The sequence below is a fragment of the Myotis daubentonii genome, chromosome 1, assembly GCF_963259705.1.
Source record: "Myotis daubentonii chromosome 1, mMyoDau2.1, whole genome shotgun sequence".
Lineage (NCBI taxonomy): Eukaryota > Metazoa > Chordata > Mammalia > Chiroptera > Vespertilionidae > Myotis > Myotis daubentonii.
Genome location: NC_081840.1, coordinates 66,744,705 through 66,848,480, shown reverse-complemented (window position 1 = coordinate 66,848,480; position 103,776 = coordinate 66,744,705). Strand labels below are relative to the sequence as shown.

General features: G+C 50.1%; 6 protein-coding genes and 4 pseudogenes across 11 annotated transcripts; 8 read left to right on the top strand and 2 right to left on the bottom strand.

Annotated features, from left to right (window-relative positions):
* The first annotated feature begins 2,349 nt into the window (after positions 1-2,349).
* GCHFR (GTP cyclohydrolase I feedback regulator) lies at positions 2,350-6,379 on the top strand. Its single transcript, XM_059660384.1, has 3 exons — positions 2,350-2,678; positions 4,651-4,745; positions 5,972-6,379. Exons 1-3 carry the CDS (start codon positions 2,643-2,645, stop codon positions 6,093-6,095), a joined length of 255 nt encoding a protein of 84 aa, XP_059516367.1. The 5' UTR covers positions 2,350-2,642; the 3' UTR covers positions 6,096-6,379.
* Positions 6,380-6,537: 158 nt separating this feature from the next.
* Positions 6,538-48,738, bottom strand: DNAJC17 (DnaJ heat shock protein family (Hsp40) member C17). 4 transcript variants are annotated; one of them, XM_059658154.1, is made up of 12 exons: positions 48,566-48,738; positions 26,141-26,245; positions 16,634-16,703; positions 16,290-16,348; positions 15,985-16,072; positions 14,532-14,620; positions 14,198-14,294; positions 13,603-13,703; positions 13,153-13,227; positions 12,605-12,685; positions 12,002-12,112; positions 6,538-6,716 (listed from the first exon to the last, which is right to left on the bottom strand). In XM_059658154.1, exons 1-12 carry the CDS (start codon positions 48,641-48,643, stop codon positions 6,594-6,596), a joined length of 1,077 nt encoding a protein of 358 aa, XP_059514137.1. In that variant the 5' UTR covers positions 48,644-48,738; the 3' UTR covers positions 6,538-6,593. The 4 variants fall into 4 exon arrangements, with proteins under 4 accessions (XP_059514137.1, XP_059514230.1, XP_059514318.1 ...); XM_059658247.1 differs by having other exon boundaries at positions 13,660-13,703; positions 48,566-48,737; XM_059658335.1 differs by lacking the exon at positions 26,141-26,245 and having other exon boundaries at positions 48,566-48,737.
* Positions 7,442-11,007, top strand: C1H15orf62 (chromosome 1 C15orf62 homolog). The gene has a single exon (XM_059659724.1). It carries the CDS (start codon positions 9,098-9,100, stop codon positions 9,623-9,625), a length of 528 nt encoding a protein of 175 aa, XP_059515707.1. The 5' UTR covers positions 7,442-9,097; the 3' UTR covers positions 9,626-11,007.
* LOC132227885 (TATA-binding protein-associated factor 2N-like) lies at positions 37,159-39,054 on the top strand (annotated as a pseudogene).
* On the top strand, positions 45,186-46,305 carry LOC132238852 (non-histone chromosomal protein HMG-17-like; annotated as a pseudogene).
* On the top strand, positions 48,721-55,174 carry ZFYVE19 (zinc finger FYVE-type containing 19). The gene is made up of 11 exons (XM_059658019.1): positions 48,721-49,075; positions 50,313-50,434; positions 50,599-50,652; positions 51,038-51,156; positions 51,332-51,477; positions 51,804-51,912; positions 53,354-53,563; positions 53,953-54,032; positions 54,335-54,433; positions 54,564-54,691; positions 54,772-55,174. Exons 1-11 carry the CDS (start codon positions 49,022-49,024, stop codon positions 54,848-54,850), a joined length of 1,200 nt encoding a protein of 399 aa, XP_059514002.1. The 5' UTR covers positions 48,721-49,021; the 3' UTR covers positions 54,851-55,174.
* Positions 55,175-56,032: 858 nt separating this feature from the next.
* On the bottom strand, positions 56,033-65,825 carry PPP1R14D (protein phosphatase 1 regulatory inhibitor subunit 14D). Its single transcript, XM_059660253.1, has 4 exons — positions 65,425-65,825; positions 57,091-57,174; positions 56,860-56,892; positions 56,033-56,354 (listed from the first exon to the last, which is right to left on the bottom strand). Exons 1-4 carry the CDS (start codon positions 65,677-65,679, stop codon positions 56,289-56,291), a joined length of 438 nt encoding a protein of 145 aa, XP_059516236.1. The 5' UTR covers positions 65,680-65,825; the 3' UTR covers positions 56,033-56,288.
* A 4,444-nt stretch (positions 65,826-70,269) lies between these two features.
* LOC132224673 (guanine nucleotide-binding protein G(I)/G(S)/G(O) subunit gamma-10-like) lies at positions 70,270-70,600 on the top strand (annotated as a pseudogene).
* Positions 70,601-71,152: 552 nt separating this feature from the next.
* LOC132223857 (small ribosomal subunit protein eS6-like) lies at positions 71,153-79,684 on the top strand (annotated as a pseudogene).
* SPINT1 (serine peptidase inhibitor, Kunitz type 1) lies at positions 79,195-92,271 on the top strand. Of its 3 annotated transcripts, none has more exons than XM_059657210.1 (11): positions 79,195-79,400; positions 79,646-80,185; positions 87,727-87,854; positions 88,060-88,198; positions 88,286-88,504; positions 88,632-88,658; positions 88,992-89,117; positions 89,234-89,284; positions 90,473-90,643; positions 90,853-90,900; positions 91,336-92,271. In XM_059657210.1, exons 2-11 carry the CDS (start codon positions 79,729-79,731, stop codon positions 91,551-91,553), a joined length of 1,584 nt encoding a protein of 527 aa, XP_059513193.1. In that variant the 5' UTR covers positions 79,195-79,400; positions 79,646-79,728; the 3' UTR covers positions 91,554-92,271. The 3 variants fall into 3 exon arrangements, with proteins under 3 accessions (XP_059513193.1, XP_059513100.1, XP_059513286.1); XM_059657117.1 differs by having other exon boundaries at positions 79,195-79,474; XM_059657303.1 differs by having other exon boundaries at positions 79,196-79,474; positions 88,286-88,456.
* The last annotated feature ends 11,505 nt before the right edge of the window (positions 92,272-103,776 follow it).

Here is a 103,776-nt window from a genome sequence, read left to right as displayed (position 1 = left end):
CCTACGGTCTGCAGGGAGCACTTGCTCAGGGCTCTTCACTTTTGCCATTTAAAGTGCCTGCATCGTCCCCCATCCCATTCCTTTCCCTGCTCTCCAAGATAACCCCTACCCCGAATTAACCATTATCATTCTCTTACTTTTCTTTATAATTTGACCATCTCTGTTTTTATCTCCAAACAGTATATTGCCGAGTTTTGCAAGTTCATGAACTTCATGTAAATAGAATTGTTCTGTATTTTCCCAAGGTTTGCTTTCTATATTTTTTTCAAGGTTTGCTTTTTCACTGAGCATTTTCATTGCTATAGTTTCCATCTTATGGATTGAGGGCTTATATCATAACTGGTGGCCCAACATTTGGAGTTTTGCAGTTTGAAGTCTGAGGCCGCTTCTAGAGCATGGCTCTCGTCCTTGGATTTGAAAACTGCCTGCAGAACGAAGTCTTTCCGTGCTGTTTGATTTCTGTTGATAAGTAACCCAAAAGCTTTTGTTCTACAAGTAGAACACTGACAAATGCCTAAACTTCGGTTACCCATTGTTCTTGTATCACAGCCCCACTTGCTGAGCCCTGAATCGGCCACTGTTGAAAGTCCAGTTGCCTCCACCAATTGAGAAATGATTTAAGTTTATGGTCTTGTTTCTCCTAAAACCCATCTCTTTGATGACCAGCTGCTAGCAGCTTATATCTTTTAAAAACTCTGTTCTCCTCCTCCCACCTCAGAGCGTGTCTTTGGTTTATACCTAGAGCTATGTTGTCTGATTTGCAAGTCACATAGGAATAAAACTCTCTTAATTTCTTCTGGAACTTTTGTTAACGGAATCAACCAAAAACATATTCCACTTTTGATGGACATAGAGCTGTTCCCAGTGTTTTGCTAGTTGCAGGCAGTGTTGCTATGAACATTCTGTGCATGGATTCCCATGGTGGTGTCAGTGAGCTCTCCTGAGGTTTTGTGAGAGGCCAGGCTGGTCACAGGGAATGCGTATCTTCAGTTTCACCAGATGGTGCCCAGTTCTTTTCCAACGTGCAAGTAATTGCAGTTTGCAGTCCCAACAGGCAGGAGTGTTCCCGTTTGTTAGATACCTTCACCAATACTTGATGTTCACTTATTTTTTTTGCAAATCATTAAAATAGTATGTCATTGTGGTTTAAAGTGTAGCTTAATTTGCATTCCTTGGGTTTCTAATGATATTGAACATCATGCTATATGTTTATTGGCCATTCCCATTCCCTCTTGAAAAGTGCCTAGTCATTTGCCCAATGTTTCTTCTATTGATTTATCTTATTCTCATTGATTTGTAGTTCTTTATATGTCCCGGGCAGTCATCCTTTGACAATTTAACAAACCCTTTGTTAAGCATGAATATGTCTGTCTTATCTCTCTAGCTAGATTATTAATCCTGGGGGATAGTGGAGAGTACAGAAAATAAATTAGACCAATGAGAATCCTGGAGAATTATAACTCCCCATTTCCCGTACAGCTCTTCTCACATTTACGAGCCCTTCAGTAAAGTCAGGGGTTTTCAATCGCTGGCCTGGAAGGTTACAGGCTGTTCTGTTTGCTTTTTGTTGTTAATCCTCACGGTAGGATATCTTTTCCATTAAGGGAGTGAGGGAGGGGGAGAGACATCCACGTGAGAGACACAGGGACAGCCTGTCCCCCAATCGAACCGGCAACCCAGGTACCTGCCCTTGACGAGGAATCGAACCCACAACCCTTTGGTCAGCGGGGCCGACGCTCTAACCACTGAACCGCACCAGCCAGGTACGTTTTGCTTTATTTATTTTCAAAGAACCAATCACAAGAAGACAAAGAATGCTGAGTTGTCAGATTTTGCTACACCCAGATGAGGGCGTGCACGCACGGAGTGAACTCGCGGCCCTCTCCTTGGTGACTGGTGCGGGGAAGTGGTTTCCTTTGTCCCAGGTGTTGCCTTGTGATCTCTGCTTGCGCCAGTCTCTCTGGCTTCGCAGAAATCTCTCCGAACTGAAGGCCAAATTCTGTTGGTTCAAGTCCCTCCAGGCCTGGCACGTAGCCAAGCGCTCAGTTCCTTTACAGATTACCTACAGCGCCCAGAAATGCAAGGTCCAGCCACAGTGCTAGGAATTAGGGCGGCGGAAACGCGCGCACCCCAGGTGGTGCTTCACTGTAGCCACAAGCCTCCTCCCCCTGAATTTCCTCCGCTGAAGACTCCGGGGGACGTGTCCTGCGGATGGGAAGTGAGAGGCGCCCCTGGGTGCAGCGGCCGGGGCTTGGGAGGCCTCAGCGGGTGGCCGTGTGCTCCCTGCTTGGCTTCGCGGGACGGAGAGGAGGCCAGCAGGACTTTGGAACCTTCCTGGCGGTGTTGCAGTCAGAGGGCGCAAGGTCAACGCTTGGCGCCTCCAGGCAGCGGGTGCCCGAGCGGCCCCCACAGCCCCGGGGTAGGGGTGGGCCCTGAATCGCCGGGTGCCGGGGCCGTCACGGGCGCCCGCTCCTGATTGGCCGCCGCCACGGTCACGGGCCGGGCGCTCCGAGATTGGCAGAGCCAGAGGCCGGAGCCGGAGTCCGGACCCGGGGCGACCGATCGCAGTCCCGGAGCCGAGGGGCTGGCGTGGACACCAAATCCCAAGCCCACGCTGGGAGTCTGGCCGGGAAGCGCGCACCATGCCCTACGTGCTCATCAGCACCCAGATCCGCATGGTGAGTACCCGCCTGGCCAGTGGCGTGGCGGCCGCCGGGCCTCGGGGACTGCGGCCGCACTTGGGCGCCTCCCTCTTGGGCAGCGCCTGCGGTGCAGGGCCGGAAAGTGTCCGGACACACCCCCTCGGGCCTCGGGGAGGGAGGGGTGCAGGGCCGGAAAGTGTCCGGACACACCCCCTCGGGCCTCGGGGAGGGAGGGGTGCAGGGCCGGAAAGTGTCCGGACACACCCCCTCGGGCCTCGGGGAGGGAGGCTGGGGATCCGACTCTGCCCAGATCGCGGAACTCGTAGCTCTGGCCGTCCTGGCGTCCCCGGGGTGCGAAGGAGGCCAGGTGCGTGCGTCCCCGCGACCCAGCGAGCATGGGCTTTGCGGCTGCTCCCACCTGTCCACGGGAAACCCTGGCCTCACACGTGCAACACCCACTGCCCTACACGGAGCCGCTCCGCAGGTTGTTGGGGTGCGGGAGGTAGTAACCTGAGGAAGAGCGGTTTGGAAAAGGACGTGCTAAGATGCTGAAACACCTATGCCCAGTGCCTGACCCACCCACGGCCGCTAGCTGCACCCTTAAGCACTTCCAGAAAGAGTTGTCCCTAAGGCCTTAGGGAAGGAAAAGAAAAAAACAAAACTCTTCCTGCTCAAGAAGGAAGAGGCGCCCTAGCCAGTGGGCCTGTGGACTGAAGGGTCCTGGGTTCATTCGGGTCAAGGGCACATACCTCTTTGCAGGCTCCTCCCCAGCCCCAGCCCTGGCCTGGGCGTGTGCAGGAGGCAACCAATCCATGTGTTTCTCTCATATCGGTATTTCTGTCTTTCCCTCTCTCTTCCACTCTCTCTAAAAATCAATGGAGAAATATCCTCCGGTGAGGATAAGAAAACAAACAAAAAAACAAAAAGAAGAAAGGGGAGAACACCATTCAGGAGTCAAAAGTCACCCTCCTCCAGGCGCAGTTTCCTGCCTAAGAAGGTGCTGGCTGCCGGGGGAGGGGGGGGGCCCTTTGTAGCTTCGGAATATGACTGGGTCCTGGGCTGGGCAGGATGCCCCCAGGGAGGTGCCCGTCGGGTAAGCAGCTCCCTGGTGTGAGGGAAACTGGCGGCCACCACAGGACGAGGACGGGTCCTGGCCGTGCCCTGGGCAGTGGTCCGAGAACCAGTCACTGGCGCAGTTGTTAAATGTGGGCTCTGGGCCCCTTCCCAGACCTCTCAGCACACTCATGGGGATTCAGTGCTCTTCAGGTGACTTTTAAAAATAGGTCAGCTTTATTGCTATATAATACACAAGCCACAGAATTCACCAATTTAATGTGTACAATTCAACACTGGGTTTTTTTAGCATATTCAAAACCATCATCCTAATCAATTTTAGAACATTCCCATCACCTTAGCAGTCACTTCTCATCACCGCCCGCCCCCAGGCCCCCAGCCCCAGGTAACCACTAATCCACTCTCTGTCCTAATATGTGGTCACGTATCTGGCGTCTTTCACTTACGTAAGGTTTTCCAGGTTCACCTACATTGCAGTATGCATGTGCTCATTCCTTTTTATTGCAAATAAGATCCCATCATATGGATATGCCACATTTCATCTACCCATCAGCAGGCGAAAAACATTTAGGCTGTTTCCACTTCTGACAATTATGAATAATACTGCTACCGACATTGCCGTTCAAGATTTTATGTGGACAGGCTTTCATTTCTCTGCTCTCCAGCTGACTGTGACACACACCAAACACGGTGGTGGGTGGTGCCAGGCACGTAGGTGCCAGCTCAGACACTGCCCAGCTCCTCTTGGAGGTGAGAGAAGCCTCACACTGTCTGGCTTCACCTTTTCCAGAGTGTTCTCAGCCCTCAGGGCGCTCACCAACCCTCCAACCTTTATCTAAGCTGGCTCAGGACCAGCAGGCAGGGAGGAAGGAGCGGCAAGACCGGCTACCTCCACCTGGCAGCCAGCCAAGCATCACTGTGGCTTACCTTGCAGGAGGTGGGTCCCACCATGGTGGGCGACGAGTACTCCGATCCAGAGCTGATGGAGCATTTGGGGGCCTCAAAAAGAGGCGTCCTGGGGAACAACTTGTAAGTAGCTGCATTCGTATCTTTTCCCCTGGACCCGTCCGTCCCCGTCACACACCACTAAGACGAGGGACAATGCCACTGCCCAACCTCAGACCTCCTGCCTGCCTCCTGGGCGCTGTCCTCTTACAGGGCCAGTCCGCCTGCAGCCTCACAGCCCCCCAGGCTTGCTCTGAGGCTCTCCCACTGCCCTCCCTTCATAAGGGAGCTCACAAAGTCAAGTCCCGGGACAAAGTCCCAGGACGGAGTCCAGTCCTAGAGATAGGACTATGGACGTAAACTATTCCTTGCTCTGCCCCTATCTCCAAGCTGGACCTTACGTGGCAAAGACAGGCGCAGAGAAAAGGTTTCTGTCTTGAAGAGCTGGCTGGTTAACAAAGCTAAGCCCTAAAGCAGGGAGTGGGCAGCCTGGGCCCTACTTGCAGCTCTGCCAGCAGCCTGCGTACTCGGCCACCTCTTTTCTTCACACTAGTTCTGAGCTTGAACACTGAGTGCTGCTTCCTTTTCTGCCCCTCCCCATTCATGCCCCACAGGCAGGGAGAACCTGCGTCACAGGCGGGACTCCGTAGAAGGGTCCCCAGAATGAGCCCCATTCAAAGGGGGCCGCAAAGAGGAGGCGAGCTGGTGTCAGCCCCTTGGGTCAGGGTGGGAGGGTGGAAGCCAACGCCATCCATTTGCCTTTGGTATGGAGATGGCCAGCTTGGCGCTCATGCCCTTTACCTATGTGATGGCCTTTTAGAATCAATTCACCCTGAAAGAAGGAAAAGCGCATTCTCTGTGCTAGGAAGAGGCGCCCAGAGTCAGGAACTATTGGGGGTCAAGCCATGGCCCCAGGACTGTAGGACAGGCTAGGCAGGAGGAGGGGCAGAGGCTAGGTGAGGACCCTGGGGAGCAGCCATTCTTCCTGAACAGTGCAGCAGCCTAGGGCACATGGGGCTGTCGGCCCCATCTTATGACATTGGGAAAGCCACTTAAGCCCTCTGTTTTCTCATTTACAAAATGGAAACAATAATGGTGCCTTCCTCAGGTTGTTGGGAGGAATAAAGGAGCTAATGGTCGCAGGGGAGGGTCAGGGAACGTGCACCTAGCCGGGCACCTGGAAGACACCAGCCAGTGTCAGTCACTGTCACGAGCATTCCCGACCAGGTGTGGCCTTCAGCAGGTACTAGCTTTGTAGGGGACGCCGGCACGGTGGCCCCCTCACGCGGCCCCTCTCCATCTGTTTGCAGCTACGAGTACTACGTCAGTGACCCTCCTCGAATAGTCCTGGACAAGCTGGAACGCAGGGGCTTCCGTGTGCTGAGCATGACAGGGGTGGGCCAGACGCTGGTGTGGTGCCTGCACAAGGAGTGACCCTCACTGTGAGGCGTGGACAGGGCACCCCTTCTCTGAGTGGTTGCCTATGGGTCCCGATCCCAAGCCCCGCCTCACTCACTGCCCTGCCCCTCTTCCCAAACTGTCATTTCCCTTGGACCAGCACCTCTGGGCAGTGAATGGCCTCTGAAACCTGCTCCCAGCTGCCCCTCCACCTTCCAGCTGGTGAGGGTTCTGGAGGAGTCCATGCTCATGGGCAGGCTGAGGGGCTGGCAAGAGCCAGGCTAAGCCAATAAAGGGCCGTGATGATTGGTTGATTCTAAGCTCCGTGCGTGCAGGGACTCTCAGCAAGTGGAGCACCTCCCTGGGGTCTGTCCACTGCCGGGGGGAGAGCCAGCCTGGGCGGAGCCTCTGAGGCAGAGCCCAGGACCCAGGCCACACTGGACAGGCCAGCTTCCTACGCCTATATATGCAACAGAGGTAGACTTAAAAAAAAAAGTTTATTAGTGCAAGGGGCCGGGGGTGGTGGGCTGGATGCTACGTCAGCTGCCCCACCTTGTCCTCCTGCTGCATCTGGGCGATCAGCTGCTGCCGCTCAGCTGCTTGGCGCAGGCGCATCATGACGAGGCTTTCGTAGTCCCTCTCCGACACCACTGAGCCCTGGGGACAGAGGAGGGAGAAGGAGGGCAGGGCCTGGGCAGAGCTAGTCAAGAGTCGAGAAGAACGGTGCCCAGAAGGACCGGGGAGGACCTGCAAGCCCAGTTCATCAAGTTCCTTCGGAGCAAGCAGACCATGGGCTCCAGACCAGCTTCTCAACCATCCCAGCCAGTGCCTCCCCTCCCTCTCCAGTCAGCGCCGGACCAGCTTCTCAACCATCCCAGCCAGTGCCTCCCCTCCCTCTCCAGTCAGCGCCGGTTCAGCTTCTCAACCATCCCAGCCAGTGCCTCCCCTCCCTCTCCAGTCAGCGCCGGTTCAGCTCTCCCTTCGTGTCCTCAGCCTCTGCCCCAGCTTCTGCTCCTCACAGGTTTCCAGGGAAGGGGAGTTGTCAGAGGTTTAGAAACCCGCTCTGCTCTGCCAGGTGGAGGCGGGAGCACTGCGCCCTCCCAGCTGTCCATCTGCCTGTGGACCGGCTCCTGCTGAGGTCACAGGAGAAGGAAGCCCTGCCCCAGACACAGCCTCAGCCAACCTCAGCCTGAGAGAGAAACAAGCACGAAGCTGGCCTGCCTCCTAAAATCGCACACCAGGGCTGCCGCAGGGTCGGGCCTGCAGCTCTTTCCTGTGTGATCTTGCCAGCGGAGCGCGGGGGGGGGGGGGGGGGGGGGGTGGTGAAAGACTGCTATATTTTAACAATCAAAGGATAATAAACAACCAGCTCAATGGGCCAGGCTGTGGGTGGAGAGGCGGCTCCAGTGCCATGAGCAGAGCTGCCAGCCCCAGCCCTGACAAGGTCTGCAGCGGGAATCAGATCACTTCCTCCTTCGGGGCAGCTGAACTGCATGAAGTGTGAGGCCCACCTGAGTTGGCACAGAAGCAAGGCCAGGGGGCTACGCAGCAGGCAACGGCGCCCTGTTCTGTGGTATGCCAACCTGCTGCACATGGAGTAAGTCAGGAGGCGAGTTTGGTGGTCAGTGACCAGGGAATAAGAAGGAAGTGGCTGGGGTTAAGATGCCAGACCCTGGCCAACGGGTTCGTAGTGGGTGTGGGGGGAGGGGGGTACGGAACAAGGAAGTGTTATTCAGCCCAGATCCCCCTGCTCCTCCCCAGCCCCACGCCTCTCTGCCCCTCCCCTGGGCTGCAGAAGCTCTGAGCAGAGTTGCCCTCCCAGCCAGGCCCACTTATCTCGGCTTGGCCAGAGCTCTGCTGACAATCCAGGGCAGTCTCATGTGACCCAGCCCCGCCACAGAGGAGGGGCCTCAGGTGAGGCCCAGGCAGCCCAGGAAGGTGGAAGGCAGAGGACCTGCCCCTCAGCTGCTCTCTCCTGCCCTGAGGCCGTTTGGTAAACCGAGGAAGGATGAGGAAATAGAGCAGCTAGACTGGGTGTCAGGCCAAAGGGAGGGCAATTCTCCCCTCCCTAAGGAAGTACTGTTCTGCTGAGAAAACTCGTCACCCTGGCATGCCCCGAGCCCAGCCCTGGAAGCAGCCAGCCCTTTATTGGCATGGGGCTGCTCCCTGCTAACACACCCTCTGCCGCCTTCCCCCATACCTGTGGGCTCTAATGAGGGCCTGTCGGCAGGCTCTGGGCTGAGTCACCCACACTAGCAACAGGTCTCTTCTTCCTCCACAATCGCTCCCCACGCCTGCATTCAGTTAACCAGCACCTCCCTGGGCGCCTCTCCCCCAGACACACTGGGGGCCGGGGAGCTACGCCTGCTGCGAGGCCCAGGGTGGTGGGGAAAGGAGACGGTGTGCTGACACACAAGGCAGGGCTGCCCGCAGACAAGTCCCCAGAGGAATCTTTGGCTCCCCAGTGGCCCTGGGGTGTTGGCCACGGCTGCCTCAGCTCCTGCATGCGGATGCTGCAATTACCTGAGCATGAAACCCAGCTTCCCACCTGCCTGAGTCAGCTGAGAACAACACACCTCCACGCCACCCCGCCACCCCAGCGCAGCCAGCAGGGCACGCATCCGAGTCGGGGAGCCACGGGGGACAGAGGCAGGGCCACGGCCAGAGGGGGAGCTGGGGCCGAGGCCGCTCCTGCCACCTGAGAAGATTGATCCCTCACCCCCCGGTGCTCCTCTCACTCCGCTCCAGTAAGTGCTGCTTCTTCCTCTTGGGGTTTTTCCACTGCCCTATCAAGTAGCCGGCCACTCCCGTGCCTCTGGGAAACTCCGTGCCAGCAGCGCTCGGCCTCTGCTGGCCTCTTCCCGGGCCGTCGTCTCACCCGCAGGTGCTGGCCTGAGGTCCGTGCTGAGCAGAAAGCTGGAGGCCTCTGCGAGGAGCCCACGTGGGCTGTCTCCCGTTTCTTGTTCGCTGCTCCGGCAGACCAAGCGGCCCCTCGCCGCTGCGGAACTGGACTTGTAGGTGCGCTGGCTCCCTGTCCCATGGAGACCTGGCGGAAAGGCTCCTTCCGCAACGTCTCCTTCCTCAAGCGGCTGAGCCTGAGGCGGCCTCGAGGACTCCGGAGACAGGGCAGTGTGCTGAGCCAGGCCAGCACGGCTGGCGGGGACCATGAGGAGTACAGCAACAGAGAGGTCGTCCGGGAGCTTCGAGGGAGGCCGGATGGCCGGCGCCTGCCACTGTGGGGGGACGAGCAGCCCCGGACCACCCTTCTGGCCCCACCCAAGCCCCCTCGCCTCTACCGAGAGAGCTCCAGCTGCCCCAACATCCTGGAGCCGTCACCTGCCTACACTGCTGCCTACTCGGCTACCCTGCCCTCGGCGCTCTCCCTGGCGGACGCCCTCCACGAGTACTCCGAGGAGGACCTCGTGGACACGCCCCCCTTCCCGCAGACACCTGCTCCGGACCTTAATGACCCCTTCTTCTCCTTCAAAGTGGACCTGGGGATTTCACTTCTTGAGGAAGTTCTACAGATGCTGAGGGAGCAATTTCCCAGTGAGCCCGGCTTCTGAATGGGGTGAGGGCGGGCAGAGCTGTGGTAACTGGAAGAGACGAAAGCCTGGGGACCCAGGACAGGAAGGTAGAGTTGTGGATTAAGAAAAAGGTGCGGGTGGGAATCCAGGGCCCTGCCTGCCCTCTGGGTCCTTAACAGTCCTCCAGGTCCCCCGAGGGGAGGGACAGAGGTGTGGAGACAAGCCGGAAATGTGAGGGGCACTCGCTGTCAAGAGCTCTGAAGGCAGCAGCGAGGCTGGGAAAGGGGCCACACGGGCAACTCCAGGGACCAGGCAGAGGCCAGCAGAGGGGGTGGGTGGCACAAGGGGCAAGTCAGGGAGTGGAGGACACACAGACTGGACCCCGCTGAAGCTACTCTCCACAGCGAGAGGTTACAGGACAGGTCTAGGCAAAAGTGGTCCAAATCAGACCTAAGGGGAGAGTGGGAAGACTGAGGGAGGAGGGATGGGACAGGCTTGACTCTGTCCAGTGTAGCAGCCACTAGCTGCACGTGGCTGTTTACATTTAAGTAATTGAAACGAAGTAAAATTAAAAATTTAGTTCCTCAGCTGCACTAGCTGCATTTCAAATGCTCAATCGCCACACATGACCAACGGCTGCCACACTGGACAGTGGAGGGTGAACTTTATTAACATCACTGGGGAAAGGCCGACTGGGCAGTTAATAGGACCACAGTGCCCCTAGACCGAGGCCTTGAGCAGCAGTGGCATGGGGGAGGGGAGCACAGGGGCCTGCACGGGAAGGGAGGGGCTGGCAGAGGAGAAGGGGGAGGCTCGGAGACACACACATCGTTAGGAGAGGGGGCATGAGAGGCTCCAGCTGCCAACACAGCTGCCTGGAGCAGCCCCTGGGGCCTGAGGAAGGTGGGTCCAGGGACTGCCAGCTGAAGGCACAGACACAGCTTGAGGGCGATGTGGGTAGCTCCCCGAACTATTGCTGATGGGAGCCCTTGGGAAATGCAGCAACAACAGTGGCAGATTTCCCTTCATCCTTCCCCCAACAGGAGGACCAAACCAGGGGACGGACAGGGAACCCATGGCTGTCGCCATGAAGAGGCACAGCTAGTCTCCAGAATCCTCCACCAGGACCGGAGCTCTGCCTAAGCCCTCACCCATGGGGCCTGCCACCCGGGCCAAGCCCCTGCTTACGGCCACATGCTGTGCTATTGCTCCACACTGTGGCTTGGCCAGAAGACTTGAAACTGGAGCTCAGGTTGGCTGGGCCATGTGGTTCTGAGATTCCAGGCGTGAAGAGAGAGGGAAGCTCGACACACACTGCTTCCACCACCCAAACTGTGGCCTCCATCTCCCTTCCTCCTGTGGACGTGGCCAGAGGAGGCTCCTCCCCGGATGCAGGAGACAGTAAATAAAGTTCTATATCACAGCCTGTGCAATGTCATCTGGGGCTGTGGAATGCTGGGACTTCACGGTGAGGGAACGCGCTCTCTAAAGGAGGGTCTTACGTTGGACAGTTCCTTTTTCTCCTCAGTCCATGGTCTGGGACACCTCCCAGAGCTCCGGTTCTCACGGCCAGGTGGGGGGCAAGCAGGAAAGCAGGGGTGGAGTGACAGCCCAGAGGCCTTGCTGACCCACCGAGGGGCATGCTCCCCTCACAGGGACTATGACATCAGTCTGAGGCTCCCACACAGACCACAGGCCATTCCAGAGAAGGGAGAGCTCTTGGCCTAAAAGCTCTCTGTCCCCACAAAGCGAGGGCGCACGCGCGCGTGTGTGTGTGTGCGTGTGTGTGTGTGTGTGTGTGCGTGCGTGTTATGCGTGAGTGTGCGTGTGCTCCTAAACAGAGGCCTTCATGGAGCAGTGAGGACCAGCAGCTAGTGTGGAGAACACACCAGCTGAAGCCTGCTTCCTCATGAGCCGACCAGGCAGCGGGCGCCCAGTGTCAGCGGGGCCGCTAGTGCTATTTCTGAGGAGGAGATAGCACCCCTTAACAGCAGGTCCTGCCTGGGGCAGCTGCAGACACACCTGGAGAAGGAGGTGGGGACGGAAGTGGAAGCAGCTGCCCTCGTCCTCTACCCCTTCCTCGCAGCACCGGGTTGTCCAAGAGCCAAACGCTTCACATCAAACCAGGCAGCCTGCGGGCCCGGGAAACCCTCTGGGTGACGATGGTCTGTCTCCAGGAGGAGCCCGGGGTGTGGCGGGAAAACAAGGTCTAAGAATCTTTGTAGGGTGGCCGCTGGCACCCAGAGAGGAAAAGGGGTCAGCACGAAATCAGTCCCCCTGCTCTGGTTGGCGGACCTGCCCATCTCACTCCATCAGGATGAGCTGCATTTGCGAGCAAAGAGCCCTGAGAAGAGCCCAAACAGGAAAGATTCTCCAAACCCTGGGCAGGCCCCTGTGTGAGGCCTGGCTCCTTACCTGTGACAGTCCTGGGTGGCTGGGGCCGTCCTTGCCCTGGGGCCGTCCCTCCAACCAGGAAATCTTCAGAGGATTATCAACCAGGCCCACTTCATTCTGGACAGCCAGCTCCTGCAAAACACAGCCTCCAGTTAGTCCTATCACTCCGAAAATCAGCTATGCTGTGGCTCTCTCTATCCCCACAGAAAGTACCAGAACCAGCAAACTCACCCTCCAAGCAAGACTGAGCAATCTTCCCATGATGGTGTACCAAGTGGGGTAGCTGGAGAACGGGGGAAAGGCAGGGTGTGGCCCCAAAATGGAGACGCGCCAGTTCCCGTGGCAGAGTGGAGGGGTGGAGCCAGCAGCAGGAAATGCCGCTGGTCCACGCTGTCCCTTACCCCAGAGCATTCTCCCGCCCATCCCTTCCTTCACTGTGCCTGTCCTGCTCCCGGATTCCAGAGTCAGGAGTCAAGCACCTGGGGGTTGGGGGGAGGGGGGCGGGGGGAAGGGCCTTGGCTGTGAGCTGACCCAGAGATTTCCTGGGAGTGTGGATACCTAACCACAGGGTTCCCCCAGGATTGAGTCCCTCCCTGGAATGGCAGGGCCTCACGCAGCACTCACCGCAGCCTTGATGGTCGCAAACTCCACCACGGCGGTGCCTGCCTTCTTGCTGGACAGTACCAGGTTGAGCACCTCTCCGTACTGTGGGGACAGGAAGGCCCAGCTCAGGCAGAGGCAAGCCTGGCTGCCTGGGGGCCCCGGGCGTGTTCTGCTGGAGACAGCGTCTTGTTCCCAGGTTCCCAGAGGGGAGAGCAGAGACAGAAGGAAAGGATTTTCCCAGGAATACAGGAGAGAAAGGACAGTTGGACAAAGGCTGGGACGTGGACTGGCGGAGTGGCAAAGCTGCCTCGATGACTGAAGATGAAGGGGGCAAGGCTTTTGTGCCAGATGCCCACCTCCTCTCTCCCCACACACTCAGCCAAGCCCTCTGCTTCCAGGATGACGGGCAGGGAAGTGAGACAGGCTGGAGGGGAGAGGGGGGCTGTGGCCTGGAAGAAGCTAAGCTGCCCTACGGTCCATGACAGAGAAAGAGCAGGGAGGGCGGGTTAGGCATGGAGAGCCTGGCGTTTGGACGGATGATGGGAAAGAGGGAAGTCAGCAGGGCAGACCTTTTGAAGAAGCTGCAGGAGGACATCTCTGGAGTAGCCGCCTTTTGACCCGTCCTCTCTGCACTTCCATTTTAGCTGGAAAGACAGCAGCGGGCATCACCAGTGAATACCAGCCTTCGCCTGAACAACCCCAGACCCCACACCTGAGCTTTACAGTCTGAACAGACGCCCTCCACTAGCAATCTAGGGAGAACCCTCCCAAGTGTGTCCCCCTTGAGAACGGACAAGCAGGGCGGCCTGCTCCCTGCAGCCATGTCCCCAGCCTGTGGGAGGCTCTCCTCGAGGGCCTCTGGGGAGTGCTGCCTGCCACGGCCAGGGTGAAGAGCAGCCTCCATGCGAGCTCTACGGGCTGTCCTCCCCGGGCAGTGGGAGGGTGGAAGGCTGTGCAGAGTGGTGCTGGCTCCCCGAGATCCAGTGTCCCCACCAGAACCCTTGAGCCACAGAAAGTACCTGTTCTTGCTGAGAGGAGGCAGCGTGAGGTGACCCATGGATCCCCTCAGGGCTCACCTTTAGCTTGGGAGTTCCTTTGCCTTCAGGATTTTCTGCCTTTCCTAGGAAATTTGGGGAAAGTAGAAAGTAGAGTCTGAGGGAGAGAGTTCTCCCAAAGGAGATGCAGCCCAGGCCCAGAAGGACCTAGAAAAGGTCACTCTGACCAAGGGCAACAGCTGCCCCTGCTCGGGAGCCCCTGAAGCTACTACCCCAGGGGGGTCTCCCGCTGCCCGCTGAAGGGCACGGTGAGCACTCTGCCAGTGCAGGGCTGTGAACACCTGGGCGCAGGACGCAGGGGTACAGACCACACAGTTCTACTAAAACTAGAGCTTCTCTCCCGGTTACCTGCCCCAAAACAGAGCCAGCCCTACTGGGACTAAGGTATATCAGGCCAGGAGACCTAGGGCAGAGTGAAAAGCAAACAGGCCAGAGAACGGGTAGGAAGAAGGGACGGGGGCATGTGTCCATGTGGGGTGCCCCTGGGATGGCAGCAGGTGAAAGTCTCCACAGAGAGCTGCCTCAGAGCGGGAGGCGGGTGAGGACGATGGACTCTCACCTCTCAACCGCTGCTCCCGTTCCTGGCGTATCTGCTCCTGCATCAGCCTCTGCTGTTTTTCCAGCTGGCGGGAACCTTCTTCTCGCAGGCGTTCGATCTGCAGAGCAGGGGTTTGGGAGGTGACAATGCTGTGCAGATCCCATTCCAGGGTGGCTCCCTCTGTAAAGGCCCCTGGGAGTCCCACCTGTAAGCTGGGGCTCCGCAACCTGCAGGGGGGACAGGCTGCCCAGATCCCACAGAAGGGGGGAAGGGCATGACCTCCAGCCACCACACCCAGCTAGGTCGGCCTCCCCAACTCCTGCAGACGGCCTCAGGCCCTCAGGCCCAGTCTCACCTCCTGCTCTAGTGTCCTGGTGCTGCGGCTCTCCTCCTCCTCCTCGGCCTGGGCCTGGGCCTGAGCCTGCTGCTCCCGGGCCTCCAGGTCTAGACACAGGGTTGAATGACCCAATGGCTGGTCTAAGCAGTTTTTTCACGGCCTCAGCTCCCCCAGCCTCACACACTGTACGGAGGAAACCGTACAGTGACTGCCCCCACCCTCCATGCCCACGTGCTCCCAAGTTTATTTCCATTGAGAAAAAGTCACAGCCCAGAAGCACAGGCTCCAGATGAGTGGCCAGGGTCTGGAAGAGTGAAACCAGCTCATACTGACCGAGCTGGCCGTCTGACCAGTGACCAGGGCGTGGGCAGGTGCTCATGTTGGCCACCCAGGCCGTGTGCAGGGACGCCAGTGGGAGGAGCCGTTGGCCCTGTCCCTGTGGTTGGCACCACAGCCCGACTGTGCTCTTGCCTTGGCTTTGATGCATTTCCCGCCGAGGAGCTCAGGCTGTCACTGTCTCCTTCACCTCCCCCTCGACTCACATTTACCAAGCCTCACGCGACCGGCCACCGCAGCTCCCACAGGGGTGGCAGGTTCTGTGAGGACAACACCGGGCCACAGAGCCCTTCCCGCCTTCCGAGGGAAAACTGCCTGTGGCCCGTTCCAGGCGGACGGCTGTGACAGACTCTTCTCTCAGGCTCGGGACTCAGTGCTTTCTTTCCCGTGCACTTTACTTACCTTCCGTCTCCAGAATTTTTGTTTTTGATAGAGAGATGGATGTACTGGGATGGCATATGGACATATTACATATATGGGTATCAAATAGGCAAGAAGATGGAGGGAAAATCGAGTGAAGAATGTGTGGACCAATCTAATTGGGGTGATGAAATTGATTTACAGTCATAATCACACCATTTGGTAAATTTACTAAAAATCATTGAATTGTACACTGGAAATGGGTGGATATTATAGTATGAAAAATATACCTCAATAAAGCCGTTTAAAAAAAAATGCCTGGACCTCTTTGGATCCCTCTGAGGGGACTTCGCAGAGTGAAAGCTCTGTGCAGAAATGAGGCTGGGACGAGTAAAAACCCCCGATGGCAAGGTGAACAAGAACGGATCTACGCGGACTGCGGGTTTAAAGCAGAGCAACGGCCAGTTCTCATCTTTGTGGTGCCTTAGCTTCTTTGTCTACAAAAAATGGGTTCGGTAATACCCACCTCCTTTGAGCACTGTGACAGTTAAAAGAGACAAGAAGACGTCTGCCACGGTGCCTGGCTAAAGTGAATCTAGTCATTGCTGTTATTCTGAGTGTCCCTTAGATCCACCCGAGGACAGGGTCCTTCCCAGAGCTGGGCCAGGGGCTCAGAGTTGCCGGAACTGAATGAGCTCCAGGAAGAAAGGTGAGGTTGCTGCATGAACACGGCCCAGGGAAACTGCAGGCCACCCCGCACCGCCATCTCACCTACCAAGCTTCACTTTCTTCCTTCTCTCATCTAGTTTCTGGGTCCTCTCTGCTGCCTGCTTCTTGGCTTTCCTGATCTTGTCATACGCGGCCTGGCAGGAGAAAGGAACGCCGAGGAGCAGTCAGTCGGGGAACAAGCAGAGGGCCCAGCCACCTTCCCGGCCCCGCCGCCTCACCCCAGAGCCCTGGGGAGGGTCGCTAGGCTGGGGCAGCTGGGACTGTGCTCATGGCAGAGTACAGGGGACCGAGGCTGAAGTGCCACGGTGGCCTCTAACCAGGAAGACAATTCAGACAGAGGAGATGTCTTACCCTGGCTGCAGCGTCAGTCAGTACCTCCAAGGCCTGAGAAAGCTGGTGGAAGAGTTCAGCTAAACACAAAGATCAAACAACAGAGAGGAGAAAAATTAAATTAGACTTGGCGATGTTGTGCTCCCTCAGAAAAGCACCTTAAAGAAACCACAGGCTGGCAGGAAAGCTGACAGCAGATGACAGACCAGCAAGGAAGGGTGCGTACATCAGCAATGGACCTGACACCCCTAACACGGGAAGCCGGCTGTGTGCACCTGCATTCCACCGCACTCCCCAGAGCACAGGTGGGAGACACCCCATGCCCAGGGGGCCTTGCCTTCTTCCCACACCCAGGAGAGTCTCACCTGCTCTGGGATTATCCGGGTTTTTGTCTGGATGGCAGGAGAGGGCCTTCTGCCTATATGCCTTCTTCACCTGGAAGAGTCAGAAACATGACCATTCACTCTTTCTCACCCACGGCACAGGAAAACCTTGCTAAAGCGATAAGGGAAAGCCCTGTGAGAGAGGCTGCTGGCTCCCACACGGAGACAGTAACTCACAGCCACCGAGGAGATCTGCAGTGGAGGAGGCCAAGGCCGTGAGGGAGCCCAGGCCCCCCTGAAGCAGAGGGGCGGGGCTTCCTTCCCACCCAGCCCCCAATCCCATCCCTCCGGATGCCAAGGGCTCTGGCCAGGGCAGGTTCTCTGCAGCCCCCTGGAAACAGGCACTCTCCCACACCCGATGGGCATGAGAACTGGAACCTTTCTGGAGGGAGATTTTGCCATCAAAATTTAAAATATACTTTCCCTTTGACCCACTCCTAGGAATTTGGACTTGTAGAAGTATGCTAACATAAACATACAAGGATGCCCACTGCACCACTATTTATATTAGCCCCCAACTGGAACCAACCAAAACCTCCATCAACAAAGAGAGCCATTTAAAAAACTATGATAGGCCCTAACCGGTTTGGCTCAGTGGACAGAGCGTTGGCCTGTGGGCTGAAGGGTCCCGGGTTCGATTCTGGTCAAGGGCATGTACCTGGGTTGCGGGCACATCCCCAGTAGAGGGTGTGCAGGAGGCAGCTGATCGATGTTTCTCTCTCATCGATGTTTCTAACTCTCTATCCCTCTCCCTTCCTCTCTGTAAAAAAATCAATAAAATATATTAAATAAATAAATAAATAAAAAACTATGATAGATGGGAGCCTCTATGTGCTGACTAGAAAGATCTTCAAGCCCTTATCTCAAGGGGCGGGGGGGGGGGGGGTGGGGGTGGGGGGAGGGCAGAAGCCCTGGCCAGGTAGCTCTGTCAGTTGGAGCGTCATCCTGTACACCAGAAGGTTGTGGGTTTGATTCCAGTCAGGGCACATACCTGGGTTGTGAGTCTGATCCCTAGAGCAGGTGCACATGGGAGACAACCGATTGATGCTTCTCCCTCATATCAATGTTTCTCCCTCTCTCTCTCCCTTCCTCTCTTTCTGAAAATCAATGAGAATATGTCCTGCGATAAGGATTAACAAGAAAAAAAAAGATTCTGTAACTATATGTGGTAACAAATGTTAACTAGACTTACTGTGGTGACCATTTCATGATACTATATACAAATATCGAATCATTGTGCTGTATACCTGAAATACAATGTTATATGTCAATTATACTTCAATTTAAAAAAAGAAAGATCTTCAAGATAAGGTGTGTGAAAAAAAGGCTTAGAACAGTTATACAATATGATCACTTTGGGGTTTAAAATAAGCAATCAAAAAAATGAAATAAAAATAGTTCCAGATACTCTGGCATGTGCATAGCTTTTGTTTTCTTTTTTCCACAAAGCAATCATAAGAACCATAAGAGTTGTTTCCTTTGGAGAGAAGCTAAAGATGGAGAGGAAGGAAACATTTACACCTCATTTTATGCCATTCTGTAGTTCAAATTTTCAAACCTTAAACAAGTCTTATTTTACTATCATTTTTCATTGTCAACAGAGGTTATCTTGGTGGGGCGGTTAAGGCCCATTTTTAGTTTTTATCTCCGCATATCTCTGATTTGAAAAGAAGAAAAGTAGTATTTTTTCAACTTTTAGTAAAAGTAAACAGCTGACAAGGTTCTCTTTCATCTATTACTCACTCGGTTGTCTTAAGGGAAGGCAGAGCACGAAGTCCCAGATTCTGCCCTCTGCTTCCTGAGGGCTTGCCCACTTCTGCCTACATACCTTACCTGCTGCTAAACCTCCTGGAGGAGGAGCCTCTGGACCTAGAACTTCCACATCTCAGAGGGAACCAATAAATACTTCTACCCTAAGTGTGCTAAATGAGGACCTCCAGGCAAGTTGCCAGAGGCCCTAGGGGAGGGCCTGTAGACAGGTGCCTCATTCCACTCCCACACCTACTGCTAAGAAAGGCCTGCAGCTGCCTAGACCTCTGGGCTGTGCTGCCCCCTGGTGGGCCATTGCCAGCACCACACCTTCACCTGCCAGGGTAACCTGCCCATCTGATCTGGCTCTCCTGGCTGAGCAGGAGGCAGGAGGAACCACTCAGGACAGGTTGTGAGCAGCAAAGGTACAGACAAGCCTCCCTGCCCTCCCACCTTCCCAATTGCATTCTATGCTCACCTGGCCCACCTGTTCACCTCCCCACCCCAACAGAGGGCTTCACCATTAACCCCTAGAGTGCCGGGGAGCACGATCGCACTCCTGTCTTTCGCCAAAAGTGCTGGGAGCACCGAAACCGGTTTGGCTCAGTGGATAAAGCGTCGGCTTGCGGACTGAAAGGTCCCAGGTTCGATTCCGGTTAAGGGCATGTAACTGGGTTGCGGGCACATCCCCAGTAGGAGATTTGCAGGAGGCAGCTGATTGATGTTTCTCTCTCATCGATGTTTCTAGCTCTCTATCTCTCTCCCTTCCTCTCTGTAAAAAATCAATAAAATATATTTTTTAAAAAAAAACAAAACAAAAAAAATAAAGTGTCATTCCTATATGCAAAGATTTTGGGTTCAACCCCCAGTTAGGGCACATACAAGAATCAAGCAATGAATGCATAAGTGGAACAAACAATATTTCTCTTTCTCTCTCTCCCTTCCTGCCCGCCCACCCCCACCATCAACTAAAAAAAAGACTGAGCATTGTCCCATGCGTGCGCGCGTGCACACACACGTGTGCACACACACACAGAAATATAAGGGAATGGGAGGTGCTAGTTTTATATATAGTCTTACATTTGAAATGTCATCTTTATTCTTTAGCCCCTTATCTACCCCCCACCTTTAAAGATTTTTTAAAGTGATTCTGAGAGAGAGAGAGAGAGAGGAGAGAGAGAGAGAGAAACATCAATGAGAGAGTGAAACATCGATCGGGCTGCCTCCTGCACACCCCTACTAGGTACTGAGCCCACAACCCGAGCATGTGCCCTGACCAGGAATCAAACCAGCAACCTTTCGGTGCCTGGTATGACACCCAACTCATCCCACCCTCTGAGATAGGTGAGAGGAAGAGGCAGGGAGAAGGCGGTGTCTATCACCTTACACTGCCCTCAGAATGAACTCCCTTAGAACCAGGATTAGCAGGCGTGCCCTACTGATGTTGGGGATTTTTGTGGAAGATGGTTTATTTTGTGTCATGGGGCTCTTTTAAAGTGTTTTATGTTCTTTTATTTTGTAAATCTGAGAGAAACAGTAGAAAGGAGAGGGACAATAAGACCCAGTAAGAAAGCAAGATAAAAGAGCCATGAAGTGGGCTGGGTGGCAATACACTCTTTTTTTTTTTTTTAAAGAGAGCATTATTATTATTTTTTAAAATATATTTTATTGATTTCAGAGAGGAAGGGAGAGGGAGGGAGAGAGAGAAACATCAGTGATGAGAGAGAGTCATTGATCAGCTGCCTCCTCCATGCCCTCCACAGGGGATGGAGCCTGCAACCCGAGCATGTGCCCTGACGGGAAATCGAACCATGACCTCCTGGTTCACAGGTCAACACTCAACCACAGAGCCACACCCGCTGGGCTACTAAGAACTCTTTTTGAGAGCTTGTTTGGAGGTTCTAGCAGGGGAGCGCAGCTACTCATATACCCTTGACCGAAGACCGGTCCTCTCCTGGGGGGGGGGGGGGGGGGGGAGGAGAAGGGCGTCCTCTTCGACGGAGCGCGCAGCTTCGGGAGGGACGCACATGGATCGGTGAGGGAGGAGGGGGACACCCGCCTGGCCAGCCAGATCAGCCGAATCAACTCTGGCGATCAATGGGGTGACAGATGTCGCAGCCAGATCGCCCTCACATCCAAGAACTCTTTTTAAGTGTGCTTTGTTTACCCTCGTCAGTTTGGCGTAGTAGAGGGTCGGCTCTTGGACCAAAGGGCTGAGAGTTTGATTCCCGGTCAAGGGCACGTACCTTGGTTGCAGGTTCCCCAACAGGAGGCAATCAATGTATCTGTGCCTCTTGAGTCAATGTTTCTCTCTCTCTCTCTCCCCATCCTCCCTCCCTTCCACCTCTCTCTTCTTCCTCCCTTTCACTCTCTAGAAATCAATGGAAAAAATATCCTCAGTAACAGAGCACCCAAACCTTCGCCAGGGTGGAGCCAGAGAAAGGTGGAGCTCATCCTCAACAGACGAAAATATAAAAATATCCCTGAAACAGAGGGTTACAGTTGATGTTTACTTTCTACAATGAGCTCGTATTATATTTCACATCAAGAAAAATTATTTAAAAGAGCAAACAGAATTAAATTCTTCAATCAAAAGACAGAATGGCTGGCTGGATTTAAAAGAATAAGACCCATCTATATGTTGTCTACAAGAGACTCACTTCAGGTGTAATGACATGCAGACTGAAAGTGAAGGATGGAAAAAGATATTCCATGCAAATGGAAACCGAAAGAAAGCTGGGGTAGCTATACTAATATCAGACAAAACAGACTTTAAGACGAAGACTATAATAACAGACAAAAAAATATAAAAATAAAAAAAGATACAATAAAAGAGTTCAATCCATCAAGAGGATATAACATTTATAAATATTTATGCACCCAACATAGCAGCACCTAAATATATAAAGCCACTATTACAGACCTAAAGGAAGAAATAGACAGCAATGGATTAACAGTAGGAGAGGTCAATACCCCACTTTCATCAAATGGTTAGATCATCCATCCAGACAGAAAAATCAGCAAGGAAACATTGGCCTTAAACAACACATTAGATAAGATGGACTTAATGGACATATATGGAACATTTTACCCAAAGCAACAGAGTACATGTTTTTCTCAAGCACAGGACAGATCATATGTTAGGCCACAAAAGAATCCTTAATAAATTTAAGAAAACTGAAATCCTATCAACCATCTTTTCCAACCACAATGGTATGAAACTAGGTATCAATTACAATAAGAAAACGAAAATTCACAAATATGTGAAGATTAAACAAAATGATACTGAACATGGGTCAAAGCAGAAATCGAGAGAGAAGAAAAAAAATACCTTGAGAAAAATGAAAATAGACACACAACATACCAAAACTTATGGGATGCAGCAAAAGCAGTTATAAGAGGGAAGTTCAGAGCAATAAATTCCTACATTAAGAAACAAGAAAGCTCTCAAACAAACAACTTAACTTTAATCTCACGAAACTAGAAATAGAAAAATAAATGAAGGCCAAAGTTAGTAAAAGTAAGAAAATAATACAGATTAGAGTGGAAATAAATGATGGAAAGACTAAAGGACAATAGAAAAGATCACTGAAACTAAAAGCTGGTTTTCTGAAAAGATAAACAAAATAGACAAATCTTTAGTTAGGTTCACCAAGGGAAAAAAGAGAGAGGAGTCAAATAAATAAAATCAGAAATAAAAGAAGAGATGCTACAACAATGTATTGACTTCAACAATACATTAAAAAGATGAAACACCATGATCAAATGGGATTTATTGCAGGGATGAAAGGGCGGTTCAATATTTGCAAATCAATTAATGTGACACATCACATTAAGAAAATAAAGGATAAAAATCATATGATCATCTCAACAGATGCAGAAAAGCATTTGACAAAATTCAATATCCATTTATGATTTTTTTAAAAAACTTTCAACAGACTGGGTATAAACAGAATGTACCTCAACATAATAAAGGCCATATATGACAAGTCCACAGTTACCATACGTTATGGTGAAAACTGAAAGATTTTCTTCGAAGATCATGAACAAGAAAAGGATGCTCACTCTTACCATTTTTTTAGGCTGTTATTTTTTGTATTGAATTTATGGGGGTTACATTGGTTAATAAAATTATATAAGTTTAAGGTGTAAAATTCTATAATACATCATCTATATATTGTATTGTGTTCATCACCTCGTTATGTCTCTTTTCATCACCATTTATCCCGTTTATCTTCTCCTGACTCCCTTATTCTCACCACTTTTATTCAATACTAGTGTCCCAGTGCACAGATTTGTGCACATTGAAAGGAAATTAGAAGAAATATTTTAATATTGCTATTCACCCTTTCTCTATAATAGAAGTGTCAACCAAATTCATGATCGACAATGACAGATGGAAACACATGTGTGGGACTGGCGCCAGCAAGAGCTTTATATGTATTGCACATTGTGCAAGTCAACTTAGCCTTTTATATCTGTAACTAGAGGCCCGGTGCACAAAAATTTGTGCACTCGGGGGGGATGGGGGGTCCCTCAGCCCGGCCTGTGCCCTCTCGCAGTCTGGGACCCCTCGGGAGATAACGACCTGCTGGCTTAGGCCTGCTCCCGGGTGGCAGAGGGCAGGCCCAATCCCTAGGTGCAGCCTCTGGTTGGGCTCAGAGCAGGGCTGATTGGGGAGTTGGGGCACTGCCCCCGGTCACACTCAAGGCAGGGTCGATGAGCAGGTTGTGGCGCCACGCCCTGTCACGCACAGAGCAGGGCCAATCGGGGTTGGGGCGCTGCCCCCTGTCACTCACAGAGCAGGGCCCATCAGGGGGGTTGGGGCTCCGTACCCTGTCACACACAGAGCAGGGCCGATCAGGGGGTTGGGGAGCTCCCCGCTGTCACTCACAGAGTAGGGCCAATAGGGGAGTTGGGGCACTGCCCCCTGTCATACACAGAGCAGGGCAGATCAGGTGGTTGGGGCGCCGCACCCTGTCACACTCAGGGCAGGGCCAAAGGGGAGGTTATGGCTCTACCCCGTCACACACAGAGCAGGGCCCGTGGGGGGTGGGGGTGGGTTGGGGCGCCGCACCCTGTCACACACAGAGCAGGGCCGATCAGGGGGTTGGGACACCGCAGCCTGTCACACACAGAGCCGCAGGGCAATCAGGGGTTTGGGCGCTGCCCCCTGTCACACTGATCCCGGTTCTGGGAGGCATATTACCCTTTTACTATATAGGATAGAGGCCTGGTGCACGGGGGGGTGGGGGGGGGCGGCTGGTTTGCCCTGAAGGGTGTCCTGGATCAGGGTGGGGGTCCCCACTGGGGTGCCTGGCCAGCCTGGGTGAGGGGCTGAGGGCTGTTTTCAGGCTGGCGGGTGACTGAAGCTCCCAACCGCTCCTTTTTTTTTTTCTTTTTTTTAATTCTGGGTCAGCTTTAGCTCTGAGGCTCCAGCTCTTAGGCCTCCGCTGCTGAAAGCAGGTTTTTGCCTTTGTTTACCTTCTGTATTTGAAACAATGTTCGATCCTGCTGGCTGAAGCCCGGCGGATTAAAGCAGGTTTCTGGGGTTTTGTTTAGCTTCTATATTTGTAACATAGTTGCTTAGAGTTGCAGCTCAGAGGCCGGCAGCGGCAGGCGGGGAACGTTGGAGTCCTTCATCACTGAAGCAAGAAAGCCTCATGTTTGCTTTAAGCTGCCTGACTGCCGGCTGCCATCTTGGCTGGCAGTTAATTTGCATATCGCCCTGATTAGCCAATGGGAAGGGTAGCGGTCGTACACTAATTACCACGTTTCTCTTTTATTAGATAGGATAATAAAAGGGTAATATGCTAATTAGACCAGACAGCTGAATGACCTTCCGGACATCATTCTGGACGTCCTTCCAGACGAAGCCACCATGGCGGGGGCTGAGGCAGAGGCAGTTAGGGGTGATCAGGCAGGCAGGTGAGTGGTTAGGGGTGATCAGGCAGGCAGGCGAGTGGTTAGGGGTGATCAGGCAGGCAGGCGAGTGGTTAGGGGTGATCAGGCAGGCAGGCGAGCAGTTAGGGGTGATCAGGCAGGCAGGCGAGTGGTTAGGGGTGATCAGGCAGGCAGGGAGTAGTTAGGGGCAATGAGGCAGGCAGGCAGAGTGGTTAGGGGCACTCAGGCAGGCCGGCAGAGGTGGTTAGGGGCAATGAGGCAGGCAGGCAGGCAGAGGTGGTTAGGGGCAATGAGGCAGGCAGGCAAGTGAGTGGTTAGGGGCAATCAGGCAGGCAGGCGAGCAGTTAGGGGCGATCAGGCAGGCAGGCGAGCGGTTACGGGTGATCATGCAGGCAGGGAGTGGTCAGGGGCAATGAGGCAGGCAGGCAGAGTGGTTAGGGGCACTCAGGCAGGCAGGCAGAGGTGGTTAGGGGCAATGAGGCAGGCAGGCAAGTGAGTGGTTAGGGGTGATCAGGCAGGCAGGCGAGCAGTTAGGTGCAATCAGCACACAGGTGAGCAGGATCGGGCCTAAACTGGCAGCTGGACATCCCCCGAGGGGTCCTGGATTGCAAGAGGGTGCAGGCTGGGCTGTGGGACCCCGCCCCCCCATACACGAATTTCATTCACCAGCCCTCTGGTATATAAATAAACTTGCTAAATCAGACCTGCTTCTGACTTAAACTTTTTCCAGCCCAGTGAAGCATCCCAACTTCTCTTTCAGGTAATTGTCAGCAACACAGCAGTAAATATCAACACGAAGCAGATTATTATTGTAGATCATGCAGGGAGAACAAAGGGTAAAATATTTAACTGTAGCAGTGTTTAACTATATTCTGTGCAGTGAGAAAACCTGAAGTAATTTTCAAGTTCCACCATTTCTTATTTCTTTTCAGTGGGGTCAAGTTTCTAAACTTTCTAAATCTCTGTTGTCTTGTTAATGAAAAGAAAATAGGATTCTACCAAGTCTCCTATGTACCTACTCCAGGACTTCTGTGAGGATCAAATGAGATGAGGCACGGGAAAACGCTTCACAAACATTTGGTTGAACTGTAAAATGTTTGCACCTGGCTATAAAGCAAGTCATGTCCTGGGCTGCAGAAACTCCAAGGAGGCTAGTCGCTAGGGAGAGGAAGCCGGGCATTGCTGTGTGATGTCATTACCCAGTGCCCACAGTGACCATTTCCAGGTGGGGCTGGGCTGTGGACCACATTTTGCGCTATGAGGTCTTGGCAATTTTGGCTGCGATTTGGTCGAGTGTCACTCTGGGGTGGTGGCTGGGCCTGTGTCCCACTTGGGGGAAGCTGAGTGTTGGTTTGTCAGTGCCAGGTCCGTGTTGCCGTTTCTTTTTAAACGGCCAGTGTCCGTCATGGCAGATCCTGCGTTGAGCATCTGCCCCTTGGTGGTCAGTGCACGTCATAGCTACCAGCCAGAGGAAAGAACGGACACTTAGCCTTTTATTTATATAGATAATATTGGAAGTTCTAGCCAGAGCAATTAGGCAACAACAACAACAAAAAAACAAAAAAAAGAAAGAAAGACATCCAAATCAGCAAGAAAGAAGTAAATTTGTCACTATTTGCAGATGACATATACAGTAGGTCACTTCGGAGATCCATTCCCACGGCGCAACGTAACGTGTAAGTCGGAACCCACTGCATGAGCACCTACATCACTCACATGGAGCACATACACAGCAGTAATGAAGTGAAACAGTAAAAAAAAATTTAAAAGAAAGATAACAATTTCTGACCTTGTGGTAAATAAATAATAAAAAACATAAAGCACATATGTACATACGTCGAAATGACGGAACTTTTTTAAATAAATAAATGGGAGATGGTGACGTAACCACGAAACGACGTACATCGAGTCCAATGTAACTCGAGGACTGTCTGTATATATCTGAAAAAAAAAAGTTGAAAACACTAACTCAAAAAGATATATACACCCCTATGTTCACTGCAGCATCCTATCTAATAAAAGAGAAACATGGTAATTGGCGTACGATGATACCCTTTTCATTGGCTAATCAGCGAGATATGCAAATTAACTGTCAGCCAAGATGGCGGCCGGCAGCCAGGCAGCTTGAAACTAACATGAGGCTTGCTTGCCTCAGTGACGGAGGAAACCAACGATCCCGCCTGCAGCTGCCTCTGAGCTGGCAGTTTAAGAAACTCTGTAACAAATACGCCCAACTTCAGCCAGCAGATTCGCAACATTGTAAGCAAAGGCCAGAAACCTACTTTCAGCCGGAGGCCTAAGAGCTGGAGCCAAGCCTCAAGCTAAAGCTGGCCCAGAATTTAAAAAAAAAAAAAGGAAAAAAGGAGCGTTTGGGAGTTCAGTCACCCCCAGCCTGAAAACAGCCCTCAGCCCCTCACCCAGACTGGCCAGGCACCCCAGTGGGGACCCCCACCCTGATCCAGGACACCCTTCAGGGCAAACCAGCCAGCACCCACCCATGCACCAGGCCTCTACCCTATATAGTAAAAGGGTAATATGCCTCCCGGCACCGGGATCAGCGGAGCCGCGAGGCCTCCCGGCACTGGAATCAGCATGACAGGGGGCAGCACCCAAACCCCCTGATCGCCCTGCGGCTCTGTGTGTGACAGGGGGCGGGGCCCCAACCCCCTGAGCAGCCCTGCTCTGTGCCTGATAGGGGGGAGCTCCCCCCCCCCCCCACAGGCCCTGCTCTGTGTGTGACGGGGTAGAGCCATAACCTCCCCCTCGGCCCTGCCCTGAGTGTGAGAGTGGCGGCGCCCCAACCCCCTGATCCGCCCTCCTCTGTGGGTGATAGAGGGCAGCACCCCAACCCCCTGATGGGCCCTGCTCTGTGCGTGACAGGGTACAGAGCCCCAACCCCCCTGATGGGCCCTGCTCTGTGTGTGACAGGGGGTTGCTCCACAACCTCCCCATCGACCCTGCCTTGAGTGTGACAGGGGGCGGCGCCCCAACTCCCCAATCAGCCCTGCTCTGAGCCCGACCAGGGGCTGCACCTAGGGATTGGGCCTGCCCTCTGCCACCCGGGAGCAGGCCTAAGCCAGCAGGTCGTTATCTCCCGAGGGGTCCCAGACTGCTAGAGGGCACAGGCCAGGCTGAGGGACCCCCCCCCCCGAGTGCACAAATTTTTGTGCACCGGGCCTCTAGTTATTTATAATAGCCAAGACACAGAAGTAACCTAAGTGTCCATTGATGGGTGAACGAATAAAGAAAATGTGGTATATACATACAATGGAATATTATTCAGCCACAAAAAAGATTAAAATCTTGCCGTATGTGATAACATAGACGGAGCTTGAGGGCATTATGCTAAGTGAAATAAGTCAGACAGAAAAGGACAAATACATATGATTTCACATATATGTGAAATTAAAAAACAAAACAAAAAACAACCGAAACTCATAGGTACACAGAACAGACTGGTGGTCACCAGGGGTGGTGGGTCAGGGGTGGGCAAAATAGGTGAAGGGGATCAAAAGGTAGAAAACTTCAGTTATAAAATAAATAAGTCCTAGGGATGTAATGTATAGCACAGTGACTAGAGTTAAAAATACTATACTGCAGCCCTATCCGTTTGGCTCAGTGGCTAGAGCATTGACCGGTGGGCTGAAGGGTCCTGGGTTCAATTCTGGTCAAGGGCACGCACGTATTTCAGTTGCAAGCTCCCCCGGTCCTGGGAGCGGGGGGAGGCATGCAGGAGGCAACCAATCGATGTGTCTCTCTAACATCGGTGCTTGTCTCTCCCTCCCACTCTCTCTTAAAATCAATGGGAAAAAATATCCTAAAGTGAGGATTTAAAAAAAAAAAATACTATACTGTATATTTGAAAGTTGCTAAGAAAATAGATCTTAAAAGTTCTCATCCCAAGGAAAAAAAAAATTTAACTGTTGGTGATGAATGTTAACTAGACTTATTACGATGATCGTTTTGCAGTATATACATATGTCAAATCATGCTGTACACCTAAAACCAATATAATAGTATATGTCAATTATATTTCAATAAAAAAACATAGGCATGTTTAGCTTCTTTCTACTGTTCCAAGCTAGGAGGGAAGGAAGGAAGGAAGGAAGGAAGGAAGGAAGGAAGGAAGGAAGGAAGGAAGGAAGGAAGGAAGGAAGGAAGGAAGGGAAGGAAGGCAAAAGAAAAAGGAAGGAAGAAAAAGGGAAGGAGGGAGTGAGGGAAGGAAGGAAGGAGGGAAAGAAAGGAAGTTCTGGAGCCTAACGGATGTATTTTCAAATTTTGAGTTTTCCACATACAACTAGCATGATCTAGGGCAGTGATGGGGAACCTGTGACACATGTGTCAGAGGTGACACGCGAACTCATTTTTTTGGTTGATTTTTCTTTGTTAAATGGCATTTAAATATATAAAATAAATATCAAAAATATAAGTCTTTGTTTTACTATGGTGCAAATATCAAAAAATTTCTATATGTGACACGGCACCAGAGTTAAGTTAGGGTCTTTCAAATGCTGACAGGCCGAGCTCAAAAGGTTCGCCATCACTGATCGGGCAAATTACTGAATCTCACTCATCCTTAGGTTCTTCAACTACAAAGTGAGGAAAGTATTCCCTCCCATAGAGACTGTTGTGAGGATTATATAATTCATGTAAAGTACCTGACAAAAACTAGGCACTCAATATAAGTTCCAAAACTCTCGCTTATCCATTCCTGGGAGGGAGGTAATTGTAACACCAGCCCTGTATGATGCCAACCTGACAGTAACTCCAAGGATGGATGTCGGTCCACAGTGGGCCCGGTCAGCCCAATTTGAATTCTTGAGGTGGACAGGACTGTTTTCAAGTCTGCTGGAGGGCAGTTCTAAAATTCAGTCCTTGGTTAGCCCCCAGGGGCTCTGAGATACTCTCATTCAAAGGGTGGAGGTGTCCTGAGATCTCCCAGAGACTGTGAACCAAAACCCAGCTGGCCTAAGTGCGCTGGTCAAGTGTGTCTGTCCTGATTAACTAGTTATTACTATCTTTAGCTGCTAAGCCTGCTCTGGGTGGGGCTCATTCCTAGGTTTTAGCCTGGAAGGTCAGTTTTGACTTTGAACCAGTTTGACCTAGAGTTTGGTGTTTTGTATTACAAACTGGATTCCCAGCTTTGCCCAGCCCTCCTGAAGTGACTGCTGCCTGAAGAATTTCTCATCATGTAAACACAACTCTCCTAAAACAGGCCTTTGAAAAAGCTCCCAGAGTCAATATTGTTTATTATGAAACTAGAGGTGCTATGGAATAAACATAGGGGCCCAGTGCACGAATTTGTACACCTTGAACTGTGGGCCGCAAGGCTGTGGTGGGCACAGGGGTAGGTCTTGGCCCATCCTCTGCGACCCCGCCCGGCCCCTCCCGCCGTGGACCTGGGTCCCCTGTCTGCTGGCAGCCCCGCTCCTGCCGCCGCTCCCACATGCTAATGGTGCCGGCCCCCTCACACCTGCTGATGGCACAGAGCGATTGGGGCTGGCGCTGTCAGTGGGTGCAGGAGGCGGTTGCTGCCCCCGTTGCCCCTCAGGAGCAGAGGGAGGTGGAAAAGCCCTCAAGGGGCAAGCGGGGCCGGCAGCCGCTCCAACCTGCTAATGGCGCCAAGCGATCGGGGCCAGCACCGGGCGCTGGCAGCAGGTGTGAGCAGCAGCTCCGGCGGCAGCAGTGGGTGTGAGTGCTGAGCGGGACCGTGGCACGTGGGAGCAAAGAATGTTCAGTAATCACCAGAGGCTCCCCCGATGACAGCGACTGGAGCCCCGCCTTGGTCTGGCGCCCCCGCTCACCTGCTCCACCATCCCGCCCTGGCCAACGCCCGCAATATTCCGCACTCCGCCGCCTGCTGCTGACACCTGCCATGTTCCATGCGTGCCCCCTGGTGGTCAGTGCATGTCAGAGCAACCGTTGTTCGGTTGTTCTGCTGTTCAGTCTATTTGCATATTAGGGTTTTATATAGAGATGGAATTTATGGAATTGGCGTGGAAGAAACAATTGGACACTCTGAGGTTACAGGAAAAGCCTTTATTCAAAGCAGCATTGCTGGTTCAGGGACTCTAAGATCCAGATCCTGAACCCCTTAGACAATGAGATTTTCTCTTTATATATTTTTGAGTTTCTTTGTTTCCTAACTACCAAGCTTCTGTAGTGGACTTTCACAGACCACCCCTTCCCTCCCCCCCCCCCACCTAGAGAGTCAGTTAGAATGGTTAACTCAGATTGTATCTAATGTCCATCCTGGACGGCGCCAGTGATGTCCCTCTAGTTAAGCTGTTACATCCTTGGTTTATGGCCCCTTGTAAACCGGAAGTATTTAGGTAAATAGCTCTTGCAAGACCAGATAATTAAGAAAGGGGCAGTGACTTCAGGAATGTGCATTAGGGACATTGATTAACTTAGGTACAGAGTCCAGTCTCCTACATTCTTCCACAAATGGAGTTATTGGCCAGCAAGAGGGTGCAGTAGAAATCAGGTTACTGGAACAAATTCAGATTGCTAGCCCCAAAAATGTCTTATGCTGCCCATCAGAGGCCTGGTGCACGAAATTCATGCACTCGGGGGAGTCCCTCAGCCCAGTCTGCGCCCTCTTGCAGTCTGGGAGCCCTAGGGGGATGTCCGACTGATGGCTTAGGCCCGCTCCCCCAAGCGAGCCTAAGCCGTCAGTCGGACATGCTTAGCACTGCCACGGAGGCGGGAGAGGCTTCAGGCACTGCCACTGTGCTCACCAGCCATGAGTCCGGCTCAGGGCTTCTGGCTGAGTGGCGTTCCCCCTGTGGGAGCGCACTGATCACCAGGAGACAGCTCCGGCATTGAGCATCTGCCCCCTGGTGATCAGTGTACGTCACAGAGACTGGCTGTTTGGTCGACTTGCATATTACCCTTTTATTATAATAGACTAGTGGTCCGGGCACGAATTTCTGGGTGGTGGTGTCCCTCAGCCAGGCCTGCACCCTCTCCAATTTGGGACCCCTCAGGGGAAGTCCAATTGCGGGGCAGTCAGACATCCCTCTCACAATCTGGGACCGCTGGCTCCTAACCACTCACCTTCCTGCCTGCCTGATCACCCCTAACCACTCTGCCTGCCAGCTGGCTCGCCCCCAACTGCCCCCTACCTGCCAGCCTGCTCACCTCCAACTTGCCCCTCCTTCCGGCCTGCTTGTCCCCAACTGCCCCACCCTGCCGGCCTGCTTGCCCCCAACTGTCCCCCCTTGCTGGCCTGATTGTCCCCAACTGCCCCCCTGCTGGCCTGCTTGACCCCAACTTCCCCCCCACCAGCCTGCTCGTCCCCAACCACCTCTGCCTCGGCCCCGCAACCATAGCTTTGTCCGTGAGGACATCCGAAAAGTCTCACGGTCTAATTAGCATATTACCCTTTTATTAGTATAGATAAGCCTACCTTATGAGCAACTCAAGAAACTAGATTCAGGGCAAAAGAATGCAACAATATTTTTCTGAACTCTGAACTCTGATAAAGCTGGGAAGGAAAAGGAACGTTCAGAAGAACAAAGAAATAGAGGGACCTGGTGTGGAATGATGTGGGATAAGGACAGAACTGCCTATTCCAGGCATCGGGGTTTAGTGGCTCCTCTATGAAACTGGGTTTTGCAGGTGCTGGGATCTCTTAGGCAGGGTTGAAGTAGCCACAGGAAGCTGCCAAAGGCTACTGCATTGTCTTAACACTTGCAGTTTCCTTCTTTACCTCTAGGTTTCCCCTAAGTCCTCTGGTCTCCTTAACACTAGGAAACATTCATTTGCATTTCCTGAGGCCTCAAAGGGAGGGGCTGGGTGACAGGTGAGAGACTTCCCACCCAATGCCTCCTGACCAGACCAAGGCTTTTCAGGGAACGAGGCTGTCTCCAAGGCCCAGTCCAGGGCGACAAAGATCTCAGATGAACGTAAGCTCTATGAGGACTTTAAAGTCCACTTTGCAGAAGTGTGTGTGGCCTTTCCCCTGATGTCTTTCTAAAATGTTACTGCCTACCCCTCCCCGTCTCCATCCTGGGACATACTTGAGTTTAATCTGTCTTTCATGTCTCAGGATCATCATCCAAAACATAAACTACTGAACAGTAACAGCACATTCAGACGCTACTGAGGGCAGAGTCAGGCTTTTCCTATGCGTAGGTGGTAATGATCTTAAATTCGACTCTTTTTAAAAAAAATATATTTTATTGATTTTTTTACAGAGAGGAAGGGAGAGGGACTGAGAGCCAGAAACATCGATGAGAGAGAAACATCGACCAGCTGCCTCCTGCACACCCCCCACTGAGGATGCACCCACAACCAAGGTACATGCCCCTGACCGGAATCGAACCCAGGACCTTTCAGTCCACAGGCCGACGCTCCATCCACTGAGCCAAACCGGTTACAGCGATTCGACTCTTTTTATAGTTTTTCTTTCTCTTCCCTAATCAGCCTCTACTAGACTATGCCAGATGCCAGCACTTCCCTGGAATCTGCAGATTTTTTCTGGTATGGTCTGGAGAAACATACAACTTGGTCATAATTGTACCTCATAGGAGAGCATATAGGTATAAGAAATTATGGGGGTTCCCCTTATTTTTTTAAAAAATATATTTTATTGATTTTTTACAGAGAGGAAGGGAGAGAGATAGAGAGTTAGAAACATCGATGAGAGAAAAACATCGATTAGCTGCCTCTTGCACATCTCCTACTGGGGATGTGCCCGCAATCCAGGTACATGCCCTTGACCGGAATCGAACCTGGGACCTTTCAGTCCTCAGGCCGACGCTCTATCCACTGAGCCAAACCGGTTTCGGCGGGGGGTTCCCCTTATAAAGGGAATGCACTTTAGGGGGCAGGGCCCAGAACAGTGCACTGAACACCACCTGGCACTTAGTGGGCACACAATAAATACCTATTGAACGAAAGGGGGAAACATTCATTTGTTCTCAACCAAAACACAATTAGAAAGCCTCCACTATGTCGATTAGTTCAGGCCCACTGAGGAGTAGAAGGAAGTGGGTGCTGCCCCGGCCCCAGGAGACCTTACCACTTTTTCACAATTTCCCCTTCTACCTAACACCTCCTCTTGAGAAATCACGTCTGGAAAAGGGAAGAAATCACTACAGCAGACTGCCAGAACCACTGTGAGAACTAAAATGTCATCTCCCCAGAGCCCACATTACAGAGGAGAAGAATGAGTCACGAATTAACAGCCACCCAGCCCTTCCTGGAGTCTTCATAACTGGTTCCACCACTTGCAGCAACCTGAGCCCAGAGCAGGAGAGGGGACGGGGAACAGGGCTCCTGTCATCTCCAATAGGCTTTGAGCTGGGGCCTCTGACAATCCACCTGCCTACAGTTTCACCTCTTTAGGGAAATGAACTGATTTACCCAAAAAAGCAAGGCACTAAGGGGTCCAATAAACATAAAATAGCCATAATTAACTTAAAAGAAAGGTGCCCTACAAAGAGGGGATCATTGTTTTTTAAAAGGCTACAGCCGTTTCTTATAATAAAACTTGGAGCCAGGTAAGGAAGTGGTACAAGTAATTGGGCCCAGTTCTCAAAAGCCAGACTCAAACGGGAGTCAGATATGGAGATTTAGAGACAGGACTCAGATGAGGAGAACACAGGGAGGCCACTCAGTGTGACCACAGGCACTGAATGAACAAACCACCTCAGTGAATCAGCTGGAAAGACTGGGTTCCAGGAATGGGACCCAGTAATCAAAGCCCAGCAGTGATTTCTCCCCAAGCCTGGGAGAGGCAGACAGCCCCAGGAATACAGAGGTGGTGTGACTGCCTGAGGCCAGAAGCAGGAAGTAAACCACAGAGTTCTGGGCATTTATCTAGAAGTCTGCTCTGCCTAAAAGATTGATCCCTTTCATTCCTTATAGCTATGGCCCACGCTCTACCGAGAAATTCCTAAACGTCTGGTCACTACAGAAACTATGGACTGCTCATTAGCTTCAGTGCAAGCAAGGTACCAGCCAACCCCCAGACCAGCACCCTCAGCTCAACACTCCCAAAATGTGGGCCTGCTGGTGGTACCAGGATGATTCTGGGGGGACCTGGACCTCACACCATCTCCCTCAGGTTGCTACCATACCCATCGTCAGACTCGGTGTAGTGACCTATGCAGCCTGCACCGACTGGGACCATGTACCGGATCTGGCTCGCTTCTCTCCAATTGTTGCCCCACGCACCCTTTGGGATCTGGATCCTCAGCCCATCTCTGAGGTCACTCTTCAGCTCCTCCCATGTCTCAGGTCCTCACCTCTGGGTTCCTCCTTCCCTTAGCCCTCCCAGCACTCTCTCCTGGGCCTCAATATCTGCCCTGCCCTCCTTCTCAGCCCCACTTCCCCAAATGAGCAATTCACCTGGAGCCCAGTCTATTGCCATTCTCTTCCTCCTCCTTCTCCTCCTCCAGTTTCTCTTCCCCCTCCCCTTCTTCAGATACCCGCTTCTCTCAGGCCCCGCCTATACTCTCCCACCCTTACCCTAAGTACCCCTATATCAGGCTCAGACACCAAAATCCTTGCCCACCTTCTTATCTCAGGTTAGAGATTCTCACCCCTCAGGTCTATCAGATATCCTGGGTCTGGCTGCCCCTCACCTCTCCCGGCTGCCTGCTCTCACCCTCAACTCCTGGAGACCTGGATCTCCAGTCTCCACCCTCTCCGGAGCGTACAACTCCTGCTCTCTGGGCCCTGATACTTCCTACATCTCATTCATTTCTTTTTTTCCTTTAATGCACCAGTTTCCTTTATAAACAAATCTATATTAGTAAAAAGCAGTGAGCCAACTTAAAGAAAAACAATATTAATTAAATAACAGTACTCAGAAACAGCAAAAATAGAGAAGCAGCTATGCGAATGGAGAATACTTTTAGTACTGACTCAGTTGAAATAGAAACTCTGCTGTGATAGTTTTAATGCAAATTTTGACACATATTCATCCAACTTTCCAGACCAGTTCAATACCTGTTGGGGTCAGCCAGACTGGGCAGCTTTATTTAGTCAAATCTCCATCCGTGTCACTGTTGGGAGTCCCAAGGCCCTCTGAGGCCCACAAACGGGTCTTTTATTGCCCTAACTGCTCCTGAAGTGTGGGTCATGGAAAAAGTTCTGAGAGAGGAGAAAATTCGGGTTTGGGCAGGTGCTCTGCATTTACTAGCCACCCTACGCTGGGCAAATCCATTAAACTCTTCATCTTCTCACCTATAAATTGGAGCTAATGGTCATTGCCTACCTCACAGGCTTGTTTTGGAGATCACATCAAATGAGATTAATTTATGTGAAAGCAATTTGGTATCATATAAATGAGAGGTATTATCTTGAATGCTAATGAAGAGCTTACAAACAAATGAATCATTCCATTTGATTTAACAGGCAGCCAAGTAACTTCAAAAACCCAGAGCTTCAGCCAGACAATTAAACCCAGGAGTGAGTTAACCATCCAGGCCCCTGGTGAACAAACAACCCTCATCAAGTGAAACCAGGCTCGGTGCCCAACCTCAAGGACTCAGTGGCTCTTCTGGTCAGAGGCTCCTCTCAGAGACAGTGACCAAGTCAGTAACCTCAAATGCAGAAATGGCCCCAGATGCCCACAGAATCAGGTCCAACCACACTAGAACCTAGAGGTCCAAAGACACCACATTTTTCAGATTCGTCTCCTGCCATATCCTTAAAGAACCTAAGCAATGCCCCATTCCTTGTCATGGCAAGTACTTTTATTTCTACGTCTTCATGCTCATGCTGTTCCTTCAAGCCCCTGTCTGTCCTCAAAAACTCAACTCTTCTTAAATCTGTAAGAAACAATGTCAGTGGGTCATATTCTCAGGTATAACAGGAATACGTCGTTTAAGGAAAGGTATTAGCTAGCATACAGGTAAAACAGCCTTTTTCTTAAAGCAGTAATAAAATATAACCCCCCCACCAAATGTCAATATTAAGTTTCCATGGTAGTTTTCCTGGTAAATACACTTAAAATTTGAGTCTTCGAAAAGTTGATCAAAATGCATTTCAAGCTGGCTTCACCAAGTAATACCTGCCAAGATACAGTGAGTTTGAAGCCTTCGAAGGGCTTCAAATGAAAGGCGAGGCTGCTATGGACAGGAGAGAAATTCACGTGTCAGCTGCAGAGAAGTGGAGAGAATATTAAACTGGGGCTCCAGTCTGGCCTGACGCTCACTCACTGGGTGACCTCTGGCAAGTTCCATAACCTCTCTGGACCTTCATCCTCGTGTCTATAAAATAAAGAGAGTAAAGGATCCCTTTTAACCCTGCTGTGATATAGTCTTTTCTCTCCTCAAGGCCTTGCACAAACACACCTCCTGAAGGATATCTTCCCTGATCCTGCAAATCATATGAGCAGTGTCTTTCTTTTTATTCCTACATTTTCCTTATATACTTTCATTGAACCTCCTGCACTCTACCTCATACTTCATTGCTTACTATATTGTGTGAGCTGTCAGAAAGCAGAAGTAATGTCTTATTCAACCCTACAAGACCGTACTTGTTCATGGTGACATGCTCCATTCATTTGTAGATTTGAACTGAACAGTTGACCCTGCTGATTCTCAACTTAGTTCTGATTCCCCACCTCCTTTCTACCCTGACCACTGCCTCAGACAAGAATCACTGGTGTAGTGTTGGGTGAATCAGCACTGATCTGTCAGGACTGGAATGAGTGAGAGGGGCAAGGGGTAGAGTACAACTCAGACATGAGCTGTGGGCAGCATGTATTTGACTTTAGCACTCACAGTGTAAGGAAGGTGGAAAACAATGATAACAGCAAGAGCTAACTTGTAGTAGGCATGTACCCTGCACCAGGCCCTGTGCTAAGTGCTTTACCTGGACCAAGGTTCACAACAATGCTGGCAAGGAGGAACTGCCATCATTCCCATTTTGCAGATGGGACAGCCAAGGCACACAGAGGTTAAATATTTGCTCAACAGTCTGGTTATGATCAGCAGCATGATTCCTATAATCAAAACCAGTAGTCTTACCATTCACAAAGGAAAAATTACAGCCACCACACACAAGATGACTGTTGTGATGTGAGTAGGTATAGAGAAGATAATAGGGGATACGGTGGGTCACAGGGAATAGGCAGAGGGTGTGGGAGATACGATAAGGATGAAAGAAGTCCTATGACAGGATCAGGTGTTGGTTACTGCAGTGGCTTTAAAAATTTTGATGGTCACAGGGATTATGGACCCAGACCAAGTGCTTATTAAGAATTTGATTCAGATAACAAACACAATCTTTGGGCAAGGACTTGGGGAGGGTGTATCTACAGATCAAGTAGGGAAGTTCTTTAAATGAATAGGAATTATCAAGACAAAAAAGAACTGAATGGATGATAAATCTGTACACAGACAAGGAAACAGGGAAGCCAAAAGGGGAGACAACAGAGTATTTGATAACTCTCAGCTAAGGCAGCCATTAACTGGTTTGATGGAAGAGAATTCCATGGTCACATCATTAAAGTGTCCTTTGCCACCAGAAGACCTGAATTAATTAATTAATTAATTAATTAATATATTTTATTGATTTTTTACAGAGAGAAAGGGAGAGGGATAGAGAGTTAGAAACATTGATGAGAGAGAAACATCAATCAGCTGCCTCCTGCACACCTCCTACTGGGGATGTGCCCGCAACCAAGGTACATGCCCTTGACCAGAATCAAACCTGGGACCTTTCAGTTCGCAGGCCGACGCTCTATCCACTGAGCCAAACCGGTTAGGGCAGAAGACCTGAATTTATGAGAGAAAGTAGAAGTGGAAGTGGGTGGCAAGGCCATGGGGGATATAGAGGTCATGGAGACTTTCAGGGAGAGGTGGAGACTCCAAAAGTGGGGACTGGGTTTGCCCTAATCAGTCATGTGGAAATATGAACTTTGTTTGAAGAAATTCCTGCAATCAGTGCAATGAGCCCAGACCAGAAGATGCTTGTCCCTCAGGAGATTTCTGGGGAAGAGGCTAAGGTGGAGAGAGAGGCTATAGAGGTTTTGGGGGCTGAGGTAGAGATCGAGGCAGCTATGGTGGAGAGAGAAGTGATTATGATGGGGACAGAGGAGGTGGTTATGGAGATCAAGGAAGCTATGGTGGGGACCGAGAAGCCATGGTGAAGACTGAAGTGGGAGTGGCTATGGTGGAGACAGGAGTAATGAAAGCTATGGAAGAGACCAAGGTGGCTATGGAGGCAAAATGAGAGGAAGAAATGACTACAGAAATGATCAGCGCAACTGACCATACTGACTGTTTTGAATGTTCCTTTGTCTCTGACAAGATCCATAGTGAAATTGCCCGAGTTTTGCTTGCTTCTTTCATCTTGCCTCTTCTTGGGAAATGAAATGAAGTGGCATTTGAAATTTTATTTGGAGGGGAGGGCTGGGACAGTTTTTCTTTTAGTAATGTCCATTGAAATTTCCTTCTTTAATTTCCAACTTTCTCCTTCCCAACACTTGAAGCTAAGTATGTTGTAAAATAGTGCCAAAATGGAGCCCTAGACGGTTTGGCTCAGAGGATAGAGCGTTGGCCTGTGGACTGAAGGGTCCCGGGTTCAATTTCGGTCAAGGGCACATGCCCAGGTTGTGGGCTGATCCTCAAATAGGGGGCTTGCAAGCGGCAGCCAATCAATGATTCTCTCTCATCGATGTTGTTTCTCTCTCTCTCTCTCTCCCACTCTCTTCCTCTCTGAAATCAATAAAAATATATTAAAAAAATATATTGCCAAAATGGAAAGTGTTTTGTAATACTACAATAAATGCTGCTTGTTTTGTGGGGGATATATATATATATATATATATATAATATTTTCCTTTTTCTTTTTTTTTTTTTGCTTAAGGTAACAAACTAGGTAAGTCATGGGATCCATATCCAGGCAATCTGACTCCAAAGTCCACTTTCTTAACTATCACTGGTAGTCAGTACAATGGCTATTATAAAGGCACTAGAGGCCCAATGCACAAAATTTGTGCAAGGGTAGGCCCTCACAGCCCCGGCTGACTCGGCCCTTGTAGCCCTGGCTTCGCCCAGAAGGTCATCCAGAAGGTCATCCAGACAGTCGTTCTGCTGTTCGGCCGTATGGTCAATTTGCACATTATGCTTTTTTATTATTATAGATATTTACAACTGCCAACATTGCTTAGTGCTCTGTATTATGAGTCCCATCCATTCTCAAAACAGTTGATGTACAAAGCAACAATTCCTGGCCTTACTTGTTAAGGTTAGTTATAAACACTGTTATTTTCTACACCACTTCTCTAGGAAATTATCATCTGATTAGAAAACTTCATTTTGTAGAATTATCAACTATGACCCCTGCATTTCAAAATGATGAGCCACAGGAGCAAGAGACAGGGAAAGTGGAAACAGCCAAGCTGGGGTGACCCTACAGGGATATTCTCTTCACATTTGTATCCCTAGCACCATGTGGGATGGACACACGGTAGTCACTTAAAAGTTTGTGGAATCAAATGGTGTTTGTGAGAAATGTTGCTAACCTCCTCTAAAACACTCATGGGGAAAGGAAAAGGAAACCAAAAGGTAGCAGGGGAACTAAAGTGAGTGTGTGTGTGTGTGTGTGAGAGAGAGAGAGAGAGAGAGAGAGAGAGAGAGAGAGAGAGAGAGAGAGAGAAAGAGAGAGAGAGAGCGAGAGCGAGCGCCTGTTCTGGGCAAGGTACTGGGCACACAGCATGCTGATTTTAAGAATCAGGGTGGAGACGCCCAGCAGAGAGATGGATGATCTAATACTTAATGGCTGGGAGTGTACCTTTCTGAAAGATAATTTTGAAAGACCTTTTAGAGGGGCTAAGTGAGGGGAGGAAGACAGTGATGGCAACTGCAGCGGAGCAGGGATTGTCAGTAAGGAGGATTTTAATTATTTGATTTTAGAAGAAAATCTAACTGCAAGATTCTTGATTATGTTTATACAACAAGGGACCAAGATTTATTATGCCTGAAATTTGATGTTGAATACCTAGCAATATAGCCTTCAAAATAGCTTCCTCTTGTGTAGCCTTCTCTGTTACAGCTCCTCTGCAAAGACATCAAAATCATATTCACCTCCCCCTTGAGTGTTCCTTGTCAAAGATACCTTCCTACCTACCAGAGTCCCTCCCAGGAGCCCCAGAACACACCCAGAGGCCAGCTTCAATCAACATCAGAGCAGGATCTAATTAGCTTCACAAGCGGCATATACAAAGGGAGACCCTGGCAGGCATCAGACCCAGCTAAGAACTCTGCTGCATATGTACAGCAGCTCATACACTGTGGTTGGGGTTGATCCTCACAGTCAGCCAGCCTGAGGGTTGAGCTGACACACAAACAGACCAATAACAACCAAGTTTCAATGACAACAAAAGGGCCCACACAGCCCACACAAGGGACATTCACAGAGCACCCAGCTCAGGTGACCAAAGAGACAATGCCCCTGGCTTCCAAGGGACACCTACTACAAAGAGCCACCCGACAAAGACGGGGAATCATAGCAGATTTTATTAATACATAGAAAAAAACAGGCAGCCCAATGAGGAAGACAAAGAAACATGCTCCAAATGAAAGAACAGGAGAACTCTCCAGCAAAAGAGCTAAATGAAAGGGGGCAAATGATCAGATATAGAGTTCCAAAAATGGTTATAAAGATGCTCAAGATACTTAGTGAATACTACAAGGAACTCAGAACTACAACAGTATAAAAAAGGACCAGTCAGAAATGCGACTTCATGGACGGACCTGGAGAGTGTTATGCTAACTGAAATAAGCCAGTCAGAGAAAGACAGATACCATTATGATTTCACCAGGTAGAATCTAATGAACAAAATAAACTAATAAAATAGAAACAGAAACAGACTCATAGAGTCCACAGACTGACAGCTGTTGGCGGGGCGGTGGATTGGGAGGCTGGGTGAAAAAGGTGAAAGGATTAAGAAAAAAACCCCAAAAAACTACAAAACTCAACCGGCCAGTGTGCTCAGTGGTTCAGCATCAACCTATGAACCAGGAGGTCACAGTTCGATTACCAGTCAGGGCACATGCCTGGATTGTGGGCTCCATCCCCAAGGGGGCCATGCAGGAGGCAGCCAATCAATGATTGTCTCTCATCATTGATGCTTCTATCTCTCCCTCTCCTTTCCTCTCTGAAATCAGTAAAAATATATATTTAAAAAAACACACAAAGAAGCCCTAGCTGGTTCTTCTCGGTGGATAGAGCATCGGCCAACAGACTGAAGGGTCCCGAATTCAATTCCGGTCAAGGGCAAGTACTTCCGTTGCAGGGTCAATCCCCAGTTCTGGTCGGGGCACATGCAGGAGGCAGCCAATCGATGTGTCTCTCTGTCTCTCCCACTATCTTCTAATCTCTCTAAAAATCAATGACAAAATTTCCTTGGGTGAAAATTAACAAATATTAAAAAATTAGAAAAAGATGTAAAAAGAATATCTTAAACACACACAATATAATATTTAGATGATGTATTATAGAATTGTACAGCTGAAATCTATATAATTTTATGAACCAATGTCACCCCAATAAATTCAATAAAGAAAGAAAAAAAAAGAAATAGCTTTTAAGTATATTTACTTATAGCAGTGGTTCTCAACCTTCCTAATGCCGCGACCCTTTAATATAGTTCCTCATGTTGTGGTGACCCCCAACCATAAAATTATTTTCGTTGCTACTTCATAACTGTAATTTTGCTACTGTTATGAATCGTCATGTAAATATCTGATATGTAGGATGTATTTTCATTGTTACAAATTGAACATAATTAAAGCATAGTGATTAATCACAAAAACAATATGTAATTATATATGAGTTTTCCAATGGTCTTAGGCGACCCCTGTGAAAGGGTCGTTCAACCCCCAAAGGAGTCACGACCAACAGGTTGGCGACCCACAGGTTGAGAACTGCTGACTTATAGGCTAGTAATTTCACTTTTTCACAAACTACTATTGCTTAAGAAAATAATAATGCGTACATAGTTGGGCAAAAGTAGGTTTACAGTTCATATGACAATAATACAAATAGTTAATACAATAATTAATAAACAAATAGTCCTAGCTGGTTTGGCTCAGTGGATAGAGCGTTAGCCTGCGGACTGAAGGGTCCCGGGTTCTGTTCTGGTCAAGGGCACATGCCTGGGTTGCAGGCTAGATCCCCAGTGGGGGGCATACTGGAGGCAGCTGATCGATGTTTCTCTTTCATCCATGTTTCTAACTCTATCCCTCTCCCTTCCTCTCTGTAAAAAAATCAATAAAATATATTTTAAAAAAAGAAGAAAATACTACCTTAAGTGAAATAAGCCAGTGACAAAAGTGGTCAAATATTATATGATATTTGTATGTTTATTTATATGAAGTACATAGAATAGTGAAGTTCATATAGAGAAACAATAAGAAAAACAGTAGAAGAGGAGTTACCAGGGAGGGGTTAAGGGGAGAGGGAATGGGAGTTAATGTTTAATGGATTGGAATTTCAATTTAGGATGATAGAAAAGTTCTGGACATGGATAGTGGTGATGGTTGCACAAAAATGTCAATGTACTAATGCCACTGAACTGTACACTCAAAAAAGGTTAAAATGAGAAAGACAGTGACTCTCTCCTGATTCTCAAGTCAAGTTGCTGCAGTGGTTTCTGTAGACACTACTTTATTCGTTAACAAATACAGGGTGAGGCAAAAGTTGTTTGTCTGGAAAATAAATATTTAATAAATAATAATACAAGAATAAACTCTGTAAACCTTTCACATACTCACAATTGTAAACCTACTTTTGCCCCACCCTGTATTTGTTGAGAGCCTACTCTGTGCTAGTCACGAGGCAAGGGACTGCTACAGAAGTAGATGGACCAGACATGCTCCTTGCAGCTGAATACAGTGGGGCCTTAACTTACGAGTTTAATTCGTTCCAAGATCGAGCTCGTTAAGGAGCTCGTTAACTCAAATTACTCTGTCAACTCAATGCAAAAAATCAGCCGAGAGACAGAAGGTATCTCAAAAAACTCGTTAGTCGGGACACTCGTAAGTCAAGGCCCCACTGTATACAGGGGAGTAAGACACGAGACAAATAATCACACAAATGCATAAATAATTGCAAAATGAAATAAGTGCTGGAAAAGAGGAGACCCAGTTGGTATGGAGAATAATCAGCAGGCCGCTCTGGGGAAGTACCACCGAAGCTGAGTTCTGAAAGAAAAGGAACAGCAGCCCAGGATACCAGAGGGGAGAAAGAACATTTCTGGCAGAAGGGACAGTATGTATGAAGGGTAAGAAATTCTACTGAGTATTTTAGAAGTGCAATGGTTTCAAGGAAGTGCCCAGATCATTCCATTTTCTGCGAGGAGAATAGATGGGAGGAGTGCCACAGAGCAGACTAGAATAGACTGGAAGCAGGCAGGCAAGCTAACAGGCTGCTCTAATGGTTCGACAGAAGCTGACGGGGCTTTGGGCAGAGTGCTGGTGGTGGAGATAAGTGAACAGGTTTGAGAATTATCTGGGAGGTTGACTCATTAAGACGCAGTGATGGCAGGAGTAAGGAGAGGGAGGTATGAAGAATGACTCCAGGTTCCTAGCTTGAGTGGGTGGATAGTGGTGCCATTTACCCGGACAGAGAAGTACAAGGAAGGAGCAGGTTTGGAAAGAGAAGTTCAAGAGTTCGATTTTGGATGTAATACAATTTAGATCCCTGTAAACATCCAAATAGAGAGACAGAACAGGAAGATGGATAGACTAGTATAGATTTGGGATTCAGAGACGTGGTGTGAATGAAAATTAAATCAGACGTTGATGCGCATCACCACCACTGAACTGTGTTGTTCTGGACAGGGTTCGAGTGACACGGTGTGGAGGGAGCAGTGACCTGGGCTGGATACCTAGGGGATCCAGGTTCTAGTCCCAATTCTGTCACTAACCACTCCTGCTGAACTTCAGTAACACAGGGGGTTGGCCTAGATTAGGCTTCTTTCGTCTTTTCTGGATAAGAATTACCTCTTCTCAAAAATGTATACACACACAAAAATTACACATGGTTTCCAAGGTTTATTTAGTTCTTGGCACCTTTTTGTGGACCCCAAATAAGGAACTCCTATCTGACCAGACAACCAACGTTTGGGAGGCCTTCCTTGTACAGACTTGAAGGTGCCCCTAGAAAACCACAGGCCTTGAACCCAGGAGAGGGGACACAGGGCCTGTCTCCTTGTTCTTTGCCAAAAATACCCATTTCCACGAAGCTGGCCAGAACATAAAAGGCCCAATCTACGCTCCAAGGCTGATCTTCTTTCACACGTCCTTTCTCCTTGGCCTGCGCCACACAGACTGGACTCTACACGTTCTCCCTTTTCTGGAATATCCCTCCCCCTTACCCCACACTTCCCAACGCCGCCGGTTCTTCACGGCTTACAATGCCTCTCTATTTCCCCTACCCCTTTCCCCAAACTCGAAGCAACCTCAGCCCACTCCAAACATCCACAGCACTTTGTCTGTGTCCCTCTTAAGGAACTTACTGTGTTCCCCCTTGTATTACGGTTGTGTCTCTCCTACTAAAAGGCAGGAGGAGCACCTGCTATCCTTTAAAAGCATGTTCTCACATATCCCTTAGCTCATTTGAGTGAAAACTGGATCCCAACCACACTGGTCTGATCAGACCTTGGTTTCTGGTTAGACAACAGGCTCACCCACCTCCCACTTGTGTCCATTCTACACACTGATGTTTAATTTTTTTAAAATCTGGTTACATCACTTCTCTGAGTAATATTTACATCAACAACTCCCAACTGCCTTCCTCAAAAGTTCTTAACTTCAGGGCTCCAACACACTGGCTAGATCTAGTGTGAAACGTCCGAAGTAGTTTCTCACTATTAATGAAGTACAAGTTAAACAAGGACAAACGGAGCCGTGTGAGGAGACGAGATCGACCCCCCGGACCGAGCAAGACCCGCGCGCTGCTGCATCCCCGCGTCCCGCTCGGACGTCCCGCCACCATCGCCATCATGCCCGAGAGAAAGGCTGAAGGGGATGCTAAAGGAGATAAAGCCAAGGTGAAGGACGAACCACAGAGAAGATCCGCCAGGTTATCAGCTAAACCTGCTCCTCCAAAGCCAGAGCCCAGGCCTAAAAAGGCCCCTGCAAAGAAGGGAGAGAAGGTACCCAAAGGGAAAAGGGAAAGCTGATGCTGGCAAATATGGGAATAGCCCTGCAGAACATGGAGACGCCAAAACAGACAGGCACGGAAAGCTGAGGTGCTGGCGATGCCAAGTGAAGTGTGTGCATTTTTGATAGCTGTCTATTTCTGGTGACTGTACAGTTTGAAATACTATTTTTTATCAAGCTTTATAAAAATGCAGAATCTTGTTTTACTTTTTTTTTAAGCTATGTTGTTAGCACACAGAACACTTCATTGTTATTTTGTGGGGAAGGACGTATAGTACTAACAGAATGTCTCCAAAGCTGGACTGACATGGGGGGGAATACCTTTGCCTTCTGGTTTTGAGAAACTTCCTCTTGGTTCCTGGGAGCAGGGATCTCTTGATGTTGACACACATCAGCCATCTTGGCACAAACACCTTGCCATGTGGGAAAACTAAAATTCGTTTTTATGTCCTTTTCTCCCTCTCCACTTTAAGCATAGACTTTGGCTCTCGTAAGCCCAGAGACCTATGGGGACCTGACCCCAAAAAATATTGATTTCCAGTCAGTTGGGCCATCTGGACTTCCCAGAGTCACCACTGAGAGGGCCTCCCTCAAAAGAGCAGCAGTTCCTCTTTAGATTGGGGATCTACAGCTGGATATGCTCTGCCATTCTCATTTCATTTCTTGAAAGTCAGGGTCGGCTTGTGAAACGTTGTTAAACAACAGGCTTAATGTGAAATGTCAACCCTCACTCTAAACTTTCCCTGTTCAGAGCATCAGATGAAGACTTCATTGGGTTTTACGGTGGCTTTCTGATTTGGGTAGTTCATTGAAGAAGGGAGTTTGAAAGTTGTTGTATACTGTTAACGATTGTCTGTCCCTGTCCTGCCTGAAATACCATTACTGTTTATGAAAAGTATCTTTTTTTTTTTAATACATTTTTATTGATTTTTTACAGAGAGGAAAGGAGAGAGATAGAGAGCTAGAAACATCGATGAGAGAGAAACATCGATCAGCTGCCTCCTGCACATCTCCTATTGGGGATGTGCCTGCAACCCAGGTACATGCCCTTGACCGGAATCGAACCCGGGACCTTTCAGTCCTCAGGCCGACGCTCTATCCACTGAGCCAAACCGGTTTCGGCTATGAAAAGTATCTTAATACAGTTTGGCTTGGGGAAAAAAACAAACAAACAATGTACAAATGTAGAACTTAGAATAGTGCTCAGCACACGGTAAGTGTTATATGGGTGTTAGGCGTTACTAATACTGAAATTTTAACTTAACAAACAGATATAGCAGATGTTACACATCCCCCTGGCCCTTTTCTTTTTTCTTTAAAAAATTGTTTTTAATCTTCACCAAAGGATTTTCTTTTCCATTGATTTTTTTAGAGAGAGTAGAAGGGAGGGAGGTGGGAGGAAGAGAGAGAGAGAGAGAGAGATTGGTTGCTTTCCCCACATGCCTCAACAGGGGCCTGGGATTGAACCCTCAACCGAGTACATGCCCTTGACTGGGAATCAAACCCGAGACCCTTTGATCCCCAGCCCAGCGCTTTAATCATTGGCCCAAACTGGCCAGGGCCCCATGGTCCACTTGTGATTTCAGCCCAGCTGTAGGGGTCAGCTCTGTGCAGGTTGACAGCAGCTCTTCCCAAGGGCCTATGGGTCTCCCTGCTTTTCTGCCTAGAGTTTCCTCTTACAAGCTCACTCAGTTAATGAGCAGGGCAGCCTGGAAGTACAGGGGCATTCATAGGCATTAATGTTCTTTTTTATTTTTTATTTACTGAGTTTCTGAGAGAGAGAGGGAGGGAGGGAGGGAGGGCGGGAAGTAGGAAGAGAGGCAGGGAGAACGAGAGAAACACTGAATTGCTCCACTTATCTCCGCATTCATGGTTTGATTCTTGTGTGTGCCCTGACCAGGGATCCACCGGCAACCTCGGTGTATCTGGAAGACGCTCTAACCCAGCTGTGGGCAAACTACGGCCCGCGGGCCGGATCCGGCCCATTTGAAATGAATAAAACTAAAAAAAAAAAAGACCGTACCCTTTTATGTAATGATGTTTACTTTGAATTTATATTAGTTCACACAAACACTCCATCCATGCTTTTGTTCCGGCCCTCCGGTCCAGTTTAAGAACCCATTGTGGTCCTCGAGTCAAAAGTTTGCCCACCCCTGCACCCTACCCAGCCAGAGTAGACATTGATTTTCAGCTGATGAGTTACCTGCCTCCCCTTCCTACGTTGCTACAACTACCAACCATGATCCAGGGTTAGATAACAGAAATCTTAACTACAGTACAGGGTCCGAATCCCTGGCGCCTTTGGAAACACCTTCCTGGGGAACTTCAGGCCATCTGCCTTTCCCTAGGATCCTCCTGCTCTGGGCCCACTAGCGCATGTTGAAAGGACAACACCTGAGCACCTGCTACCTGGAAAGAGTCAATGAGCTGGGATGGAAAAGAAAACAGAGACGGCAGGGTCATAGGTCCCAAGGAGGGGGTGCAGAGGGAGTGGAGGCGCCTTGAGCCTTTTTTCGTCCTAGGCTCTAAGCCAGCGGTTCTCAACCTGTGGGTCGCGACCCCTTTGGCAGTCGACCCTTTCACAGGGGTCGCCTAAGACCATCCTGCATATCAGATATTTACATTACGATTCATAACAGTAGCAACATTACAGTTATGAAGTAGCAGCGAAAATAATTTTATGGTTGGGTCACAACATAGGAGCTGTATTTAAAGGGCCAGAAGGTTGAGAACCACTGCTTGAAGCGGAGTTAATCAGCCTTCAGGAGAGACTCAAGCGCCTCCAGCCGCAGTCACGGCACAGCGGAATGAGAGGCTGAGCCCGCGCAGGCGCACGGAGGAGGCGAGCATTCCCTCCCAGGCTCACCCACAGCCTCTCCTAGACGAGGGCCAGAGGGAGAGCACAGTATCCCGCACGAGCAGCCTCTCCTCGGTGACCCCTTCTTCCTCGTGAGGCTCTCTGACCGCCCTAGAATGGTTTGGGAGCCCAGCTTCTGAGGCCGTCAGGCCCCCCCTCGCTACCGGCCCAGGGCCCGGCCGAACCTGGACAGCGGATGCCAGTCTAGGCGCCAAGACAGGAAGGGCCGCCCGACCTCTCGGGACCGGCCCTCCTCACCACCATTCTCACCTCTTTGTCCGCTGCCTTCTCCTCAATGCCTAGCAGCGCGTACAGGTCCATCTGTAAGAGCTCCTTGGCCACCGACATGGTTCCAACCCTGACCGGATTCGTACTACAACTCCCAAGAGTCTAAACGTGCGCGGGACTCTTCCGGAACACTGTCGGGCCCCGAGCCGCTAAATGGCGCTTAGCCCCCTGGGAAATGTCGTGTTCTGTGTTAAGCTTGATTGCCACTGAAGGAAGCGGGCTGTCGTAAATGAACTACAACTCCCAGCAGCCCTCGCGCCCGCCGCTGTTGCTCTCCAACCAGGATGGCCGGTCGCGATTTCCCTGCGGGAGGCCGTGGCAAGCTCGCGCGAGTGGGTGTGAGGGACAGGGGCGGACCTGGGTGAAGGTCCACGGGCCCCTACCTCGCGGGCGTGATCGCAACTCTGCCGGCCGTGCCGCGCCACGCCGGGAGCCAGGATGGAAAGCAGGTGCTACGGCTGCGCTGTCAAGTTCACCCTCTTCAAGAAGGAGGTGAGCCTTCTCTCCCCGTGGGCTGGAGGGCCAGGGAGAACGCGGAGTGGAGGGAAATACACGGGACTTGCAGCCCATAGACTGCCTTCCAGCCTTTTCCAAGGTATGATTCTCAGACATTGCTCCTTAGTTCCCATTTCTGTAAAATGGGGCTAGCACTCCCTCGCTTGCCGGTTGGTGTGGGTCCAGCGAGGTGCTGGAGGGAAAAGCTCTCGGTAAACTGTAAGGCGCGCTCCTGTGGGCTTTGGAAAGCTAGACTTTTCTGTCTGCCGAGTGTAGAGTCCGGCTGTTTCCTCCCCTCGGTCCTGCTGCTTCTCCGCCGCCCTGTGCCCACTCTCCATCACGCCTTGTCCCGTTACTCCCTCTGCTCTGGAGCCCTCGCCGTCTGGCAGCCTGCCCTCCCGGGTTCCCTCCGTTAGGTTACCGACCTTTCTCCGTGGCAGAGCCTCTCCACCCTCCAGCACAGACCCCCGAGTTCCCCTGGTAACTGCAGGCCGGCTGTGCCCCAGCAGTGACTAGCAGATAGGAACCACACAGGGTGAGTGAGTGAAGCACGCAGGGAGGCAGGTCCGTGCAGTTCTTGGAAACCTGGGTTTGGGAGGCAGGGTGGTCGGCGTTCACATTTGAGCTCTGATGCCTTATTCAGAGGGTGACTTTTGTTTGGGCAAGTCCTGTAACCTCGCTGACCCCCACCTAAAATAGGAACAATACTGCTGGGTATCAGGGTTAAGTAAAGTAGTGTGCAGACACTGAGGATTAAATCAGCAGAAGAATGTTAGATACTGAGCTTAGTGCCTGACAGGCAGTCAGTGCTTAATAAATGGAGGCCGCTGTTACCGTCCCATCCTGAGCCACGCCTCCCTCCGTCTTGCTGGAGCAGGGAAGGCCTGAGCTCTGCACTTTCCCTGATTCTCCTTTGTTGAGGAGTCAGTGACCAACGGGCTTTGCCTGTTTGTCTTCTATACCCCGGTGTCAGGAAGTTGAAGACCGGTTACGGAAAGCATGGAAATTTTGTATGAAGCTTTCCCTGATTTGAATAAAAGACTGGAGACGGAGGAATCACTTTACTCCACCCTCGTGTCTCCCCAGGCCTTAGGGTCCCCGCCCCTCATCCTCTTCTCAGCAGCTGTTCATAACTCCAGTGTCGTCTTCTCTCCGCTAGGTGCTCGGAGAGTGCCAGGGAGGAGCCTACCTGGGCGGTTGGGACATGGATAACCCCGCTTCGTGTTTCTTGTAGATTGGCTGTAAGAACTGTGGCCGGGCCTTCTGTTCCAGCTGCCTTAGCTTCAGTGCAGCGGTGCCCCGGGCCGGGAACACCCAACAGAAAGTCTGCAAACAGTGCCACGAGGCCCTGACCAGGTGAGAAGCTGACAAGGGCGAGGATTCAGCCAACACGGCAGCAGGCAGCTGGCCAACCCTGGTAGCCTGTGCTCCGTGGCCCGAGGTCCGCCCAGGACGTGTTTGGGGTGGGGGCACTGACTGGCAGATGTCAGGGCTTCTGAAACCAGATTTCTTCTCTATAGAGGATCTTCTCCTGCCAGTGCCTCCAAGTGGTCACCACCTCAGAACTATAAGAAGTAAGTGCTGAAGGGACAGAGACAAATGTGGATGGGGAAAGGGCAAGGCAGCCCCAGGGATGGACTCTCTTCCCAGCCTCTCGATCAGATGAACACAGGGCCAGGAGACTTTCCATCTTGAAGGCTCCTACCTGCCCTCTTGGGATCAGAAAGCAGCGCATGAGCCCTCTCCCCAGAAACAGTTCTTGATACACATCCTTTCTGTTGGACCCTCTGGCTGGGCAGCTGGGTTGAGCTGCAGGCCAGCATGCATGAGGACCACAGGAGATTGTCCATGGGAGGCCTCCCTAGATGCCTAGAAATGATTTGAATGGGGAAAAGTGAGGGGGTGCCTTCGCCCCTCCCTTCTGCCTTCTTCAAGAGTCTTTATCTCCTATCCTGCCAGGCGTGTGGCAGCCTTGGAAGCCAAGCAGAAGTCCAGCACGCCCCAGAGCCATGGACTGACCCCACAAGACCAAGTCATCGCTGAGCGCCTAGCACGGCTCCGCCAGGAGAACGAGCCCAGTGAGCAGGGGCAGGCAGGGCGGCCTGAAGCAGCGGTCGCCAGCTGGTGGTCTGTGGACCACTGGTGGTCCATGAGGTCCGATGGTTGGCGACCGCCGGCCTGAAGGACACTGTCTGGGGCTCCTGGGCCTGGGATTCCTCTGGACCTTACAGAGTTCCCCCGTGCCAATTGCAGAGTCAGTGCCCTCACAGGCAGAGATAGAAGCCAGGCTAGCCGCACTGAGGGGCGAAACCCAGAGTTCCATCCCTTCCACCCAGGAGATGGAGGCACGGCTTGCCGCACTGCAGGGCAGAGTTCCACCTTCTCGGACCCCCCAGCCGGTGAGTGCTGTGGCTTGAGAGGGAAGGGGGTCCTAGTACATGTGTGCTTATGTACTCCGTAGGAGCTGGCAAGCCTCTGACTCCCAGCCCCGGATCCTCAGGTCTGCCGCCAGGCCAGGGAACCAGGGACAAGCAGGATTGGATGGGGCAGGAAAGAGTGGCCCCGTCTGGTTGGGGATGGTCAGACCTACTCAATTATGTGGGCCCTGGATTAGCCCCTTTCCCTGAGCTTTGGGGACTCCTCAGCCTTCACTGACAGAGACTGCTCTGGACCTTATGGTGTGGCTTCCCGTCCTGATCCCCACTGAGTTCCCTCCTCTGAGCAGGCGCATCAGCCCCCAGACACCAGGACCCAGGCCCAGCAGGCGCAGGATCTGCTGACACAGCTCACGGCAGAAGTGGCTATTGATGAGAGCTGGGAAGGAGGAAGCCCAGGTAACTTCTCCCCCTGGGCCCCAGGGACCTGCCCTCCTTTCTCCCCAGGTGGGAGAGGCTCTGCTGCCCACTGGAAGGTGAATATATGTAAATCCGAGAACAATCAACATTATGAACTACCATTTATTGAGTGTTTACTTCTATGGGAGCCAGTGTAAGCCTAGTGGATAGTGTGTGGGCTTTAGCATCAGTCAGTGATTCTCTCTCCTTCCACTTACCAGCTGTGTGATCCTGGGAAAGTCTCACTTTCCTCATCTGTAAAACGGAGGGGTGTGTGCGTGTGTGTGTTAAAACCTACCTTGTGGGGAAGTTTCAAGGAATAAGTGAGATTATCCAGTAAGTTCTTAGGACCCTGCCTGGCTGTAGTAAGTGCTCAGTGAGTGTTCTTTGCAATGATGATGATAAGGAGGAGGAAGAAGCTCCTTAAATTTAATTAAAATTAAATAAAATGTAACATTCTGTCCCCTCAGTGGTACTAGCCACATTTCAAGTGCTCAATTCCACATGTGGCTCATGGCTACCATCTTGGACTGCACAAATATAAACCATGATGTAGAATGTTTCCATCATTATAAAAATCATATTGGACTGTGCTATTCAAAGGCTTCCAAGCAGTGGTTCTCAACTAAGGATGATTTCCCCTCCGTGGCCCATTTGACAGTGTCCGGAGACTTTTTAGTTGTCACAACTCGGAATGTACCACAGGCATCTAGTGAGCAGAAGCTAAGGATGCCGCTAAAACATCATGTAATGCACAGGACAGCCCCACAGCAAAGAGTTATCCTGCCCCAAATGTCAATAGAACCACCATCGAGAAGCCCTGCTTTAGAGACACAATCTCATCGAACATCCTCAGTAATCCTATGAGGTACATACTCTAATTATCCGTATTCTATAAATGAGGCAGCTGAGGCCTGGTGAGCTTAGGGAACTTGATCAAGATCACACAGCCATTAAATAACAAAGCTAGGACTTGAACCCCAAGCTGTCTGCTTTCAAACCTTTTGGTCTGATAGTGAGCTAAAGGGAACATGTCAAAGCCACACCCACTCTGTCACAATTCTTCCAGCCTCGTCACTTATACATAAGACCTCAGGTTCTGCCATGTCCTCTCTGTGCTGCTCCCTGGAAATGCTGGTTCAGCCTGTAAGGCAGAGACACTGGCTGAACTTTGGCCTCCCCATAACCTGATTATTTGGGGCATTGATTCTCAGACCATTTTCCCCCTAATATAAAACACTGGTAATCGTAGCGGTTTTTTCCAACTCCATCCATCCCAGCCCACCTGAAATTTCGTTTGTAATATAAACCATGGGAGCTAGTGCTGAACAAAAAGCTGATGCTCTGTAGGTTTTTATAAAAGATTGAGAAATGGGCTCAGTGGCTTCTGATGAGAGATCTTGGAATATCTCTGCCTCCCTGACTGCATTGCTCCTTCCAGCTGCCGCTATTCAGAATGACCTCAACCAGGGTTGGCCAGGAGGCCTGAGTGCTAATTCCAAGGGGCAGGCCACCCGGTCCCTGGACGGGGAGAAGAGCAGGCTGCTGGCTGAAGCGGCAGTCGAGCTGCGGGAGGAGAACACGAGGCAAGAGCGGATCCTGGACCTTGCCAAGCGCCTGGCTGTGCTTCGGGGACGGGACCCTGACAGAGGTAGAATCTGGGGAGCAGCCCCACACCCAGGCCAAGTTCTGTGAAAGGGCTGCCGGGGCGGGGGGGTGTCTCTGTGTCCGGGGGTCTGTCGAGCTCTGCCCAGAGCCACAAGGAAAGTCCTGGAGCAAAGCAGTGGCTGAGAAGAAAGTGGCAGCCATCAGGGGGCAGGGGACCCCCAGTCCCTTCAGGTGCAGCCTTCTGTTCCTGACCCCGAGCCCTGCCGGGTGGAGCAGGGACGGGGAGGCCCGATCAGAATGGCTGCAGAGACTGCTCAGCTCTGGACCAACTGCCACTGGAAACCAAGCCAGCTCCTGGGAGCAAGAGTATAGCCGCTCCGGCGAACTCTCAGCCTCACTCCTCCCCTGCTCCTACCTCTCTCCCTCTCCAAGTGACCCTCCAAGACTATCGCCTCCCAGACAGTGATGACGATGAGGATGAGGAGACGGCCATCCAGAGAGTCCTGCAGCAGGTGGGCCTGCCTTACCCACTGGCCACCCTTTGTCCGGCCCCTACCTCACTGTCCCACCGCCCACCTGGCCCCATTCATCCGGCCTCCATCTGGGACTCAGTAGCCAGTCATTCTGCTGCTGTTCCAGCTGGGGTCCCTCTGTCCCTGACCCAGACCTGGCCCTGGCCCCTGGAGATGGGGTGTCAGCAGCCATAGGCAACAGATAAAGGAAGATGGGTTGAGAAGCTAAGGCCACAGCACCTTCGGGGTGTGGGGGAGGACCTGGGCCACGAGCAGGGAGCTGTACTCTGCCCTGTCCACAGCTCACTGAAGAAGCCGCCCTGGATGAGGCAAGTGGCTTTAACATCCCGGCAGAGCCAGCACTGCAACCCCCGGCCACATCCTGCAGGGCAGAGCCTCAGGTGAGAAAAGCCCCAGACACATATGAGGGGCCTCTGCAGCCTCCCCGCTGACCGGCTGACTGCTCTGGGGGACCTCAGAGCACACCCCCTCAGGGACCTCACTTCCCCCATTCCTCTCTGCTCCCCGAAGGCCCAGGCTCTGGCCCCCAGGCCTGAGGCTGAGGAAGAGCAGCTCCCCTGGTGCTGCATCTGCAATGAGGACGCCACCTTGCGCTGCGCTGGCTGCGACGGAGACCTCTACTGTGTCCGCTGCTTCCGGTGGGTGCAGCTAGAATGTTCTGTGGGCCTGGGATGCCCAAGGGCTGCCTGTGATCCCTGACCTGTTTCTCTTTCCCCAGGGAAGGCCATGACGCCTTTGAACTTAAAGAGCACCGGACATCTGCTTACCGCGCCCCACATGCAGGCCAAGGGCACTGAGGACCCCCGCCTCCCAGGAAGGCCGCCCTACAGGCAGTCACGCAGGCTGGGCACCCGCTCTGGGCCCAGACTCGGGGCATCTGATGGGAGAGCATTTCGAGCTAGACTGCTCACGGGTGCCCCCTTCCCTGAGCCTCGTCCATGAAGGGGGAAGGATTCTGCATCGGGAATGGTGACTGGAGGAGCCGAGGGAAGGCAGAAGTCAGGAGCCTCCACCAGCAAAGCCTGGACTGGAAAGACCAGACTGACTCCAAGAATGAGCCTTGAAACCTGCTCAAGCGCCCCAGCACTGAATGTATCAAATAAAGTATGCTGAGTCCTTGGGCCCAGCGTCGTCGATCTCTAGAACCTGTGGCCCGGAGCCTGGGTCCTTGGAGAGGCGGCAAAAGGAAAGTAGGCTGTAAATCCAGTCCTACGGTGAGGGAGAGGGTTGAGCCCTCAGGTAAGATTCTCCCGTCAGGAACAGTACCACCCGTCTCGGAGGCCTCGGAGACCAGAGGCATGAATTTGTTCAACTGAACGGAAGTGTGGGTCCTGCTCTGGGCAGCCCACCTTAGCCCCAGCCCCCACTGTCGTGATTCTCGGCCTCTCTAGGACTCAACGCTGCGTGCACAATGGACGCACGCCCTGCTCCCTGCCTTATTCCCAAAGGGCACCAACTTCCAGGGCTCCTGTGCCAACCTGCCTGCTGTTCTGAGTCGTGTCTGTTGCTAGCAACTCCCTCCTGGCCCCTTAGCCTGAACCCTATCCCCTCTGCTTAGCCCCTGCTTTTTCTCTTCCCCCGGCTGCAGCCAGCTCTGGAAAGAGTCCTCAGCCTGAGGCCTCCGGCATCTCTTAGCGGGGAAGGAGGTTTCAGCCTTCCCCATGTCCCAGACCCAGGTAGCTTTTCCCTGTTGCCTCCCCGGGGATTCAAAACTGGTCTTTGCCACTTGGGCTCCTGTTGATGATGACAGGATGCTTTGTGTCTTAGCCTCAGGGCCTTGCTAGATTATGATCTCTGAAGCAGAACTGTGACCTTCATTTTTAAATTCTCAAAGATTGGACGGATGGATGGATGGATGGATGGATGGTTGGTTGGATGGTGAGGTGAGAGGATAGAGTGTGCCAGGATGCTCGCCTCCTGGTATGTCACTTCACCCTCTCCCTCTCCCACCCCTCAGCACAGACATGCTCCACACTCCATTCAGCTGGGACTCCTAAAGGTTTTATCCACTTGTCTGTCAAGGAAAACACTGGGCAGCAGCCATGACTGGCTCCCAGAAAGCCCAACTGACAAGAACTAGCTGCGACTGTACATACAACAGGGGTGGCACATGTGACCTCATCTTCCGATGTTCCTTGTCCATGTTCCAAGGAGCCACTTCCCTCTCAGCCCGGAATCCAGAGGCTCGGGGCAGGCCTGACGGTGCTGAGGCTGCTAAAAGGAGTGTCACAAGTCTTATTTCTGAGGCCGACTGAGTCTCCGGAGTTTCTTGAGTTGACTGAGCAGTTCGGAGATAAAAGGCTGAGGAGAAATGGGTGAGATTGAGGCATGGAGTCACACCCACCACCATACGTCCCCCCTAATATCTCCCTTACCCCATCTCCTAGAGCAGTGGTTCTCAACCTCCCTAATGCCGCGACCCTTTAATATAGTTCCTCATGTTGTGGTGACCCCCAACCATAAAATTATTTTCGTTGCTACTTCATAACTGTAATTTTGCTACTGTTATGAATCGTCATGTAAATATCTGATATGCAGGATGTATTTTCATTGTTACAAATTGAACATAATTAAAGCATAGTGATTCATCACAAAAACAATATGTAATTATATATGTGTTTTCCGATGTTCTTAGGCGACCCCTGTGAAAGGGTCGTTTGACCCCCCCAAAGGGGTCGCGACCCACAGGTTGAGAACCGCTGTCCTAGAGCCAGGGAAGGGGGAACGACGCAGGCCCAAGCTTTCCTTTCATTAGTTTCCTCCCCACCGGGCCTCCTCTTACCCCACCACAGCAAAGCGTCCTTACCTCTGTGGGGCTGGGACAGTCTCGGAGAAGAGCCTGGGTAGGAGAGAGCAGACCGTGGGTCCCTGAGCCACCGCGCTTTCCCACAAGCCCCCACTCAGTCTTCCAGGAATTCCCTCTGATGTGGTTCCCCCACGCCACCCACGGAGGCAGAGCCTGGGTCCCTAGCTTCCCCTTAGTCCAAGCCCAGCTTCCAACCCCAACCCCTGGCCCCAGGGCCAGCCCCCATTCTACCTCCAAATGAGTTTTCTGCTCCTCTGTGGATAGTTCCATGAGAGCTTCCAGGTCAATCTCCAGCTCAGAAGGGGCTGGTTGATCCTGTTTGGGAATCACATGGGGCTCAGAGAGGCCTGGCCAGCTAGTGCTGGAGTGAAAGTTACTGTCGGGCTCACCCATCCCCCACTCTATTTTCCATGTTCAGTTCCTCTCGTCTTATTCAAACCATGCATTCATCCTTCCATAACAGTTACTGGGCACCTACTGTGATCTACCGGAAGAGCCCTAGAAGTCTTTAAAAAGAGTGTCTGTTTTCATTTCAGAAGTTTTACATATATTGTTGGTAGAGATATAAATGGTACAGCTGCTTTGGAGAAGTTTGGTCGTTCCTTAAAATGTTAAATATATATTTATCATCTGGCCCAGTAATTCCACTCCTAGGTCTATTCCCAAAAGAAATGAAAACATATGTCCACACAAAAAATTTGCACATGAACGTTCATAGCAGCACCATTTATACTAGCCAAAAAGTCTAAAACAACCCAAATGCCCATCAACTGATGAATGGATAAATGAAATATGATGTAGCCCTGCAATGTTACTCATCAATGAAAGGAACAAAGCACTGATTCGTGCTACAACATGGATGAACCTTGAAAACATTGTTAGTGAAAGAAACCAGTTATAAAGGGCTACATATTATATGATTCAATTTGTATGAAATGTCCAGAATAGATAAATCTATGGAGACATAAAGTAGATTAGTGGTTTCTTAGGGCTGGGAATGGTGGCGGTAGGGAATGAGGTATGATTGCTAATGGGTTCAGGGTTTCTTTGGGGGGTGATGAAATGGCCTAAAATTAGATTGTGGTGGTTGCACAACCATTTGAAGATATTTAAAATATGAAATTTCCCATTTTGAGTGGTGAATTATATGGTATGTGAAATAAAGCTATCTTTAAAAGTTATTATAGTCGTCCTAGCCGGTTTGGCTCAATGGATAGAGCGTCAGCCTGCGGACTGAAAGGTCCTAGATTCGATTCTGGCCAAGGGCACATGCCAGGGTTGCAGGCTTGATTCCCAGTAGGGGGCATACAATCAATGATTCTCTCTCTCATCATGTTTCTATCTCTCTCTCTCCCTCTCCCTTCCTCTCTAAAATCAATAAAGATATTTTTTAAGTTATTATGGTCATTGAAAAAAATTTAACTACAGAAGTTATAAAATTAAAGATGAAAGAAGCTCAAGAGAATAAGAAGACAAGCCACAGATTGGGAGAAAATATTTGCAAGAGATATATCTGATAAAAAACTGTTACCCAAAATATACAAAGAACTCTTGAAACTCATAAATAAGAAAAGGACAATTTAAAATGGGCAAAAGATCTGACCAGATATCCCACCAAAGAAGATACGCAGATGGGAAATAACAGCTGAGAAGATACTCAGTAACACATGTCATTAGGGAATTGCAAATTAAACCGACAATTAGATACCACTGCACACCTATTAAAATGGCAAGAAATCTGAAACACTGACAACACCAAATGCTGGTGAGGATGCAGAGCAATGGGAACTCTCATTCATTGCTGGTGGGAATACAAAGGGGTACAGTCACTTTGGAAGACAGCCTGTTTCTTACAGAACTGAACACAGTCTTACCATACAATCCAGCAATTGTGATCCTTGGTATTTACCCAAATGACTTGGAAACATTTCCACACAAAAACCTGCACACAAATATTTATAGGAACTTCATTCATAGTTGCCAAAACTTGGATGTGACAAAGATGTCCTTCCTTAGGCAAAAGGATAATAAACCGTGGTACGTCCAGCCAATGGAATATTCCTCAGCATTAAAACAAAATGAGCTGTCAAGCCATGAAAGGACATGGAGGAACCTTAAGTGCATATAACTAAGTGAACGAAGCCAATCTAAAAAGTCTACATATTGTATAATTCTAACTATATGATATTTTAGAAAAGGCAGAACTATAGAAACAGTAAAAAGATCAATGGTTGCCAGGAGTTGCGGGGAGGCTGGGATGAATAGGTGATACACAGGGAGTGTTCAGGGCAGTGAAACTATTCTGTATGATATTATAATAGTGGATACATGTCAATATACATGTGTCAAAACCATAGAATGTATAACACCAAGAGTGAATCCTAATATAAAATATGGACTTTGGGTGATTACGATGTGCTGGTATAAATTCATCAGCTATAACAAGTGCACTGCTCTGGTGGGAGACATTGATAGTAAGGGAGGCTATGTACTATGTGTGGGAACGGGAATAATGGAACTCTGTACATTCTGCTCACTTCTGCTGTGAACCTAAAACTGCTCTAAAAACCAAAGTCTATTTTTAAAAAAGATGTGAGCTCAAGGGCCAAGATTTAATAAACTTAATAATTTTTACTGCATCACCAAGGACTTCCGTAAGTGACAGTGGTGTGGTGGTGAAGAACATGATTACTAGTACAGGCTGGTGTCACTTTTCTTTTTAATGAATTGAGGCGACGCGGGTTAATAAAGTTAAATAGATTTCAGGTGTACAATTCTACAATCTGTATATTGTATTGTGTGTTCACCACCCCAAGTCAGGTCTCCTTCCATCACCATTTATCCCCCCTTCACCCTCTTCTACACCCTCCCATCCCTTTTCCCTCTGGTAATCTCCATACTGTTGTCTGTGTCTATGAGGGTTCTTTTCTTTTTTTCTTAATCCCTTCACCTTTTTCACCCAGCCTGCCAGCCCCCCTCCCCTCTGACATGTCAGTCTGTTCTCTATATCTATTTCTATTTTGTTTTTTAATTTTGTTCATTAGACTCCACATATAAGTGAACTCATATGGTACTTGACTTTCTCTGACAGGCTCATTTCACTTAGCATAATACTCTCCAGAGCTATCCATGCTATTGCAAAAGGGAAGATTTCCTTCTTTTTATGGCCGAGTAGTATTCCATTGTGTAAATACACCACAGCTTCCTTATCCACTCATCTACTAATGGACACTTGGGCTGCTGCCAGATCTTGGCTATTGTAAATAACACTGCAACGAGCATAGGGGTGCGTGGTGTCACTTGATTGATTCATTCTAAGAGCCATTGTTGCTTTTGCACCATCAGTACAAGTGTCCACATAGTGAAAAAGGCAAACAACATCTTAGTATTATTGTGAAAATAATCACAGGCCCCCTGAGATCGTCTTGGGAACCCCTGGAGTCACCAGGACACACTTCAAGAACTGCTGCCTTACCCATTTTTCTATTAGCTTGTTCAGTTTTTTCTTACTGATTAAAAAAAAAACAAGATTAGCCCTAGCATTGCACATATGATAGAAATATCATTTGTCCAGACGGGTTTGGGGAAATAGGTGTATGTGTTTAAATAGTTAAATCTAATGATCTTTTCCAGTTTAGGTTTTGCTTCCTTTTTAGGTTATGCTGAACAAGTTCTTTCCATACTGATTTGGATAGTTTATATTCGCCTTTCCAAACCTCACCTTTTTCATTTGGTTATTAATCCTTTGGGATAATAACAAATATGTGTCAAGTGGCTACTATTAACCTGGCGCTGTGAACTTGGGAAACTCAGTGAACGAAACAAAGAACCTGCCCTCAAAGAGCTTACATGTTAGGGTGAAAGGGCTATCTTAGAACCTGGCATTGTTTTCATAGCCATGATAGGAACAGATGTACTAAGTAATCAACTTGTGTAATTTAACTAAAGGTAGAGGACATTGGAGCAACTTTTTGGACTATGGAAATGTCCCATATCTTGACTGGGGTACTGGATACCTTATAGCAAAGTACATTCACATGGAGACTTCAAACGGGCCAATTTTATTCTATAATTGATTTTAAAAAAATACCTTTTATTGATTTCAGAGACAAATTAACAGTTTTGGTCCTTCCATTCCTTTTTCAAAACAAACAGTGCTAGGCGTCTAAGATAGCTCTTTCACCCTAAGCTCCAGACTTCCCCTTTGCTTCCTTGGTTTCTAGCTCATCTGATTCAGCATTCACTCATTTAATGCATATTTATTGAGAGAATGCTGTACACCAAGCATTGTGATGAATATTGGGGTTATAATAGCAAGACAGACAGACATGATGATCCTGCCCTTGAAAAGCTTATAGTCTCCTGAGGGATACAGACGTATGAAAAAGCAGTTGCACTAGGGTGGTAAGCACGCTGATGAGATACTTTGGGAGAATATGGAAGGGGAACCGAACCAAGCCTGGGGTTTAGGAAGGCTTTCTGGAAGGAAGTGACCTCTAATCCGAGACCAGAAGGCTGGTAAGAGTTAGCCAGATATTTAACTTCTGGTCATGATGGAGTAGCAGGGACCAGATTTATTCTCCCAACATAAGTGCTAGAACACTAGACAAAAACATATGAACAGTGTTTTCAGATATTAGACAAGAATGCCTGCGAGAGAAGGGAAATGAAAGAGGTAAACTCCATACTTGCCCTGAATTGCTTTCTAGAGGCCATTTCCAGACAAGAGAGCAGAGAGAGAGAATCCAAGCAGAGCACAGTGGTCTTGCTACGTTGACATGACAGAGATCAGAATTCAGGGTTGAGGTGACTGGAATCTGCTGGACAAAGTTCTGAAGAGGAGGGAGTTAGAAAGAAAATAACCTTCAGAAATCTGCATAAGGGGTCTCCTAAGTCTGCTGAACACAAGTGCCCATGCCTAGGGTAAAACTTCATGAAGCCAGGCACCATGAGATACCGAAAGCACAGAGTGAACCGTTCCCAGACCTCACAGAGGTGTGGAGACAAGTCAAAGTCCACCCAGCCAGAGCCACAGTCAGCACTGATCATGCAGGGATTCAGCAGAGACCTCAGAGGGGCCATGCTTCACTACGGGGGTAAATTATTCTCTAGATTAAAGGCGACTCTAGGCTAATGCTAACAGCGCTTAAAAACAAGCCTCGGCAGAACCTCAAGTAACTAAACTACCTACTAGGATAAAGCCCAACAGTCTTAAAGGAAGAAAAAAAAATCCAGTTACTCAACAACATAAAATTTACAATACAATTCAGTATCCAGATAGATAGTCATGGCAAGAAGCAGAAAATGTTCCCTATAAACTAGAAGGAAGATCAATTCATAGAATCAGACCCACAAATGACAGAGATGATGGAATTAGACAAGGAAAACATGAACACAGTAATGATGAAAATAAAAGATATGAGAAAGAACCAAACATCTAGAGATGAAAAATACAATATTTTAAATGAAAAATTTACTGGATGGAAATAACAGCATACTTGCAGAAGAAAGGATCAGATGAACTGGAAGATATACACCTGGACCAGGAATGGAATACACAACTTTTTGTGTATTCAACCAACTGAGCCACCAAAAAATGTTATATGACTTATGATGTTATATTAAATATAAGGAACATATATAACCTAGAGTCAGATTGCCCCTGCCGTCTGGAGTTGAAAAATGGGCTCATATCATAATCCATATTCTTTCCCTCCAGTTTTTTTTTTAATTCTCAGAAAATGAGCAGATATATCAAACAACTCCTGCTGAGATGAACAAGTGCGGTACGCTTGTGACTCTCTATTACATGTGGCAGTATCCTGCCAGATGCTGCCAGATACGGCCCCTTTCTCAGCTCCACTCCCTACTCAGGCCCCTCTCCTGATCTCTCTGCCCTGAGACCAGCCATGGAGTAAGGTTCAGAGATGAACTAACAATGTCTGTTTTCACAAATTCATTGGCAATACGTCTTTAAATTTGGAAGGTTAACAGACTGTTTCTTAAAATCTCACCACACTAAAAGAGCTGCGTCAAAATGCTAGCTGCCAGCAGGAAAAGATCGTGTCATGAAATCCATAGGAAAGGAATGTTTCAAAATCTGGAGTGATCAACAGTGTCTCCCCTGCTGCTGTGTGCACTGGATTTAGCTCAAGGCAATGATTGGTGACCTTGCCAAGAGCTCTTCATAGAGTTGGGGGAACAGAAGCCAGATTTTGATGGTTTGAATGGTGATAGGAAGGTAAGTAAAGGATGTGAGTATGGACAAATCCTTTAAGTAATCTTATTGTAAAGGAGACACGAACTATGGGATGGTAATTAGAGTGGGGCCCGTTGATGAACGAGAGTGTTTTTAAAACAGGAGAAGCTTATGGGTGTTTAAGCCCCTGCTTAGAGCCAAACCCACACTCTCCCTCTGGACCATAGGAGCGCTAGCGCCCCAAATCTGTCTGGGTTGAATCCAGACTTGCTTCCTCTGAAGACCCCAAAGCAGGCTGTACACCCCGTGAGAAGAGGTGGGGCCCTTCATCAAAGGAAGGTTGGGTCCCATTAAAAAAACTAAACAAGTAGTGATGCATCCCTGGAACCCTTTCCAACTGTGCCATTTAAGGGGGACATGTAAGGGAGAGCCCTGGTGGGTGGCGAGGGGCCCTGTGAAGTTAGAACTGGGGTCAGGTAAGTCTGGAGGCTCTATTGCTTCCATCTCTGCCCAAGGTGATCAGCCACTTGGGGCTGCCCCAGTCACCTGGCTGCTTCCGGATGAAAAGAGCAGGGATTAGGAGAGGAACTGCCACCTGCACCTTTGGACAATCACCATGGCAACTGCAGGCCAGGTGTTTTATTTCAGTCATTGCCTGGGAGCGGTCCTCCTACATGTCCTATTGGAAATGTTATAAGCTCGTTATTGTACAGCTCCCTCCGCCCCCGCCCGTCCCCTTAATCTTGCAAAACAAGTTTTGTCTAGTGTCTCTCTTTGATGCCCCGAAGGACTTGCCCTGCGGTGTCTGAAATATGAGACTTTTCATGCAAGTGCACAGCAATCTGAAATTGAAACTGATCCAGAGAGAGAGGGTGCTGGCAGTAGTGACGGGCAGGGGAGGCGTTCTGCAAGGTCAGAGCAGACTCAGGCCAAGAAAGTTTGCCTCTCCCGCTCCCGGCGTCAGGACCTCTGCCACCTACCCCAGGATGCAGCAGGGAACAAGGTCAACACCTGGACCAAGCAGACACCAGACCCAGGGAGCCTCACAAGGCAGCGTGGGCCAGATGGACGACTCCTCCCCACCCAACCACGGAGCTGCTGGCACAGCCCTTTCCTGGAAGAATCACAGGCCCTTGTTTCCCACAAGAGACAGAGAGAAAGAGAGAGAGAGAGAGAAAGGACCTGAGTCAAGAAAGAGGAGAAATAAGGACCATGGTATGAGGACAAGTAAGACTTCTTGTTTCTGGCTTGGTGCAGTGGCTCTCTGCCAGCTACATGCTAGAGTCAACTGTGGAGCTTATAAAAAAGACCGGTGCCCGGGCCTCACCCTAGTAGATTCTAATTAAATTCAGTTGAGGTGCAGCCAGGGCACTGATTTTCTTCCTGAAGTACCTCAGGTGTATGGAGAACCACTAGATGCGCAAGTAAGTGCTCAGGCTCTTCGGGCAGAGCCCCGGCTGCAGCCCTGAGTACCGTAGCTTCCTAGCTGCTCAACATCGCTAAGCTTCCATGTCCTCCAGGGTGAAACAGTAGCTACCTAACGGAGTCGGGCAGGTGCTGAATGAAATAACGCACATCAAATGCTGGCCCTGTGCCCAGCAGGTGCTTAAGTGCTCAAAATGCTTTCTTGTTAAAGCAGCAGTCGCTACTCATTAGGATCCCAACGTGGAGATAGCTAAGTGCTTCCCACGACAAGGGGTCAAAACCCATCCTTTGGCCCGGGGGGAACTGAGGGTAGTCAGTGACCAGCTGCTGGCGTTCGTGCTGGTTGCTCTGATGTTCTGGTCCCGGTCTATTCATGCTGAAATGATGAAAATGTTCTATATCTGTGCTGACAATATGAAGCCACTAGCCACATGGGGCTAATGGGTAGTGAGACCGAGAAACTGAATTTTTAATATTATTTAATTTTCATTAATTTGAAGTTAAATAGCGACACATGGCTGATATCTACAGTATTGGACAATGTAGCTCTAGATGTGTATGTATGTTGAGGATAAGAATAAAAAAAAGACATAAAAGAAAAAAATAGCCCTTCTGTTATCTCGCTTGAGCACCAAAACATCCTAAAAGGAGATATTGACAGGCATTTAGAGTCCTGTTTTATAGATGAGGAAACCAAGTCTCAGAGATGGTAAAAGACATGCCCCGGACTATGAAGAGAGTTAGAGGCAGAGCCCAGACCAGAGGGGCCAGATTTCTGGGCTGCAAACTCACGCTTCGCCTGTTGGGAAAAGCGTTCTCTCCGTGGGAGCATCTCACATCCACCCTCCAGCTCCTCCTGAGGTTTCAGAGCAGACCTTTTCTCAGCTCCCTGGCCAGGCTGCAAGCCCCCCACCTTCCCCACCGCCCGCCACGCTACCCACCTGGAAGAGCTCCTGAACCTTCGCATCCACCCACTGCTCCACGTCCAGCCAGCGCTGGAGGTGCCCCCGGTCATACTTCACCGTCAGCCGGATCGGTCTCCGGGACCTGGGCGCCTTGGACGGGTCGGGGTGGGACTTTGACTCTGAGTCTGTGGATGACGTCCTCCTCTTCCCAGAAGCCCACTGGACCTTCTTACTTGAGTTCTCCCTGTCAGGGTTGGGAGAGGTGCAGGAATCAGGGTTTGAAGACAGCATGGAAGGAATGGCCTGGGCAAGGAGCTGGGATAAACCAGTCAGAGCTAGGTTGCCAGGGAAGTGAGAAAACCGAAAACAGGAGAGACCAGCAGGGAAGAAAGGTGGGAGGGGCAGGGGTCAAAGATCAACAACAGGTACTGGAAATGCCAGACTCCTGGCTCCTGGCTGCCAGTGAATGGCACTCCTGAGCTGAGCTGTGCCCTAGCTTTCCTTTTTAGCAGGTGCAGAGGCTCAATGTGACATAAACTGCAAATGAGCAAAGGTCAAGAGGGCGCCATGCCTCGGAGGAGGAAGGGGCCCTTGCTTGGGTCCTGAGGGGGGTGGGGCTGTGCTCTGTGGCTAGCTCTGGAACGGGACCAGAGTCACACTCATCTGAGAACCTGCTGCACTCCGCCGCCCGCCCGGGACTAGATCTACCTGCGTCAGAGGGAACCTGCAGGAGGTCCTGCTCAGAGGATGGCGCTGCAGGGATAGTCAGGGGGTGGTTATCTGTGGCCCTCATGGAGCCAGTGCCCTCTTGTGTGTGGGTGTGTCTGCCCGGGAGCTGCCTTTAGGAATATGTGAGGGAAGGGGCGCTGTGTGCACGCAAAGGCAAATTTATCAAGCTTGTCTCCAATTCCCTTTTTCCAGAGGCAACTGCTTAGGAAGCCATGTTTACCATCACATGACCCTCCCCTGACTCACGTCCTTCCCGACAGAGGAAACCTGCAGACTAACTTTTACCCAGCTGTCAAGGCCTACTACTTCTACACATGCTTGCATTCCAAAGGAATGGTATTTTCGTTTGTTTAGTCCCTTGTAACAAAAACACCTAAACTTTTTAGAAAAGTTACAGAACACTAATTTTTTAAAATTGATTTTTAGAGAGAAAGGAAGGGAGAGAGAGAAAAACATTGATTTGTTGTTCCACTTACGCATTTATTGGTTGATTCTTGTATGTGCCCTGAGCAGGGATCAAACCCACAACCTTCGTGTATCAGGACAATGCTCTAACCAACTGAGCTACACAGCCAGAGTTAACTTTTTTTTTTTAATGAAAAGCTCAGAAGGACAAACAAATGAAAGTGAAACTTTCTCTTCTTTCTCCAACTCCTCTCCCCAGAGGCAACTGCCATCAACAGCTTGTCTTTAGTTCTCCTGTAATCACCATTATCCTTTTATGCAACACCATAAATGTGTCCGTTTTAGACAGTATCTCTTATCTCCTTAATCTGAAGGATGAGAAATTAACTCCCTCACACTAACTCCATCACCTTTACTTTCCACATTCCAATTTTTATTTATATATCACTTTTGAGGTCTGTTAGCAGTTGCCTTTATGTTGAGTTTCTGTTTCCCACGTATGGACTTCAACCATTATACTCCTAAAAGACAGCTTTAGACAGAGGCCAACCGATGAGTCTTTAGGTCCAACTTTAGGCCCTGGAAAAGCCCAGGCGGTGAAGGAAGATTGACAGATCTCAGTTCCAACTCAACTTTGCCTTGCATCGGTTTCATAAGCTCTTTAAGTCTGTTTACTCATCTGCAAAATGGGGTTCAGGGGAGGATTACATGAGATGATAGATATAAACATTTAGCATGGTGTCCAAAAGAGTCCCTTCTTAGTAAACATCCATTCCCTTCCTTTCTCCCCCTTCCCATTCTCCCTGCCTTCCTGGTGAGGCTCTGTATCAGAAAGGCTGGCCCTGGGACTTCTCAGTGACTTCCTTCCTGGGCCTCTTTGGAAGAGGGTGGAAATTAGCAAGGATAGGGAGGCCTCTAAAATGCATCCTGCAGACTCTCCTGTAACTTTGACACTCTGTGATGGGAAGTCATTATTGTGATAGTCCCCTCTCTCTGCTGCTTCCTGTCTTCTGAAGGATCTGAGGGCCCTTTCAGGAAAAGGAAGCAAATCAGAGGAGTCAGTGGGTTTTGTTCATTCATCACCTCATTCACTTAACAAAGACTTTATGAGCTCCTCTAGCAGGCCAGTATTAGGCTCAGCACCAGGAGGGGTGATCCAAAAGAGACACCGTTCCTGCCTTTATAGAACTCGCCATCTAGTATAAAAATAAGCAAACATCAATCAGCTAATAAATAAATATAAAATGGCAACTGTATTTAGTGATCTAAAGAAAAAAGTGCCATAAGGTGTCATGTAGTGAGTAATAACATTTGAACTGAATGCTGAAGGATGAGTAGGTGTGAACTAGGCACAAGGGCCAGGAGGAGTGGCCCTGGCAGAAGGCAGACCATATGAAAGCCTCTGTGACACGAAGGAGATGATGAATACAAGGGACAGAGAGTCCAAGGGATTGGAACAGAAAGGAGGGGGCCATGAGCAGAAGGTGTGAAAGTATCTACACAGGGCCCGGTGAATCACGTTAAGGAGTTTTATCTCTATTCTAAGAGCCTTGGGAATCACTGCAAAATCTGAAGCAATGGTGGTTGGGCAGACTGACATAATCAGATTTAAATTTCTAAAAGATCACTCTGGCCATTGAATAGAGAGAGGATCAGAGGGTGCAGAAGGGCTGGAGGAGACAGTTAAGAAGCCATCACTTAGGGCTTGACTAGGGGAGGTAGTGTTGCTGATAGTAAGAAGTGGAGAGATAGGAGAGGTATTTAGACCTTTAACAGAACTTTAATTGAGAACATAAATATGCAAACTTCATGGATGCCTACATAGAGACATAGACAGGTTCATGCATGGAGCCTCTCTGAGCCTGTTTCCTAATTTGTAAACTGGAGGTTGGTGGGATTCTGCATCAGCAAACAGTGTGGACCTGGTAAAACTCGAGGGCACACGAATGAGTTACTCCCATCCTATATAATAAGAGCCTAATATGCAAATTGTCCCCTTAGGCAGTCATTTGACTGAGAGTTCCGCCAGGAGACCGGGAGTTCGACCGCTTGCTATGACATGTGCTGACCACCAGGGGGCGGCACGAAACATGGCAGGCATTGGCGATGCAGTGCCAGCACGGGCAACAGTGGAGGTGCTGCCAGCCCCGATGGGGCCCCGATGAGAGCGGGACCTCGGCGGGATGGTGGAGTAGGTGAGTGGGCGGCACCAGGCCAAGGCAGGTGCGAGCAGGGGCCCAATCGCCCCGCAGATCGCCCCGCAGATGGTGACCAGCATTGGCGGTGGCAGGAGGCAGGGCCGCAGCTGGCTTCCAGGCGCTGAGGGAGCTGGGTGGGGTGGGAGGGCCCCCCAACTGGGGAGGCCTCTAGCCCCAACCAATCACCCTGCAAGTGGGATGGTGGAGCAGGTGAGGGGGCGGTGCCAGGCCAAGGCGGGGGTGCCAGGCAGGGCTGTGAGGCTAGGGGTGCGAGCTGGGGCCCAATCTCCGCAGGCCACCCCAAGGGACCCCATCTGTGCACAAATTCGTGCACCTGGCCTCTAGTTATTAATAATGTGAGGCTCCTTAAGGTATTCTCCAATGATACATCTGATAAGGGGTTAATATCCAAAATTTATAAAGAACCTAAACAACTCAAAACTAAAAACAAACAATCCAATGAAAAAGTGGACAGAGGACCTGAATAGACACTTCTCCAAAGAGGGCATACAGATGGCCAATAGACATATGAAAAGATGCTCAAAATCACTAACCATCAGAGAAAGGCAAATTAAAACCACAATGAGATATCGCCTCACACCTGTCAGAATGGCTATCATCAATAAACCCACAAACAAAGTGGTGAAAGTAGTGGCATTTGAATGGTGGAAATATGGGGTATTTTAAAATTCTATTCCATTCTATTCCATGTTATATTTTTTTTCAAATGCTGAAAGCAAGTCACTTTGTTTTTCAAGACTCACTAATGGAGTCCAACCTGTTCTGTTAGAGGCAATTCCATGATCTAGTTACTCAATGCCCTGTTATTAAATGTATGGGATTGCTACCAATTTTTGCCATTATAGTGCTGTTCTGAACATCCCTGTAACTATTCCTTTGTTAGCATTTCATGATTTTTCCCCCCCTTAAGAGAAGTTCTAGAGGTAGAACTACAAGGACAGAGGATGTGTAAAATTATAGGAGAATTTAATATTTATGGTCATATTAGCTCCCTGAAAAATTGTACCAAATAAACTGTTTATAGTTTGATGTCCTAATATGTTCAGTTAATGAATATGTTAGTTATATACACATTGCTGCAAAATAATTATCCCCAAATTTAGTAGCTTAAACCAATACGCATTTATTACATCACTGTTTCCGTAGGTGGCTTGGCTGGCGCCTCTGGCTTAGGGATGCTCAGAAGGCTGCAAGCCAGGTGCCGGCCAAGGCTGTTGGTCAGAGACATTGTTTCTTGCCTTGTGGGCCTCTCTAGAGCAGCGGTCGCCAACCTGCCGCCAGTGGTCCGCAGACCACCGGCTGGCAACCGCTGATCTAGAGGATACTCACCACATAGTGGCTTCCACGAGATCCAAGGCACCAGAAGAGGGAGGGTGTCAAGCAAGATGGAAATCACAGTCTTTTCGTAGCCTAATCTAGGAAGTGACACCCCATGACATTTGGCTCAGCAGCAGCCAGCCACTAGGTCCAGCCACACTCCAGGGGGAGAGATGACACAACAGCAGGTGGGGATTACTGGTGGCCACTTATGGGCTACCCACCACACTGGAATTTGTGCCTGCCCTCAGAGCACAGTGTGGTGGCCTTGTCTTCTGGGGTCTGTGTGAACGCCCCGCAGTGCCTGGCGGAGCAGCTCAGGCTGGAGGCTGGGGTGGAGAGGATCAGCAGTACTGCATGCAGAAAGCCTGCAAGGATGCTCTGCTGGTCAGTGTTCCAGCTGGAAGGGACCCTTCTGGGAACCCAGATCCTGTGCTTTCCTCTGGAGCCTAGGAAAGAAGTTCACTGAGGAATGCCTTCGACGCCAAGTGATGAATGGCTGCCTCCAAGTCTCAAGAAGACATTTTTCTCTAATCAAATGACTTTCAGATATTTCAGACCTTGCCTGTGGCCTGGTACCATAGCCAGAATTCACAGAAATTGATGAGTTTGTACTCAAATAAAGAATCTGGGGGAGCCCAGCCTGTGTGGCTCAGTGGTTGAGTGTCGACCTATAAACCAGGAGGTTACAGTTCAATTCCCAGCCCGGGCATATGCCCGGTTGCAGGTTCGATCCCCAGTGTGGGGCATGCGGGAGGCAGCCAATCGATGATTCTCTCTCATCATTGATGCTTTTATCTCTCCCCCTTCCTCTCCGAAATCAATAAAAAAAAATATAAATTTTTAAAAAAGAATCTGGGGGAAAGGAGTAGACCTTTTTTTTTTCTAATGTTTTTTAATTGATTTGAGAGAAGGGGGTTTGGAGGATAGGCACTCAATTGGTTGCCTCCTGCATGCCCCCTACTGGGGATCGAGCCTGCAAACCAGACATTTGCTCAGATTGGGAATTGAACCGGGGACCTCTTGGTGTATGAGACAATGCTCAACCAACTAAGCCACACTGGCCAGGGCAAGGAGTAGACTTTTCAATAATAATGGCCTGGTTTGTTTGACGAAGTGCTTTATACTTAAACAAAAACTTTACCGCCACTCTTTTCGTCGGGCCTTGGAGCCTGTCGGGTGCTTTAGGAAGAAGCTGAGCTTCTCTTTCCCAGCCACTGGCTCTCAGAAACTCCAAGTGGACAATGATTGCAAACTTCCTACCTTTTATGAAACGTGTGTGTCCACAGAAGTTGCCGTTGACGCTCTGAGTGAAGAATGGAAGGGTTTTGTGGTTGAAACCAGTGGTGGAATGACAAACAAGGTTTCCCCATGAAGCAGGGGGTCTGCCTGCCTGCTGCCGAGGAAGGGGCATTCCTGTTACAGACCGAGGAGGAGTGGAGAAAGAAAGCACACATTTGTCCAGGGTTGCATTGTGGACGTCAGTCTCAGTGTTCTCAATTTGGTCATTGTCATAAAAGGGGAGAAAGATATTCCTGGCCTCACTGATGACTACTGTGCCTCCTCGCCTGGGGCCCGAACGAGCTAGTAGTATCTGCAACCTTTTCCATCTCCCTAAAGATGTCTGCCAATAAGTTGTGAGAAAGCCACTCAACATAGAAGGTGAGAAACCTAGGACCAAAGCACCCAAGATTCGGTGTCTTGTGAGTCCTCACGTCCTACAACACAAACGCCAGTGTATTACTCTGAAGGAGCAGTGTGCTAAGAGGCCGCAGAATATGCTCAACTTCCGGCCGAGAGAATGAGGAGGCCAAATAAAAATGCCAGGAATGGTCCTAGCTGGTTTGGCTCAGTGGATAGAGCCTCAGCCTGTGGACTGAAGGGTCCCAGGTTCGATTCCGGCCAAGGGAACATGCCCAGGTTGTGGGCTCGATCCCCAGTGGGGGGCGTGCAGGAGGCAGCCAATCAATGATTCTCTCTCATCATTGATGTTTCTCTCTCTCTCTCCTTCCCCCTTCCTCTGTGAAATCAATAAAGAAATACATATTTTTTAAAAATGCCAGGAACAGACTGCCAAAAGCCATACGCTGTTCTCTCTGAGAGCTTCCATCAATAAGTCTAAGTCCAGTCAAAGTGAGATTTACTAAGAAAAACAAATAAAATCAAAAAAGAAAAAAACCTTACCCCAAGTATACCAAAATGCACCTCTTTCATAAGCGAATCACTAGTTTCTAGACCCAGAATAATTATGTATGTTTTATTTATTGGATGTTCACATGTGAGGAAGGAAAACATTTTTATTAAAAAATTGAATATTTGTAATTTGTTGTTCCTAAGATTTTTTTTCACCATAAGAAAATTTGTTCTTTTCTCATGAATTTACAATATCTTTTTTTGTTGTTGTTAGTCCTTACCCAAGGATATTTTTTCCATTGATTTTTAGAGAGAGTGGAGGGGTAGAGACTGTGAGAGAGAAACATCGATATGAGAGAAACATTGATTGGTTGCCTCCCGCACACTCCCAGACAAGGGCTGGGGCTCGAGCCTGTAACTGAGGCACATGCCCTTGACCAGAATCAAATCCATGACCCTTCAGTCCGAAGGTGGATGCTCTAACCACTGAGAACCCTGCTAGGGCACAATATCTAAATGAAGATAAGCCAGCGTAAAATTGGGAGGGGGTAGAAAATAGGCTTTATTAATCAAATTGTTAGATAGGACAAGGGTCTCAGGGTCTGAGTTCTATATATTATTTCTTCCTAATGTAAAAATGTAGCACAGGATATTTCAGATGCAGCTACCAACAGAATGAGCTGCCAGGAACTCAACCAGATAAATGTTGCCAAGAAATCAATAAAATTATGTATTTTTAAAATCTTACAAATTAAATGACTTCTTAATGTCGTATTTTACTTTGATAATGTGACTTTGATTTGATTTGGGACACTTTTAAAAGGATACTTTGTGTTTGTAATTATCTTTAAAGAGTTTGCAAATAGCCTGGCTGACTATGGCTCAGCGGTTGAGCAGACCCAGGAACCAAGAGGTCACTGGTTTGATTCCCAGTCAGAGCATATGCCTCAATTGCAGGCTTGATCCCCAGTAGGGGGCATGCAGGAGGCAGCCAATCAATGATCATCTCTCCTCATTGATGTTTCTATCTCTCTCCCTCTCCCTCCCCCTTCCTCTCTGAAATCAATAAAGATATATATATATATATTTTAAAAAGAGTGAAAATAAAATTTCTGCTAAATTAATCATTTTCTATGATTAAAAAAAAAAACAATTCTTGCCCTGACCAGAGTGGCTCAGTTGGATGGGCATTGTCCTGTGCACCAAAAGGTTGCTGGGCTGGGTTTGGCAGGTGCAGCTAATCTCTGCTGGGGCGACTAGATTGGGACTAAGAATGTTAATGCAGCTCTTCGGCTGGACCCCTCTCTCTCCCTGATAAGTCCCTCCTGCTCTCTTTGGGTGGCCTCTCTCCTACAGGGTGGTCAAACTTCTTTACATCACAAATGGTTCGAAGAGGGAAAAATGGAAGCCACAGGCTGAAGCCTAAAAGTCATGTGATAGCACTTCTACTGTGTCCTATTGGTCAAAGCACGTTATAGATTCAAAGGGAAGGAAAAGATAGATGCCCCCTCTTAGTGGGAGGGGCAGCCTGCACATATAGGAAGATGAGAGGTCTGGTCTACCATCTTTTTTTAAATCCTCACCAGAGCATATGTTTCTAGTTTTTATTTTTAAAATATATTTTTATTGATTTCAGAGAGGAAGGGAGAGGGAGAGAGAGATAGAAACATCAATGATGAGAGAGAATCATTGGTCAGCTGCCTTCTGCACACCCCACACTGGGGATCGAACCCACAGCCCGGGCATGTGCCCTGACCGGGAATGGAACTGTAATCTCCTGGTTCATAGGTCAACGCTCAACCACTGAGCCATGCAGGCTGGGCTGTTTTTATTGATTTTAGACAGAGAGGAAGGGAGAGAGAGAGAAACATGGAGTATGCGCCCTACTGGGGGGATCGAACTGCCAACCTAGGTATGTGCCTTGACCGGGAATTGAATCCACAACTGGACGATGCTCTGACTAACTGAGCCACACCTGCCAGGGCATACTTGTTTGATCTCAAAGGGAATGAAGGCTATAGCATAAACCCAGGCCTTCTATTCTCCAAGTTCACAGAGGGGGAGTGAACCACAAAAGAGCTGACTCATCCAGACACTTGGCCCTGGGCCCTGCAATATAGAATTAGCAAACAATATCAGCTGGAAATGCTTTGTAGAAGGGCAAGTCATAATCATCATGGAAAGGGCTCAAGATTGGCAGTCAAGAGACCTTAAGTCTGGGCTGGCCTCTGCCACATACTAGCTGTATGTCTCTAACAAATCAAGGTCAAACCTCTGGGCCTCAGTTTCCTATCTATACTAATAAAAGCCTACGTGGCCCTCGCGCCCTCACATAATCACCAAATGGCCGCCACAAGATGGCCGGCAGGGGAGGGCAGTTGGGGGCGAACAGGCTGGGGAGTCAGTTGGGGGGGACCAGGCTGGCAGGGGAGGGTGGTTGGGGGCGATTGGGCTTGCAGGGGAGCAGTTAGGCATCAATCAGGCAGGCAGGGGAGCAGTTAGGGGCAATCAGGCAGGCAGACAGGTGAGTGGTTAGGAGCCAGTGGTCCGGATTGTGAAAGGGATGTCCCAGATTGGAGAAGGTGCAGGCTGGGCTGAGGGACACCCCTCCAGGGCACGAATTTTGTGCACCCGGCCTCTAGTATACTATATAAGGTTATATATAAGGCGAAGGCCTTTAACTAAGGCCCCCAACAGCTCTGACACTCTGTCTCTTCACAGACAGAACTTCATGAATCCGTCCAGATAACAGCTGGCTCTATACACACTGCCAGAGAGGCTCTTGGGGTCAATGAGGGTCTGAACAGGTGAAGGGCAGATGAAGGCAGGGCTGGAGGAGAGAACCTTATGCAGTGTGCAGGGTGGCTGGGAGTCCATCTGGAAGCTGGCACAGAGCCCAGAGCAAGGGCAGCAGTGGCAACCGGCAAGAAGGGGTGGATGTGAGCGAATACCAGGGAAGACTGTCAGGACCCAGGGGCTGTCTGGATGTTTGCAGGGAAAGCCCAGGGAAAGGCAGGGGGTACAGATAACTCCAAAGTGACTGGGACAATGAGGCCAGGAGAGGAGAGCAATTTTGGGGTTAAATATGAGGAACGTGGAGGTTATCATGATATATTTCTCTCTTCATTACGGAAGCAGTCCATGTTCACTAAAGGGAACTTGGAAAATAATTTAAAAACTAAAAAGAAAATAACTTAAAGACTAAAAAGAAATACCCCATATTTCCACCATTCAAATGCCATTACTTTCACCACTTTGTTAGACCATCTTTTTTCCTCTCATGTGTAGTTTTTCTTTTTATCAGAAGCAGCTTAAGATAGTAGGAAAAGTGTAGTGTTTTTGTTTCTTTGTTTTTTGTGGGAAGCTGCCTATTGTCTTCAGAGCAAAGAAGTGTGGACAAGGAACCGGAAGGCTGGTGACCCTTGAAGCCCTGGCAAAGGTCAGAGCTGTGCACCCACTGTTAGTCCAGACAATGGTGGCTGAAGCAACTTCCCCATTTATTATTATGTAAATCCTTGCTGATGGGCTAGTCTGCCTGTTACTGGAAATTGCCTGCCTAAGGGCCATGGTGTACCCCAAACCAATAAAAGGTTGGCGAGGCCTGAGCACAGTGGAAGTCCTTCCTCTTGACTTGGACTTGCCCGCCTGGCCCCCCAATATTTCCAAATTATTATTTCTTGTCTTGTCTCTTTCATTTGCGTGCGGCCCTCTCCCAGATCCTGAACCCTGACCCACGCGGGACGTGGGGGGAAACAAACAAACATAAACATTACACAGTTTTTTACTGATTTTTAGAGAGAGAGGAAGGAGAAGGAAAGCCTGCAACCCAGGCATGTGCCGTGGCCTGGAGTTGAACCAGGAATCTTTTGATGCACCAGAGAGAGGGACGACACCCAACCACCTGGGCCACACCAGCCAGGGTGGAAAAGTGTAGTTTTTGATGTCAGAGAGACGGGATAAAATTCTGGCTCTGTCCCTTTTTTCCAATAACACTTACTGAGTTCTCAGTGTCACATATTTTTTCTGTGTTAATCCATTTAATCCTCCTAATAACCCCATGAAGCCCGATTTTGTAAACAAGGAGACTAAGGCACACTGATAGTAAGTGGCAGAGAAGAGAATTAAACCCAGTCGTCTCGAGTGTGACGCTCACAAGCTCAACCCCTGGACAGGCTGGCCTCCCACTCTTCATGTGACCTTGATAGAGTCAGTAAACCTCTGCAAAGTGGAAATCATTCTGAGTTGTCTGAGCATTAGCAATTATAGATGTCCAGTGCCTGGCACACAGTAAGTCTCTCAGCTAATGGTGGCCGCTCACCACTTGAAAATGAGTTTTTGTTTCAGTCAAGTTGAATCTGGGGTGAAGGTGGAACTTCCATCTGAACTCAGAATTCTAAGTGTGGAAAAGCTCACTGAAGCAATAGAATTGCTTGCTGGGACTCCAATCCCCGCTCTGCTAACTGCCACGTGATTAAGGAGTTAGTTAACCTGTCTGAGCCTGTTTGTTCATCCGTAAAATGGAAATAAAAATAGTACCTACTTTCTTGGTTTGAGTAGATGGGGCCAAATGTGGGAAGTACTGAGGAACAGGGTTTGGGCACTGTTGGTGCTTGATAAAATTAGGTTTTGCAATGGTGTGTATAATGGATGTAATGATAAATCTGTGGTAATGTAGTATTACCATAAGGTAGTAGTCTCCTTGTTAGGATTCTTGTATGTATAAGATATTGGGGGAGGGGGGGAGAAGAGAGACAGGAATTAAATAATAGAACCCTTTATTCCCACCCAGGCAGTGTGCCTCAGTGGTTGAGTGTCAACCCATGACCCAGGAGATCATGGTTCAATTCCCGATCAGGGCACATGCCCAGGTGGTGGGCTTGGTCCCCAGTGTGGGGCATGCAGGAGGCAGCCAATCAATGATTCTCTCTCATCATTAACGTTCCTTTTTTTTTTTTTTTTAAGTAGGGCTTTCTTTATTTTTAAATATGATTTCAGAGAGGAAGGGAGAGGGAGAGGGAGACAGAAACATCAATGGTGAGAATCATTGGTTGGCTGCCTCTTGAGGCCCCACTGGGGATCAAGACCAAAACCCAAGCATATGCCTTGACTGGGAATTGAACCATGATCTCCTGGTTCATAGGTCGATGCTCAACCACTGAACCACACCAGCCGGCTTCATCATTGATGTTTCTATCTCTCTCTCCCTCTCCATTTTTCTCGGAAATCAATAAAAATATATTTTTTAAAAGCCTTCATTCCCAGTAACTACACAATCATTTACTTCGGTCCCAGCATACTATCGATTGCCCTATGTGTAGCACTGTGCCAGAGGCTGTGGTAAAACTCAGAAAATCCAGAGAAAGGGAGACAGACCCCAGATTCCCATCCATAATGTTGCAGTTCAGTCAGGAAAATGACCAAAGGTTTTGCTACAAGACCTAGTAGGTAAAGCTGTTCTAGATAACATATTAGGAAGAATTTCCCCATGAAGGGGTCAGGGGTTAAGTCATCATGAAAAGATGTGGAGTCTCTTTTTGGAAGAGAATTAATGGGACCAATCTTGCTTTGTAAAGAATGGTCTTTAAGAGGAATTCTTCACTCAGGAAAAGCAATGAGCATGGCTACAAGGAATCCACGATTCTGTGAAGGTCACTCACTCAGCTACTTTGGTGAGCTGGAACCTCTAGCTCCCCAAGATGACATTTCACTGGAAGAGCGTGGCCAACTCTACACGAGGCGCATCCCCTGAGTGATGGAGGAGAAGGAACCTGCGCACCAGGCAGGGAGCAGCTGGCCGGCGAGCCCTAACAGGGACTCAGCTCTGACAGAGACTCCAAAGTAAACAAACTCCAACAAAAGGGCACCACTGCGGTCAAGGAGAAGCCTGGCAGCAGGAAACCATCTGTTCCTCACTCTGGCAGAAAGAAGTGAAGTATGGTAGCAATCATTTCAGGTAGAAACTATAGTTTAACTCTAACCCTGCTGTTTGGCTTAACAACAGAAAAGTTATTTTGATGTTCTGAATTGTATAAATCACCCCATTCGATTGAATGCCTTATTGATTGTAATGTGAATATCCCATTGATTGTGATCTTCCTGTTTTAGAAAGCAAATTCCTCTGTACCTGGGAACCAGGACAGCACAATTATCCCAAGACCCGAGGGTTCCCGATAATGTTTCCCTGTCAACCCAGAGGTCCCAGATAATGTGTTTCGGTCAACTCAGTGATCCGGAGACCCAAAACTATAATTAACATGCTTAATTCTGCTTCTGTAAACTGCTATTTTGCGAACCAGGTTCCTCATTCCAAACCCTGGGATGTAATCAATACCTTTGTGATCTTTGCCTATAAATCTGGTGATGGGCACCGGGAGGGCACTTCGAGATTTGGAGTGCATGGCTCCCTCGTAGTCCCGGATTGCAATAAACGTGACTCTTTAATTCGGCTCCTTGAGGCGTCCTTCTGTGATTCACGGGGTACATTACAACAGAAGGGCTTCCCCGGCCTGGCAAGGGTGGTCACGCAGGTGCAGGCACCGGGTTCCACTTATCCGAGGCGCAGCCGCACAGCTTCCCGGACCTTTCACCGCCAGGAGATGGAAATTATTTCCCCAGGGCCGACGAGGACAGCAAGTCATTTGCATCGGGCTTTCCCCCATTTCTCCGCCTCGATCCCCATCCCAGTGCCTGCGGGTGGGAATGCTGGCCCTTTCCCGACAGGGAAGCGGGAGGCAGCCGTCCCACCCAGAGCGCCCGACCCTCAGGCGCCGACTTCCCTGCCGCATCTGGACCTCCGCGCGTTGGGGTGCTGTTCTGGGGCGCAGGCCGCCCCGCGAGCTGGACTCGGTGGAGCCAGCGCAGAGCAGCCTCCGGGGGCGCTGTCGAGGGCCGGGCGCCTCCGGGCTCAGCCCCTCGCGGACCAGGCTGCGGGGGAGGGTCGGGGTCCGGGGCCGCGGGACAGGCGCCCCGGAAGCGGGGCTGGGAACCGCCGGCCGAGGCGCGTGGGGCGTGGGCGTGGGCGGGGCGGCGGCGCTGGGGTTAATGTCCGCCCCGCCCCGGCGCGCTGACTCAGTTTCACCAGAAACTTGGGGGAGGAGAAGGCAGCTCTCCGGCGAACCCCGCACCTGGGCGGAAGCGGCGACCGGAGCCGCGCAGGAAGTCGGGACCGGAACCTCTCCCGCCCCGGCCACACCCCACTCACCTGCGCAGGTAACCGGGGCCCCGAGACGGAGCGGGTTCGGAGCATGTTTGGCCCTTTGTTCCACGCTCGTGCGTGTGTCCGGGTACGTGACCTCCTTCGCCGTCCTTCGGGCCGCGGGTTGGCGGCCGGGTGTGCGGGGCGCTCCGAGCTCCCCAGCACGTCCTCGGGCCGCACCGCCTCCCGGGAAGACTCCCCGGGCGGGTCCGGCTCCCGGCTGAGCCAGTGCCGCCGCCTGTCTCCTCCCCTCTCTCAGGTCGCCAGCGCCCTCGGAGCCCAGAGGCCGGCGCAGTGAAGGTGACCCCCGTGGGCAGGACGGCGACGGCCCCTGGGAAGACGATGGCTGGCGGCCCCCGCTCCCAGGCCCGCACCCCAGCGGCCGCCCTGTGGCTCCTGTGTGCGCTCGGCCTCGCGGGCACCGACGCCGGGCCGCCGCCCACGCCCCCCGCGCTGCCCGCCGGAGCCGCCTGCCTGGACCGCTTCACCCCCGGGGTGCCCTCCTTCGTGCTCGACACCGACGCCTCGGTCAGCAACGGGGCCACCTTCCTGGGCTCGCCCGCCGTGCGCCGCGGCCGGGACTGCGTGCGCGCCTGCTGCACCACCCCCGGCTGCAACCTGGCCCTGGTGGAGCTGCAGCCCGCCGGCGGGGAGGACGCCGCCGCCGCCTGCTTCCTCGTCAACTGCCTCTACGAGCAGAACTTTGTGTGCAAGTTCGCGCCCAAGCAGGGCTTCGTCAACTACCTCACCAGGGAGGTTTACCGCTCCTACCGCGAGCTGCGGACCCAGGGCTTTGGAGGTGAGACGGGGGTGCGGCGAGGGGTGGATTTAGGGAGACCCGGAAAAGGAGATGGCTGTGGAGTCCTGGAAGAGGCGAGCTGCAGGAAGAGGTTACTGAGAAGGGTCCCACTCTACCCCTGTTCCTCCTTAGACGTAGGCAGAACACACAGTAAACAGAGGACAGGCTTGGTGAGGGAGGAGGGGTGACGTCGCGAAGCCCGGACTCGCTCCCGAATGGAGAGGGTGGTGTTGAATGGGCTGGCGCTCTGGGCTGTGTGTATGCGGTGGAGGAGGCAGCTCCTCGGGATGCTTGGTTTCTGGCCCTGATGTGCTGCTGAGTCAGGGAGTGAGCTGTCTGGAGGCCGCCTGATGACTAGCGGGCACCCCCGGGCCAGGCATCCCCAGGCCTGAGGCACCAAGGGCGCCTGATGGAGGAGAGAATCCTCCTCCACGGATGGGCTGGGGACTGGTTAGCATCTCTGCACCCCGCCCCCCCCCCCCCCCACCCATTGGCCTTTGGTGGTCTGGGGGAAACTGCTGACCCCAGACACTTAAGAACAAGTCTAGCCTGCGGTTGACCCAAAAAGGGAGGGGGAGGGGGAGGGGGCATAGCAGCCAGAGGCTCTGGGGTGGGAGTGAGAAGGGTGTGGGTGAGTCAGTTCATCAGTATGTATACCTGGTAGGGCAGGGATGTCAGCTGTCCCGGCAGGTGTGTGTGCGTGTGAGCCAAGCAGGGCTCCCTCTCCCTGCCTCAGGATCTGGTACCAAGCCTTCTGCTCACCTTGTTTACTTCCGGGGATCAGGGAAAAGTGGGGGCCAGGGCTCCTCCTTTTTTCTCCCGGGACTGAGCAATTAGCTGAGATGAGGGCCCCTCCAGAGACCTTTGTTCCCCATTCTCTGCACCTGCTGTTCTGGCCAGGCGGGGCTCCAGGGCAGGGATGGGTCACGGCAGATAACCTCTGTGAGCACTTTACAGCTTTCTGATTGCTGTACCATTCACCCTCTTACTGAGCCTCCTGACAGCCACCTCTGAAAGGGGGCTATTCCTGTCATCCCACCTTTCAGATTAGGAAACTGACTCCCATGATAAATAATTGGCCCATAAATGGTAGACCTGGGGCTCAACCCCAGGCAGGACCTCCGAACGCCTGTGCTGTTTTTCACACAAGACCACCTTCTGCAAGAGACCTGCCTCTGATTCAGGACAGCCCAGCGGGTAACCGGCCCGAGCCCAGGGAAGGGCTGAGTCTGGGGGTGACCTCAGTTCTGCAAAGTGGAGAAGAGACGGTCTTCTCCAGCCCTTTTCTGGACTAGCCGCTCTTCAGGTTAAGGGCCCACTCTTCTCCCCGTCCTTCAAGGAGCTCTCCTGGGTCTCCGGGATGGGGATTCCAGGAGGGGGCACCGTCTCTGGGCCAGGACCTGAGCCTGTTCCACAAGGAAGTGGCAGAGTGTAGGTGGTGATGACGCTAATTGACCTGGGCTGCTGGTGCCCTTCCTGCAGCTGACAGTGGCAACCCTGGGAGTCCCCCTCCAAGGCCTGGGCCTGAAACTCTGGAGTCTGGTCAGAGAGCTGAGCTGGACCGGGCCACTTGGTCTTGGAACCAGCCGTCCTCATCTGGAAACTTTCCCACCCCAAACAAGGCAGGGTGGAATGGGAATTCCCGTGGCACTGAGGGAGCTGGGTAGGGCTTGGACTGGGTGTGCGCTCCAGGCCATTTTCAGGGTGTTGCAGTGCTTTGGGGAGTGGGGAAAGCTGCTGGTGTCAAGGAACCCTTTCTCAGCTGAGTCCAGTTAGAGAGACTGGAAGTGGGTAAGGGCAGGATAAAGCCTTCTTGTTAGGCAAGATGGGCAGGTGCTTAGGACTTCTAAACCTTTTATTCTTGTGTGAAGTAGAGAAATCCTCCCGGGGATGGGTTTGTTTGTTCCCCTTTCCATGCCTGTGGCCGGGCCAGTCCAGTCCAGTCCAGTCCAGATTCCTGTGGCCTCCAGAGCACCTCGCTCCTTCCTCTTCTGCCTTCTCCCCCCTTTCCCTTATAGGAGTGGCTTAGGAGGTGGAGTCTGTGTTTGCCTGGAGACATCCTGGGGCAGGCGGCTGAGGGAAGGGCTGGCTTTATTACCACTCTGGCCCTTTGCTCTCTTGGGGGTGGGAAGGAGGGAGTGGTAGGACTGGTCACCTGCCCCTTGCTCCTGGGCACTGGGGCTTGAAGACAAGCAGCTGTGTGGGGGTGGACATTGCTGATTTGGCCCAAAGTCTGACACATCACTCTGCCTGCCACTTCCACCTTGGGTGCCGATGGGGCTAGCCCAGCCGTGGGCAAACTACGACCAGCCAGATCCGGCCCGTTTGAAATGAATAAAACTAAAAAAAAAAAAAAAAAAAAGACTGTACCCTTTTATGTAATGATGTTTAGTTTGAATTTATATTAGTTCACACAAACACTCCATCCATGCTTTTGTTCCGGCCCTCCGGTCCAGTTTAAGAACCCATTGTGGCCCCCGAGTCAAAAAGTTTGCCCACCCCTGGGCTAGCCTGTCTGTCAGCTACGAAGACTGCCAAGTACTCGTCTTCTTTCCCTTTTAGATAGCTGATTTCTTACTGGGAAATCAGTCACTGCCCCCTTTGCTTTGTCTCTCAGAGGTCACCTCTGAAGTATCTCTGGGACTCAGAATCCAACCAGCTGTTACTATTTCTTTACCTTCTCTTCTTCCTTCCAACTCCCTCTTACATTGGACATGCTCTCTGCAGATCCTCTGTGGGAGGGCAGTTTGGCAATATCCACAAAACCTGTAAATGCATATTACCCACAGCACAATTCCACTTGTAGGAATTCATGCTGTGGCTATATTATGCATGTGTAGCACAACTTACCAGCCAGGTGTTCACTGTAGCATTGTTTATAATAGCAAGAATGGGAAAGGTCACAATGTCTGCCAACACATCCTATAATTGGAAACAGTGGTGATATATTAATAATAGTAATAATAGCCCTAACCGGTTTGGCTCAGTGGCTAGAGCATCGGCCTACGGACTGAAGGGTCCCAGGTTCGATTGCGGTCAAGGGCATGTACCTTGGTTGCGGGCACATCTCCAGTAGGGGGTGTGCAGGAGGCAGCTGATTAATGTTTCTAACTCTCTATCCCTCTCCCTTCCTCTCTGTAAAAAATCAATAAAATATATATATTTAAAAAATAATAGTAATAAATCCTGAGGGAGCATGGCTTAGTTGTTAGTAGAGAAGGAAGGGAAGGAGGGAACACTAAATCAAGAGGAGACTGGTGGACTGGTTAAATAAGTTGTAAATTATGGTGTATTTATACAACGAGTGTGTGCATCTAAAAAAAACAAACTGTTGCATGCTTATGAGTTCAATACTATCTCTGTTGATAGTCACACACACATAAACTAGCAAGAGTAGATGTCTCTGGAAAGAACTTGGGGGTTTAGGAGAAGAGGGAACTTAATTCTCACTATCCTTTTGTACTTTTGAATTTTACGTCATGTACCTATATTACCTAAACTAAAAACAAAAATCCCAAGATTATAAAAGCAATCAAAAGTACACCTGTAAGCAAATGAGTGGCCTGCAACATGGCATTTTGGAGAAAGAATAAGCTATGGAATCAGATAGAACAGGGTTCGAATCCCAGCTCTGCCATATAGAAACTGAACAACCCTGGGCAAGTCATTTAACCTCTCTGGTGCCAATTTTCTCCTCTGGAAGGAGGGATAAGAATGCAGTTGTAGCCCAGCTGGCATGGCTCAGAGGTTGAGCGTCGACCTATGAACCAGATCATGGTTTGATTCCCAGTCAGGGCACATGCCCAAGTTGCGGGCTCAATCCCGAGTAAGGGGTGTGCAGGAGGCAGCGAATCAATGATTCTCTCTCATCATTGATGTTTTTCTATCGCTCCCTTTCCCTTATTCTCTGAAATCAATAAAAATATATTTTAAAAAAAGAATGCAGTTGTAGCAGGTTGTTTAGGGAGGTAGGTGATATAGATCAGGGGTGAGCAAACTTTCTATAAACTTTCGAATAGTAAATATTTTATGCTTTGTGGACCATACAGTCTCTGTCGCAATACTCAGCTCTGCTGTGGTAAGGTGAAAGCAGCCATCCACAATATGTAACCAAATAGGCGAGGCTGGTTCGGACACAAATTTGAATTTGATGTACTTTTCATGTCACAGAATATAATTCTTTTGATTTTTTTCAACCATTTGAAAATATGCGAGGTGGCGGGCTGGATTTGGTCTGCAAGCCTCGTTTGCTTACTCGTGTTGTAGGTGAGGCGGGTGAAGTACCCAGCGTGGTGCTGAGGACACATCCCACAAGTGGCAGCTTTGTTAATACTTACGACTCCACATCTGTTTCCAACCCTGGCCTCTCTGGAGCTCCCACTGCGTACCTCCCCTCTGGAGGGTCCTACCTCCCTCAAATTTAAATTCTCTGTGGCTGAAGGCACACATTTCCTCTATATCTGATTTCCCTTCTGCCTTACCCCTTCCTCCCCGTCTCCCAGCACCTGTCAGACACAGAAGCCTGAAGCGTATGCCCAGCATTGTTGCTAACATCGTTCTTGCCATTCCCTTAGCTCTCCCTTAATTCAGGCCACTCTCGTTGCATCTGCCCTGCCCCACTGTACTGGTCCTCTTGCCAGCCTCCTTGTTCCATAGAAATAATCTCAGGCAGATGGTAAACAGGAGAGTCCCAGCTCCCCAGCCCTTGGCCCTTGGCCCTGCCTTAGCTCTCCTGGGCCTCCATCACACATCTAGAAGGTCAGTGTCTGCTGCGGCCAGGGCTTCTAGGACTCTGCACCCTCTCTCGCAGCCAGTGTCCCCTTCCTGTACCACCAGGTGTTAAACATTCAGATGGCACTCCTTCTGTGTCCACATGCCCTGGCCCAGTATTCAGGGCCCTTTGAGGTCTGTCCAGGCCAGCTGGTCTCCTTAACGTCACGCTACCAGCCTTGAGAATCCCCAACTCCTTGCTTTGACCCCTCATGTTTTCTTTTTTTAAACAGTTTTTTGTGTTTTGTTTTTAATTGATTTCAGAGAGAGGAAGGGAGAGAGAGATAAAAACATCAATGATGAGAGAATCATCGATTGGTACCTTCTGCAGGCCCTCTACTGGGGATCAAGCCTGCAACCCGTGACCTCCTGGTTCATAGGTCGACGCTCAACCACTGAGCCACCCTACCCAAGCCCCTCATATTTTCTGTTGTCATCAACAACCTAGCACATTCTTCCCCACAACCAAACAAATAAAAACAAAAATAAAAGAATCAATACATTCTTTCTCCCTCCTCCAAAAAGACTTTTCTTATTATTCTAGTCTTTCAGAGCCTCTCCCTTCTCTGAATGTCCATCCACTCCCTTGTCCTGTATACATACTTCATGTGGCTTCTTCTTGTTGGGTCTTTTCTCCCATGTAGCTTTGTGTGGTTTGGGTCTTACCTGCCTAACTGGGCTGCAAACCCTTCAAGGACAGTACTAATTTCCTGCGGCTGCTATAACAGCATATTACAAACTGGGTGTCATAAAATCACAGAAATTTGTTGTCTCACAGTTCTGGAGGCCGGAAGTTCAAAATCAAGGTGCTGGCAGGGCCATGCTCCCTCTGACAACCCCATGAGAGGGTCCCTCTTCGCCTCTTCCAGTTTCTGGAGGCTCCAGGACTTCCTTGGCTTGTGGCTGCATAACTCCCGTCTCCTCCTCTGTCCTCACACAGCCTTTTCTGCCTTCATTACATATTTTTCTATCCTGTCTTTTTCTTTTCTTTTTTTCTTTCTTTTTTTTTTTTTAATATATTTTATTGATTTTTTACAGAGAGGAAGGGAGAGAGATAGAGAGTTAGAAACATCGATGATGAGAGAAACATCGATCAGCTGCCTCCTGCACATCTCCTACTGGGGATATGCCCGCAACCCAGGTACATGCCCTTGACCGGAATCGAACCTGGGACCTTTCAGTCCGCAGGCTGATGCTCTATCCACTGAGCCAAACCGGTTTCGGCTCTTTTCTTTTTTTTAAGGTATACTGGAACAGGAGCGGTTTTGTTTGTTTGTTTGTTTGTTTTAAATACAGTTTTATTGATTTTAGAGGGGAAGGGAGAGGGAGAGAGAGATAGAACCATCAATGATGAGAGAAAATCGTTGATCGGCTGCCTCCTGCATGCCCCTTATTGGGGATCAAGCCCGCAACCCAGCATGTGCCCCACCTGGGAATCAAACTGTGACCTCCTGGTTCATAGGTCGATGCTCAACCACTGAGCCACACTGGCCGGGCTACCCTCTCTTTTATAAAGACACTTGTCATTGGCTAATCCAGGATGATCTCATGTGGAAATACTTAACTTGATTACTTCTGCAAAGACCCTTTTTCCAAATAAGTTCACATTCGTGAGTTCAGGAGGTTAGACATGGACTCTTTGAGGGGCCACCATTCAACCCACTCCAGGCAGGAATCCTGCTTTGTGCTTTGTTTCTCTCTCCAGCTCCTAACCAGAGACTGGGGGAGCCTCAGACACAGGCACTGTCAGGCTGAGGGAGGACATGGTTCCCTTGGGCTCTCTCATAACTGGAGGCAGGGTCTGTCTGAGGTGGCACAGGCACCGTCTTCCTGTGGCCACTCTCTCTGGGACACCAGGACTTGTCACATTGCTGCCTGGGACTCTGTGTGTAGGGTCTCTATCAGCAGAGGGGGTGATGGATGTTAATTCCACATTTACTTATTTGGCTTTTCAAAAATATTGTTGCTTTAACTTTTTTTAAAAATATATTTTTATTGATTTCAGAGAGTAAGAGAGAAGGAGAGAAAGATAGAAACATCAATGATGAAAGAGAATCATTGATCGGCTGCCTCCTGTGTGCCCCACACTGGGGATCAAGCCTGCAACCCGGGCATGTGCCCTTGACCAGAATCGAACCCAGGATCTTTCAGTCCACAGGCCAATGCTCTATCCATTGAGCCAAGCTGGCTAGGGCACTTTAACTTTTTTTTTTTTAATATATTTTTATTGATTTTAGAGAGGAAGGGAGAGGGATAGAGAGATAGAAACATCAATGATGAGAATCATTGATTGGCTGCCTCCTGCACGCCCCCCACTGGGGATCGAGTCTGCAACCCAGGCATGTGCCCTCGGCCGGAATCGAACCTGGGACTCTTCAGTCTGCAGGTCGACGCTCTATCCACTGAGCCAAACCAGCTAGGGCGGCACTTTAACTTTTTAAAGCAGTTAGTACAAGACCTATTTAATGTAGAAGAGAGGACTAAACCTCCCCTGAAATATTTTTTTTCCCTAAATGGGATCAGATGGCACATGCTGTACAGTAATTTGCTTCAGAACGTAAGTCTTACAACATAACGATGTCTTTAATATACCAAAGACATAATACATATAAATGGAGAGCAAGATGGTGGCTTAGATGTGGGTCCCCACTTGTGCCCCATGCTGGTTGCTGAGTCCTAGGTTGGTCTAGGTGTGGCCCATATAGCTCCCCGCCCCCAGGAGAGATCTGGTCCGTTCAGTGTGAGTTGACCTTACCTCACCTTCCCCCCAGGGTCCCGGATCCCCAAGATCTGGGCAGGCATAGACTTGAAGGTACAGCCCCAGGAACCCCTGCTGCTGAAGGGTGTGGAGAACACAGATTGGCGCCTACTGCAGGGTGACCCGGACGTCAGGGTAGAGGTGAGACGTTGGTCTGGCTCTCTGATTCCACTCAGCTCTCCAGGGCCCCCTTTCTTTCTGAGGCCATAGGCCAAGGTGGATAGATGCTGAGGATACATGTAATAGCAAGTCCCTCTGTTCTCCCTGGGTGGCTGTGTGGCTGGGAGGGCCTGGAGGGGCCCAAGGGCATCAGGGGTCCCAGCCTAATGGCCACTCCTATGTATAGAGGAAAGATCCGGACCAGGTGGAACTATGGGGACTCAAGGAAGGCACCTACCTGTTTCAGCTGACATTGGACAGCTCAGACCAGCCAGAGAGCACGGCCAACATCACAGTCACCGTTCTCTCCGCCAAGCAGACAGAAGGTGAGGGGGGTGGGTAGGCAGCGTCTAGAGCCACCCCCATCTGTTGATTGGCCCCTTGGCCCCCCTCACAAGCTTTCCTCCCCACAGAATATTGCCTCGTAACCAAAAAGGTGGGCCGCTGCCGTGGTTCCTTCCCCCGCTGGTACTATGACCCCAAAGAACAGATCTGCAAGAGTTTTGTGTATGGAGGTTGCTTGGGCAACAAGAACAATTACCTTCGGGAGGAAGAGTGCAAGCTAGCCTGCCGTGATGTACAAGGTGGGCCTTTGCGTGGCAGCTTTGGGGCTCAGGTGACTTTCCCTCAAGGTAGGTGGTCTCCCTTCACTAGTCAGAGAGGTGGGCATGAGAGTCCCCCGTTCCTCGGCCCCCCAACAGCTCATCCCTTCTGGGGCCTGGCCCTGTCTCCTCTCACTTCTTGGTTTTTTCTTCCCAGGTTCCTCCAAGGAAAGGCACCATCCAGGTAGGCTTTGCTCCTCTCCCTATTCCCCTCACTCCTGCCAGATCTCCAGCCCATATCATGTCCACGCCCTTGACCAAGCTGCTTTTGCCCAACCCACTCCTCCCCTCATAGTAAGTGGACAGAGCACAAGCACCCCACCCCTTGCAGCTTAGCATCCTCCTGTCAGGATCTGCCCAGTTCGTGTGAGGAGTTCATGGGGGACAGGTGGGGAAATAGTGGGTGTGTCATGGTGCTATGTTGGGGCAGAGGGCCAGGTAGATGATGGACCCTTGGTACTTGCTGGCCTCTGCTGGAGCATGACCTCACCCCCCTCCCAATTCCTCCCCCACTCAGTGTGCTCTGACACCTGTCCCTCCTCCGAGTTCCACTGCAGCAATGGCTGCTGCATCGACAGCTATTTGGAGTGTGATGGCACGCCCGACTGCTCTGACGCCTCCGACGAGGCCACCTGTGAAGAATGTGAGGCCTGGGAGGTGGAGGAGTGGTGGGCAGCATGGGTGGGGGTCCTGACAATTTACCCTGCATCCCTGGGAGACCATTGTTGGGGCTGTGCCTCTGATCTTTCATTTTTGCAGACACCAGCGGCTTTGAGGAGCTTCAGAACTTCCGTTTCCCCAGTGACAAAGGTGAGCCCCCCCCCCAGCTCCTCCGGGTGAGGGCAGATGCTGACACTACCAATCTCACTCATCCTATCACCGTGCAAAAGGGCCTGCTGTGTGTGCCAGGCTGTGGGCAGAAGAGCCAGGGTGGGCTTCCAGCTCTCTTCTTTGGCTGTTTCCCAAGCATAATCAGCCTCTTTTTTTAAATATTTTATTTTATGTTTTTATTGATTTCAGAGAGGAAGGGAGAGGAAGAAAAAGAAACATCAATGATGAGAGAGAATCATTGATCGGCTGCCTCCTGTATGACCCCTACCAGGGATCAAGCCCGCAACCTGGGCATGTACCCTGACCAGGAATTGAACTGTGACCTCCCGGTTCATAGGTTGACACTCAACCACTGACCCACACCAGCCGGGCCATAGCCAGCCTCTTAACACCTTCAGAATGTAGCCACACCCACAGACCACAGAGATAGTATTTACTTAATATTTTTATTATTCAATTATTCTTTTTAATGTATTAAAAAGGAAATTTCACATCACTACCATAAATGGAAATTCACTATTACATACCAAAGCTTGAGACTGACTATTAAAATAAGCATAATAGCCCTAACCGGTTTGGCTCAGTGGATAGAGCGTCGGCCTGCAGACTGAAAGGTCCCAGGTTCGATCCCGGTTAAGGGCATGTACCTTGGTTGCGGGCACATCCCCAATTGGAGGTGTGCGGGAGGCAGCTGATCAGTGTTTCTCTCTCATCAATGTTTCTAACTCTCTATCCCTCTCCCTCTCTGTAAAAAATCAATAAAATATATTAAAAAAAATAAGCATAATAAAACAACATTAATACATTTTAGTTGGACTTGGGTGTCTGCCAAGGCTTAGGCCCTCAGCTGCTTTTGTTAAAAGGTAGACCATCAGGACTAGAGAGAAAACCAAGACCTTGACACAATCAGAAAAGCTGCAAGAAGATTGAAAAAGGAATAATTATGTGAGTCAGGGTAGTTACTTCTGTGCCTGTGATTATTGTCCATGATAAGTCTTTCTTGCTTCTGGCAATACTGCACATGGGCCCGATGTTTCTGGAACCACAGCCTTCCTCAGTATGATGTGGATTGGGAGGTGGTGGGCAGCAGCGAGGTGGAGCCTGGTGGCGGGTAACAGGGAGGCCCCGTGGGCTTGCTCACTCCTTTGCCTGCTCCTCGCCTCCCAGGGCACTGCGTGGACCTGCCAGACACGGGCCTCTGCAAGGAGAACATCCCACGCTGGTACTACAACCCCTTCAGCGAACGCTGCGCCCGCTTTACCTATGGCGGCTGTTACGGCAACAAGAACAACTTTGAGGATGAGCAGCAGTGTCTTGAGTCCTGTCGTGGCATCTCCAGTGAGCAGGGCAGTGGGTGGATAGAAATTAGGGAGGGGAAAGGCTTAGCCAGAGCACCGTGCTCTCCCGAAGCCTGGGCTGGTCACACGGAGAGCTCAGAGCACCTGCCACGGGGGTGGGAGAGGATGGCAGTGGAGAGTCTGGGGCTCTGGGGAGCAGCTGCGGATCAGCCCTTAATACTGACTTGTCTCTCCCCCATCATGTTGTAGAGAAGGATGTGTTTGGTCTGCGGCGAGAAGCCCCCATTCCCAACGTAGGTAAGTCCAGGTCTGCCCCGTTACCAGCGAGTAGTATCGACTCCAGAGTCAGCTCCACACGATGGGTCGTGACTGCCTGCACCGGTGCTGAGAAGGCTCCTGAGGTTGGCTAGAGGGACAGAGTGTCACAAGCTATCGTCGTACCTAGCACAGAAGGGGAGGCAGGCACAGTAAAGAGTGTGTAGATGTTTGCTGTCAGCCCCAGGCCTTTCTCCGAGCTCCCTGCAAATAGAGCAACTTGGAGCTGAGACCCGGGGCCCCATCAGACAGCATCTGTCCCACTGAGCTCCCGGTACAGCCAATCAGCTGCTCACGTGCTGCAGGTCCTTCCGCATCTGGCATCCATTTGACTTGGTCCTCTCGATACAGAGCGGGGGGTGGGCATCAGAACTGAGCCGGTCCCAGGAGCCCTTCATTCTGTCCTGTCTCCCCCAGGCTCCGCGGAAGTGGCCGTTGCGGTGTTCCTGGCCGCCTGCATCGTGGTGGTGGTAGCCATCCTGGGGTACTGCTTCTTCAAGAACCAGAAGAAGGGCTTCCACGGATACCGCCACAGGCATCACCACCCCCCGCCCCCCACCCCCGCCAGCTCCACGGTTTCCACCACGGAGGACACAGAGCACCTGGTCTATAACCACACTACCCAGCCCCTCTGAGCCTGCGGCTACCTTGGCCCTTCGGCCTGGGCCTCTCACGGGCTCTCACCAGCTCTCACCTGACCCTGCTTCTTCCTTGCCAAGGAGGAGGCCTGGGCTGGGAAAGACTCTGGGACCAGACCCTTCCTGCCTGTTTCTCAGGCGTCTGCCTCAGAGGCCAGGGCTCTAGCCCCTGTCAGAGATGTCTCAGCTAAGCTCAGACCACTTGTTCCTGAGAAGGCTCCAGGGTCTGAAAGGAAACAAAGTCTTGGAGCCAGGAGTCCCATAGAGGGACCTGCTTACCTTGGATTTCAGAGGAAGTTGGAGGCCTGTTTCCTGTTCAAAGCTGCCTGCCCCACACCGTGGTGTTGGGAAGGGGACTGGGCAGCGTCAGAAGCTGGAGGCCCAACCCTGTCCTCCAGCGCTACCCCTCCCACTCTGCACAGTCCAGAGCGGAGATAAGGACCTCCTATGAATTTTGTGCTGTACAGAGTTGCTTTTTGTTTATTTAATGCCATGGGGGTGGATGAGAGGAGTGGAAAGTGGCTATCTGGCCTCTGTTGCCTCTTCCCTTCCCCCAAGAGGGAGTCCCAACTTGGCCTGACCTAGCACAGGGAGCCAGAGCTGCTCCAAGCTCCCTGCACTCCCCAGGCCTCTCCGGCACCACACCCCCTCCGCGCCCCTACTTTACACAGGCCCCAATGCACCCACAGTGTAATAAAGTGGTTTGTTCTGTGGGGCTTCTGCCTCTGCTCTGTGGGCCAGGAGAGGGACAGGGCTGCTGGGGGGAGATGTGACCGCCCAGTCCAACCGGTTCAGGCTTTGGCCACCCTGTTTAGCAGGTTTCCACCCTTCCCGAAACTGCACCAGCACCCGAGGGTGGAGAGAAGTGCCAGTTTGACCCCCGAGGGGAGGAGTGAGGGCCATGGGAGGAGGGGCCCAGGGCAGCGGCAGTGCTGCTGTGTATTCCTTCCTGGTTTGATTCTGGCTGCAAGCCTGCTGCGTCGCGGGGGCAGGTCTTCACTGCAGCGCGTAGCTGAAGACCGGGGGTGGGCACAGACTCGAGCCCTGGTTCTTCACTCCCCCCTTCGTGGGGCCTGGGAATAGGGGTCCCGTCCGGCTCAGATCACCACTGTCCCCTCCCCGCCACGGGGGCCTCGGCTTCACAGGAGCGGAGCTGCTCCCCAGACTCTGGGCTCCTACCCAGGAGCCTTCAGGTGAGGTACTCCATTCCCACCACACCCTTCCCTTTGAGCCACATCTTGGTACAAAAAACAAGGCATGCATTTAATTCGTTTATTCTCTCGTTCAACAAATGATTGAGCCCCTATGTGCTAGGTACTGCCAACCATTAGGAATTCTGTCTTGTCAAGATAAGCACACCCAAGGCACTATGTAAATGCGTTACACGTCTCAAGTCATTGTCCCAGCACACAGCCCTGTAATACTACACAGGTACTATAATGTCCGTTTTACAGATGAGGAAACTGACCGCAAAGTTCTCAAAGTCTCAGAGCTGGTACAGGGAGACTGGATTTAAATCCTACCTGGCGCCAGAGTCTAGTCTTAAAAAAGGGAGGCTCAGATTGTGATAAGTGCTGTACAGAAGAATAAAATGGCAATGTGAGAGGTTGGGAGCTAATTTTAAACAACTGGAGTGTGGCCCAGGTGAATATGCATGTCAGTGCACAGCTCTGAATGTCCATAGCTGCACACACCCAGGAGGTAAACACCCAGATCAAGAAGCAAAGGGTCCTAGCACCCCAGGATGGGTCACTTAGCTATCTCTATGTTTTTGAGCCTATTGTACTCAGCCTGGACCACCTCCCCCTTCCTCATCTTTCAGCCTAAACTCAAGTTATTCCGGAAATCCTCCTGCGCACATTCAGTGGGTGACACTCCCTGCTTCACACCCCTGCGTCTGCCAACAGGACCCTGAGCACAGAGACCCCCTTTCCCTTTCCATAACTCACTTGTCTTGCCTCTGGGCTTAGCTCCTAGAGACACGGATGGCGTCTTAGTCATCTCTGAGTCTCCCCGCACTCCATGACCTTAGTAAATGTAGTGGTTGGCTACATGCTGAGTAGATGGCAGAGGGTTGGGCTCCTCACCTTGCTTTGGCTCTTCCCATCTCATGGGGCACTGCATTTTTGCTTCCCAACTTGCCAGCCACTCACCTATCCTTCAAGGCTCAAAACGGACTTGCTCCTCTTTTGGTCCACCCGGCATTAATCAACTCCCATTATCCCTTGGTTTTCTAAAAGCAGTTCAAGGGCTGAGGTGATTAATGGCTCATTAAACTCCGTATCCCAATTCTTAGAGCAGTGATCAACACAGAGTAAGTGCTTAATAAATGTGTGTGGGGCCGAAGGGAACATCCTCCTCTCAGGGAAGGGTAGCGATGAAGTGAGACCATGCCAGGCAAAGCACCATCCCAGAAAGGGCACGCCTGGGTCAGCCACGGTGAGGAGATGGGATCGCGCAAGGGCCACTAGGGGGCGCTCTCACCGCTATTGGGCGCTGTGATCTTTGCTGCAAGGATTTGAGCAGAGTACACAGTCCCAGGCAGGGGTCAGGTGTGAAGCAATGAAAATTGAGATGCCACCCCTGTCCTCCTGGAGTACAGGCAGAAGAGATACAAATGCTATAACAAAAATTTGGTTCCCAAATTGCTCCTTATCTCTGTGACTTCCCCAGCTGTCCTCTGTCCATCCCCACCCAAAGGACTCCTTTCTCAGGATCTCATGCCTCCATTCCTTTGCACAGGCAGTTGCCTCTACCTCAAGTGCCTCTTTCTCCTGGAAACTCCTATTTACCCTGTCCTCCAGCTCAAAATCCTTCCCCTCTCTCCCCAGGCAGAATGCATTGCTGCCTCCATTCTGTCAGGCTTACACAGCTCTGCTGAGGAGTACACACAGCCGTTGAGTAGATGTCTGCCTTCATGTGGGTAGGACTGCTCAGGGCAGGGATGGGGCCTTACTTATCTCAGCATCCCCTATGCTTGTGGATACGAGGTATCCAGCAAATGGCTGCTGAAGAAAGCAGAGGTGGTCAAACCATCGAGATTAAGAAGGTTGACTTGGGGGTGGTAAACACAATACAATATACAGATAATGTATTGTCGAATTGTATACCTGAAGCCTATATAACTTTAATACCAATGTCACTTCCAATAAATAAATAAAAAGAAGGAGGTTGAGGCTTCATGGAGGAGGTATGAAGTAAGATGCACAGGCCCTGGCTGGTGTGGCTCTGTTGCTTGGAACATTGTCCCATGAACCAAAAGGTGGTGGGTAGATTCCAAGTCAGGGCACATACCCAGGTTGCAGTTTTGATCCCAGGTCAAGGCACATGCAGGAGGCAAGCAATTGATGTTTCTTTCTCTTTAAAAAAAATCAATAAAAATTTTAAAAATGCAGGCTAGAAGGGGTCAATGGGTGGGGGGTAGAGAGGGAGAGGGTACATATGTAATACTTTCAACAATAAAGATTTTTTTAAAATGAGATGAGCAGGTGGGTGTGGGTGTTCCAGGCATAACAAAGTCATAGCGAGCAAAAGCTAGGTGGTGGAGATTATGGATCTCAATTTGTTTGGAGACCAGCAAGCAGCTTATTTATTTAGGCTCAAGCATTGACAGGAGGTTGGTGGGTAGAGGCCACATTGATGGGCACTTGGGGATTTGAGCAGGTGAATGGGGTGATCTAAACTCAGCTTTAAGAAATAGACAAGTCCTGGCTGGGTAGCTCAGTTGGTTAGAGCATCCTCCGATATGCCAAGGTTGCAGGTTTGATCCCCAGTCAGAAGCAACCAATGAATGCATAAATAAGTGGAACAACAATTGATGGGGTTTCTCTCTCTCTCTCTCTCTCTCTCTCTCTCTCTCTCTCTCTCAAATGAATAAATTAATATTTTTTTAAGTTGAAAAAAAATTTTTTTAAAGAAAAAAATGGGCAGGTAAGCAGGCCATATCACTAGAGGTCGAGCCACAGGGAGAGGAGGTAGCCATGCCCAGTAAATAAGACAGAGCCACCTATGTGAAGTACATAGAGGATGTACAGTAAAGACTAGCTGAAAGGTCGTACCTGGCAGCCTGCAATCACACTTCGACCCAAACAGTGCTTTCTTCAGTTAAGTTACCAACATTTAAAGAGTCAGGAAACTTCATTTAAAAAAATTCTTTTCTAGCTTCTTGTGAAAACTTGGGGGACTGGCAATCAGGAACCCATATTTCTGCAATAAGGCAGGTGCCAAATTCAGGTCCTCTTGATCTAGGCAGGTGCTAACCTGTCCACAGCCCCCTCACAGCCTGCTGCTCCCGGACATTCAACTTTGGGACTCCCATCATCTTGTCCCTTCCCCTGCCTTCCCCATATTGGAGAGTTTTCGCCAAAACTTATTGTCCTAACAGTTCAAATAAACACTAACAAAAACAGGATTGTTTCTCCCAAACCTATCCCTGCTCACTTAAACAAACAGCCCTGAATGAGGAGTGGTTTGTCCTATTGCACAAGACCACTCCCTTCTCCACCCAACCACAACTAGACTAAAGCCTGGGAAGGTACTTTTCAGCTCCCCCGGGGAGGGGTTGTCATCAATAGAGCTGCCTGGAAGCCCCAAACCCGGAAGCTCAGCTTCGGCCCTGGGGGTGTCCAAACTCTCCTAGGGTTGGCTGAGAGCCTGCCTGTCCTCCCATCCACAGTGGTTCCTGGGCGGCCAGCCAAGCTCCAAAACCAGGAAGACCAAGAAAATAAACTTAGAAGCCCCTTGTTGTGGAGTTAAAAAAAAGAACAAAACTGAGAAATATTTTACCCAAATGTCCACCGTGTTATCTCTCATGATAAAGTGACAGGTGGTTTTTGTTTTCTCCTTTTTGTCAACCTGCATTTTCTACATTTTCTACAATGAATATCTATTGCTTTTGTAATAATAATTATTTTTTGAGCAGGTATTCAGATATAGTTTAGAAAGAAACACATCACCAGTCCATGAGACTCTGAGCTGGGATAGAAACAATGGGGATGGAAAAGAAGCGCGAGCTCTGAAGGTCTGGGGAAGGGACAAATTCAAAACTTGGCACCTGGATTGTGAGGAGGGAGAACCTGAGTCAGTGGAGCCTCCGGGTTTTCTGTCCTGGGAGTCTGGACGGGTGGCAATGGCACCAACAGTAACAGGGCTGACTGCTGGAGGGCCAGCTCCAGGAGAGCCAGGCAGAAGGCGAGGGGCCATCCGGTACCAGAGGAAGACTGGTTATATTGATGTTATTGTTGGTATCTTATTTTTTGTTTGCCTATGACTTGCCTTACTGAGGAAGGATTTTAAATATATGTATATATATTTAAATAATATTTTATTTCTTTATATATATATATAAATATTTATTTATAATAATAAATATATAAAAATATATATTTAAATAATATTTTATTTATTTCAGAGAGGAAGGGAAAAGGAGAAAGAGATAGAAACATCAATAATGAGAGAGAATCATTGATCAGCTGCCTCCTGCACACCGCACACTGGGGATTGAGCCTACAACCTGGGCATGTGCCCTGACCGGGAATTGAACTGTGACCTTCTGGTTCATAGGTCAACGCTCAACCACTGAGCTGAGGAAGGATTTAAAGGCAGCTTAAAGGGGACTATAAATTATGACATGAAAATAATGTAGGACTAAGAATCAAAAGAGCAAAAAGGAGCATAAAATAGGGCTAGGAACAAAGCAAAACGATGAATCTTGTAGTCTTTGGGCCATACAGTCAGCTCGGAGGGTTCCAGTTGTGGTGCATTCTCATGAGGCTCAAACACATTGGAGGTGAGGGGTCTGGGCTTGGTGGAGAGGATCAGGCTCCTGGAAGCCATGGAAAGGTGAGCCTGAGGAGTGGGGAGGCTACGGTGATAGGGAAGCAGAGCAGACAGCGAGGACAGAGCCTCTTCCTGTTGACTCACTAGCTCACTTGGAGTTATCTTCCCAGTGGATTTTCTTCTGACCCACTTACTCTCTCCTGCATGGTGCCCTTTGCAATCAGTTATGACCTTGGGGTAAGCAGGCTGACCAGGGTTGGTCTGTGGCCCTCAGACAGGATCCATAGTGGCCTATGAGAAGCAAAGGACTTGGACTGGATGGCAAGATCTTTTCAATCTTAAAATTATGATGTCCTCTCTCGCTGCAGGTCCCAGGGCCCCTGAGTGCATAGTTGGGGGAGGCTGTCAGAGCCAAGTCACTGAGGCCAGAGAGGGGAGGTCACACAGCCAGCGGTTGGGGACAGAGCCTGGCCAGGATGCCAGCATTCCTGAACCCCAAATTTTTTGCTCTGCTGTCTCATCTCCAGACGACCAGACTGCTGGGTTTGGTTTCTGTCCTTTCTCTGGAAATGGGACAAAGGAGCCAGAAGCCAGGCCAAGAAGCTGTCAGGGCTGGTCCCAAGCCCCAGGAGGCTGGGAACCCAAGGTCCACACCCATGTAAACACAGGCCAGCACTGATACTTCTCACTTGGCTCTCAATAGCTTCCTCTAAATCAGTTCCTCGCTATTATCTTGCTGATTCCTTCAGGTGCCCTGGGAGTCAGGGAGGGGCAGAGAGCATTAGCCCCACTTCATAACTGGGAGAAACTCGGACCAGGAGGAAGGCAGTAATTTACCCAAAGTTGCCCAGCAAGTCAAGGATGAGGCTGAAACAGGAGGCCTGTGGAAGATGGAGTGGTCAGCAGAGCACACGGCCTGTGGGTACGGGTGGGGAGGTGCCATAGGTAGAAAACGCACACAGTTCCAGGTCCCTTGTCTTCACCAGGAGAGTGATCTTGCTGTCCCTGGAGGGATACCTCTGGGGACAAGCTGTGCTTGCTCCCCAACTGTGCAGGTTACTGGGCAGGGAGAAAAGGTGGGCAGTGGCAGCAGCACATGGCCACAGAGAATACAGGTCTGAAGGAGGAGGCTGTCAGAGGTCAGGCATCCTTGAGTGAGGTCTATGCTGCCTGCTTTTCTTCCAGCTTCAAGTGGTCCCAGGGACCCCTAAGCCCAAACTGGGCCCAAAGGCTCCCCTGGTGCCCCTCACTACCAAGGGGCCGGGGAGTCATCTGGACACCTGGGAACAGAGGCAGATTGGCACAGGTGAGGGTCAGGAGGCCATGGAGCTGGGGACAATGACTGGCTCTGCCTTCCAAAGGGCTTGTAAGTAGGATGAACATAAGCCCAGGTTATTAATAGAGCTCCCATTCAATTTCAAAAATATCCTGAGTCATCCCAGGTACGGGACAAACCCTATGTCCAGTGGAGAAAGGCTGGAGAACATCCCACTAGAAAGGCAGGCCTGATTCAGTGCTGACATCTCTCCTCACATCCCACCTCCAGCCCTGTCTCCCTCCGCCTCACTACCCAGCCTACAACAACCTAGTCCAGGGGTCCTCAAACTACGGCCCGCGGGCCACATGTGGCCCGCCGAAAACATTTATCCGGCCCACTGGGTGTTTTTGCCGCCGCTGTGTGCATAGGAATTTGTTCATAGTTTTTTTTTAAACTATAGTCCGGCCCTCCAACGGTCTGAGGGACAGTGAACTGGCCCTCTGTTTAAAAAGTTTGAGGACCCCTGATCCTAGTCTGTCCCATAAACCATGCTTCCCAGCCTTGCCCTTTAAGAGAACCATTTCTAGGGGGCCAAAGCGCCCTCCTCCCCCCGCCAGGTGGCACGCTAGAAAGAGGCCTGGACCCAAGGTCAGGAAACCCAGGTCCAAAGCCCAGCTCTGCTTCTACCTTGGTGATATGGCTCTGCGCTGCGGTCTCCTCATCTGATAAGGGGAGCTAATAAGAGCCATCTGGGCCCTGGCTGGGCGGCTCAGTTGGTTAGAGTGTTGTCCTGATATGCCAAGGTTGGGGTTTGACCCCTGGTCAGGGCACATATAAAAATCAACCAATGAAGGCATAGATCAGTGGAACAACAAATTGATGTTTCTCTCTAATAAATAAATAAATAAATAAATTTTAAAGAGCCATCTGACCTATCTCGAAGTTCAGTTGTAAGAAGAGAAGATGATAATAGAGGAGATCAGGCGGCCTAAGCATTGCTGCGTACAGGGCCCGAAAGCAATGGTGCCCTGGGACAGCCAGCACTGCCCAGGCCCAGGAAGTCACTCCCTGCTGTTGCCACGGGGTGACTAATGTGGCCCCTCAGCTGGCTGAGCTCTGCTCACAGAGGATCTGGCCCAGGCCCAAGGAGGGAGCTGACAGCATAGCCCTGCTGGGAGCCGGGCTTCCTGGCAGCCAGGCACAGTGGGCAGGTCTGACCTGTGAGAGCCACAGTTACCGCCTGGGGCCTGGGCTGGTTGCAAAAGGGGCCCGAGCTCCTGACGCAGTCTGCTCTTGGTCTCACTCACTCTCCCAGGCTGGTTCCCAGGAGAACGGGGAGCTCAGGGAGGGTGTGTCACCTCTGCCCTGGGCTCTATTCTGCTCCCAGGGGGAAAGCAAGCAAGGTACACACCAACCCAGGCCCAGCACACACACCCAGCAGGAGATGCCCATGAAGAAAGACATCCACACAGAACTGACCTTAGGCAGACAGACACGTAGACACTCAGCCCCCAAGAAACTAGGCTCAGACACACATATAGGATTATGTATAATATACACTCCCAAGGGCAGACATCTGGCTATACAGACACACATACAGAGCTATACACATCTTCTATAAACATAGTCTTCTATAAACATAAAGACACAGACTTGCATGAATATGGGATTATTCGGAGTTTTGCACAAAGACAATACATACCTTAAATACACAAGAGCAAAAACAGGGACACGGAAAATGTATATGGACACAGACATATAAACGTCATCATTTAGTGTTTGTGTTTATTGGACACCTGCACTCTGCTAGTAATGCTTCCATAGAAAGAGCCTCTCCCCACCAAGTCACATGTACACAGACACCCAAGCTCCCTCAAGGGAAACTTGGGCCCGGCTGGTGTTGCTCAGTGGTTGTCCATCCACCCACCAACCAAGAGGTTGCCGGTTCAATTCCCAATCAGGGCACATGCCCAGGTTGCAGTAGATCAATGTTTCTATCTATTCCTCTCCCTTCCTCTCTCTCTAAAAGCAATGAAAATGTTTTTTTCTTTTTTAAAGAGTAACTTGGGATTGTATTGGGGCCCAGTCTCTAAGTCAAAGACAATAACGACTTTTCTGTAGGTGGTCACCAACCAATGGTAGAAAAAATAATCACTATTGATGTAGTCATATTTATAATAGAAAAAAAAAGTTAGAGCCTAAATGCCCCCAAATGGGGATCTAGTTGAAGAAGTTATTTATGGTCAGGGTGAAAGAGTAAGCAAACAGGCACTATGGTTACAGTCTCAGATTTTATAATCACATGAAAAACACTGTTAAATTTTTAAATGAAAAAAAGCAAAAATACCAAATTGTACATGTAACATGTCACAAAAATACTTCCAAAATATGCATACAGCCCTGGCTTGTGTTTCTCAGTGGTTAAAACATTGGCCTGGGCACTGAAGGGTCCTGGGTTCGATTCCCGGTAAAGGGCATGTACCTGGGCTGCAGGTTCAATGGCCAACCCTGGTCGGGGCGAGTGTGGGAGACAACCAATTGATGTGTCTTGGGTGAGGATTAATAAAACAAACAATTTTTTTTTCCAATATGCATACAAGGAAAGACTGGAAGAAAGTTTATCAAAATGTAATTATCTTGCCAGGCCGATGTAGCTCAGTGGTTGAGTGTCCACCCTTGAACCAAGAGGTCACTAGTTCGAGTCCAGGTCAGGGCACATGCCCGGGTTGCAGGCTTGATCCCAGTAGGGAGCCTGCAGGAGGCAGCAGATTGATGATGTCTCTCTCTCATTGATGTTTCTAACTCTTTACCCCTCTCCTTCCTCTCTCTCTAAAAATCAAATACAAACATATTAAAGCCCTGGCTGGTTTGGTTCAGTGGATAGAGTGTCGGCCTGCGGACTGAAGGGTCCCAGGTTCAATTCTGGTCAAAGGCACATGCCCAGGTTGCTGGCTCAGGCCCTAGTAGGGGGCGTGCAGCAGGCAGCCAATCAATGATTCTCTCTCATCGTTGATGTTTCTATCTCTCCTTCTCCCTTCCTCTCTGAAATCAATAAAAACATATTTTAAAAAAACATATTAAAAATGTTATTATCTTTGAGAGTTCGCACTATGTAAATTTTTTATCTAATTTTTTGAATTTTCCAACTTTTTCTGAGTATTTATATGGAAAAACTAAATACATATTTAAAATCTACTAAGGGTTGGTTACACAGACATTAAAAATTTTACATCAATAAGGGCATATGTACAAATGTATATGTAAAAAACAGAATTTTATCCAGTTAATCTAAGCAAAGGAAGGAGAGATAGAGATAAAAATAGTACCAGAAAAGTAGAGAGAGCCCTGGCCGAGTAGCTCAGTTGGTTAGATCATTGTCCTGTTACACCAAGGTTGCAGGTTCGATTCGCAGTCAGGGCACATACAAGAATCAACCAATGAATGCATAAATAAGTGGAACAACAAATTGATCTCTCTCTCTCTCTCTCTCCCTCTCTCTCTCTAAAATAAAATAAAAAAAATGGTAGAGAGAGATTGTGTTATATAGAGAGACAGAAGCAGGATTTGGAACCGGAGGTAAATTCCTTTGGTCCTACACAGGCCTTCCTAGCAAGCCACGCTCTTAGGGCTGTCCCAGGCTTCAGTGACACAAACCTGGAGCTGAACTGGTTGGCTTCTTAAGCTCTTAAAGCCCAGCAGCAAATATTGCTTGAGCCCAAGATCCTGTGAGAGCACAGAGGCATGAGTGGGACTTTCTCTTAGTGTAGGTGGGGAGATACAGTTTGAGCGCATGACCAAATTCAGTGTCTTCAATGTGCTGAGAGAGCAGTGTGGCCACTGCTACAGGTAAGAGACATTTCCTGGAGAAGGGCAGTATTGGAAGGTGATTAGAGGAAAAACAGGGCATGAGTAGGGGGCACTTTCCAAACTAGAGGATTTGGCAAAAGCAAAGACTTGGAGTCAGAATTCAAGCAATAATTGGGAATCAGGGAGTGGGGATCACCGGGACAGGCTGGCCTAATCCAGGTTGGGTCAGATTTGAGAAGGCCTTGAACGCTGAAATGAGAAGCTGGGAGTTCATTGCTGGCGATGAGAGCTGGTAACAGTCTTGAGTCAGAGGTGCCAGAGGGAAGGCAGTAGTGCTGGAGGGACTGGAGTGGGGAGCGTCAGGGGCAGGGACATAGGGGTGAGGCTGATGGAGGTTCTGACCAGGCTCCGCGACCCAGCAGGAGAGGAGACACAGTGATGTGGATGGCTGGTACCCTCAGAGTCTAAGGAAAGGACTGGGGGGAGGGGGCCAGGGCAGAGGTCATCTGATTAAGCTTCCTCTCCCAATCCTTGGTACATCTAAGGACCCTTGAGCCGTTTGAAAAACCTCTAATTCAGAGTCCTGAGTCTTTCATTTTGCAAATAAGGAAACTGAGGCACAGAGAAGGGGAAAGATTTGCCTAAGGTCATGGTTGATGTCAGACCCTATCTTGAACCCAGGTCTCTGCCCCAGCTGGGGGTGTGTCAGGCTGGACTGAGGAAATAGTAGGCTGTGGAGCTGGAGTGTGAGACTCCCTCAGCACCTGGCTCAGCTGTGCAGCTCAGCACCTCCACCTGCAGGGGCAAGGGCACAAAGGGAGAAGAGGGGGCTGGAGCTCTGGGGGATGGGCCCTGGTGGGGCAGCAGCCGGGCAGTCTTGGCTAAAACTAAACTTGGGGATTATCTGAGGTTTCACTTGGCTGGGATTTCTGTCCCTCAGCCATTCTCTTTTTCACACACATACTAGTACACACACAAGCTGTAGCTTCCTACAGAGGGAGCTGGACTGAGACAGGGGGAGTGCTCACCTGGCCCAGCAGTTGCTTAACAGGTGTCGGAGGTGTGCCTCAGAAATACCTCTCCACAGGGATAACACTTACCCATGTACCCAACTCTAGAGTTTGCAAAGTGCTCTTACAGCCACTTGGTAATATCAAGTGGGATATTACCTTTTTCTCTGGGCCTCACTTTCCTTATCTGTGAAATAAAGTGGTCCCCCCCCCACTCCACCCCAAGGTGCCCTTTAAAGTTCCTTCCAAGCCCTAACCGGTTTGGCTCAGTGGATAGAGCATTGGCCTGGGGACTGAAGGGTCCCAGGTTTGATTCCGGTCAAGGGCATGTACCTTGGTTGGGGGCACATCCCCAGGAGGGGGTGTG

What these genes read in the sequence shown, in the direction of transcription:
- GCHFR (XM_059660384.1), top strand. Translation starts at nt 2,643, where the DNA reads ATGCCCTACGTGCTCATCAGCACCCAGATCCGCATG. An exon ending in TCAGCACCCAGATCCGCATG is followed by an intron (nt 2,679 to 4,650) that starts GTGAGTACCCGC and finishes CTTACCTTGCAG; the next exon opens with GAGGTGGGTCCCACCATGGT. An exon ending in GGCGTCCTGGGGAACAACTT is followed by an intron (nt 4,746 to 5,971) that starts GTAAGTAGCTGC and finishes ATCTGTTTGCAG; the next exon opens with CTACGAGTACTACGTCAGTG.
- C1H15orf62 (XM_059659724.1), top strand. Translation starts at nt 9,098, where the DNA reads ATGGAGACCTGGCGGAAAGGCTCCTTCCGCAACGTCTCCTTCCTCAAG.
- DNAJC17 (XM_059658154.1), bottom strand. Translation starts at nt 48,643, where the DNA reads ATGTCGGTGGCCAAGGAGCTCTTACAGATGGACCTGTACGCGCTGCTA. An exon ending in CCAGGACACTAGAGCAGGAG is followed by an intron (nt 14,295 to 14,531) that starts GTGAGACTGGGC and finishes CCTGCTCTGCAG; the next exon opens with ATCGAACGCCTGCGAGAAGA. An exon ending in TTGCGACCATCAAGGCTGCG is followed by an intron (nt 12,113 to 12,604) that starts GTGAGTGCTGCG and finishes TGTGTTTTGCAG; the next exon opens with GAGCTGGCTGTCCAGAATGA.
- ZFYVE19 (XM_059658019.1), top strand. Translation starts at nt 49,022, where the DNA reads ATGGAAAGCAGGTGCTACGGCTGCGCTGTCAAGTTCACCCTCTTCAAG. An exon ending in TCACCCTCTTCAAGAAGGAG is followed by an intron (nt 49,076 to 50,312) that starts GTGAGCCTTCTC and finishes TGTTTCTTGTAG; the next exon opens with ATTGGCTGTAAGAACTGTGG. An exon ending in TACTGTGTCCGCTGCTTCCG is followed by an intron (nt 54,692 to 54,771) that starts GTGGGTGCAGCT and finishes CTCTTTCCCCAG; the next exon opens with GGAAGGCCATGACGCCTTTG.
- PPP1R14D (XM_059660253.1), bottom strand. Translation starts at nt 65,679, where the DNA reads ATGCTGTCTTCAAACCCTGATTCCTGCACCTCTCCCAACCCTGACAGG. An exon ending in AGCAGAAAACTCATTTGGAG is followed by an intron (nt 56,893 to 57,090) that starts GTAGAATGGGGG and finishes TCTCCTACCCAG; the next exon opens with GCTCTTCTCCGAGACTGTCC. An exon ending in ACTGTCCCAGCCCCACAGAG is followed by an intron (nt 56,355 to 56,859) that starts GTAAGGACGCTT and finishes ATTTCTCCTCAG; the next exon opens with CCTTTTATCTCCGAACTGCT.
- SPINT1 (XM_059657210.1), top strand. Translation starts at nt 79,729, where the DNA reads ATGGCTGGCGGCCCCCGCTCCCAGGCCCGCACCCCAGCGGCCGCCCTG. An exon ending in CAAGGAAAGGCACCATCCAG is followed by an intron (nt 88,659 to 88,991) that starts GTAGGCTTTGCT and finishes TCCCCCACTCAG; the next exon opens with TGTGCTCTGACACCTGTCCC. An exon ending in CGAGGCCACCTGTGAAGAAT is followed by an intron (nt 89,118 to 89,233) that starts GTGAGGCCTGGG and finishes TCATTTTTGCAG; the next exon opens with ACACCAGCGGCTTTGAGGAG.